A 144,179-nucleotide genomic window follows, 5' to 3' on the forward strand; every position below is an offset into this window, starting at 1 on the left:
CCTCATGCGTCAACTCGACGCATTGGAAAAGACCTTGATGCTGGGAGGGATTGGGGGCAGGAGAAGGGGATGACAGAGGATGAGATGGCTGGATGGCATCACTGACTTGATGGATATGGGTTTGAGTAAACTCTGGGAGTTGGTGATGGACAGGGAGGCCTGGTGTGCTGTGATTCATGGGGTCACAAAGAGTCGGACATGACTGAGCGACTGAACTGAACTGAACTGAACTGAACTGAAGTAGCTATTTAGAGTATATGCTTCATACCACTACTCCAATACATTCTAAGTTTTAGCTAGAAAAAAAAAGAACTTAGAAATATTTTAGAAATATTTCTTTTTTAATCAACATGTATGTATTGACATTCTCTTATAGTTTATAAAGATCACGTCTCTGCTGTGTGGGGACTGGACTGGAAAAGGGTAAGAAAAGAATAAAGGAAAACTGTAGCATTAACCCTTGTGACATGATAGTGACTTGTGGTCATGTGACAGCAGACAGTGTTCAGGGGAACTCTCTGCAGACTGTTCCTCCCATGATTTTCCACCTAAGTATTCCTAAATAATATTCAGGACCCTACGGCGATGTCACCTTCTTTATTAGTATTTCTCAATTGCCGAGACAGATTTTTTTTTTCCCTCCACTATGCTCTTTTATCATTCTGTACATGCTTCTACCATAATACCTATCCCAACTCAGAATAATTATTTGTTACCTTACTTTATTTTTCAAGACCCTCTCAAAAACCCATAAAGGGCTTCTTAATATGCCAGCAGGGCCCCTTGGGAAAGCACGCCACACTCAAGAGGAGTAACTGAACCACAGAACTCTTACAAGGTATGAAGAAAATTACATGAAATCATCAAGAAACAGTGGAGCTCCCTGGGTTAGACAAACTTAAGAAGCTGTTCGTCTTCTAAGCCTAAAGGAACCAAAAGGGAGTTGGAACAGGAGCTATAACTATAAACAGGGGCTCAGTTATACCAGAGCTATAAGTGTAGCATCTCCTACTATATGCTTACAGAGGAATTCAGCCACGGCCAAACTGGAAGCTGACTTGGCCACTGACAAAGTTTTCTCTACAGGAGCACAGGAAAATAAATACCTTGACTTGAGTCTCCATTGGCCTCTGAAGACAAGGACACTGGTTGATGCAACACTTAGAAGCTGGCCTCCAGGACACAGGCAGGTCTGAGGGGGGGGACAGTGGCCCTGGAGGTAAATGTAAAGCCTCCAGCATTCAATATATGGAAACTAAATGAGTGATTGGATTAACAGATGGCAACATGAGTGAGAATCTATACACGGAAAGAGAATAGATACTCAGAGAGAGTTCACGTGGATCTTACTGCCTGACTACAAGAGGGCCGAGATGGTTTCTAAAAATTAAATTCCAGCTCTCTAGAAACTCACTGTCAGTGTTTCATGAAGTGTTTTCTCAAGACCACCTGCATCAGAATTGACCATAACACATTAAGACACAGATTTCCAGGAGCTGTGTCGGGCCTAATGAATCAGAATCTCTAAGGATACTGCCCAGAATTTGTTATTAACAAGTATTCCCAAGTACCCCAAGTGACTTTGACCCTTCCTTTCCTCCTTCTCTCCTTCCTTCCTTCCTTTTAGAATTACTCATCGGAAGCTTTACAGAATTACAAACTTCCTAAAATTGCAGGCAAATTTCTCCACTTCTTCACTTTACACTGGTTTTAACCTTCCTGATCAACTCTACCCCTTAGTTAAGGGGTTTAGCTTTAATCTGGAGATAATATGAGACAAACAAAACACTCACTGCAAAAAAAAAAAAAAAATCCCCAGGCGATGAGCCCCTTCGGGGGCGAACTGTCACTGAATCAGAAGGAGGCACATCCCTTCCCATCTTCTTTTCCTGTGCAGAATGCAGCTCAGGGATGTCTCAGTCTCCCAGCCCTTTGTCACGGATAGGTGGTCTGGAACCAAACTTTGTCATTACGATGCGCCCTAATCCCAGAGGTTCCACAGCCCTCGCATTAGCAAAGCAAGCTCATTTTCAAGAAGCTTAATGTTGGTGATACTTCATCAGTTATTAGCAAATGGCTTCCCTAACAAACACATGATCAGAAGCAATGCTGCTGAAATCCACCAGTGCCAACATGAAGGCTGACAGCTTGGATGCTAACAGAGCCCCCCCACCTTGGGGACACATTATGAGGTGGGGGGAGAATAGCAACACTCATGGTGGGCCACATGTGTGAGTGTGGAAGCAGCCAACCTCCCATGGCCCTGCAAACCAGTTCATTGAGGAAACATCCAGAATGGGAACTGGAGCTGTGTGACTTTAATATCCGAATTTCAGAGTTTTTTCTTTCCCCTTTCTGCCAACTAGCCAGAAGGAAAAAGACGTTGGGAATTTTCTCTAACTTAAGGAAAATAGAATCTATGCTATCAAAGAAGTAGCTTCCCCTTGTGATAACTGATGCACCAATAAAATATTTTATTAAACTGGGCTTCCCAGGTGGTGTTAGTGGTGAAGAACCCACCTGCCAATGTAGGAGACACAAGAGGCATGGGTTGGATCCCTGGGTCAGGAAGATTCCCTGGAAAAGGGCATGGCAAACCCCTCCAGTATTCTTGCCTGGAAAATTTCACAGACAGTGGAGCCTGGTAGGTTACAATCCATGGGGCTGCAGAGTCAGACGTGACTGAATGACTGAGCACATATTTTATTAAACATATTCTCATCAGGGATGTCATCTCAGTGGGCTATGCTCAGGGCCTTTAAAATTAACTAGTGTTCAGAAATACGTAACAAATCTTTGCAAAAAATACTAGCAGGATACAAAAGTAGTTATACTAGTAATAATATTATTACCTGGTACATATTGAGTAGTTACTCTGTTAACAGATGTGCTGAGCACTTTGTTTATATTACCTAATTATTTTAACAACAATTTGATGTTATATGTGTGATTTTAATTTTTTTCCTATTTTTATAAGTGAAGAAACTGAGACTTAGCAAAGCTTCGACTTTGACTCCCAAGATTTCATAACTGGTAAGTAGCAGTGTTGGAATTTTAGCTAAACAACTACATATCCTATATTTCTGGTAAAAAAAAAAATTCTATACCATTTGATACATAAAAACTTTAAATTCTCAAAGATCAGTAAAATTCTAGAAATATTTGCTTTGCTTTTTAAATGCACTTTCAAAGAAACATGAGGAATGGTACATATATGAAAACTATGGGATAAATCCTAGGTTTTAGAGTAGGACCCCAGTTTAAATAGTAATTATGGAATAATTAGTTAGATGACTTGGGACTTCTAAAATTGTGTGAGGAGTTGACAGAATGTATGTCTAATACCAATGCCAGATGTATATTCACTAAATGGTAACCAATATTTAATGGTCTATATAATTTCATACTAAAACTCAAGGGGTCATTTTAAGATATAGATGCATTCTGAGGCCCAAGTCCTTCTGATTGAGCCACAAAAATAGCTGGATGCATTCATTTATATTCATTAATCAGCTTTCTTACATAATTTCCTTTAGAGAAAAAGAACATAGTAGAATTTTGGATGCAAGAGAATCTGTTTTGCAGAATAATAATTATTGTTTCAGCTTAAAATATATGCCATTGTAACTTCATATTAAAGTATATTTTTATTCCCTAATTTACATTCTTAAATCTGAAGCCACAGCTCAAGATGACAGTGGGAAAGAAGCTATGAAAAATGACTATAGTGTGTGAAATGTAGGTGTGTTCATGGGTTGCTTAGGTGGAATAAGATATAGTTAATTAGAGCTGAGGAGGTCAAGGGACTCTGAAATGATGTTATTAACGTGGCTAGAGAGACAATGAGAGGATGATGTCAAGAGATAAGAGAGAAAGATGATGACCCAAGTATTGAAATCACAGAAGCAGATAAGGGCCCTGAAGTTGGTAGGTAAGGGCAATAAAGATTTAAAAACCGGCATGCTGAGTTTTTTAAGGTACTGAAAAGAAGTTCAGAGCAACATTAGGAAACAAGGGATATGCTAACCCAAAGGCCAGTTTTTCTGCTCTTGAACTCTCAAGTTGTTCTAGGGAGAGCTCTGCAACAAAACGGCTGGTCAGCATGAACTCAGCAGAAATCAGCCCCTCACTATGAACTAATCAGTGCTTTGTCTCTAAATTGACTGCTTTTGCATAAAGTTGTTTCATTCCATTAACAGCTGAGTCCCAGCTCCCACATTGTAATCTGCCGTCTCACCTTCAGCTTGAGTGAGAGATCAAGATTAGTGGCCATGAACTTCCTCAACGCCTTCCCTGTTTCTCTCCAAAACCCTGAGTTCCTCCTTCCAGCTTCTCCTCTCTCTCTCCCTCCCATCACAGGAGGACTAATTTCAGGGCTCGTTCAGTTATTACCTCATTCCTTTCCTTCTGCATCTTCTGAGAGTTTGTCCCAGTAACCACATACCTTTTCTCTTCTCACACACATCTTCTCTCTCTCCCCTTCCCTGTCTTCCCTGGATCCTTCCCCCTCAGGCTGTAGGACCACACACATGAAAACATTTCTGTTTGCATCACACTCCTACCCTGCCTTCTTGCTCCCTTTTCCTGCTGATTTTCTCAAAGATCTCAGAAGAGGACTCTCCCTCTTTTCACTTTTTCTTTCCCCGTTTGCACAATTGATCTAGTGACTCAATCTCTCAGAGGTGTGACAATAATCTGCCAGATCTAAGATTATTTTCTTCCATCCTCATCTTTAACCGTACTTTAACTTCATCATAGCTCTCCGCCAGTGCCTTCTGCAAGGCGGGCCCCTCCCACAGCTCTTTCTAGAACTTCATTCTGGAATGTCAGTTCTCATTCTGCTCCCTACACAGAAGCTTCCAGAGTTTCTATCCTTCATCCCCTGTCCTAATCTATTTTTTTCCCTGAAAAACTCCCTGTAGTGGCCTGGCTTTAACTATCACTTCTAAGCAAATATATATGTTGATCTACCTTACAAACTTTGTCTCACCTCTGATCAAAACTCCCTTCTGATCAATTCCACCTCAGAATGAACACAATGAACACAACACCCTTTTCAGATCATCCAGTTTCACAGTTCTGGGCCTCTCTGATTATAATTTCCCCTCTTTTCCTCAAATTCAAATAGATGCTAAGTCATATGGATTCAACGTCACTAATATCTCAGTCACTCCTCTGTTTCTATTGCCACTCTCTTCACGTTTCATCTGGTGGTATGTAATACCTTTTAAACAATACCCTTAAAAGTTGGGAGATAAATCTAAAAGTTTGGACTCTAGTGAAAATAAACATGGCAAATAAATCTATAAAGCTGGGGTTTGCTCACTCCAGCATTCACTCTGAACCCTTTTCTAGTCGCTTGATGTAACCTGCCATCGACATCATGCTTTCATGAATATTGCAAAGGAGAGAGCATTCTTGAAATTTCAGGAACCTTTTATTCTTCACCCAATTCTCAACATTCAGAGACTCTTAGATTTTTGGTTACTCGCTGACTTCCAGAACCTTCCAGCCAGACCTGCCCTCTCTTGGCATCAGCCCTTGCTGCTTACCTGAGTGAGTAAGTGACATGCACCCAGTTGCATCTGGCTCTTTGTGACCCCATGGACTGTAGACCACCAGGCTCCTCTGACCATGGGATTCTCCAGGCAAAGAATACTGGAGTGGGTAACCATTCCCTTCTCCAGGGTATCTTCCCAACTGAGGGTTCGAACCCTGGTCTCCCACATTGCAGGCAGATTCTTTAATATCTGAGCCACCAGGGAAGCTGCTTCTCTAGTCCCTCTTTAAAATTCATCCTTTTTTTATTTTTTGAATCATGGTTTTACAAAAGAAGTTTGAGATTTGGAGTCAGAATGGAAAAATATCAAATCCCATCTCTGCAACCTACTGACTCTGAAACCTTGGAGGAATATTCTGTGATATTTATTTGTTTGCTATCTGGTAATATCTGAAGGTATCCCTTCAAGAGTAGCAATGTGTTTTTTAGACAATTCCAGAGTGAGGGTGCGTTTCTGGTGAACACAGTGACAGATAAGAAGGCTCCTCCCATAGCACTTTAAAATAATTCCTACTTTGTTTCATTCTTTATCATTTCCAAGATGGTGTGAACATTATTTTATGTTCTAATTTGTGTCTTTAAATGCTTTGGAAAGTCATTTTTTGGCCTGATGAAATCAGAAATGGAAGAGGCTTTGAAAGAAACCCATGCTGATGAGGTCGTCTGAGAGCTGAAGGGGGAGGATCTTGGGTGAGAGGTGGCCGTGTTGTCAGACAGATGGCGGGGGAAAAGCTGAGAGGTGCGAGGGATGGGTTGGCAGCCTCAGGTATCCCTTTTGCTTAGCCAAGATTCAGAAAGATATAGGGGTGTGAAGAGTGAAAACCCAGGTGGACAGGCTTTCTTCACTAGCACTAATTAATTAAACTTGGCTGAAAAAAAAAAAAACACCACTTTTACAAAAAGAACCCTGTTTGTTCATAGATTAGGAATTAAGTTTGGCCATTACAAACTGCAGTGGGCATTCTGTGTGCCACTTTTTCGTCTTCAAGATTTTTGTTTAGGATGTGAGCATATGATTCAGAATCTAGGAATTTATTGCCGTCAATAAAATTCTTTCTAATGTCGGTGTTATTGAATTCAGGGTAGCTTACATTTGTGTAATTCTGTCTTCACCACTTAATATTTTTTCATCCTCAGAGTCATGTTCTAAATATAATCTGAAATCAAGTCTTTGGTATAGCAGTCAGGGTCACAGTCTGTGGAGCCAGAGGGTCTAGGTTCTAATATTAACTCTACCACTTACCAGCTACATAATCTCGGTCACTTCATTTAACGTCTCCCTGCTTCAGTTTTATTATATGTAAAATGGGAATACTTTTCAATTTCAAAATCAGCCCCATACTACTATCAAGAGGGATAAACAAATAATACATGTAAATTCTTAAATCATGCCTGGCAAGTGCTTTTAAGTTAGCTACTAGCCTGGCATGTAAAATGCTATATAAGTGTTAGCTGTTGCTGCTGCTAGAACTGTCAGACTAAATTCCACATGCTATATTATTACTTTAAAAACAGTACACTGATCTATCATCTCAGAAGATGATCTTCTGAGATGATAGATCTCAGAGGTTATTCAAGTGTGCCAGATAAATGTCTAAATACACTTACTCATCAAACAAAGCATGAATTTACTCTGTAACTTGAAGAGACACAGACGGAAAACACCAATTTTATTTTTTAACTAAATATTGTTGAAGTTTTAGTAACTCGATATAGAATTAAGACAGTTTACAAAAGCATTTGGCAGACACTGGTGTTGATCAACTTCAAAAGTAATGTGAGAACAAAATGAAATGATCATCCAATGGATTATTGGTTCATTCAATAGGCAATTACTATATGCCTATCCTTCCAGAAGTTTGAAGAAGATGCAAAGAAAAATAAGGCCAGTTTCCTACTTTGTGGAGTTATAATCCAGGAAAGAAAAGTCAGATATCAATAAATAAATAATTTTAAGTAATGGTGAAAGTCGCCAATGAAAGTCAAGTGTGAGCTGATATGGGAACACAATGAAAATCAAGTGTGAGCTGATATGGGAACATATAGAAGGAAGTGATATTTATATAAGTGTAGGGCAGAGTAGGGGAGGATGTAGTGATGATTTGGGGATGGTTATTGGAAGGCAAGCATTCATTCCCACCCTGAACTGGTATCTCTGTGTATAAGGAAAGAAGAAATTAATGGTATAATATTCTTTTGCCTTCATAAATTAAAATTTTGTTCAGTGAAGCCCGTAGAAAAATGTAACAAGCCTATAGGATTGATCCCAAAACACAAAGCAGTCAAAGTCTTCAAATTTAGTAGGAAACAATAATTACATGAAGCGATATCAGTGAGTAATATCCATGTAAACTTGTAGCTGAGAGTTTGAATACCTAGGAGAAAAAAGTTCCCAAAATTTTACCTGCAGACAAACCCTTGGCAGACCTTTTAGGAGAATCATATGAGAAAGCTTCTCCTTGACTATTATATTCCCCCTGGACTAACGTAATCTGTCAGGACTTCCACTTGGTAATTAGTGCCATGGAAATACACAGGTCAAACTAAGCAAGATAGGAAGATAGATCATTGCTGAGAATTGTTCCCACCAGAACAGTCACTCAACCCCCTTCATGCATTCATTCACAATGTTCCTGGTCAAGTGTGGAGTCAGGAAACAGAGAGAGCATCCCAGTCTCGTTCAACATTATCCGGTCATAATAATCAGCTTTCTCTTCTTCTTCAAATGAAAATCTGTAAGAAAATAAGTTCAAAAATTGTAATACAACTTGAGAAATATTAAGTGGGCTTTCAGAATGTATAAATACTTTTTTTTAAAGTTTCTTAATCTTGATTAGATGCAATACACACAAATTAAGGTGTTTAATAAATGGCAAATTTCATAATATAAAGACAAGCTACCAAGAGATGTAAATATTTTTTAAAAGGCTAAATTTTTGGTCATCATCAAATATTCTAACTCTGATACTTATATACTGAATGTGAGCTCAGGTAGTTAGAGGAAGAGAATCCTAGGGGGCTCAATCCCAGGAAGTTTTGAGTAGCATCTGTAGTAATTAGCTCACTTTGATGCTAACACTGACACCATAGCTCAACTCATAGACATAATAATTAAAATGGCTTAGTAACCTGCTACAGTCAGTTAGGAAACATTATGGATGAGATCACTTTTGCATTATAACAACAAAAATGTAAAATACAAAGGAGAAAATTTGACAAGAAGTGGACAAGACTAAGTAAGAAAAACTATAGAACGATATGTGCTTAAAGATTTGGGAAACTGGAGAACCCCATCATGCTCTGATCACATTAGCTAAGGCGTCTCTCTACTCCACTATCCTTATTACTGTCTAAAAGGTCAGATGCAAAGAAATATCTTTGATAAAACAAACAGATATTTGTTTCTTTGTTTATTTATTTTCTTAGAATTCTTATTGTCTTATAATTCTAAAATAAGTTTGTGAAAGTAAGTTGTTTTTCATCTTTACCTATGTCTGGGATACCCATTTTAAGAATCCTTAATATGTAAAGAGATCTCATAACTCAATGCACAAAATCTTGCTATAGAAATAAATAGTGAAAGATTAAGATGTAAATAATATATACAAACTGATAATACAAAATTAAACTTCACTGAATAGTCAAAAACATAAATAGAAATATATAGGATAGCATTTTGACCTCCAATTTTTTAAGTTTGGTAATAAGTATTCACTGGGCTGAATGAAGCATAAGTTGGAATCAAGATTGCCAGGAGAAATATCAATAACCTCAGATATGCAGATGACACCACCCTTATGGCAGAAAGTGAAGATGAACTAAAGAGCCTCTTGATGAAAGTGAAAGAGGAGAGTGAAAAAGTTGGCTTAAAGCTCAACATTCAGAAAACTAAGATCACGGCATCTGGTCCCATCACTTCATGGCAAATAGATGGGGAAACAGTGGAAACAGTGGCTGACTTTTTTTTTGGGGGGGGGGGCTCCAAAATCACTGCAAATGGTGATTGCAGCCATGAAATTAAAAGATGCTTACTCCTTGAAAGAAAAGTTATGACCAACCTAGACAGCATATTAAAAAGCAGAGACATTACTTTGTCAACGAAGGTCCGTCTAGTCAAGGCTATGGTTTTTCCAGTAGTCATGTATGGATGTGAGAGTTGGACTATAAAGAAAGCTGAGTGCCAAAGAACTGATGCTTTTGAACTGTGGTGTTGGAGAAGACTCTTGAGCATCCCTCGGACTGCAAGGAGATCCAACCAGTCCATCCTAGAGGAGATCAGTCCTGGGTGCTCATTGGAAGGACTGATGTTGAGGCTGAAACTCCAATACTTTGGCCACCTGATGTGAAGAGCTGACTCTTTTGAAAAGACCCTGATGCAGGGAAAGATTGAGGGTGGGAGGAGAGGGGATGACAGAGGGTGAGATTGTTGGATGGCATCACCGACTCAATGGACATGAGTTTGGGTAAACTCTGGAAGTTGGTGATGGACAGGGAGGCCTGGTGTGCTGCAGTTCATGGGGTTGCAAAGAGTCCTACATGACTGAGCGACTGAACTGAACTGAACTGAATAAGTATTGAAAGAATTTTAATTGTGTATGCTCTTTGACCCAATAATTCTACTTCTTAGGAAGGACTAGGAGAGTCACAAAAAAAGAACATGTATATGTATCCTCAGTACAGAGTTCTCTCTAGTATCAATAGTAAAGTGAACACAATCACCTAAATATCCACCAATGGACTAATAAGTAAGGTATGCTTCATCCATATAGAATAATGATATGAAACCACTAAAAATTGTGTTTTAAAAAAATTTGAAAAGATTTGAAGAAATATACAGAAAATTGATGACAAAAAGAATACTGCCTACGTAGTATTATCTTAATTTGGAAGTATGTATTTGTATAAATATATGTAAAATATATAGGGGCACAAACATACTCAACTTAGCAATGACCCTCCCTGGATGCTGCAAATTGTTTTCTTTAATCTGTTTTTCTTTATACTTATAAGATCTACAGTGAAAATTATAATATCTACAGTGAAAATTAATTTTATAATTTTTAAAGTTAATAATAGTTATTTTTAATTGCCAATTGATTTATTTAAAAAATAAACCAGAACTTAGCTGTTAAGACTATAAGGATATATTATGAATGGGAATGCTGTCTGATATGTGTAATCTAATTGTTTCATTGGAGAAAATTCATCATCATACTTATTTCTGTTTAGTTTTAGGTTAAACTATATAATTTTTATACTGTTTCTTTGCACATTGGGTAGTTGATTTAATTCTTTCATAGATTAAAATACAAGTATTTTATTCATGTCCTTGGTTACTATAGGCCCAAATTCTTGCTTCAGCGTGAAACAGTAAACTATGTCCATCTATATGGATAGATGCTGAATGTTCAGTCACATTAGAGATGTTACATTTCCTCAGCATAGAACCAGATATCATAGTTGTTTATAGATATTCCTGGATATCAAATTGTATTTACTCTCAGATTCTTGATAATAATAAAAGGTAATCCTTGAGCGGAGAAAAAAGCAGAAACACTACTTTGATGCTAAAAGTGCATATCGTCAGAGCTATGGTTCTTCCAGTAGTCATGTATGGATGTGAGAGTTGGACCATAAAGAAAGCTGAGCACAGAAGAATTGATACTTTTGAACTGTGGTGTTGGAAAAGACTCTTGAGAGAGTCTTGTTCTGCAATGAGATCAAACCAGTCAATCCTAAAGGAAATCAGTTGAATATTCTTTGAAAGGACTAATGCTGAGGCTAAAGTTCCAATACTTTGGCCACCTGATGCAAAGTACTGACTCATTGGAAAATACCCCGATGCTGGGAGAGATTGAAAGCAGGAGGAGAAGGGGACAACAGAGGACGAGATGGTTGGATGGCATCACCGACTCGATGGACATGAGTTTGAGCAAAGTCTGGGAGTTGGTGATGGACAGGGAGGCCTGGCGAGCTGCAGTCCATGGGGTGGCAAAGAGTTGGACACGACTGAGAGACTGAACTGAATCCTTGAGCTCAGAGAACAAGAAAGGCTCAGAAGAATTTATTCTCAATGTAATCTATTTTCACTATTATTGATAGTAGATGAACATGGATGTTGTTTTAAACATGGATTCGATTAACTAAGCAGCACATAACATCAGTAAAGCTTATGTATTCTTTCTGTTCTAACACCTCATAGGCACTTTCATCAACCAAATTATAGACTTTCTTCCAAATCTTACTGTCAATGTCCATTTTCATTTCTGAATTCAGTATAAAAAGCCAAGTTCTCACCACATTCACTTCACTCTACATAGCCACACTTGAGTCACCATGTTCCTCTCAAGTCCGTCTATGACAGCTGCTGAGATGAATGCCAAGATGTTCAAACATAACTTAGCCCAGTCTAGTAGAATCCAGATTAAACCCACTTCTAATCACCCAAGGCTTGGGTTGCTAACTAAGTCTCAGATAATATATGTAAGATCATCCACTGGGTCAGAAACAATGAGGATGCAATCTGGACTGTGCTACACAATCTTAAATCCCAAGAATTGAAGCCAGGAACTTTTCTTTGGACCAGACAGAGGTAACTCTTTGACAGAGTTTTGGGGATTACCACTACAACATTATACTTGACTTTGACAGTCATCTTTCCTATTACAATTTTAGGTCTGTGAAGAAATAATTTCCAATAATTTCCTAAACTGCAGATCCATATGTATATATAGTTTATCAAAACAGTAGCAAGGGCAGATTTATTACCAAAGCTTTTTCCCAGAATGCTGATTGCCCAAGTCTACACACACTGAAACAATTCACCCCAAATGCAGTGTCTTAACTGATTCTTCTAGGAAGCAGAGAATGGGGCAAGGGTTAAGGTGTTAACAGAGGTGCTAACCCTGATGGTGAAGGTGAGAAAAAAAAGTGAAACAAAGCTAAGAAAGGTGAAAAGTATGTGCTAAGATGTATTGCAAAGCTTCTGCTTAACAAGGAGCCATAAAGACACATGATGGGTTGCCCTGTCCTTGCCTCACCTGGCACTCAGAACTGTTGCTGTTGTTGTTTAGTCATTAAGTTGTGGCCAATTCTTTGCAATCCCACAGACTAAAGCCTGCCAGCCTCCTCTGTTCACTGCATTTCCCAGGGAAGAATACTGGAGTGGATTGCCATACCCTCCTCCAGGGGATCTTCCCAACCCAGGGATTGAACCTGCGTTTCCTACATCTCCTGCACATGCAGGCAAATTCTTTACCTCTGAGTCACCAGGGAAGCCCACTCAGAACTGTAAATTTTGCAAAAAGGAAATGAGTCTTGAAGAGTCCATGGGGAAGAGAAAGAAAACAGAAGGAACTGATGTACCTGACTCCTTTCTTTTCCCACTGGTCGAGATTCCCCTCTCAGAGAGCCAGCTCTTCAAACTTGCAGGATTTTGAACGAAGTCAGAAAGTAGAGGAGAAAACAGTGCAGAGAAGTCAGCATGTTGATCAAGAAAGAACATGTAGAAATCTGAAAAATGACCTGAGATTTATGTCTCTGCAAAGACACGGGCATTGTCATCTATGTAGTCTTCTCACATGCACAAGCTGTAAGAATTTACATTCAAGTATTAGTATTCCAAAACTCTAGACTATTCTTTATGTTAAGCATATTAGAAAGACAGGAAACTAAGATTTGTAGGAAATAGTATATGAATCAAATATCTTAATATGCAAAATCTCACTGAAAAAGTATAGATTATACCAGTAAAAAAAAAAAAAAACTTTTCTTTTTTGAATAGAAAAGATACAAAAGTGTTCAAAAATATTTTAAGAAACAATAGTGAATCCATAGTTTTATCTATTAAATCCTTCACCTTCATGAAAATTGTATTGTTCATATCGAAGTATAGTTTTAAAGTAAGATTTGGAGCTTGTGGAATAAACTACATTGAATTTGGAATTTCTGATGTGCTCAGCTAGTTATACCATCATTGGTAATACCATGAGTCATCATCAGGAAAATTGATGAGCCAAGCAATAGACTACAGCTTGTAGAACCGGTCCGGCAAATGCTGCAGAGAGACTACAGCAGTTTGCTTCCTGATGAAGGGTTTTGGTGCTTATCGAATTGAGACTTTTGCTTAAACTCCAACACAACAGGAAGGGTAAAGTTTAACATCTTGAATACCTGACACCTCTGTTACAGATGACTGTATTCAGAGTTGGTTTATCTGCATATAATGCAGAGATACATTTGGAAAAAGAGAGGAAGGGCCCAGGACAAAGAAAAATTATCTAAACTCTAACCATATTTAAAGCCTAGGATATGACTTATGAGTGTGTGTATGTGCTCAGTCATTCAGTCATGCTGGACTCTTTCCCAACCCATGGACTGTAACTCACCAAGCTCCTCTGTCCATTGAATTTTCCAGGCAAGAATAATGGAGCGGGTTGCCATTTCTTACTCCAAGGGATCTTCCAACCCAGAGATCAAATCCCATCTCTTACATCTCTTGGATTGGCAGGCAAATTCTTTACTAATATGTCACATATGACTTTGGGCAGCATTAAACCATCAATAAATGCTAACTTAATTTTAAATTCTATATATTCATTGTAAGATTTTAAAACATCTCTGTCTATAACTACGATTCTTACTTGTCTTCTAGGATCTAACTGAACATGTGAAGGTCCCATGAAATCCTTCCTCAGTTCTCAGTTCTGATGACTGCAAAATTACCTTTAAGGATATTTCTTGAGATGGTTAAAGCTTTGGACCTGGTATGTTACATCTTGAAGAAGAATCATCTACTAAAATTCCCTCAAGCTCTGGGTAAATCCAGTTCAAATATTTAACTTTTACAAATCCATGTATTAAGAGAAGTATCTCCATGAGGGTCTATTGCCTATAAGAAAATTTCATTGCAGGGACATTCTGAAGGTTGGTATCTGACCTTTGGTATTAATCACCAAAGCCCTCGACAGCTTAATAAGTTGAAGGAGCTGGGTCTCAATCTAACTTAATAAGGCCTGCTACAGAGACTTGGTCACCTCTGATTGCTCCCCTAAGTCTTAGCACATCTGGTACACTGTCCTTGGGTGAGAAATGTTTTCCATAACTTTCCTCTTGTTCACTACCCTGCATATAAATGTTTTTATTAACCTGAGAATGATACAATGCTGTGTATCTGTGTGAGCTTTTGCCATTTTCAGCTTTATCCTATAGAAGGAGAGTTGATTATTTTCTCCAAAATCAAATTAAACACTGCATATCACCAATGTCTTCTTTTCTATTTTTCTACTATTTTTTAATATGGGTCAAACTAACCTTCTGTTTGACATGCAACTAAACAACTAAACATTGTAACTAGACTCTTTGAGACTATTTATAATATGCCATAAGTGTAGGAAGAGAAGAGCCAGTTAAAAACAATAGATCACTTTAACAAATTTTCCCATTGTCCAACATACTGTAGATGTAAATTTCTTAGGAATATTCAGTTTTATATGGAACTATATATAGTGGGATGATTGGCACATTTCTTTGTCCAGAATGGTAAACAAAGTGATAGATAATCTATTCTGTTTTCTTTCAGTATATTTTACAAATCTAATGAAAGTCATATTTCTACTTTCTTTGCAATTTCCCGTATGGATAATAGTAGTGTGGAAGTTGATCCAGATTATTAAACCTACAGCATTATAGTGTAGTGTCACATCTATATCCTTCACCTTAACCTTAGTATTGAAGAAAGTATCTCAGGGCCATTATAGTGAAGTAAAGGAAATTGAGTGTCTTGATAAGGAAAGTGGATCTAAGATAACATTACTGTATTTTTATTAATAATATTCTACAGATAGAAGTACATTTGTGCTGGAATCCATCTTATCTTGATAAATCTCAAAATATTTGCATACTGAAGACATCTGCTAATGCACATCTTTTGAACAAAAACAATTTTTAAATCATCCTCTGATTTAATCCTATCTAACATGAATTCATACACAAACACCATCTTGCTCAAAAAAATACAACAAAGGAAAGAAAGTAGACTAGATAATGTGACAGGAAAGCTAGTCGTTCTATTAAACACAAAGTAAAGACCATTTCTGGTCACAAATAGGTCAGTTCCATGATAGAATAGTTAGAATTTCTCCTGCTATCAATCTAATAGCAGTTTGGGAAAGAGTAAAAGCAACGTTCTAGTTGTGCTATTTTTAAGTTGCATGTTGAAGTGTTTAATTAAAACCTGCCTAAATTTTTCCCTGTGTCATATTGTATGTCACTAATAAAAATCTCTTTATGAAACAATGATTTTTGCCAAGTCATTTCAACATTAGCAAGAGTAACTCTTATTCTTTTGTATTCTTTTTATCTTCAATACATACTATAATTCCCTCAATCACCCAAGGGCTTGGAGGCTTTTATTGTTGTTGTTTACATTTCACTACTCAATTACCTTTCCAGAATTTCCTTTAAGTTCACATCATACAACTCATCTGTAAAGGAATTTCATGTGACTCCAACTTAAGATACTTAGATCAAAATTTTAAACAGTTTTATCTACTGACATGAATCTAGGTACCAGATACATCTACATTCTCTTTCATTCCTGTCCAATGGAAATCTTCACTGACATCTCTATCTAGACCATATTAAATATGACATCTTCTGGTTCTTCCCTACACCCTCTAAGATCATCTTCTCCATCATATCTTTGATAGCTGATCATTTAGCTGTGCTATCATCTGCATGTTCAATCATCTTGCTTTGTGTTTTACATAGCACTGCCCACATCCCCACACCTTGTGAGACTATCTCTTTGTCAGGATTTGAAGATGCCCTCTCTCTGATAAATACAGAATCTTAGGGCTCCAGTTTGCAATCATAATTGTATAATATTTAAGCTTGAAAGAGACTCAAAGACCTATTTCATCTCTCACATTTGCAGCTAAGGAAAAATGCTGTAGGTGGCAAAGATAGGATTAAAACGCTCATCACTATATTTCAAGTTCACAGCTCATATGCAACAGCTTGCACTTGCACCCCATAAGAACTGCTGCAAGTTAGTCCTCTAATTAGCAGTCTAAAAATGTCAGTACTCTCTGCACTCCTATATTAGGGTTCTCCAGAGAAACAATCAATACCATATATAGATAGATAGATAGGTATATGTAAGAAGGTATTTATTATAGGTATTGGCTCACATGTTTATGGATGCTAAGAAACCCCACAATCTGCTGTCAGCAAGCTGGACAACTAGGAAAGCTGGTGGTGTAATTTGGTAAAAGTTGGAAGGCCTGAGGACCAGCAGAACTGATGATGTAACTCCTGGTCTAAAAGGGGTCTACTCTTCTAAGTTCCAAGATCATGAGAACCAGAACCTCCAATGTCCAAGGGCAGAAGAAGATGAATATTCAGGTAAATTAAAGACAGAGAATCTACCCTTCCTCCAGCTTTGTTCTATTTGGGTCCTTAGCCAATTGAATGATGCCCACCCATATTGGGGAGAGGAACCTTCCTTACTCAGGCTCTGATTCCAGTGCTCATCTGTTCTGGAAACACTCTCACAGGCACACCCAGAAATAGCATTTTGTTGGCCACCTGAGCATCCCTTAGCCAAGTCCATTTGACATAAAATTAACCAACCCAACTGCACACAACTTCCAAAAAAGAAGTTAAAGTCGCTCAGCCATGTCCGACTCTTTGCAACCCCATGGACTATACAGGCCAGGATACTGGAGTGGGTGGCCTTTAGGCCCCAGCTTTTGTAGGTGTTCACACACTTCTTCAAACCTTGTCAGTTACTTGACTTAACTTTTACTCCATTATCCCTCTTCATTCTCTCAGACATACTTGTTCACTCTTCAGTTCAGTTCAGTTCAGTCCCTGAGTCATGTCCGACTCTTTGCGACCCCAAGGACTGCAGCACGCCAGGCCTCCCTGTCCATCACCAACTCCCGGAGTTTACTCAAATTCATGTCCATGGAGTCAGTGATGCCATCCAACCATCTCATCCTCTGTCGTCCCTTCTCATCCCCATACTCTTACTATAAGAGTCACTCTTACTATAGCTCTTAAGTCTGCTTTGGCCTCAAACCCATCCTTTAAGCAATCCCTTCTGATCTACTACAACCATCTCCTTCCCTTTAAAAGTTTTCTAAGATTCACCTCCCTTAACTTCTCAGAATAGTCAGCTTTCTTCATTGGTGTTGATGGTTTCATGCCTCTGGTGATAAATCCACAGGTAACTTATTGCCTTTGCTATGAGTCAGTCACTGTAGAAACACTGAGGATATATCAGGTACCTCGTGTGCACCACTTCAGATCTCTCTGCCTCACCTCTGTCTTATCTCAGCAACCATTGCATGACTGGCTCTGGGTGGGCTCTGACCAACTTTATGCCTGAGCACTTCATTTTATATTCATACCATCACTTCCTGCTCAAGTAACTGTGGCCTGTTGGAAGGAGGGGGAGGTCCCTACAACCTCATAGTGGAGAAAGGAACATGAGCCTTTTCAGACACCTTGGTGGCAGCCAAAAATGGACTACCATTCCATCCCATTCCCACTTAGAACCTGTCTAAAGGACAGTGTTTGGGAAAATCTTACCAGCAGGCAGAAATAAGAGCAGTACACTGCACCATTCACTTAATATAGATTGAGAGTCAATGAAGCTTGAGTCACAAGAATCTATAATCTAGAGGCTGGAAACTCAAATGTCTTCAGTTGCCAGAAAGGTAAAGAAAATGAGTAAAATGCAATTAATGTGCAATGGTAGAGAGGGATACAGAAATTTTAATTAACCAGATTGAGTGTGACTCTTTTAAAGACATTCAAATTCTTTTTTAAAAAGTTGAGTCCCATGTCTGCAGGGTCATTCAGTCATTTCTAATACATGGTATCAACCTGTATACAGTTGGTGGTTACCAAAATTAAACAATCATCAAACTCACTGGGCAATTTACTAAAACATTCAAATTTCTGGGTTCTGTCTTAAGAGTTTTGTTTTTCCATGATTTGTTTTAGTTTGTTTTGGTTTTATAGTTTGTCTCTTTGGCCTAGGAAATCACTGATTTAGGTGCATTTATTCAGCAAATAGTTTATCTAATGTTTAGAGTTTGTCAGTAGTGTTGTAGATACTAGGAATATAGTAATAAATAAGCCTGTTTTCCTAATCTCATAACGCTTACATTCTAACATAACATAATATTTCTGTTTTCAGTGGCACTCTAATAAACTAAATTATATTTACTTATTAGTCAAGGATTAATTAAGATTTAAATTGATCACTTAAAGAAAAGACCTACTGATTCACCTGTGAGTAAAACAAAACCATAAACTCACAGTATTTTTCCACCCTTTTATTACTTCTAATATTTAGAAATGGTAATTCTATTTGATAGTCTATTTACACAAATCAGTTCTATAACTCCAGTTTCATAAAATTATTAGGGTAGAATAGCTCACTTAAGGTTTACTCAATTAATATTAAATTCTTCATGGACTTTTTGGTATTAGTCAAAACAGGATATAAAAACAGGATAGTTAAAAATAACTAAGAGATTAGAGTCATCTATTTTGTTTGCCCTATGAACTTGACTTTAATACATATCTTCTTCTTACAGCACCCCAGTGCTGTCTTCTATTTTGTCTCAACCTTTAAAAACTGCTCATAGGAGGTAGGTTTATAATCTAGAATACAAAATAAGATTAGTTGTTTAAGACAAGTATTTCATGGCCTCCTGCCAGAATAGAATCTTCCCCAAGAATCTTACATTTTTTCCTTTTGAATCACATCAAATAGTTTCTCCACTTCTACCCACCCTGGTCTCATTCACTGGGTGGTCAGCATACTGTCTCCTTAACAACTGCTTGGGGGAGAAACCACCCTGAATAACAGGCATTTTGATATAAAAATTACAACCCCCAAGAGTCTTAAAGCATTGTGGTCCTGACTTGCTGACCTCGGCCAACTATTGTGGCCACTCGCAATGAACTCACCAATAAGGAAATTAGAAAAACTCTGGAATGTGTTTTTTGGCCAGAATAAACTCAATCTAGAGAGAGGAAAAAGATGCTCCATTTTATTTTTCAGGGTAATGTCTATCACACTGAAGACCTAGTGAACTCTCCGACACACCAGGATTTTTCTTTTCTTTTTCTAACATTTCTGACTATGCATTCATTTCAGGTGGACACTCTTTTATCCAAGGTTCTTTGTGAGCAAGCAGTTGCACTGTGGAATTACTTCAGTAGTTAAAACAAAAACAAAATGTTCCTTTTGAAGTGGTTAAAACAAGATTCTTTAGATATCAAAGAAGGAACCATGTAGCATTAGCTAGAAACAGTCTCTTATTAGACTAGTTCTTTCTTCTCATCTATTTCATTCATTCAGACATTTTATTCAGTAGTTACTAGGTGAAAGGCACAAAGTGAAGTGCTTCATTTGTTTGTTTGATATAGAAAAATAAAATCCTTTGCTAGCTGAGTAATTCACGGTGATTGCATTATCATCAAGCTGCTTCTGGATTACTGAATTTTTATTTAGGGAAGAGAACTTGTTGGATAAATTCAATGCATAATATACTTAAAAACAGGATACTGTATAATCACATATGGGAGGAAAAAAGCTCAAGTGTTGCCAGAGTTAATAACTCATATATTTCACAGGAACAAGTTTGTTTTTAGATAGCTAAAGCATAATAATTCCTAATGATTTTTCTTTCAAATCTCTCTTGTAAGCATACATCTGCTCCTTTTGAGATTTAATTGTAGATACTGCTTACATTGGCCAAAGGAAAAATATCTCTGTTCCCTTCAAAACATCTCTCAGTTTGCATTTAATCAAAGGCCTGACTTCATTTGATCTCAGTTCCACATTGCTATTTTTCACACTTCCACTTACAGGCAACGGGCTTACCAAATAGAAGGTCTAAGTGTTTGCGGTGATGGTGAGGGACGATTTTCATTGCAAGGTTGAGCAAAGTGTTGGACGGGTTTGCTCATCATCCTTATTGAACCCTTTGCCAAGGAAATCCAATCCATGATAAATAGACAAATGTCTGAGATCATTGTGGCTCAGTCTCTGATGAGGCAGCTGCCTTCATGCTGTGTTTGTTGTTCTGGGATATTGTAAATACTAATATTTTATAAGCTCTGGAGCAGTTGAGAAATGAAGCTCATAAACATAATTCAGTATTTCCAAGTTTTCAAAAACACATAGCTTGAAAGGCTCTCACTCTTGGTCAGCCTGTGGGTTTGGCTGTCAGTTCTAGGAGCTGTGATGGGCAGAGGAAATTTGGGGTGTGCAGAGTCTCAACTACTGCCTTTCAGAAAGATAGGACGTTTGAGTTTAATGGCCATATATAATTTCTAGTGACTTAAAATAATAGATATAAAGAATACCTGCATTTAAAATTTATAAAAAGATGCTGTGGTAGAAATTAATAAAAACCAGTTTGAAAAGATAGGTTTTAAAAAATCACCATGTTGCTTATTAAAAAGGCACCATAATTATTTATTTTCTTTTCTAGTAGAAACAAACGATGTTATATCATATTGCATGCAAAGCATCAACTGAGGGTATTCTGCTAAAACACTAAACTAAGTCACACTCTGAATTATCACTCTCCTTTGGCAAGGTTTTGATCCAACCTATATCTGTGGCTCTTTCTCCCTTATGTGCTTCTTTTTATATTCACAGAACCAAGTCTTCTTGCTCTTTATCCATTCTTCTCTTCTCACTTGTAGCTAACTGTTTCTTCTGCCTCTTAGGTTTGCTCTGCAAAGAAGCACCTCTCCATGTAGTGTGTGCATCATTCTCAGAAGTGCAACAAAACATAAAGATGCTGACTCCCTTTATATACTGGGGATTGACTTAGTTAATTTTATTAGACAGTTTAGTGGATATGCAGGCAAGTGGATACATACTGAAATAACATCCACATCTTAAATCACTACAACCAATAAAAACATATTGATTAATACATGGCTAAAACAGACACTATGTAAGAGTAATAAAGTAGATGGAAATATTTTGTAAATTCTATAGCACTATCCACACATTACTGTGATTGTTTTTCCTTTAAGACACTGCACTGAGAATGAATTAAATAAGATGCCAATTGCCTATTAAAAGCGTAGCCTTAATTAGAGTTGGGAACCCCCTCTTTGTATTAAAGGGCAATAATGATGGAAAGACCTGCTACATGTGGGATCTTTTCTTTTCTTTATCTAGAGTCGGTGATGCTATTTGGGTAATAACTGATGAAAGGACTAGGGTGCCAACCAATTTGCAGTTAAGTGGCTAATTAAGACCCAAAGCAAAGCTGCCAGGAGGTTGGGTCTCTTAGCTCTAAAGTGACACATAAAAGCAATTAGAATGGGGCTGGCTTTGCGAGGACATATTTAAATTTGGACAAAAGTTTGGGCCAGTTATTATTTTATGTTAATATATTCCTCTGTAAGACAGCATCAGAGAGAAAAGGGAATCATTTAGGACGTAAGTAATAAATTACTCGGATTCACTGAACTTCAGATGTGAATAAAAAAGCAAAATTATAAAACCCATTTCTATGTTTGCAGTCTTAATAGGGGTAGTCGAGTAATTAGATTTCCTAGTCTCCAAGGAAAAGAGAAGAGTGCATGAAATACACTGCTATCCAAGGGGAGAAATCTCTTAATTCTTGGGTGTGTTGTCACCTGTCTGTCATATTGCCTGAGTGTGACACCAAGCCCAGAGTGGCAAGATTTTTAGAATTATTATATTTCAACTTGGGACAATCCAGGGTTCCATTTAAATATAGCTGCTCTAATATAAGAGCAGAGGCGGGGAAGACAGATTCTTTCTGGGTGTTAGAGAGAAGGTTTGAAGTGATGAAAATAGGTGGAGAGAACTGGAGAAGATGGAAATCATTACACAAATTATCCATGTATCAGGGAATCATGGTCGGGGGAGAGTAGACAACTTTTAAAATCATAGCACTAGCGACATCTGAGAGTTGTGGGGAAGCCCAGGCCATTTATACCTTGCTCTTGTGATTTATGATGTCACCATTAAACCCTTTGATGGCATTATATCCGTGTAATTTGCAGTTGCCTAGCACTTTTTCTATATACAACTCAATAACTCATTGTGTAGCTATTTCACACACACATAAACACACACATTAATGTGAATATGTGTATGCTGAATCTGTCATCAGTGGAAACCATGATTTTTGATATAATAAGTTGGGTTAATAAAAGGCAAGAAATCACAGACTGGGTGTGTAGTCAACTGTAGTATCAGCTTTGTCATGAGGCACCGTGAGGAGACACCACTCTGCTTGTTAGGATATACAGATATTGTTTAGATGGTGTATATATTCTTTTTAAGAGTTAAAGAAGCAAAACTGTTTGCAGGGTCAGTCAAAAGTTATTATCAAAGGAAACAGGTGAGATTACACAGAGATAAAGAAGGAAATGTATTCAATTCACCTCAACATTGTAGTAATAGGATTAGAAAATAACAGGGTTAGAAATATTAAACCTTCAGGGCTACATTCTGCTGCCCCTGTAGATGTGGGCTTGGATCTCCTTCCTGTCCAGGGGGAATTTCTGTTTGCTTCCAGAGAGCCTGGTTCTGGCCAGTGGTTGTGATACCATCAGTCTGGGAAAGAGAAGGTTTTGGAACCTTTGCTTTAGGACCATAATACAACTAGTCATTAGCATTTCTGCGGGGGTGAGAGGTAGTGTTTGGACATCTCTTAAAGTTAGCTTTTAAATTGACTTGTGTAATTATTCTCCAACAAAAACATGAATGCCAGCGACTTTCTGGGGAGTTATTTTTATTTCTATCTGAATATTTTAGCTACAATGCTGGAGATGCACTGCTGGATCTCTGAGAATGCTGTTCTAAAATGCTATATTTATAAAATGACCAAAGAGCACATGCTGCTTGGATTAAATTTATCCCAAGATGAGAGGTTTTATCTTTAATCATCTGCTTGTTGACTAATCTGGGCACATCTTGTGCAGGTTTGATGGTTGAAATGTAACAGGCTAAAGGGATCCAGACCCTAAAGGGGTATCCCTTTGTCTCCGCCTTTGCTTTCCTGAAACCTGGAGATAATGAGCGCTGCTGCTTTAAATCCATCCTGCCTTAGAGGAGCCGCTGACTGAGACTGCTAGTTTGATGTGAGAAAAAGTGGGGTGCTCTCTTTAAAGGAGTATGGTAGATGAGATCACAAAATTACTGCCTCGGAAAATTATTTTTTTAATATATAGGATGGTTTTTACACAGTGTGTTTAAAGCTCACATAAAGTATAATTCTGGAGTATTTGTTTCTATGGAATTGTATTCTCCACTATTCTGTGGTCCATGTCACATTATAATGTTGTTATTAATATTTTCCCATGAGTTTCACATATTAGAATGCGAGCTCCTTGAAAAAAGGAATCTGTGCTTGCCATGTTTATCTTCCTATCAACTTTTCACACAGTTCCAGGCACGCTGTAAGCATTCACTAAATCTACCTTAAGAAAGAGTGACTACTCTGTGCTTAAGATACATAAGAGCAAGCAATATACCCCTGTTACCTGCAGCAACTTCTTCCAACTTCTGCCTTTCTTTACTTTAGGGTTTAGTTATAAAAGTCTAAATTGGGATTAGATCCTCTGTCTTGCAGATCTGCCTTCCATGAAGTGAGGAAATCAGTAAGAAGGATATTCATAACAAGCTCAATATCCCAGCCGGTCTCTTTAGAAGCTTTTAATGCCAGCAAAGAAAAATTAATGAATGAGAAACTCTTAAGAAATAGAGTTTTGGAGTGAGCAGAGAATCATTTGCCTTTCTACTGTACTATGCTACGGGCCTATCAAAAATTGTAAGCTGCTTTACTGCTGCCTACATTTTCTCCCATGGGTTATTTCCTTTTCTATTAAGTAATTCCTTAATGCCCAGGGAGTTAAACATTCTGTTGAAAAGAGAGTTCTTAGCATCTTCTAAGACTCAAAGCCTTACTGCAATGTTTTTCTTGATCTTGTGATTTTAAAGTGCTACCTGTATAGCTAAATGTCTCTCTCGTGGTATATTTATTTCAGTGATATTTTTTAGGTTATACACATTTGAAGATAGTTGTTTTGTAATAAGAATCTTACTCTGAAGCATTTTATACCTCATTTTGCTCCGTTATCTAAAAATTTTTAGAAGCTAGCTAAACATTTGGCCTTTTCTAATTCTTATCCCAATACAAATTTAGAGTAGTAGCTGAAGAGAAAAGGAAAATCAAAGATATTTTAAGTTCTGGGTTGCTTTGGTTGCTTGTTTGTTTTTTCGTTTTTCCCTTGGGACTAGTAAAAACATCACTCACGTGATTTCCAGCCAACATTTTAGAGCTACATGAGAATGTCTACCCAAAAATGGATCTAAATCCATTTTTTGAATGCAGTTAATAGTTCTTTACCAATGAAAAGCATGCATTACAATTACTCTCAAAGGCAGAAAAGTTATTTTCTTAATTTTTAAATAGAGATATGACTCAATTATAAACAGTTTTCCTTCTCATCAGAGATAATTTACTTGACAATTTTCCTCCTCACCTGCTTTTGATAAAACATATCAGATTATGGTCTTTGAATTCTTGCTGTTTCCAGTTGTCCAATGTCTTACTAGCCTTGCTCAGGGTGGGGACAGCTTTTGGAAATGATAGGCTGCTCTTCAGTATATAGTGGTGTGTTATCTGAGAGATAACATGGTTTTAACAGTTTGGCGTTTTAAAGAGACTTGTCGGAATGGATACAGCACACAGAGGAAGGGGTGTGTGTGTGTGTGTGTGTGTGTGTACACTTACACATGTGTGTGATCCTTAAGTGAAGAGACATCTATTCTGGCAATATCCATGTACTTGGACCCATCTTCAGTTTGATTGTACATCAGTTATGATGTGTCTCTTTCTAACAGGAAGGATACCGATCTTGATGAATAGCCAAAAGGTAAGATCATTCTTAAAGCTGTGAGTAATTAATAATGGCTATGCATAGATTTTTTTCCAAGAGTGTAAATAAAATATATCATTCACATGAAGGGCAGGAGTTTGGCAGAATGATTCATAGTGCATTTAAAAGCATAAAATGTCAAACGTAGGGTCTCTTCTAAGCATGTCAAAGAGGAAGCTGGTTTAGCCACTTGAAATATCTGAGTGAATGTTGAAATATATGAGTGGATGTAGAGAAATTGTATGCTTTATAAGATACTGAAAATGGAACTGATATTATTAATTACCACCAATTAAACATCAACATTTTCTCTTTTAGTAGCTAAAAACTAAGAGTATGAAAGAGATAAGTCGATAAAAAAGGTGGTACTTGTGTATCATGCCATTTGGACTATACATTTCAATCCAACTAAGATTTACTGTGTACCCTTTACATTGGAAGTTCTGGTGGGAAGTTGCTGAATTTGCATAAACTGTGGCTATAACATGGCCAGCATTCACACTGAAGTATGCATAGGGCCCTATTAAATTGTTCACTAATGCAACAAGACTGACAAAACTTGAAGACAGAGTTATTCTAGTGGTGATATCAAAGGACAATAGCAAGCAACCTACAGCGCTGGTCTTTGTTAATTTCTTGCCAGTGATGTAGAGCTTGTGGCATTTTCACAGCACATAAGACTACCAGCTTCTTGATGATACACTACATGTCACACTCTTCTATGCCCTAGCACCGCAAGGATTGCGCATGTCACAGAAATAAATAGTCTCAACCCTGGAGTCAGAGTGGGATTCATCGTTTCTTTCACAAGTCCCTGGTGAATGGAGGAGCGTGAGTTGTGTCTTTCTAGCATAAAGTGAAGGGGAGCAAATGACTGTCATCGTAAACTATGTAACAAGAAGCATTGGTGATTATCTGCAGTCAACTGCCTCATCATTTGTACTCAACTTGTACTCTCAAGAGTAAAGATTTTTAAGTCAGTGAAGTTTTAAAAGGCTTTATTAGACTTAATATCCTATACAAGATGCCATGAATGCTATTTTCCTCATGTCATGCCTGTCTGTGAGAACAGGAGAACAGAGGGCATGCATCCTGGGCACGAGAAAAGGCACAGTGGCATTCTCTCCCTGCAATTATCATGGCCCTTCTCCCTATGTTCTGCAGCTGCCCTTGTTCCCTGCAAGTCAGGGCTTGCATAAACAAGTCAAGCAGGAGGCCTATTGATGGATGGAGATCTGACAAATACGCTGACACCAACTGAAGCACCACTTTTGAATGTGAAGGGCAAAAAATGTAGGAAAGTCCAAAGGATCATTTCACAGGTGAGACTTCACTCTATCAAGGTCTTAGCAGTATTTTCAGAACCTAAACTCCCTTTGAAAAAATCTAAGATAATGATACGCTTTACTGAGTTGAATACAGCAACGTATGCAGCCCTTCCCACTCCCCTAATACCGTCTCTCTTAAAATATACATTTTGAGAATCATTCTGCCTCTGGGTGTGGGGTACTGACATGTGTGTACATTACAGGTTTTTTTAGATCTTCCAAGTATCTTGGGCTTCCTGGGGTGGTAGGACTTAAAATTGGCTCAATTCTACTATGCAATAGATTTCAGGATTTGGGAATCTTTGAATAAACATGGACCATGTTGTTTGTAATAAATATTCAAACACAGAAATCAAAGGTGTGTCTCTGGAATAGAAATATTTAAATGATTGTCTGCATCTGATACGCATTCTAGTAAAACAATCTCATGTGCTGTACTGTGAGCTCTAGCTCCAAGTTATATGTCTCAGGGTGAGTAAAAACAAAAGCAGCAAATGGCTTAGAAAAATCAGGACTGTGAGGGTGATGGTTGAGGGGTAGGTAAGGTAAGACGTACTAAAAGGTTACAGTAAAACATCCTCTTCCTCCGAAGTTCCTTTTTAGGATATATCTATTTGGGAATTTCATAAAGATGCATCTACTTTTCTTTTTTTTTAATTAATTTATTTATTTTAATTGGAGGCTAATTTACAATATTCTGGTAGTTTTGCCATACACTGACATGAATCAGCCACAGGTGTACATGTGTCCCCCATCCTGAACCCCCTTCCACCTCCCTCCCCATCCCACCCCTCTCGGTTGTCCCAGAGGACCGGCTTTGAGTGCCCTGCTTCATGCATTGAACTGGGACTGGTCATCTTTCACATATGGTAATATACATGCTTCAATGCTGTTCTCTCAAATCATCCCACCCTCACCTTCTCCCACAGAGTCCAAAAGTCTGTTCTTTGTGTGTCTGTTTTACTATCTCACATATAGGGTTGTCATCACCCTCTTTCTAAATTCCATATATATGCATCAATAATACTGTATTGGTGCTTTCCTTTCTGACTTACTTCACTCTGTATAATAGGTTCCAGTTTCATCCACCTCATTAGAACTGACTCAAATGTGTTCTTTTTAATGGCTGAGTAGTATTCCATTGTGCATATGTACCACAGCTTTCTTATCCATTCATCTGCTGATGGGCATCTAGGTTGCTTCTATGTCCTGGCAATTATAAACAGTGCTGCGATGAACATTGGGGTGCACGTGTCTCTTTCAGATCTGATTTCCTCAGTGTGTATGCCCAGAAGTGGGATTGCTGGGTCATATGGCAGTTCTATTTCCAGTTTTTTAAGGATCTCCACACTGTTCTCCATAGCGGCTGTACTAGTTTGCATTCCCACCAACAGTGTAAGAGGGTTCCCTTTTCTCCACACCCTCTCCAGCATTTATTATTTGTGGACTTTTGGATAGCAGCCATTCTGACCAACGTGCCATGGGACCTCATTGTGGTCTTGATTTGCATTTCTCTGATAATGAGTGATGTTGAGCATCTTTTCATGTGTTTGTTAGCTATCTGTATGTCTTCTTTGGAGAAATGTCTGTTTAGTTCTTTGGCGCATTTTTTGATTGGGTTGTTTATTTTTCTGGTATTGAGCTGCATTAGCTGCTTGTATATTGTTGAGATTAATTCTTTGTCAGTCGCTTCATCTGCTATTATTTTCTCCTAGTCTGAAGGCTGTCTTTTTACCTTGCTTATAGTTTCCTTCATTGTGTAAAAGCTTTTAAGTTTAATTAGGTCCCATTTGTTTGTTTTTGCTTTTATTTCCATTACTTAGGGGGAGGTGGGTCATAGAGGATCTTGCTATGATTTATGTCAGTGTTCTGCCTATGTTTTCCTCTAGGAGTTTTATAGCTTCTGGTCTTACATTTAGATCTTTAATCCATTTTGAGTTTATTTTTGTGCATGGTGTTAGAAAGTATTCTAGTTTCATTCTTTTACAGGTAGTTGACCAGTTTTCCCAGCACCATTGGTTAAAGAGATTGCCTAAAACCACATTTATACTTTCATTCCCCAAATTTTAATGAGAACATCCTAATCAAAAGACAAATACTATTTTAATGCAACGTATTATTGTTATTCGGTCCCTAAGTCCTATCCAACTCTTTGCAACCCCATTGACTGCATCCACCTGGCTTCTCCATCCACTCTGTCCATGGAATTTGCCAAACATGGATACTGGAGTGGGTTGCCATTTCCTTCTCCAGGGAATCTTCCTGACGCAGGGATCAAACCCGCTTCCCCTGCATTGGCAGAAGGGTTCTTTACCAGTGAGCTACCAGGGAGGCCCAATATGATGTGAGTCACATGTAAATAATCATATTGCAGACTATGGATAAATGAAATATACTAACCAGTCATCAAGCAGAAAAACAACTACTTTGAACATTTCTCAAGAAGTGTGGACTCTTTCCTCTTGACTTTGCCTCTAGAAGGTGAGAGTGAACAAATCATTTCCTCCATCGTCTCTCCTGGTTGCTATGTTGCCATGGGAGTAAAGGAATCATTGTTTTCCTCTGCCCATGTGGCCTGGGTGATTAGGGAGCCCACTCTTCTCCAGATTGTTGCCTACCAGGATCCTTCCCAAGCCTTCCTTTTCCCTGTCCTTTAAAGAAATCTTTAGGGAGCAAGTGGATGCCACTAACCATACAGTAATCCAGAAATGGCCATGACTTCTTATTCTCACACTGGTTGGTGTCAGGGTCAAGCCACAAAATAACACATAGAGTGAGAATGAGATGCCAACCAGATCCTATATATATATTTGAAACATGAGAGAGAAAATGAAATAATTGAAATGGTTAGATACATGGCCATACTTACTTTTGATTTCCCCAAAGGGCACAGCTCTAAAATCTATCTCTGATTTCATCCCTTCTGTGATGTTACAGAGAATCTATCATGTATGTATTCTTATTTTCCCTTTTGATCTTTCTCTGACCATCATCACCTCTGTCTTCTCCAACTTCTCAGCTCTTCAGGATCTGGAAAGAGCCTAGATTTGCTTGAGTAAAAGACTTTCTATGCAAAGGTCTCTGACTATGGAGTCACTAGTGATTTCAAGATTTAAAACATAATTAATATATTGTTTTATTTTCTTGTTCTCCCCCATTCTTCCTTAGTGATCATAGAGCCATTTGCAGATAATCCTTCATTTAAGAGACACCTCATCCCATAACTTAGCAGATCAATGAATTGTTCACCAAATTACCAGCAAAGAGTCAAACTTGTAGAACAATTATATATATATAATATATATATATTCTAGTATCTTCACACTGGAATCTGCTTAGTTCTAGTCACTGATACAATAGACTGTACAAAGGGGGAAACAAGTCTTCATTGGAGCTGTGATTGGCTCTTCTGTTCAGAATGCAGTCATACTTCAATTTTAATTGCTTGTGTTAAATGTTTTGGTGAAAATATACAGCATCGAACAAACAGGTGTTTTAGTGAGAAAGATATTTACAGAACAGTTCAGGTGAGATATTCTCAGATTGTCTGGATGCAATTTTAATGACATAATCATCCTCAAGTGTGCCAGTCCTACCACATTCCAATGACTTACTTAAACATCACAGAATACAAGAGGGTTCTCCCACATTTAACGTATTTTATAGTGACTATTTGAAGTCACTAAGAATAAGGAGGAGGAGAAGTTTGAGAGAAAAAGAAGGATAAGAAGGAAGGAGAAATACTCCAATGAAAAATAATAAAACCACAAAAATATATTCTAATGATGCTAAACTCTGCATTGATTGTATTTCATCTTTTCTGCCTCCAGTTCACAATCCTCCTTTGGTGTTGCTTTTATACACTTTTCAATAAGCTTCAAAGATTCCATTAGGCATTAAAATTTCAGAAAAAAGTATTTGTTGGAAACCAAGTGTATACAGTTATATGTTCAGCATCTGAATGTTTCAGAAAATTTCTCCAAAATGGCCCATATGTTCTTCTAGGAAAAGCAGCAGTCCTGACAGTGAACCATGAAATATTCTGGAGGCAAATGGCAGAACGCCAGTGTCTTAAGGGACAGCATTTTCCACTTTAAATAACAGACAAAATAATGCTTTAAAATGTTCTTGGTGATGTATGATTCAGTAAACCCTTCAAGGCGTTGTAAGGAAAACCTTTTCTTCTTAAGACAGTAGTTGGGAAGAAACAGACAAAACTTGAGAATTGCTCTGCCAGGCAGCATAAAGAATCAATTGGTGTCTTTCTGAAATTCAGGAAATTCAATGAATCGATAGACTGTTAGGAAACAGGCCACACACACTGAAAGTGATTCTTTATAAGGACTAGATGCAAAGATAATACAAGGCTCTTCAGAAAACCCTGAGCACAAGCATGCATTAAAAGAAGCTAAATTGTATACTAGCAGGAAATGAAAACAGCTTATTTTTAACAGACATCTGCAAATGGGGACACTTGGTAAGAGTAAATCAATGCTTAATTGAAAGATAAGCAATTTACAGGTAAATATCAAACTTTATTTTTCTATTTCTCATTTGATTTTTGTCATTTCTAGTTCAGTTACTCTGTCTCTAAAAATGGCAAAATCTCTGTCATAAAATAATTTGGATTTAATTGACATTCCCTAAGGCAAGCAAGCTGGAAGTATAATAATTCTTTTGAAAGCAAGCACTCTTTGATGACTTACAAGCATCAAGTATGATCAGAGAATTTTTCTTGGTCATTTATAAGAGTCTATCCATCTTTATGTGGCCCATGACACCAAAATTAGAATGTAAAAAATAGTTCTTTAAAATTTATAAATAATCATTGGGGCAGCTGGTATCTAAAAAAAAAATTATTTTCTTTTTGATGGAAGAAAAGCTAGGCTAAACCATTTATTTTATCCATGGTTTTAAATAATTTAGTTTACCATTAAGACATGAAATTTGCCCAACTGAAATCATCATAATTTCTGATGTTTTCTTTCAAAAAAGAAAAGTTTTTTTAAAAAGGGAAGTGAAAGAAAACAGGGAAACTTTTAAAAAATTTCATAAGCAAATTGAAATATTAATTATAAGAAATTGAAATTTAGAGTTATTATATTAATTTTTGGTCTATTAGTGTTATCATAGTGTTCATTGGCTATTAAGACAGGATCATAAAACATTCAGAAAACATATAGTTTTGAATACATTAGATAATAAAACTGTAGATTATGATTTCTCCTTGCAGTGACATTTTAACTGTCTAAATAATTTGTGGGAAAACACTCTCTTATTTAGGACATCCAAAATTTTAAAATCTAACATTTGTAGCAAAATGAAAGTGACAGTCACTCAGTCATGTCCAACTCGTTGGGACCCCACGGACTGTAGTCTATGCAGGCCAGAATACTGGAGTGGGTAGTCTTTCCCTTCTCTAGGGAATCTTTCCAACCCAGGGATTGAACCCAGATCTACTTGCGTTGTAGGAGGATTCTTTACCAGTTGCGCCACAAGGGAAACCCAAGAATACTGGATTGGGTAGCCTATCCCTTCTCCAGTGGATCTTACTGACCCAGGAATCGAACTGAGGCCTCATACATTGCAGGCAGATTCTTTACCAACTGAGCTATCAGGGAAGCCTCTTTTGCAGTAAAATTAAGTATTAATTAAGGTATAATGTAACAATTACTAAAAAAAAAAAAAAAAAAAAAGGTTGTGCTTTTACAGTAGATGTTAGCATAGGAACAAGACCAAGGCATACATTCCATTCATTTGAACAATTTTAAAATATGTGTAACTAGCACCCAGTGGGTGATTAATGACTATTGTGAATGCTTGAATTATGTCTATATATATAATTAAGTTTCAAATATATGACAAAATTCATGGGCTCATGGAAGGTAGAAATAAAGACTTAGTACAGAATAATGGGTAGAGAAGTAATAGTTACATATTTGTCTATTGTCTAGTCAGTACATATGAAGATCTTCTTAGTATCCTGGTGCTCTCTCTTCCTGTTCAGGTTGAAGAACAACCTCTTCATGTTATTCATTGTCTAGTCTGTCATTTCCTAAATTATTTCCTGCCTTGCAATACCTGAACAAGACAGCGATGCCATTCTTATTCATAAAGCTATAGCTCTTCAGAATGTATTTGCATTGAGACAATATAGATCTATCCTTTTCTGTTATTATAATTTTATCACATGGAATTTTTTAGTTTAAACAGAGAATAACATATCTTCTAAACATGTCTTCCCTTGGAATCTTTAGCTAAAGTCATTGCATTTCTAGAATTTAATACCTTTCAATGTTGACCACCTGTGGCCACCAGTGAGGAGGATTGGTGTGGGCCCCACGATCTGAGCTAGAAGAACGGTCCTATTCACACAAGGAACGTCCATCCATTCCTAGCAAGGCCTAAGAGGAACCCAGGAGAGTATCAACATGTCAATCATAGGCAACAGAGAACGTGATCTCTGATGAGCATCAAGGAGCAACATTCTAGAAAGCCCTCGAAGGAGATAGGCACAGCCAGTGCCAGAAATCTGCCTGACATCGCCGAAGCCTGTGGAAGGAGCGGGGTAACTGGCCTAGGTTACAACTGAGGCAGCGCAGGGATGGGGCTGGCACATAGTAAAGGGGGTCTGCAGCTGGCCCTGCCACCATCGATGCTGTAGATCAGAGAACCCACATGACCCGGACTCAGAGAGCTGAGAACTGTCCCTGTGGCCCAAGAAACCTAGGGCCCTAAACTCCTCCTATGTTCAAAATAAGGGAGATTCACCTCCCATCGACACATCAGCCTTATTCTGGAAGCTCAGTCTCATGTGATTCCAAGAAAGAAACACTGGGGTCTGAACTCAGCTGCGTGACCTGGATGGCACTCTTGGATCCTGTTGGTCCTAGCCCCCAGAAGGAATCACAAAAAATGTAGCGGAAGGCATTCCAAAGTGCAGAATTGCCTAGGGTAAAGATCAGAAGCAGGGCCTCTAATTCCTGGTATTGTATTTTCTCCAGTTTCTAAAAAGCCCTTAGATACAAGCCCTGTCTTCCTGCAGCAACAACACACATCTCTTTCCATATTACCAGTAACTGTATTTTCAAATATGTTGGCAGAGAGCAGGCTACCCGATAATTCCAGAATACCCCTACAGGAAAGGATCATGGTTTACTTTTGCTCTGCTCTCTAAAACCTGGCCCAGAGCTGGTCAGATAAAAGTCAACAAATACTTCTTAGTTCATGATAGTTATGTAACACATACAGTTAATATGTAAACAATAAAGCTGCTAGGCAAGGGAACTCAAGAGTCATTGATACTATAAGGTGATTGCTCCTGGAAAATAATTAACTTTAAGCCATTCTTCACCAGCAAGATTTCAATCTAAAGAAAACAGCGCCATATACCAACTCTTTGGCTGGAGTGAAAGGGACAGGTAGATGCTCCATTTCCTGAAATAATTCACCACGTTACATCCTTGACATTGTTTCTCTTTCCTTTCTCTGTTTTCATGATGAGAACATACATGTCTTCTTTATTAAAATAAATTTAGTACATCATTTTATGTCAAATTTAATAACAACCTTTCTCTATGACTAACCCTCAGCTCACAATGATCTGATACTTAGAATAAAGTGCCATTTTTTATGGGCAATGTAGGAGACCTGGGTTCAATCCCTGGTTTGGGAAGATCGCCTGGAGAAGGAAGTGGCTACCCACTCCAGTATTCTTGCCTCGAGAATTCCATGGACAGAGGAGCCTGGCGAGTTACAGTCCATGGAGTCACAAAGAGTCATACACGATTGGGCGACTAACACTTTTATTTCACTTCTTTTTCACCACTTTTTATATATGGTCCATACCACATTGATTCACATCTATATGTATATGAATATGCAAGAGCATTGTATGTACATATGTACACTGTATATTATATATATGTGTGTATATATATAGTCCATCTCCACAAAGACATTAAATCTTTTATGTTAATGAACATATTTCTTATAGAGTATGAAGCACTTTTCCAGTCAGAGGAGCTAAGAAAATTTCCTATATTTGATTAAAGTTTGATCACACCATTGGATGTCTGGTCTTTGAAATTTTTTAAGAACCTTGATGCTTATTAAAATATAAATGAGATTTAAGACTGATAAGCATCAATAAGAAATATCACATTTAAGCAATTCTATTGGCATGGATGTAACCGGTTAAAATTTTAAATTAGTGTGGATTTCCCAGAGAATATACCTGCTTCCCAATATTTCTTCCTCAACACAAACCAAAATCATCACCAGTCATCACCGGTATCTACCACTGCTACTACCACGACAACCGAACACACTAGCTATTAATTCCCTGGGAACTGAAGCATACATTATTTATAATTCTATCCTCAAGTAAATAGAACATAGTAGTAGTCCTCAATACCTATTTATTGGAGGAATAAATGAAAAACTCTACTGATTGGCCTAAACTGATCCAGCCATATCTGAGTCAACATGGGAAAGCTAATATTATTTCCTTTCTTTCACAAATTTTACCAGAAGTTTCATAGCAATAATATTTACCTTGCCAAAGTTGTGAACATTATACAGGAAATATGTTCCATGGTTACGAGGCTACACAGCTCACTTTGCTCACACTTCTCAAGGGAATCTAAGCAAGAGGATATAGGTGGCTTTTCTTTTCAATCATCACTGTGAGGGGAAAAAAAAAAAAAACACAATGCAATCATGTGTCATCTTCATTTATGAAGCCAAAACAGGAACAGGTGATCTTATTATTTACAAAAAAAAGAGGTGAACATGGAACAATGGGGGAAAAATGTATGGTGAGGAGATAAAAGGAAAGTGAAGATGCAAAATTTACAGTTTGTGGCTAAGTATTGTGACAATGAAAAGTCCTCAGCATTTTATCAATGATAAGCGCTTAGAAAATGGCTACAAGATAATCTGGATAATAAAATGTTGTCATATGCTCTTTAAAATTTTAGAATATCTTTTGAAATGGGATAAAGTATACTTCTTCAAGTTTAACCCACATAAGCATGAAATATAGAACATGGGCACTTGCAAGCATATTCTGATTATACTAAACCTTAGAGTTCTGATTTTACCAAAATTAAGAGTTACTTAAAAGAGATTTTTAGTCTTATTTCCAGTTCAAAACAAGATAATCTTCCATGGCATCACCATCAGGTGGATTCTGGAAGATAATTATTTTGCATGCTCAGTTAAGGTTCTTGATTCCAATGCAGGAGGTTACTACAGGTTTTAGAGCAGAAGAGAGCCAAGATACATAAACTTTATTGTTATTGTTGCCCGTTTGACTAGACAGTGTCCCAAATGAATGGACATTGGCCATTCATATGGAAAACAAAAGCCTGTTTATCAGCTGGTTAATTGTGCTCAAACATGAAATAAGATTCCCAGCAGTGACACTTTCTCACATTTCTATTTCTCACCTAAATTATAAACTATCTGTGAACAGAACCATTTTTGGCATCCAAGTGTTTATCATAATGAAGCACATCTGGCCACAGATGACTGCTGACCTTTCAACTTTGGTCAGCACTTTGGCAGCTGGCAAACTCATAGGAAAGGGGATGGACATGAGTTTCCTGGAGCTGTCGTCTTCCTTTATTTGTATGGCTTAACTCCAAAATGAGGAAATCACTAAGTAAAGCCAGAACACTGAAAATATTCCTTATACAAAATGGGCCCAGTGATCCTGTTTATTTCCTATCAAGTTTTCTGGGTTGGGGGAGGACTGAGGTTTTTGTTTTTGTCAACTCATTTACTAATTTGTTTTCAAACTTAGCAGCTGGAAAGGGTTATTCACTGTATAATTTTTTTTAAGTGGTTGCCAACACTTAATTCAGCCTGTTTGATATATGCTAGGTCACCCAAGAACCCCCAAAGAGTCTTACTTTAACAATGATAAGAGATTTAAATACAGTGCTTCTTCTTTCCTCTATGGAGTTTTTGGACAAGCTGAATGATTGGTCAAGAGCAAATTTTAAAAATCGCCCCCTGCATGAGACTGAGGAATCTTAACTCTGATAATAAACCACCACTAACTATAATTGTAATTGACTGAATACCTTTAAGAGATGCTGCACTAAGAACAGTGTTATATACAATCTCTACTGTTATTTCTAGACTGTGCATAGTCTCAGTGCACACACAACAGATGTCTCTCAAAACAGCTTCCTAGATGGATGCTGCTTACTTGGTTTTGACTCGCATGAGCAACAGAGTAATGTCTGCACTCGTAAACATGGGTAGCCCAGTCACATAATTTCAATAAATATTAATATCACCTCTTTCCATCCCCATTTTCCTTTCTATCAGCACATGTCTGGCCATCTACTTTTCCAAGGCATTACTGGCCCCCTGTATAGATGAAGTGGTATAAAGCCTGTTCCCTGTGCTTCAGGAATTAATTCTCTATTAACTTGGTAAGTGGGTGACTGCTTGGCATTCATGTTTTTCCTAATGATCCCCCAAATTCCTTTTTGAAAATCCCCTTCCTCTCCTGGTATGTCAATTTCATGCCTGTTCCTTCCCTTCTAGAAAGATGATGAGGACCAAATTTTTCTTTTTTTTCTGGACCAGTAGCAGAATAGGAAGTTCTATCTATGGCCTAAATGTGTCAATTGAATCTTTGCTTCTAAGACATTGTGGGGGGTGGGGGGGGACTCCTGTGACTTTCGAACAGCTGTTATCCCTATGGTGCTCTGACCACTCTGTTCCTGCTGTTGGAAGTGACTGTGGTTCCTACTTCCTAGATCCTGACCTTCCTGATGTTCTTGAGTCATGGACAAAGCCTGGTCTACCAGCTTCCAGTTAACTGTGTGAGCCCTGACCCCCACCTGGATATTCTTCCAGTGAGTACCCTTTCACTTTTGTTAACCAGAGCTGGTGTCTATGGCTTACAAGGATGTACCAGTACTGATACATAATACATGTAATTACGAAAGATTGTTTATAAGGCAAGATAACATATGTGATATTGGGAGCCAAATAGATAAAAATCTCAATATTTTTAAAGAAACAGGACATGGCAGTAGCCTCAGTTTATCAGGGGAGGATAATGGAGAGAGCGACACTTAGGGAAGAGCAGGGTTTCAGTAGACTAGAGTAGGAGGGGTGACAACCTTGTATGCAGGAAAGTGAAAGCAAAGTCACTCAGTTGTGTCCAACTCTTTTTGACCCCATGGACTGTAGCCTACCAGGCTCCTCCATCCATGGGATTTTCCAGGCAGGAAGACGGGGCAAAATGTACACAGGAGACAACATGTTGAATGTATAGAAAACTTTGACCTAGTGAGGATTGCCTCAGAGTGCTCTCACTGCCACAGACATTTGTTTAGCATCTTCTTCTGTCAGGCACTGCGCTTCCCTGGTGGTTCAGACCGTAAAGAATCTGTCTGCAATGCTGGAGACCCAGGTTCAATCCCTGGGTTGGGAAGATCCCCTGGAGAAGGGAATGGCAACACACTCCAGTTCTTGCCTGGAGAATTCCATGGACAGAGGAGTCTCTGGTGGGCTCGAGTCCATGGGGTCGCAAAGAGTGGGGCATGATTGAGGGACTAATACACATACACACACACATACACACATGCACGCATACACACACACACACACACACACACACACACACACACTCACTGCCAGGCTTTGCTGGAACAAGGAGTGTTCAGGTGCTGGCCCCTGCGGAGCACAAGGTCAGACATCTCAAGTAGAGAAGGGAATTCTTCTACTGGGTTAACAAAAATTCTTGACTACTGCCCTGAAGCTATTCTGTGAGAAAAATAGCATCCTCTCCAAAGTAAATTTTTGATGTTACCAATGCATTATTTACAGGTAGAAAAAGGAAAGTAAATGCTAGATTTAAATAAATGCATTGAAACCGGTAATGAGCAGACGTTTGAAATCTCCAAGTGTAGCACTCCATGAAAATTGTGAGAATTTCTAGCTTTAATTGATTCTCACTTTAGCACTTGGAGTAAGTGTAAAAGCATTCATAAAAAATATATATAACCTATATGGGAAGAAACATGTAATTTTACAATTGTGATTGCTTTATATAATTCTCTGAAAAATCCTTACTCATACCTTTGCTTTCTTCTGACAGATGTTAGCTAGTTTTCTATTTTTTTTGTCTTTAGGGCATAGGTAAAGCAAAGATGATTTCTACAGGCCATCTTATGGTGAACCCAGTGTATATCTCTGTCTATGTATTGCTATATCATCAGTATTTAAAGTTCTAGTAAGTGTAAAGAAAAACTTACTTGGTAACCAAACTGAATCTTCTTACTCGAGGGATGTAGGTGGCAAATAGCCATAAGTAACACAGTGGGACCATTTCTCTGTTGGGAGTCAAGGAGATGCATATGTTTAAGCATCTCATCAAGCATGAAGTACAGACTACCCACATAGATACCTGTGCACAGCCCCCCAAGGGCTCCTGATCAAGAATAACTGCTCCATTTCACCTTAACTTAGAAAATTGTCAATAGTGATGTTTTCTCACGGTTGGAATTAAGCAATGATGGCCATCTGGATATAACAGTTTATTATCAATCTTTTTCAGTTCACATTTAAAGTGGTGGATTCCATTTTAATTACCTGGATTAGCTGATTATTTAATTTTGGATAAATTCCAAGCAGTAGAATTGTTAGTACAATGCATACACATTTTCAAGGCTTTTGACCTATAGGACATTTGCTTGCTTCTTCTCTTCAGAAAAAAACAAACAAACAAACAAACAAACTTAAACAGCACTGTATAAGTCACTGCTAAATAGGCTTTTGAACTTAAGTCCTGGAGCCCAAAGGGAGGAAGAACAAAGGAGGCAGGGGAGATGTGTTTGTCAACCTATTTGTTACACAAATTTCTAATCTGAATTTCTGTTCTCAGCCAGAAAAGTGATAAAAGTCTAAATTGCCAAGTTTTCACATTCCTCTTTCTCTGTTTCTCAGTATTCGTTATATTATTAAGATAAAACTTCTCTCTTATGTGTTTTAGATTATAGTTAGAGAAAGTAATAAATTTCCCTAAAACTATCATCACAGAATTTCACTTCCCAACATGAGAGTCTGCATTTCAACAACTATGTGTCCTTCTAGCTTCTCTATCTATGCAAAGCGAAAGTTAGGATTTGGACCATTTCCACCCAACTTCATTATTCCACCTGTGTCTTTGCTCATGTCATTCTTGGTCTGGCAAGGGTCTTCTTCTCTTCCCAATCTCTTCTCAACCCATCTCCCTTCCGTATAGAGTACAAGCCTCCAGCTCCCCCCACCAACCTCACTGCCTCTCTGACTACCAGCTCCTGGTTGCCATTTGCTCCACTCCTCAGACCTAGCTCTGCATCCTGGCAAACCAGAGGATCCCCATACTGGGTAAAATATGATGGCTGAATAGATTCCAGAAGGAAAGCATTTATCACCTACTCTTCAAAAATGGGACTTCCCTGGTGGCTCAGATGGTAAAGAGTCTGCCTGCAGTGCAGGAGATCCAGGTTCGATCCCTGGATTGGGAAGATCCCCTGGAGAAGGAAATGGCAACCCACTCCAGTATTCTTGTCTGGAAAATCCCATGGACGGAGAAGCCTGGTGGGCTTCAGTCCACAGGGTCGCAAAGAGTCAGACACGACTCAGTGACTTCTCTCTCTCTTTAAAAATGACTAACTGGGTCTTTCATCCCTTCCCTTGACCACCTCACTCTTTGTCATTAGGGGAAAAATTTGTCTTAATAAAAATAAATAGCTCAGAAAACAATCATCTTAGTCATTAAATATATGAAATTTTCTGTTATTTTATGATGATGGTGACCACATAGATTTCCATGCTTTTAAGACCTTGAAATTTTTCTTAAATTTTCACTAGGAATTGTCAAGATATGACTCACTCAAAAGTCATTATCTTTCAAATAATTGAAATTTCTCAACTGTATAGGAGGAATCCTATTAAATGTAATGAAACAAAGAATTAAATATCTTCATTTGGAAAAGACTCCCAGTATAAAGTAGTTGTAATTCCCAACATAATTCTACTTTCTCATCATATAGACACATAGACACATCATCCACAAATAAACCCTTCATTTAAAATAATTATTCTATTATCTCAGAACATCCCACCCTGCCCTTCTCCCACAGAGTCACAAAGTCTGTTCTGTACATCTGTCTCTCTTTTTCTGTTTTGCATATTGGGTTATTGTTACCATCTTTTTAAATTCCATATATATGCCTTAGTATACTGTATTGGTCTTTATCTTTCTGGCTTACTTCACTCTGTATAATAGGCTCCAGTTTCATCCATCTCATTAGAAATGATTCAAATGAATTCTTTTTAATGGCTGAGTAATATTCCATTGTGTATATGTACCATAGCTTCCTTATCCATTCGTCTGCTGATGGGCATCTAGGTTGCTTCCATGTCCTGGCAATTATAAACAATGCTGCGATGAACATTGTGGTGCACGTGTCTCTTTCAGATCTAGTTTCCTCGGTGTGTATGCCCAGGAGTAGGATTGCAGGGTCATATGGCAGTTCTATTTTGAGTTTTTTAAGGAATCGCTACACTGTTCTCCATAGTGGCTGTACTAGTTTACATTGAAGGCGAGGGTGGGATGTTCTGAGAGAATAGCATTGAAACAAGTATATTATCAAGGGTGAAACAGACCACCAGCCCTCTCTGGATACATGAGACAAGCGCTCAGGGCTGGTGCACTGGGAAGACCCAGAGGGATGGGATGGGGAGGGAGGCGGGAGGGGGAATCGGGATGGGGAACACATGTAAATCCATGGCTGATTCATGTCAATGTATGGCAAAAACCACTACAATATTGTAAAGTAATTAGCCTCCAACTAATAAAAATAAATGAAAAAAATAATAATTATTTTATTATCATTATGAAAAAATTGTCATGGACCTACTGAGTAGTCGTTTTTAATTTCAGTTCATTTGAGCCCTCCTTTCCTTGTTAAAAAAGAAACTGATTCTTCAAACGTGCATGCACTGAATTTCACTTGTTGAAAATTGAAATTTGGCCTCCTATACCTCTCAAATCTTTGTCTTGTACCACTGTCCTAAAAAACCCACATGCCCAGGCTTTCCTAATAACCAGAAGCAATATTAGACTAATCCTGAATTTTAAAACAATTTTATCTGTGATTTGTAAGTTTAATAGCTCTAAACTTATCAATCTCAATGAGGACAAGATTTTTAAACTTACTGTTTTCTTTAGGAGTTTTTCCATGAGGACCATCACCAAAAACGTAATAGAAACATTACTACAAAAAAGGACTGTATGAAAACATTTTCAAGTGCTGGATATAATTGCTTCTACTTGGGTTTCTAAATAAATACTCGAATATGGTCGCTAAAGTTACAGCCCCTGTCAGTGAAAAACAGAAACAGAACATAGCAATCTTGTTCATTTCTCTGTGCAAAGACGTATTTCCCATGCAGTTGAAGAGAATCCTCATCGGATCAGTTTGCTAAGTTAACTGCAAATTAACTTCTTGAAGACTGAGTTCAAGTCTGTATTAAAGTGACTGTGTCTTTTTAAGGACTTTCAGCTTCCAAACTTTAAAAGCAAAACAAATTCTTGACTGTATTTAGCAGTGAAATAAATACACAGGATTCCTTCATGCTTATCCTTTAAAATTTTTTATCTTTCTTGATAGCAAGCGAAAGAAAAAATGTATAACCGGGAAAGTAGCTTCCTCCTATTTTTCTCCTTTTATTTGGTTTGTGCTCTCTCCCTTTTTCCTTCGAGTCAGATCGTATGGGAAAACCTGCTGCGGCAGCAACTTCAGTGGGGTTGTGCCTTCAAGGTGCCCTGTGAGTGCTTGGAGCAACAGTGTTCCTTCTGATCATTACTTGGTTATGCTCGGCATCAGACTTGGCCAGAGTGAACGGTCTCCATGCCCACCGTAGCAGGACCTAGGAGCTTGGGGCTCTGAGCAGTTTTGTCTCTTTCCCAGACCAGTGGAACTGAGGCTAGAAGCCCTGTCCTTCCACTGCAGAGGCTCAGCAGACTGGAGTGCCCCAGTAATCTGAGAGGAAGCCAGGCTTCTTTTAATTACCAACCACTCCGTTCACTTCCCCTTGGTTCTCTCTCTGTACCTGGAGTTCAGGCAACTTAATTCACATTATTTAAATAATCATCAAAACCTTTCCTGCTTCAGCACTTTCCACCTTTCTCTGGAAATGCCTACATGTTTGTCGGCATTTATAACTGCGAGTGCCTGAAGTCAAGTTCCCGTTCCAGCAAATGGTGGGGGGGAGAGGAGACTTTAAAACAAACTGATCAGACATTGGAACAACAAAGACAGGAAGATTAAGGCAGTCTGTGAAGATGAAAGTGTAAAGAAATCTTGGGGGAAAATAGCTGGAGAGAAGCCTTTTAAAAATCAAACAGAAAAAAAACTCTCATCAATTGTCTCTTATTCCTTGATTTTCTGGTTTTCTTTTTAAAACATTTTAGCAATGTGTGCAAGGAGTTTTACTTATCAAGTCAGATCTACCATTCTGTACATACATTTTTAGAAAGCAGTAAGAGGAAAGTAGGTTCCTAACCCTTCAGTAGTTTCCCCAAAGTTTTTAGCATTGTTGTCACTAGAAAAAAACATAATAATTTGAGAACATTTTCCAGCAACATTACATTGACCTGAAAGGAAACCCATGTGCCTGTGTGGAATTGCTTAGTTCCTTCTCCTATACTGAGCTAGACTGTGCACACACAGAGAACTTATGACATATTCCCTTGTTATGTATACACTTTTTTGTTCAACAATGCCAAAAGTGATAACTTGGAGACTGAGAATTATGCTGACAGTCGCCTGTCATTCATTGTCCTTTATTCTGACAACCTCAGGCATTCAGGCATGGATTTATGGGTTTTCCCCCCTTTCGCTTTATTTTTAAAGGCATTGGGGGATGGGAGAGAATATCAGAGGATTCAGTCTTGAATAGACTTTTGTTTTGCTCTTTCTTTTACCTCTTGACTGTGTCAAATGCACTGTGTCTCATGCAGTTTCTCTCTTTAGAGAGCCTCGGCTGGGCCAGCTAGTTAGTATTCAGAGACAAGGCAAAGAGGATAAAATTCTTCTCTCTGCTTGCTGAGACTGCAAATAAGCAATTACACTAAAAGCAACATATCGGAGAAAGAAGGCCATCGCAGACATCATTGTTGACTGGAACCTGCCAATATAACTTTAAGATTGCAAAAACTTCATAGCAGGGAGAAATAGTCATTTAGAGGTATATAAGTTGGTTAAGACACCAAGTCACTATTCGTTACAGGCATTTCTGCTGTGTAATGTACTCTGAACTGTAAGATTTTCCATTTAATCTTGTTTACTTATTGTAATGAGAAGCAAATGGTGAAATTAGCAATGGTGATAGAAAATTCAACCTTTTATTGTACTGCATGTTATGAGAATGTTTCCTAGATGGGCATGTCACTCCCATTTTCATTTGAGCTCACTTTAAAGGATTGTAACGGAAGGCTGAAGGTTACAAACTGTTTTCATGTCTGACCAAGCAATATTGTACAGCTCTGCTGAATAGTTATATGCGAGGTTTACACACTACACAACAGCAGTTGCTGGTATACACACACCATCACTGATATGTGAAGTAACTCTTAAGTATCTTTTTCCTTCCTTTAACATAGAGATTTTATGCTGGTATCTAGCAATCGATGCATTTCCTATGCAATTACTCTGCAATCACATGCAGTTACTCTGTTACTAAACTGGGGTTACCTAATTCCATTTTGTGCTAGACCAATCTCCAGCGAGCCCTCGAGATTGTCCAATTGCCGGGAAGTAGCAAGTAGACTTTTTCTTGATTTGATATATTTAATCCATCCCTTCTTTTCCTCTTTCCACCCCCATCCTTCCAAATCACGTTTCCCAAAAATTTAGAAATGCTAGCCTGATGAATTTATTTTTACATAGTCTAAGCCAGGAAAAAGAAAGGAATTTGGATTATTGACATTCTTTACCGGAACTACAGTAGACTAGAGTTAGCAGAAAAAACTGCTAATCATCACAGTTTTCGTGTTGGAAGCAATTTGCCTATAATTAGTAAGTTGATAAATACCAACAAAATGGGTGCTAAAACGAACAACTCTTGTGCTGAGAGACATTTGACTCTACATTACACTTCGCATTTTTATATTTGCAGCGCTACATTTTGTTACAAAGAGCGACAACTTTAGTGGCAGCTGAAGCACTCTAATCTGTCTTCCGAAGGAAAGCAGACATACATCTTAATAGAACAACTTCTCTTACAAAACACATCTATTTTTTTCAGGAGTAAGCACTGCAAGGATAAGAAAAGAAGTTGGTCTTTATTTTATGTAAAGTGGTAGCAAAATATGGAAGATTTATTTTGCCAGATAATGAAGTGCCATAACATGTAACGTGAAATGGTATCAGTGTCTCAGGGTGTATTCTTCATTGATAATACCAAATTCACATTTGTTTGTAGATGTGTTCTCTACATTTCATATGAAATTATTATTGTGTTAAATGTTTCAACTCCATATAAAAACAAACTCGGGCCATTTTTGTTCAATGTAAACAATGAAATGTGTATAGTGTACTAAAATGTGAGACAAATGTTTAATTCAAGTAAACAAGATATAGTATCCTGTATCTTTGAAATCAAATATGATTATATGTCTGAAATGTTTTAATAAAAGCTTTTAGCTTCTATAAGTGTCTAAACCACAATAGATACATTTTACATAATAAATAAGGGGGTATAATAGCTTTCTCAGTGGTATGCTGAAATACTGACTGTCATGGTCATAAGAAAATCAAAATGCCACAGTAAATTCAATATATATGATCTTATAGAACAAAAGAGATTATCCTAAGAAGGAAATTGTAAGGGTATAAATAAAATTATGTGAATGTGGTTGGGAAAAGATATATATTTCTAGTGCTTTCTAAAATGGTAACTGATGTTTTAGACATAATTTTAGGGGCACCCTCATCTAAGGTCACTTTATAGGTAGCTTCATTACCACATATGGTTATCAGAGATCTTACAACAGTTTTATACTAGAGACCATGTATTAAGTAGATTGATTGCTAATTATCAAAATCTTCTAACATAATCTTTGAAATATATTCTTGTATTTTAATATATTTGACCAAGTTTTCTTTCCTTTCCCCTTTAAACAGAAAATTTTTGGTATTCCTAGATACTAGATCCTAGATTCCTAGGTACTAAATGAGATGACAAAAAATGACCACCAGCATAATAAATACATGTTTTTCTTCCCGTCTTCAGAATATTCTATAGTGGGTGGTAAAATATTTAAACCATTTCAAAGTCATGTAAACCATCCCAAATATGTCAGGGGAAGAAGAGGCTGCAATTCACTAGTTGTCTGTAATGAATTAACATGAAAGAGAACATCTTCAAGGCCCCAAGTAGCTTTATTTCATTTATACTTCATATCAATAATTTTATACCATAAACATCTTGCTTGATGATATATTTGAGATATAGCATATCTTTGATTAGTAACTGATTATTATGAAATGAAGAGGCAAAGATTTTGAGAAAGTGTAAGCTGTAGTAATTTGTGAGGTAGATATTCCATTCCATTTATCATATTAGTTTTGTTGTTTTCTTCATATCAATCCTGATTGAAACTTGGACTGAAGTTTCATTCAGCGTAAATGTTTTTGAGTGTGAAGTCACTTCACTCATGTTCGACTCTTTGTGACCCTATGGACTGTAGACCACCAGGCTCCTCTGATCTTGGGATTCTCCAGACAAGAATGCTGGAGTGAGTTGCCTTTTCCTCCTCCAAGGGATCTTCACGACCCAGGGATCAAACCCATGTCTCCTGAATCTACTGCTTTGGCAGGCAGATTCTTTACCACTAGTGTCACCTTAGAAGCCCAATATATACTTTTAATGATGATTTATTTATAAAATGGGGTGAAAATTCATTTTGTACATCTGTTTCATGCTATACTGTTTGATAAAAAACAAAGTGATTATATTGACATTTAAATTTAATTTTGTAACTCCTTTGAAAAAGCCTTCCTCTTAGTTTCCAAAATCAAGAACAATACATTCCAGGAGAGTCTGAGATTAAAGTGAAGCTATGCAACTTGGATCTGGTCAAATTTGATGTGGTTTTTTTCACTAATAATATTATTAAGTAAATAGTATTTATTGTAAGATTCATTGTAAGTCTTTCTTTCAACATATGACTCCATTTAATAGATAGCAATATTTTGCAAGTGGCATATAACCTATCTTTGTGGAATATTTATTTCTTTCTAAAACAAAATTACATGTAGTGAGCTGCAAGAGTCTCTTTGTGCTTGGTTTATCCCAACCTTTTTTGCCATTCAAAAACAATGCTGACACATGCATGAAATGACAGATAGCATTAGTGTAATAAAGGAGTTAAACCAAACCCAAAGCACAGTCATATATTAAATTGTTTTTAAAAATACTGACCTAAGCACATCTATGAGATGTTATTAGTAAAATATGAAGAAGAAGAAAAAAGACATTTGGAAGTGAGATGTGCTCTCCTTTGTAGCCTGCATAATTGCTGATTTGCCATCACGTTTGCTCATGATGCCTTTGTCAGATATTTTTTCTTGCCTCTTTGGTAAAGGAGAGGTTTTGAAGCTTTTTTTTTCTGCATCTGGTGGCTGCTGCCCAGACTCAGACCAAGCTTCCCAGGGCTACAGCAAAATGTCCACAAAACTTTTGGTTTAAAAATTTTTTAAAAAATTCTTCTAAGCAGCCCCTCCTATCCACTCTTCAGGTCAACATATATGTTTTACCAAAAGAATCATTCTAACATTTCAACATCAGCTTCAAACACCAGAACCATAACTTACTGACAATTTTTCATTGGCACCCTGGTGTTGAATAACTCTTGCCCACTCCTCTCCAGAATGAAATTTCATACAACTGCTATGTCATCTTCCCTAAGAAGTGATGATTTTCTCGAGTTTGATGATTTACAAGGCTTTTCTAAAATGGTGAGCATTTCCAAGTAGGGACTTCCCAACAGTCCATCCAGAGTAGGATGTAGGAAAGAGTTTATTTTTCAACCATTTACTTCTTCTGAGAAGTTAATTGAAAAGGCTATGGTTATGGTAAAGCTTTTCATATCAGCAACCAAAAATGGGAAAAGAAATCATTGTAAAACCATACAGTCATAGGACTATTTTCTATGCAGATCCAACTATGCAGAGAACTATTCAATTAGGCCCCACGGTTACTTTTAATAAGGGCTGTTGAGGAATAAGTGGAAACATCTGTTAGCCATGAACCACCACTGTGGCTACACAAGAAAAAAAAACAAACTGTTCTTGCGTCTATTGATTGGGACTGGTCTTCACGGAACCTTCTTATTAGTATGCTTAGAACAGCCATGCAAATCTCTAAGCCAAATTAATTATTCTTGGCATTCCCAAGAGATAATCCTACAGTCATTTTTTAACCAAAGGCAGGGAGCAGGGGAACCTTTGTCTGTACATATTTTATTCTGGTTAGCAATGCCTAATTGTCCTACTGTAGGTTGCCCTATTTCACCAGCTACAGTCTGAATTCATTCTCATCCTCTCCTTAAAAGTTTGAAACCCCCTAGTGACAGGAATATTAATGTGCCAACACTGTCATATCTATTTCAGCTCATACATATGCAATGTCTTTGTTTTCAAAGATTTATGTCAGACTTTGCTGAAGTGAGATATTCTACCATTTTAGATAATAGCATGCCAAAGTGATGTTATCAGCCACATGCAGCACTCACTCAGGCAAACGGGAAGAGTATCCATTCCTTCATGACTTAAACTCATAGAAACTGTTATTTACCCTTATTCGATGAGAAAATCTTTCAGGGGTAAATGGTGTATTTTTTTGAAGAAGATTATGGCCATCCTGTGGATTATCTTTTAATTAAGAATGGGTGATTTGTGCCCACTCTGCTGTAGCAAACATCTTGCTGCTAATGAAGTTTAAAAAGACTTACTTTATTTAATTACAGCTAATCACCAGGGTAAAATGTGGAATTTTCTTTGATCCTCCATGTATTGTGGTAATCCCTTTGGCAGATAACATCTCCTCAAAATATTTTGAGTTTTTCAGTCGGTCACATCTTAGCAAGGGTGGAACCATCTTACCCTAAAGAATCTCTTTCATTCCCTCTGTAGTTACCTATCCTGATATAAAAATTACATAAAATTTTATTACAAATTTCCGGTGGTCATTTAGACAAAGAATGTTGAAGTCTTCAAATATTTGACTCTTTTATTTCATCCAGTATTCAGACTAGGGTTCTTTCCTCTTGGCCGATGATTTGATTAAATAGACATTATTGGACAATGTCAAAGTACCAGGCACAGTGTTGGGCACTAGGAGAAAAAAAAATATGAAGAGAATGAAGGCCCACAAGAAACCATCCTTTAAAGATGAATTCTGTTCACTTTCCATTACATTGAGTCCATGTGGACATAAATAGGTAAATATACTTAAAACCCTGGAATTGTTTTTCCTTTGGTTTAAGATCAGGAATTGCTTTGTCATTGATTTGGTTTCTTTCTCATGATCAGATTAGAATTTCTTTACTTACCTGAACTAGAAAGCATGGCTCTCTTTTTATTTTGCTCCTCTCTTGTGTCTTCCCTTTGGAATCAAGTGCAGTATATTATCCCCATTTCCTGGCTTTACTCTTCCGTGAATCTCCAAGAGAATGATTTTAAGGGCTTGTATATATGTCCCTTATTCCAGGTGATATCTGCCTCTGATTTTTTTCTTTTTAAATACCAGACTTAATCATTTCAACCAAATGTAATGACTAGAATGTGATTCTTTGGTATGCTTCCTAATATTTACTTTCTAGAATGTAAATTTTTATATATATATATATATATTTTTTTTTTTTTTCTGAAATACAAGTCCATCTCCAAATTAGAGTGGTTTATGTTTTTATTCTCTAAGAGGCCATCTTTTTTTTTTAATCACCACCCTCCTGCCCCTGCTTTTCTATGATTTGCTCCATAACCTTCAGTCCATGCGATCCAGAAGATTTAGGCTTATTAGATCTAAAGACCCTGAAGGGCAGGTCCTACTGACCCCCTGAGGGAGAGAAGAACCACCAGGTGGAAAGCAAAGAGGACAACGGGAGACCTGCGTTGGGTACAGGAGGGCAGCTGCTTCTTAACAGAGCAGAGGGAGGCTGCTTTTAAAAAAACAGAACTTTATTGGAAAATGATATTTAAACTAGTCAATATGAGAGAAATCTAGGTTCATGACTTTGCAACTGGCTGTTTCAAGAACATAAAAATCAAAACCCAGCCGTTCTCTGAAAATGAATTCTCACCAAGGCAAATAATTTCTTTCAAAGCTGTGTTAACAATCTACTAAATCATTAACCCTGTCATTTTTAGCTCAAATAAAAGAATCATCTGTGCAGAACTGTTGGCTTCACATCTCCAAATATTCTGTACTTAAACAAATCCTAACTTCTATGAGTTCTTTTGGCTGTCAGGACTTGAGCAGATTTGTTATCAAATCAGCACACAGGTCTACCCGCGCTCAGGGTTCCTATCACACAACAGTGAGAACTCTCTTCGCATCACTTGCGTTTGAATGCTGAAATGCATCTCACCCCTGCATACTCTGCATTGTCCCACACCCAAGGAATAACTGATCTGCCCCTTTACCCAGAGATCCTGGCATCCTAGTAGCAGGCAATTAGACTTACAAAGTGATGAAGGTTGGATAAAGCGCTTCCAAAAGTGCAACTCATGTCTTAAAAAAAAATTAAACATTATAAAGTAGGAGAAGCCAAACAGAACTTGCGGTTGGTGCCTGTAATACATTAAACATCTGCAGTTTTGTCTCTCCACTAGGATGTGGGGTTGTGCTGAAGTCACATCCTGATAACATCTGCACATTACTGATAGCTTTTGCTTTATCCTTTATGGTCCGCTGATGAGAGATTCTTCAACATCCCTTCAGTCATCAAGACCCCAGTTGAATTTCTTTGCTTGTGACAGCCTTAAAGGTGGTCTCATTTACATTTGAGAAAATGTCACAATATAGGAAGATATTTTCAGTTTGATGTTTCATCCCTTCCTTTTTTTATCCGGATGCTAGTTTTAGCTTTTCAAATGAATGTTGATCTCAAAATAGATTTTCCATGAAATATATTTTGTCTGAATTTTGAAACACCATGTCTACAGCAGAAGATTTTTTTTTTCCAGAAAGTTTTCAACAAGGAATGGCACCTCTCCTACTTGTACTGAAACAACATCTAAGACCCTGCATTGGAGGCTAGCTGATTTGGCATCCAGGAACACAGAATGTACAACTATTTTAAAGGTCAAGTATTGACAGGATCTGAGCTGCTTTTACTTTGCTAATGACCCTAATTACATTGGAGCTGAGTAAATAGTCGATAAACGATGGCATCAACATATATAGAAAAAGTGTTTATTTTACATTTCCAAGACAACTGGCAAGCCCTTTCCCTGCTCAAGAAAGGTTTGGAGGTCCTAGAAATTTTAAAAGATAGAACCATGAAAAGCAATATATTGCATTTTTGTAAATAATCTTAGCATATCTGAATGGATTATTTATATTGCTGAACATATATTTATAGATGCAGCAAACCAGTGATTAATGGCAATATATTTAAGAGCCCCATTACCATATATTTCAAAAAGATTTTTTATTTTGAGTTTTCATTTTCTAGATCAAATTTTTCTTTGCCTACCGGGAATTCATAGAGTTGACTAAGTTGTTTAACTGACATCCTTTTTAAGAATTGAGTCATTAAACAACTTTTTTTCAATTTCAAAATATTTGGAGATTTTTTAATGTATCACTGCTTTCTAATGTATTTCTGTTGTGGTTAGAGTATATATACTCTTTAAAAATATTCTTTGGTCTATCCTATTATCTACCTTGGAGAACTTTCAGTACAAGCTTGAAAGGAACGTACATTTTATAGTGTTGGGGGTGTTCTATAAATACTATTTTGTCCAAGAGTCTTGATAGTACTGTTCAAATCCTTCGTATTCTTGTTGATACTTGTGTCTATATGCTCTATCAGTCATTGAGAGTGGAATATTAAAAAATGCTCAATTATGATTGTGGATTTGATTTTATCTTTGCTTTACAGATTTTGATCCTCTTTTTATTAGGTGAATACACATTTAAAATATGTCTTCCTGATGAATTGACCCTTTTATCATTATGAAATGCCCTCTTTATTTCTGGCAGTACCCTTTGTCTGAGGTCTACTTTGTCTGATATTAATATAACCACATAGCTAGGAAACACAGATTTTAAAGTGTCTGGCTACATTTGTGGGTCAAATATTTAGAAAGAGTGCATCAGCTTACCTGTCATCTTGTATTCCCATAAAGACCAACCACAAGGGAGAGTTTACCGTTTCTTATGGGTAAGGCACAGCCTTCCGAAACTAGAGCAAAGAGGGCAGGAGACATTAAACCATGTGAAAAATGAGTGAGGATGTAATATGAAATAAACCAGAATGTAATTTTATTACTTAGAAAACCCATATCTGTAATTTTTAAGTTATTGTAATATTTCCTGGAATCTTGAACTCAGCCATGAGCTGTTGTGGGTTGAATGGAATCCCCCCAAAATTCACATCCACCCAGAACCTCAGAATGTGAACTTATTTGAAAATATGTGCCTATATATGTTTTTGTTGTTAGAATTTACCAAAAATACAATACTATCTGACTTTTCCCCCTCCCTTAGATAACACTCTTTTTGTTTCTGAACTCACACAGGGAAATATTTTTATGGATTCTTAAAAAAGACTACTATGCAATGTGTACATACTCATAATAATTCCACTTCAAGTTTGGCCAAAGAAACATATTAAATATGTTACTTTATATATAAAGTGTCCTTGATAAACATAGGAGATAAAGCATAAAGTTATAACATTAGCAAAAATATTGATAAATGCAAACCAATTCTAATTTTATAGAGGAAAGTCATGATTGGAGCATTTACCAGCTGCTGTAGAATAAAAACTCCCATTGTGAGTTTCAAGTTACCATCTTAATGCCACTAAACACAGTTGGGAAGAGATGTGGAGTAATACGTAATTTATCTTATTTGAACCATACAGATATATGTGACCTTGAATGCATAGATAGCTAGGGTAAAATGAGTATGAAGTGAATAGTTTTGTGTTTATTACCTTTATTTTTATATAAATTATTTAATTATAAGTTTACAGAATTCCATTTTTAATTATGATTGTATATAAAAGCTAACCCATAAAAATCTTGAAATCTTAGCAATTGGCTCTTACAAGCCAGTATAATCTGGCTGCAGGACAGCGCTGCTTACCACTTACCTAGTTTTGCTTACCATTCATCTATTTGGTACAGTGGTTTTCTGCTAATCCCTTCTGGTTTTCCTTTTTTTTTTCCTCCTATGAAGCCATCTCACATACAGTTTTCAGATTACATGAGGATGCTTAACTCCTGCTCAAACACTGAGAACCACAGAATAAAGTCTGAACTTCAGACAGTCTGCCATTCAGGAATCTTGATCTGGACCTTGTAAATATTTTTCACCACTGAACTTCATGTTATAATTTACCCTGCATGCATGCTAAGCCACTTCAGTTGTGTCCAACTCTTTGAGACCCTATGGACTGTAGCCTCCCAGCCTCCTCTGTCCATGGGATTCTCCAGGCAGAATACTGGAATGCATTGCCATTCCCTTGTCCAGGAGATCTTCTCAGCCCAGGGATCAACCCCAAGTCTCTTACATATCCTGAATTGGCAGATAGATTCTTTACCACTAGTGCCACCTCAGTTCAGCTCAGTTCAGTCGCTCAGTCATGTCTGACTCTTGGCAACCCCATGGACTGCAGCACACCAGGCCTCCCTGTCCATCACCAACTCCCAGAGTTTACTCAAACTCATGTCCATTGAGTCAGTGATGCCATCCAACCATCTCATCCTCTGTTGTCCCCTTCTCCTCCCACTTTCAATCTTTCCCAGCATCAGGGTCTTTTCAAATGAGTCAGTTCTTTGCATCAGGTGGCCAAAGTATTAGAGCTTCAGTTTTAGCATCAGTCCATTCAATATTCAGGACAGATCTCCTTTAGGATGGACTGGTTGGATCTCCTTGCTGTCCAAGGGATTCTCAAGAGTCTTCTCCAACACCACAGTTCAAAAGCATCAATTCTTCAGTGCTCAGCTTTCTTTATAGTCCAACTCTCACATCCATACATGACTACTGGAAAAACCATAGATTTGACTAGAGGGACCCATGTTGGCAAAGTTAAGTCTCTGTTTTTTAATAAGCTGTCTAGTTTGGTCATAACTCTTCTTCCAAGAGCAAGCGTCTTTTAATTTCACCTGGGAAGCCCATGTTTGATGTAGAGGTGCAGCAGAACTGAAGGGTACATGGAGGGAAGAGGCAAGAAGTAAGGTGTGAAGGTTAGGTAGAAAACTTCTAGGACAAGAAACTTGAACTTCATTGTGTAGGAAATTTTAAAAGCATTCCTCCAAATCAAACAATTGAATAGTTGTATATTTGCACTATATAATAAATACCAAACTTATTGTAGCAAGAATATGTAAATTACTGTGTTTGTCCTCCAGGGCAATGCTGCTCAGCCTTTATTACCTAGTTATTCTTCATGCACACCCAACTTATCTTTTCCCATGTTTCTCATTGATTACACTGATTGATGACTTCATGCATCTCACAGAGCACTGTATGGATCCTGGCACAAGTAATTAGTTTAACAAGTACCATCAGGGGCATCAGAGTGTGATCCCCTCCCATTACCACATGGATACCACATGCAGGTAGCTGTCTTTAGATGAAATGCGAGTTTAGCCATATTGTGTCTGAAAAAAAGCTAGGAAAAGAGAAATGGATTATCACTAGTTACTGTCACTAGTAGTACAATGAGAACTCTGTTCACTGAGAATACAACTCACGTTACTAGATGAGCCCATGGAAGAAACTAGAATTAAAAAGTGGAATTCTTTCTACTAAGCCCATCCAAGACTATTTTAATTCATCTATTAATAATACTTCATCAAGAATAAAACATTGGAAATAGATATAAAACTAGATAGGCTGTTGGACCAACAGCAATAAGTTGGAACTCTTTCAGGGAAACTGGGAAGTATTGTCACCATACTACTGGGTTTTACTCCAGTGGCCAAATAAATTGATTTGAATTCCAAAATTACACATTGTTTTCAGACTATGTGTGGGCACACATTTTATTAATGTGCGATATTGCTGGCAGTTCTTAGATTGTAATTTTCTGTTCCAAATTCCAGGATGTCCTTTTTGTATCTTATCTTTTTGCGTCTAATGAGAGAGACTTGCCAACATTCACCACAGTCTTTACTACACAATCAAAAACTGTGTTCATTTTTACATGCTAAAGGAGGTACACATTTGGAGGAAAGGTGATCTCAGTTTTGAGCATATCAAAATGGAGATGCCTAGTAGACATGCATGGGAATTTAAGTAAGAAACTGGGTATGTGAATCTGGAGCTCAGGAGAAGGCTCTGTGCTAAAATGTAGATTTGGCGATCAGTTTTTAAGAGCTTATTTGAAAACACAGGTTAAGTGGCATGTTTGCAGAGAGAGTGAGTAGAGTGAGAAGGCTAGAGTGGAGCACACTGAGGAACAACATACATTTATAAACTTATCTAAAGGGCCTGGTACTGCACGATTCATTTTTAGCTTGCCATAAACACTTCTTGAGTTATATGCTGAGGCAGCAGTAAACATCAACCTCAGAACTGCTCTCTCTGGGCGGTCCCCAGCAGTCATATTTCCCCATATAATCCCACTTCTGGCCATGAAGGCTAAGCCAAGTCTTATGGCTGGGCATTCACTTTGAACCAGTTGAATCACACATGATGCAGAACTATAACCGGATTATGATATCTAAACTCTAGGGTGGTAGAGCAGCCATATTCTCTATCAAGTGAGTATGGAAAACATGAACACCAGGAGATGAAACATGGAAATTGACCACTTTCTGGGTATCCTAGTACAGACATTTCTGTTCTTGATTCAGCCCTTCATTTATGCTGCAACTACTGATCAAGTTCTTCCATAGCCCAACAGTAGTCATGGCCACAGTGATAAAAGAATAAGTTCCATGGCCTCTTGGAGCATCCCTTGCTATATTCCCTTTCTTAGAATCTTGTATCTCCTTCAAATAAATCTCTTGATTCAATGCTAGCTCTGGCTGGCTTTTATTGATGCAAACCAAGAACCCTGAGCCTGTATATGTCTAATATTCGTGTCCTCCACAGAACAAACAGTGGAAACCTTAATCCACTATCTCTCATTGCTGCTCAATAAATGTTTCTTCAGTTAATATCTAATTAATCAGTAAACCAATTGCTATATAGTTTCAATAATCCTAAAATTCCCACTGGGACTCTAATGTCACCTTCTAGGAGTAAAGGATCTTGTAGCAAAAATGCTGCTTCTCTCAAACTTTCTACCATGTGTCTAAACTACTTTAATCAGAACATTCTAGCTTGTTTACTTCAGGAAGAAGAAAATCCTGTAAGCAGAGAAGTTCTGAGAAGCAGATGGACATCAAACTTATTTGCATGTTTTAAAGTAGCATTTCAAGCATGTTGCCCTACTTAAATTACTATGAGAAAGCCAAATCCATTTCTCACCATATTAGTTTATTGTAAGCCATCTTTAAGGATAGCTTTATGCCACTTATTTTTATCTCACTTATTGAACGGTTACATCAGCTGAAAATCTGCTGTTATCTACTGGGAATGGTTAAATCATAGGTGACTATGATATTACTCATCCCTTTACTGTTGAAAAACATTTCCTCTAATCCAAAGTCCTGAGGCAAAGAGTTACATGAACACAAAATATACAGAAGAAACCGTGAAGTGTAGCTCTCACTCTTATACTTAGCACTGGACAACAAAAATTTCCATGAGCATCGATGGAACAAAATTAGAACCCTCATACTGTCAGCCTCCATAACTTTTGGAAGTTAGCAAAATTCCCTAACCTCTATCCTCAAACTTGTCTCCTAGGGTTGCTATGAGGATTCAGTAATGCAATCCAAGTAGCTTATTTAGCCCAATACTTTGTTCAAACAAACAAACAAACAAAAATGTTAGCATTATCACATGTATTGCTATTAAATTTGCTTGCCCTAAGATTAAAAGCAAAGATGAGAGCAGGAAATTATGTATGAAGGTAGCTTTTCAAAGATACTGGTAACCGTAGGCCCAATCCCATTCTTCAATGCGCAACACACTCAGACTCCACACAACGTGAAAAGCTGCCTCCCATCTGTGCATTCAGGTTTCAAAGAGTAAGCTGAAGCTGTCTATTGTCTCTTCTACACAAAATCTATAGTGTGATGCTCCGTTCTTCAAACATAATCACATCACTGATCAAGTATCTATACATTATATTCTTTGAACCCTATGTCCTAAGAACGGAATTGAACTGAACTGAATTCTGCCTTCAGTCTGGCAGTGAGAAGGTGAGTGAATTTGTGAAGATCTCAGCATTGTCTTCAAGGTTCTCAACCTTCCATTTATGTTCCTCTTTCCTTGTCTCAATGGTAATTCCACCCACATATGCAGAAGCATTGATTTTTTGAAGTTTCTTTTCTACTATCTTTCCCCCTACACATGCTCATCAAAAAGGAAGAGATCTAATGTCTGCCATTTATAGATGCTAACTGATTGATTGACTGATGACACTTGAGTGTGAATGAGTTTCTGTAAATGCCTAACCAGAGTCAGGCCTGTGTATTTTAAGCCTTTTGTCTCTAATTATGGAATGAAAGATTGTAACCCATTAAAGTAATTTCAAGCATCTGTAAAGTGAAAGGCAAGAATGCATCTACAAGGTTAGGCCTGCACTAAAGGTAAATTTGCTTGACTCCTTTTAGGATAATTGTACATATGCTCAGAAGGGACATGAGACCTCCCTTTGAAATGGTCTCTTACTCCCTTAAAGGTAATGAATTAGAAACAGTCTGTTAGAGGGCTGTCCCTGGGTGCCTGATTGCTCTGTTTCCTGACTTCTCTGTAGGCCTGGAGCCATCCTTCCCAGGACAAGTGTGTTTGTTGAAATCTCTTCTACAGAGGCTTCACTGGATTCCAGATCAGACCAGACAATGAAAGCAGAGGGCAAGCCCACTAGAGCACAGTAGGTGTCAGAAGGCGGGGCATGGTGTGAGCTGAGTAGCAATCAGCATCACGATTGTGCTCGAAAGATGCTGAGCAGAGATTCTAGCTCTCTGGATTAATAAGATGCTCAAGGAGCCTGGAGCAGACAAGTAGAAATTCAAGTCATCAGCAGAAGAAACTGGAGACAAAAGTATTTAAGATCAAGGTCTCGGGCAGAGCTGTGGTCTTTGGGAAGAACATGACAGAATGAAAAGTGCTGGTTTGGGAACCAAGACTGGATAAGTAACCAAGATTCCAGCTCCTGGAAACAGCACTCTGGACTGAGGCCAAAGTGTCCCAAGCTCTGTGCTTCAGAGACTCTCTGGGCTCTGGCAGGCATGCTGCTTGCCGTGCAGCGAGGACGCTGTGCTGAGATGGCATGCCCACCCGCATCCTGAGCCCAGCCCTCTGTCCTCTGCTCTGATGGCCATGAACATGCTTCTGGGGCCTGCAGAGGCGCCTTCCTTGTCCATCCTTTCAGTAATTGACAGACCACCTATGTGGGTACTGTCGGGCCTGAGCTATGGATATGAAGTGGCTGTTGAGGGAAAGGGGAAGATGATCAGAGCTTGAATGTGGATGTGTGACTGTGACATCCAGCCACATGCACACAAGACCCCTCAAAGTGCAGAATAAAGCTGGGCTGGGAAGAGATGAGGGGATAGCCAGGGGGCTTCCATTGGTGTTCTTCGCCTGGTGACCCTTAAACTTGTATGAGCAAGAAGAAAAAAAAAAAATACCTTGACCCCAAAGCCTTCCAGGTAAGAATTAAGAGGTTACAGGTCACAAAGTAAGTAGACTCCAAAGGTAAAGAATTAATCAATCATTTCATTACTCTTCCTTTCATACTTGAAAGCTAAATCCCCTACCCACCCCTTTCTTTTCTAATTATAGTCCTTTCTCAGAAGACTAACCAGAATTCTCAAATGTATAGGGTTTTGCTTGTTTAATTAGTGCTTAATGTTTCTGAACAATTCCAATTTGGGAATTACAAAATCAAATATCTTAGAGCCCAGGAGTGGGAAGAGACTGTGGTAGCTTCAGGGTACAGGTAGACTGTGGTAGCTTCAGTGTTCCACTGACACAGTGACGAAAAAAAAAGTGAACAGGAAGAATTTAGGTGCACTACCTTACCACCTCTAAATAAAACGTCTTCCCCTCGTGACTCCATGGAACATATCCCTGTGCTCTTTTTGGTATTTCTAGAAATAAAGTTTCTGTCCAAAATGTGTGTTTTTAGAAAATACACTTTTATTAATTTGTATAAATATTTGTGTTCTTAGTTTGCTGTGCTTCTCATTATTAAGTCCACTAGAAGAGGAATCTATGTTTAATGAGAATATTGTTCATAATTCTATCTCTGTGAGATACTTTGCTACATATATCCTAGAATTAGTCTGCTTAAAACACATGCACACACACATGTGCACGCGCGCGTGCGCACACACACACACACACACACACATTTCTTTGCTTTGATATGAATGGTTTTTCCCACAAATACATGAACATTTGGAATCACACAAGACATATTTGATACTCAACTTTAGTCACTTAGCCGATTTTTAAAGAAAATATGGAGAGTACAATTCTTAAATAATGAAGACCAAAATTGACACAACCAAATCAGAATGGATACAACAAAATTAGTGTTGCTGGTTTCAAATTAGTTACTTTAGGAAGAAAAACATTTATTCCACTACTCAGAATATTTTTGGAAGTCCTCTTTCGGGAATTTTTAGGTACCATTGGTCCAAATCTTTTGAAATATTCTTAGTGATGTTGAATCTTCATCAATTGAGGTCAAATTGTATTTTTAGAGAGAGCAAAAGCCAATCAAAGCCAAGTCTACTGCATAAGGTAAGTGATCAAGCTGAGTCGTTCCACTTCTGATCAGAATCAAAGCCGCTTGCAAACTCCATATTGGTGTGTTTATGTGGTTTTATAAAATTTCTACTGGCATTGAAGACAATTTTAGATGAAAGCTATAAATTTGTTCTGAGTATCATTAGAATGTGTAACTACTTCCCAAGATAGTGATTTTGAACAAAAATTAAATTTGGGCATATAGCTTTTAATATACTTGTTTCATTTTAAAGTAAAAGGAATAAATTACTTTTTATTCTCACACTATATATCAAAATGACTTCTAAGTGAATTTAAAATGTCCTCTTTAAATTGAACAATAAAAATCTAGAAGAAATTACAGGCGATTAGCTAAACATCATAACAACAAAGTGAGAACCTTTAAGGAACATATTGATATTGGTACAATTGATGGTTTAAAAAAATACATCAGAAAAAAATGCACTTAGAAGATTAAAAGAGAACACATGGAAAAAAGAGACTTAGTAGATTTATACATCTTTTAAGTGAAAAAAACTTAAATTGTTATACTCAGTAAAAGCAAAGAACCATTCTCCTAGTTTATGAAGTATAATTTGGCATGATGTTCTTCCAGGGCAAATTGGTGCCATGTACGAAATGTCTGAAAACATGTACACTCTGACACAATAAGTTAACTTTTAAGAATGTATTTGAAAGAAATTTTGAATGTTCACAAAGACTTATATTCAAGTAAGTTCTTCATAATAGGGAAGGAGAAGAAAATCTGATGCCCAACTACAGAGGATTAAATTAGTCAATCTTGGTATTTCCATATAATAGGATAATTAAAGACAAGAAAATGTTTATAATATACAAGTTGTCAAACAAGAACACCATTGCAGTCATTTTACTTCTTGAGACAGCCAATTAATCTATTTTCAAAGATGCAATTCAGTTTAATGAAGAACAGACTTTTGGCATTATGTGTGTGTGTGTGTGTGTGTGTGTGTGTGTGAAATTGTTACTTTTGAAACACTCCTCTGCTGGTGATGTTGTAAGAGCTCTTCATTCTGGATAAAGTGTTGTTTCTGCTCACGGACGTTTTCTTCCAGCAGCACCGCACAGTCTGTTCTGCCCAAGCCAGGAGGATACACGGGACCCTCCTTTGCTACCCGCCCAGAACTGCCTGCTTTGGTGGGCACATTGCACTGATTTACTTTTTCCTCCTGAGAGCCGAGGTTTCTACTTTCTGAGACGTTCAGAGTAGGTGATTTAAAGCTTGTGATTATCACTTCAGGATTGAGTCTGTTTTTAATGACAATTTAAATCACAGAGAACAACACTGCTCAATCTCCTGATATCCTTTCTATACCAGATGACCACTTAAACTCTATCTTCCTGCAGATCTTTGCACCTTTTCACATGTGTTTTCTTTTAGTTAAAGCTAAGAATATGATTTGGATTATTCATTTATTTCAGTGTGTTAAAACTTGAGCTCCTTCATCATATTTCAGGTTTGTTTAATAGCTTATAGGGGTTAAAATACCATCAAAGAAATAACCAACACTGCATTTGGTTACATAGCAGAGGGCACTTTCTCAGTCCTTGCAAAGAAAACCCCAAAATAAGATCTTTTAGAAGTGTTGGTATGTCCCAACTAGAACGAAGAAATTTTTTAATCTGAAAAGAGGCTATTGACAAAGGGATGATACTGAAAAACTGGGGATTTTCTTTAAAAGTCATACTAAAAAGTCATACTTGAAAAACTTGTCACAAATGTTGAGAAAATAAGTTTAATCATCAAATATATATTGTGGACCAAAGAGGAGGTAAAACATATACTATATTTGATTTAGTTACTAAAGCCCCAGAAAATTAAAGAATTCATTTAGAATTTTATTAATATGAGTAACACTCTAAGATACGTGTATAATACAGTTGTATTTCTCATTTTGTGAAAGGTGATTTCAGAGGAGCAGTGTAGAAACGAGAGTTAAAATCATAGACATAACCACATGGTCAGACATAACCTATGTGGTCCTGCCAGAGGCTACCTGTCTCACCTTGGGCAAACTGTTCTATTTCCTACCAAGTACCAAAGGCATAATAATGCCTGTCTTGAAAGGTGCAAGATAAGCATTGCAAATGAAATGAAATCGTACATGAAAGACTTTGCAGAGTTCTTAGCTCATAATAAGCACTAAATAAACAGTAGTTGCCATTATCATGGCTAACACCAGTTTTGATGCTCATTAAATTTCATGCTGTTCTCCTTTTCCGAATTGTCTCCTCACTTAGATTGCATCTCCAAGACCCATTTCTTTTTATTTTTCTTTATTTTAAGATTTTTTTTATGTGGACCATTTTTAAAGTCTTGATCAAATTTCTTACAATATTGCTTCTTTTTGTGTTTTGTTTTTTTTTTTGGCTCAAGGCATGCGCGATCTTAGCCCCCTGACCAGGGACTGAACTTGTGTCCCCTGTCTTCAAGGAAGTTTCTCCAAGATCCATTTCAATTTTAACTTTTTTCTAAGATTTCCTTGATTTTTCTGGCTTTTATTGATCTCTCTAAATGCTTTGTGACTGATTCTTAACCCTTAACACAGATAAACTATAAATTCCTAGAGATCAGAATAATGCCTCCTATTGTTTCAGAATTTCTTAAAGAATTTTATTTATCATCTCCATGTCCTAGTTATTTATTGTTATATAACAAACCCTGAAACTCAGTGTCTTAAAACAGCAACCCTCTTATTATGTCTCATGATTTTTGTGGGTCAGGAATTTGGTCAGGGGTTAGTCAGGAGGGTCTATTATTTTGAAGGGCATTGACAAAGTAATTGGTGGTATTCAGCCGGCAACTGGACTGGTATGGTAGGTCCAAGATGTCTTTATTCACATTCTGGTGCCTTGATAGGGTTGTCGGGAAAATTGGGCTCAGCAGGTATGCTAGTGCCTACAAGAGGCATATGCATGTCCTTTACCCAGCAATGCGGGCTCATAGTTATTGTTGGACTTCTTACATGTCAGCTGAGGCCACCAAATATGTGGCCTTAAATAACTAAGAAGTCATGTAGCATCACCATTATTGCTTGAAGCAGTCATAAGCATACCAGGTTCATAAGGAAGAGACATCATATATCCCACCCTTTAATGGCAGGAATGTCAAACTGTTTGCAGCCATGGTTTAAAACTGCCAAAAATGCCTCTGATACAAAGAATACTTTGAGAGTAGAGACTATGTCTGGGTCATATTTACAACAAATCAACAATGTCTTCTAGGCCAGGAGATATTCAATAGCTAAAGATAACTATAAGCTATATACTTCTTTTAAAATTTGATTATGAATATGCCTTTGTATTCCATATAAAGAGAAATCAAACTAATTACTGATGTTTTTCATATCAGAATCTAAGCCTTGTTGAATTTTCTTACCATGAAACCATGACCATATTGAAAATGTCCTTATTACTGTCACCTCACCCTTATTAATTCCTGCCACAATCTCGCTTCTTTCTCTCTTTCTCCTGTGTGTGTAAGATCTGAAGTCAGAAATATGGTGTTTTCTACCAATTATACTGTGGAAGACACTTCTTTTCTTCAGAGCCAAATTTCACCTTTTTAATAATAATAATATTCACATTAATATTAAGTTAGGTAATATTTAAAGTTTCTTACAACTCTAAAACTCTGCAACTGTGGTTTACTCTTGTTATCATAACCATTGCTGGGCAGCATAGAGCATAAGAAACAGCACTGCTCTGGGAGCAATAGAACTTGGAGTTTTGTTCCAGACCTGCCCCCTGTCAGTGATGTAAATTACTAGAGAACTTACTTTTCTCCAAAGTGCCCAAGACTGCAGTGAATTGTGTGAGATAATAGATATGAAAAATCTTGATCAACTATAAAGAGTTGCATGTCACGATTGGGAAACATTTCTCTGCCTTCCTAAAGGGATGGTGGAAAGTCCTGCAGGATTTAAGATAGGATCTGTCCTTGTACTAAACACAGCTTTGGAGCACGTCTTTGAACAACATCTATGTTGAAGCAGCTCCAGCCCCAGATCCTGCTACTGAGCCCAGCCCACGCAAATATCACCCTCTTGCCTTACTTGGAGGCTGCATTTCTAGTCACTGAAAACATGCATATCATCAGAGAAAGGCACTGATAATTCAGCCGCTGGGCCAGTATAGAGAAGTTATTCATTTCCGGGTTCAACCCCAGGTCAAAAACATGAAACCTCAACCGTTAAGAAAAATGGTGACAGGCCCGGTAGTGACGACCCAAAGTGAATATACTGCTCATGAGAAGCAAGGGTAGGAATATAGAGGCCTGAAAAAGGATGGCAAGTCAAGGTCAAGATCAACTAGGCCCTAGTCCAGAGGTGTGTATGAAACAGCATGCTCAAGATGGAGTAGAGAACAGCGAAGGGGCGGTAACCACCAACAGGAAAGGCTATGGACGCACTCCAGGGGAGACTGTATCTTCAGGGCTTGTTTCTTTCCTCCACCAGCTTCTTCTTTCCTTGATTCTTTGCCTAAAATAGATAACTAATGAGAACATTCTGTATAGTACAGGGAACTCTACTTAATGCGCTGGATGGGAAGGAAGTCCGAAAAGGAGGAGATATGTGTATATGTAAGGCTGATTCGTTTTGTTATACCGGTGAAACTAACACAACATTGTAAAACAACGCTACTCCAGTAAAAATTAGTTTTTTAAAAAAAAGACATCTTTATCTCCATAAATCCTGTGAAGACATGGGAAGTGAAGTGAAAGTGTTAGTCACTCAGTCATGTCCAACTCTTTGTGACCCCATGGACTTGTAGCCTGCCAGGTTCCCCTGTCCATGGAATTCTCCAGGCAAGAATCCTGGAGTGGGTTGCCATTCCCTTCTCCAGGAGATCTTCCTGGTCCAGGGATCAAACCTGGGTCTCCTGTATTGAAGGCAGGCTCTTTACTGTCTGAGCTACCAGGGAAGCTTGGAAAGGGATACATTTTTCCTTCCTGCTGAAGAAGGCCGTTTGTTCTGGCCTCCCAGGCTCACAGCTAAAACTGGGCTTACTTCTTGAAATCCATCTCCTCAGTTAGCTTCAGCCTCAGTACTTTTTTAGACATCTTACACTCTAACGTTCCCCCTGGAAGGATGCTGAGTTCACTAGGACTGTAGAATTTGTTTAAAGTTAGTACTTGTGTTCTCAGCAGTATTGTTTCCTAACTTATTTCTCTAATTTGCCTAGGCTTAACAGAAAACATCACTATATCAAGGAAATATGTAAAATGCATAGATCTATATCAAATGGAACTGTTATGGTCTGGTTGTGGGGCTGCAATGCGTGGTAATGTATGAGAATGGAGGAAGGAATGGATGGTTTCTGCGTTCTCTTGTCCTTAGAGGTGGCTGAGAAACACCCACCCAGATACGAAAGTCATGAGAGGGTCACGCTCCACCTTGCCTTTGTTGATGACACGTTTTTTCAGCCCAGTTCTTGGCCTGCCACTGCTGAGGGCTCACACAGCTCGGGGTGTCTGGGAAATGCCTGTTTCATTAAGGCTGCTGAACCCTATCAGGTTACACTTCAGAAGTAGTGACCAGCTTACTTAAAACAAAGAAGCTTTGACCTTTCTCCCCTTCTGAAACCAAAAACAGATGAAGTTAAAGTGACTCATTTCCGGCTTTAAATATGCTCTAAGAAACATTTTTTCAAGTAGTTTTGGGCCTGAGGGGTTTTGATTTTTTCGTTTTTCTGGTTGTGTTTTTGCTTTCATTTTATATTTTTACATAAATACTCCTTCCCTTTTTTCCAAGGTCACCAGATCTATTACTTGTATTCATGGTGCAGCTCACTATCCTTTTTTTCCTTCTAGATTTCTTACTTTCTTCATTTAAAAAAAAAAAAATCTGCGTTGTTTATAACCATGACCCTTGATCCTCCGAGTCTTAAAACAGCTTGGCTTTCAGCAGCTGAATCTGACAAGGTCAGCATTTCTCTGTTTATTCTGAGAATACTATTTACCCTCTGGGGTTTTTAAAAGCAATTCTGTAAAACATCACTTGGAAAAAGTTTGTAGCATTCACAGAGACTTCTATAAAAGACAATAAAAGACAATTTCTTACTCTGATTTTTGAACTTGAGGACAATCATCACAATTTGAGGATCTGGTGCCTAAGTAGCTGGTAACCAAAAAATTTTAATGAAATTATAACTATAAAATAATCTATATGATCTAAATATTTATCTCACTTCAGTATGATGTGCTTCCAACTTGAATCAAAAACCAATCAGACAATGCTTCTGTCTTTTCCTTCAGAAAATATCTCCCTGCAAAATTGCATAATACAATACATTAGTTATTTTAAGTCATGAATTAGGATACGGAGAGAAGGCAGACCTTTTCAGTAGTCAAGCCGCAGAACAAATCTACTTTTGATCAGTATGTAAGTTGTGAGTCAGCTGGGGATCATAACTTGTGTTTAAGGAGACAAAAGCTGTTTCTGAACTGGTGAAATTGAGAATGTTATTTGAAAAGAGACTAACGTATTTGTTAAAGGTTCAAAGATAATCCGCCAGGCCTGGATACAGTTCTCCATTGACTGGAGTGACTGCCAACGCCTCTGCTTCAGCGTGAACACCTCAGAGCCCAGCAGCCTTGGGATCAAACTGAAAACATTACTTTCTAGCCGGGCGGTTTCATCACAGAACATACCTCCCCAACACATGGAATTCCCCTCTAATAGGATTGACAGTGAAGCCAAAGTATGTAATATGTTCAAATCTGATTAAGAAAAAGTTCATTCACTAGACTCTGAGAAGAAAACATTTTAACTCTAGCAAATGCGCTGCTACGTGAGCAAACAGACATCTTTTCGCTGGTGGATAGGGGTTGGATGGGGGATGAGAGGACACCCATGCCACTGGGAACACTGGGGTTTCTTCAGGAAGGGTAAGGATGCTTGAATTTCGAGCTCAGGAGAATCAAGTTGCAGGTGCCTGAGAGGATCAGCACTGCTAAGTCTGCATTTATTCCTTGAGCCCTAACTGTACATTAATTCAATAAGATGGTCTAATAAAATAATGCATTTTTCAAAATGCTTAGCTGGCATTTCAGGAGGGGTGGGCATTTTTATTATTTACCAAGGAATGCATCTGGAAAGAAGTGGTGAAGGAAGCTGGCGCTGTAGGCTGCTCTGGCCTCCAGGGGTCACCCTTCCCTTTAATGACTGTACAACAATAGTCTGAGACCCCACCCTGAGGGACCTGGGTCTTGTAGCAATTTCTTGTGCCCTCAAAACTCTGAGAAGCCCAGACGTTGCTTATATGTTCCAGAACGTATGCGGGTGGTCACTTTTCCCCTCAGCCAGCCATCTGCCTCTGTCTGCGGCCACACCCTTCTGCCGGCCACCTCTTCCGGCCAGAGCCTGCCTTCTCGAACGCTGTTTCTGCTCCCCTCAAGCCAAAGTGTGGACGTGGGCCTGGATCATCACTCCCTTCGTCCTGCAACAGGCTGAGGAATTTCACAAAACTTTGCTGGAGGCTTACAGGATAGCAGGAAGAAACAGGAAAGAAATACGGAACAGGACACTGGATTTGTCTAATTCCTCTTCAAATGCATACATCTCCCAGGGGTTCCCAGCTAAATGTCTCTCGCTTACACACACACACACACACACACACACACACGTCTTGCACTATGTTGCACTGGCCAGCGTCCTTCTCTCTTATCTGGAATCAAGACTCTCACACGTCCTGTGTGACTACCACACACTGGAAAGTTTATTTTCCTAAGAGGAAATCTAATGTGATCTGAAAAGAATACAACCCTTTATGTTATCTATGCCGGCTTCTTTCCCTGGTGTCTCAAACTTTCTCAGACTACAAGTCTTTGCTTTACCTTATTTTAATCAAGATGTGGACAGGGGAAAGCTGTGCAATTTAAAAGGCAAGATGTTTCTGGATTCGAGGCCTTCAATTTCATACAGATACTGACATCCATCTAGGTACGCTGTTCTACTGGGGAGTCCACGACAAAAAGGAAGTGCCCACTGTGACTTAAGGAGGGGATCTTGGGATCACTCAGAATAAAGGAAATAAGTCAATTACAGAGTCACAAATATAAAAGGAGAAGGCAAGAACTGGATTCTGAGACTGGCAGGTTAATCAGCTCAGACCTCAGGCTGTGTAAACTGAGGAACTGTTAGGAGTTAGAAAAGATGATGACACTTCCAAAGCAAAAGCAAAGATGAGAGGAATTATATATGGAGAAGCAAGTGATGGAAAAGAAAACTGCAGAAATGGTCCACTGCAAAACAGAAATACAGACACAGATGTAGAGGGGAAAAAATGTATGGATAACAATGGGGGAAGGAGGAGGTGGGATGAATTGGGAAATTGGGATCAACAAACATATAATACTGATACTATATATGAAGTAGAGAAGTAATGAGAATTTACTGGATAGCTCAGGGAACACTAGAGGAGCTCTATGGTGACCTAAATGAGAAGGAAATCCAGAAAAGAGGGGCTACACGTATACATATAGCTGATTCACTTTGTTGTACAGTAGAAACTAATGCAACATTATCAAACAACTATATTTCAATAAAAATTAATTTAAAAAAAAAACAAAAAAATACCAAATGTAATATACTTTATTTCCTCAATGAAGTGAATTTCCCTGTTAAAGGCTAGGGATTGATTAGAAAAACCCAGAATGATTCACTCTGGATTAGCCAAGGGCAAACACCAGCGACATAAAATTCAAGTTTCACTGAGGACTGCCATTGTGCTTTCATTAGCCCTACCCTCTGGACACTTAAACCAGGCATTTGGGCAGGGTACAAATTTTGTGTCCCTGCAAACCAGTACAGTCTAAATGTTTGTTCACACTTGTTCAAAGCAGGACCTCATGAGGGAAAGGAGGAAGACTCCTGCTGGTGGTAGCTTTTATCTCTGACCCAAACTTTAAGACTTCATTCAGTAAATCAAAGACTTTGCCGAGGAGACATTTTGATGACCAGCTATTGTTACTTGGCCAGCTCATTTCCATTCCAAGCTAGCCTTTCAAAGGATTGCTCCCAACAAGGTATATCACTTCCCTTGGAAATTTTCTAATAAATGTAACTTCCATCTTATTGATTGCCCAATGATGTCCTAGTGTCTCCTGCAGATGGAAGCCCTGGGCACCATCCAGCTGGTCTACCTCTCAACATGTCTTACCAGTCTTATAGTACTGCCACTTACTTGGGTTACTGGTGTCAGGACCACCGAACACATGTCCCTCCTTCCCCACTTATCCACATGATAAAAACAGTGCATTTCCAAATACAAGATCTCTCACCATGAGGGCTCCCTCTAAGTGCTATTGAATAGAAATGAATAGAAATGGTGGGTCTAAGGATACAAACAATAGTAGAGATGGAGGCCAAGATGGAAGATATGTATCCAAAATGTTCCTACAGTCATCTGGATGTGACACGTTGAATGAAGTTTGGAGCCACTTCTTTGTGCTGCCGTCTAAAGAGAAGATTTAAGAATTCTGCCTGAAAAAAAATAAGGCTACATTCTAACTTATTTAGTTAAACAGTACTTTGGACTTCTCAACACTTCTGTTTCATTAGCATGTTTTGCATGTAAACTTCTGATTGGTTTCTTTATACTCACTTTTAAAAATGAACATATTCTTCTGCATTAACATTTTATATAACATTATGGTCTAGACGTGTACATGTACTGCTAAAATTAAATCATCAATAATCACTATCTAAAATGAATTACATTCCAAAAGCTCTGGCTAATGATTTATCTCTTCTTCATGGAACCGATCTCTATCAGATTGATTTATGTAGCAGCCAATCATGTTTCAGTAAACTGCAGCATGCACATGCATCTTTAAGTGATGATAAGCTGTGACTGTCCATTTATTTATACAACACTAGCAACAAAAAAAAAGAAGGAAAAAGAAAGTCCCAACCTCTTTCAAAAGCTTCACACTATGACCAAATCCTCTAAGAAATGATAATGGCCAATCCTCTATCATATTTCAGAATAACTGATATACTAGGATCAAGCATGTGCAAAAACATACACAAAAATGGTGAACCATTAAAAGAGTGACATTTGATACAGGGAATTCTTTGCCTTTGCATGTTTACATTATTTGCTTTGATAGCAAGGTACCTTTTTGCACATTTACATTATTTGCTTTGATAGTAGATGCTTTTGTTAGTTGTTGAAGTGATTGACAACCTCATGCTGTTCTATTTAATTGCCTTTTCTACAATGCAAGGTTCTATGTTTAGAAGACGCTGTTTCATAAATAAACCCAAAGTGTGTGTGTGTGTGTGTGCGTGTGTATACTACAGAGGTTTCATTTCTCAAGTCAATTCTGTAACTATTCAGCTATAGCTGTTGCCATATTTATCTGTATTTACATTAGGGTTCATTCTCATCCTTCATATTTTTTTGTCTTTTCTATGTTTAAGGAGATTAACAGATCTTCTTAAGAAGACGAGAGCCTTTTCTTACAACTCTTCTATACAGAGGGAAGGGTGGAGGTATTGGACATATAATGTTTTAGCAAAACATGTAAAACATCTATTCTTTCAAGTCCCACACAATTATTCCGCATAAGACCACCTCTAAGATTTAAAGCCTGTAAGGATTTTGCATTCTCTCTGAATTTATGTCCTAGCTTTTGGATTTGTTTTCTCAATAAATTCCAAATACTAATTTTTCCCAGTTAACAAAATATAATATAGAAATATTATTGTGAAAGGGTTTTGTCACATGATGATTTCAAAAATAGTCTCCCATTGAGAGCTTGGTCAATCATGTGATATAAAAATATGCAGCTCAATACTAAGATATTTAGGGATTTTTTAACTTAGCTAAAAATTAAGTTCAAGTAATTCTAAAAATTAAGTTATTATTATAATATCTTAGACTTATCTTCAGATTATCTCAGACTTAATTCACGATTAATGCCTTTTTTTTTTAACTTAGTCACTCTTGGTTATTTGTCATAGGTCTAGGTGATACTGAGCACATTTGATAACAAACTCTGTAGGCATTCTACAGGTCAACACGCATGAACACTGTGATGATTTTCCCTCAAATACTCTGTTGTGAGCTAAAGTCACAGAGACAGTGATTTCAGAGGCAAAGAGGTAGAGAACTGAAGCCAGACAGACTGTTGTTTTCAACTGGTCTGAGAAATAAAAAGTTGGATCAACTGTGATTGTTTCACTTGTTAATTGAGGCAGGGTGATGTAGAGAAAGTACTTAAATTTAAATCCTGATACTACCAACTCATTTGAGGAGGAAATGGCAACCCATTCTGGTATTCTTACCTGGAAAATACCATGGACAGAAGAGCCTGGCGGGCTATGGTCCATAGGGTCATAGTTGTGTAATTGTGTGTATCTCTTAACCATTCTGAGTTTTTTCTTCATCTGTAAAATGGAAACATACAATATCTACTTTCTAAGAAATAGCCACCATTGGATGACCTGGCAGAGAAGGGATGACCTGGAAAGGAAGAAGCCAGATGAATAAGTCCTCACTTTCTCAATCTCCTCTCTCATTGGCTAAACCCAACGTGAATCCATGGCTGCCCTGGCTCAGCCAGTAAAGAAGCCATCTGCAGTGCAGGAGGTCTGGGTTTGATCCTTGAGTCAGAAAGACCCTCTGGAGAAGGCAATGGCAACCCACTCCAGTATTCTTGCCTGGAGAATTCCATGGTCAGAGGAGCCTGGCAGACTACAGTCCATGGGGTTGCAAAGAGTCAGACACAAATGAGCAACTAACACTTTCATTTTAACTTTTTTCAGCAAGATTTCAGAATTCAGAGGGCAGGAGTTCACTGATGCAATTCACAGGGAAAGCCTCCAGGGCAGAGGCAGGGTGGAGAGCGGTGAAGAGTAGATGATGAGAGATAAGGAAAAACGTCAGTGTACATATGAAAGAAAGCAATAAGGTCCTAAAATAGAGAACCCAGAAAGAATCAGATTCTGATAATAATGTCAGAGGAAGACTACGGAGGAGGTAACACATAGATGGTGCTCTGAAGAATGAGGAGTCAAACACATAAAGAGATAAGCAGAGAGAATTCTAGGCAAAAAGAATAGTATTGGCAATGGTCCTAATATAGGAAAGATCTCTCTGTACTATGTGACTTTAAAGAATACTCACGTGGTTTTCATAAGTCAAGGTAGGAATTTAGACCTAATTGGTTGTGCAATGGGTTTTCAATAGGAGAGCGACATTTGGAAAAAGCATACGGATGCTGTGTGAAGAATCAATTGAACAAGAAAATGGGAGAAAAAAAAGGAAGAGGAGCATTAAAAAGAAAAAAAGCTAAATATACAATAGAGTGGATGTCACAAGGCAAAACCAAATGATTAAATGGCAAATGAGTCATGCAGACCAGAAAGTTCATAAGTGTTCAGAGAAAGGACAATGCCTTCCTACTTGAGTTAATAATGGAGGTTTTATCAGAAGATAGTTTAAACTGGAACTTAGAGGCTGGTACAGAATTAAAACAAATGGAGAGAGAGGGGAAGCTCTATCCAGAATAGGAAGAAATGGAAATCAGTAATTACACACAAATATTTGGCAAAGAATGAAGAGGGCTTTTTTCAGGAAAAGAGCAAAGGAGTGGAGCTGGGTTCAGGAAGAAGGGCATATATGAGTTTATTGCCATTAGTTCATTAATTTTCTGCTCTTCTCAAGTAAAGTTTTTACTCTTATCCAAGTCTTTCAATAAGTTTGGTAAGATTTTCAGGTACTCTGGATACAAGAGAGGTATTTTAGGGTTTACCCCTTCAAATCATATCACATACCCAATCTATCAGCTACTGATCTAACTTATGCAAAGCTGATTTTCAAAGATCAGAAATAACCAAAGTAAAATGTACTCAAAACAAGGTTTGGCAAGCCAGTAACATAAGCATTGATTATATTACATGCTATTCTAGAGTATCTATCACATCTTTGCTTCTCTGGTGCAGAAAATTGGGAAAGACCTATATATTTGTTCTTACTATTTGTTTTTTTAAGCTAGGAAATCTGATTTTATCGATGATGGAAATTGAGCTGTATTTCTATTGGCCTACAAACACTGGGAAAAGCAGAGACAGCATCTATACAAATTCCTAAGAATAAAATTTTAGTTTTAATAGATGACTAGTGCTATTTTTTGAGACATTAATGCTTCAAACTTATTCTTGTACTGTGTGTATATATATGTCATATTGAACTATTTGTTTATATTTTTCCTAGAAAATGGCATCAATTTTCAAATTTTAATTTGAAACATTTTTTTAAATTCTAGAATATAGTTTTCTTAATGTAAGAAATGTAATTAGCAATATACTTAATTCTATAAATAATTTTAATCTATTATATTCAGTATATATATCAATTAATGATACAAATATTATGTATTCATGTGTAGAACTGAAGAGTCAAAGTGGTTAAGATATTTGCTCAAGATTACCTAACAAGTAAAGGGCATAACTAAGACTTGAGTTGAGAAATTATTGGGGAAAACAATTTTCTCACTTCTCTTTATTGCAGTATTTTGAACCTTCCTCTGAGGACAGCAGAGTCACTAATGAAACTCACAGTAATTGTAAATATGTTAATATTTCACAATAAGGCTAATAATAACCAAGTGCAGGTAAAAATAAAAACCTTTACCAGGACTTATGTTACAACGTGACTTTATTTATTTATGGAACCCAAACATACCGCATAGTTTGTAATGCTATTGTCTCTGTGATTGATTGTTTAATTCATCAGTACCTCTCTCATGAGATTATTAAAAAATGAACAACTGAATACTGGTAATTCAAATCAGTTCACTAATGAATTGATTTTGATTCCCTTTCTATGCCCATTTGGGACTCACACTTTGTTCAAGGCTTTGCTCAGTTTCCACCCACTCCCTGTAGGCTTCCAGAGTACAGAGATCGTTCTCTGTCTCCCTTTGCTTTCCACACTCCACATTAATTTGGGGCAGTACTTTGTCCCTAATGAGTTCAGTCTTATGGGGTTAAACCCATGTGCTTATAAAAGACAGAAGGAGTTCTGGCTTCTTCTTTCAAAACTTTCTTCTCACCACCCCATTATAGCCCTTCATCTAAGTTTGGCCAACTGTATCCTCTTTACTGGGAATTTGAATCTTGAGCAAAGTAATACAGAAACAAAACACAAGAACTAGAGAAATGACTAGAAAAGGTCAATTTAAAGGAACTTTAAAAGCATTGATAGGAATTCAATTCATACTGCTGAATTAATTTTCAATGAGAAGAGTACAAAAAAATAAGTAATCATCAAGTAAGAAAACTATTCCTTGAGTTATACTTTTCCTAGTAAAATCTAAAAACATCACAATGGAAACTATTCACTAACCACAATATCTTCTATAAAATAAAGCCACGCTCATGTTGAAATTCTACAATTTTTTGTGAGATACAAGACAAAGGCTTTTATCTCATCATTAAAATCCACTAATAAGACCAACAGAAGAGAGAGGAATGTGGAATTAATAGTCAAAGTCAAGTGAAGTAGTAAAATGGAGTTCTCCATGACCCGTGGCCTTTTCTGCAGTACTTTAGTGCATTCCTTTGATAAGCAAATACCAAGATCACATTGCATTCATAACACACCAGGAACTTGCACAAATAGAGATTGATTTCATTTTTTATTATTCAAAAATTCTAAATGAGTCTCTCAGAGTGTCTGTGAACAGCATCATTTGTGGTATTTGGAAAGTTCATCGTATTGTCAATGATTTTCACAAATAAAAGAATACAAAAAATGTAGAATGCAGTCTATAAGGGTACAAATAAACCATAGAAGTAATAATAACACTGCCTACTGGTATAGAACTTTACTATTCAAAAGCACTTTAGTAATTGTGATTCAAATCATTTGTATTATATGAAAAGAAATTCTATGGAGAAATTAAAGAAATGATCTTTAAATATCACTCAGATATCCATTTAGGGACACAATATTTTCAGAAAATTACTTTATTCACTAAATATAGTATATTTTATATATATATATATATATATATATATTATCATGTCTATATAAAATTTTTTCAATAACTGGCATAAGAACATATTTCATTTTTACCCAGAATAAGTAAATGTTGGCTTTTTATACACAAATGATAAGAATGTTATTTTTCACAGTAATGCTTAAAGAACTTGGCTTTTCTAAATAATTCATGTAATTTTTCCTCTGTTAGTACCCATTTGTATAACTGTGTATGATGAAAGTTAAGAAGTACCCCATCAGGAGGGGATGAAAGGCTGGCAACAGTTGAAAAATTATAAACTAAACAGAAGTGATGGTTATGGTCCCCCTTTCACATAAAAAAAATCATAAAGTATTTCCTGTTTTGTCCCATTTCTCAGCTGGAACATACTCTCATAGAGGGAGCATGAAGAGATTAAAATCTAACTTTTTTTCTTCTTTAAGAAAACAGAAGCATAATCACTTTTGATTTCTTTCAAGTAGTTCAATAAACAATGAGAACTATTTTAAAACTACAGGCATTCCATGGGAATCTCTCTGGAAAGAAATAACTTACACTGAATGTCATTTTATGAGTTAAGTTTATGGAGAGCTATAATCTTTTTGCAATATAGAGTGCAGTAAAAGCTAATTCATACATGTCCCTTTTCATCCAGTATATACAGGAGACCCAAATTTTATCTGCCGGAAATGACCTAAGGTGATTTTTTCTTCCTTTGAGAAGCAGAAGAATATTAAAATTGCAGGTACTTGTCAAGAGTTTCCTTAATTTATAAATGATCTACTTGACATTGAGTGCCTGGGGATGTCTTAATTTGTCTGCATCAGTGTTTCAGATCATGGTCCATAATGTGAGGGTTCTCTACCGTAGACAGAAAGTGCGTGGGGATGGAGAGAGGAAGACAGCCAGAGGTTACTTAAACCAAGAATTGAAAGATCTTAGGCAGTTCAACATGAAATAAAAGCAGAAAACACATCATCCCCTAAACCTTATAAAATAAAGGAGGAAGTAATGGGCACTCATGAAGGGCCAACCACACAAATGCCTCCACATGGTGCAAGGTCAAATACACAGAAAATATATTGATGTATCTGGAGAACTGGGAACTTCTCTAATGTGTGTGGGTTTTGATTTGGTATTTGTTTCTAGGCAGCCTTTATTAGGAAATCCCCGAAAACCAAAGGGGCTTCACATTGGTTTCAGGGTCACGAAGGAAGAGAACTGGGAGGCTGTGTCATATTTTTCAGGCCTGGCAGGGTGGTGGGGAAGGACTCCAGAAGATTCAAATGTGCTGGGGAAGGTGGAGAAAAAAGAAAGAGGAATGATCTTTGTGGTCTTTCAGAAGAAATAATAAACTAGAGAAGAGCAAAGGTAAAGGTTCCTTTACCAACAATATTTATTGGCATTCACTTTATTCTGTCTCTACCTTTCTAGGATTCTAGGTTTCATAGTGAATAAGAGTATATGAGCAATGAGTCATTAATAATTTCATGCTGGAATAATACTTGGCTTTTGTACTGTACACATTTGTACATGTCAAATTACTTGATATTCATATCCATCAACCACATTTTATGAGTCAGAAAAATGAGGATTAGAAATACTAGTTTATAGGCCTATTAATTGGAGAAGCAAAGACTAGAACCTGAGTTTCTAGTTGTCTGTTTTGCTATACGTGGAATGAATGAGTTTAGATACAACTCTTTTCCTCCGAAGAGAGAATAGGAATGTTTCCAGAAGCAAAACTGAGCCGATATTTTAGTGTGAATAATTATTGGCTGCCTTGCTGAGACTTGTTTTGCTTGTCCATTCCAACAACTAAATCTTTAAAAAATAAAGCTGACATTTGTTTTGGTTTTCTCTAAGTGGAGAATGTAGGTATTTATGTGGTGTTTCCCTTATAGCTCAGCTGGGAAAGAATCCGCCTGCAATGCAGGAGACCTGGATTCAATCCCTGGGTTGGGAAGATCCCCTGGAGAAGGGAAAGGCTACCTACACCAGTATTCTGGCCTGGAGAATTTCATGGACTATACAGTCTATGGGGTCACAAAGAGTCGGATATGACTGAGTGACTTTCACTTTCACTTTCACTGTGCAAATGTTCTGTAAACTCCTTTAGATCTTTTCTGTACCCAAATCCCACATAGGAGTCAGGTGTCAAAATCTCCCTCTCTTCTCCCCTCCTTCCCGCTCTTCCTCACCTCCTTGGTCTTTCCCTGCCCATCCCATCTCCCATCCCCCCTACCCCCATCCCCCCCACCCTCCCATCCACTAACCATTCAGCTTCATATTGCTCTCCCTTTGGTTTCCTCCTTTTAAAGCCTTGTTGCTCATATCATTCCTTTTGGAAAGTCCCATTGCTCCTATATGTGGCCCTGTCTGTTGTGTCTTCAGGAATTATATCCTGACCCACAGCACTTAGCTCTCATAACTCTAGGAGCAGTTGCACAGAATTCTTCTGGATAAAACCCCTCATCCTCATTATATATTTATCACTAGACTTCTTTGGATTTTTTTTTCTAATTCTCAAACAATTTCAAGGGCAAAATACATCCTTCTTGGGGGCAGGTGCATGATTCACAATGCTTCTCTCTTTCTAAAAAAAAAAAAAAAAAAAAAAATTATATTCTTTTGTTACATGACCATAAAACCAGGCTCTTTCTCTGGAATATAGATGATTGATTCAGAAGAGGTGATTACTTCAAGGATAGCTGATCCAAGCTGGTATCATCAGCTTCTCTTTCCCAGAAACTTGAAATTTAAAATCTAGAGACACAGACAGACATGCCAGAGCTGATGCAAGCAGAGGGGAGGTGGGGGATGAAGGCACAAGCTCGCTTCTGCCTCTGAGATCTGAGATCCTCCTCTGCTTTCTCACCTGAGGTCCTGGGGAAGCTCACCCTGGGAGGTGATGAGTTCCCCACTGTCATCCCGGCAACATCCCAGTAAGTCACTAGCTAGAGCCTTTCTTTCTTTTTTTTTTTTTTGGCTACTGGAGGAAACTATTTTCCAAAAGGATCTAGGCCAAGAGATGGTTGCTTAGTTGAAAAAGCTCTTCAGGTAGGAAACCATAAGAGTGATGATACTTCAGACTCTTTTTTATTTTAAGACATAAAATGTATAGATGTTTTCCAATTATTTTTAGAGCTGCTGATTGGAGTTTCCACTGTTATTCTTGTAAAAACCACAGCCAAAGTCAATAACTGTAAGTTCTAATTTAGGCTTCTTCAAAGTAAAATGTGAGTTTTAAGCTAGTGGTAAAGCAATCTGGGTACACAATTACTCCAAACTCTACCAATTTTTTTCCTGATTCATACTTGTCTTAAAACATGTCATTGCTGAGCAATGTTGCTTTAATGGATTGCCCTTATCAAGTTTTCCCAAGTATTTAATTTAGTTTCTGCACCCACAACAATTCTCTCACTATGTCATCAGGAAATATTAAATTACCTAATTATAATACTATAACAATTTGAAAACAAAACAAACACCCCTTACTCTTATTAAGCTTTAAGCTCACCAGTAAGAGGAAAAAGTGCTCAAGCATGATAGAGAATAACCATTTATGCAATAGCACTTGAATTTAGCATGATGCAGGCATTAGTGCATTTTATAGGGCAACCAGAAGGCATCTATTAATCTGGAGCAGTGGTTAAGTGGAGGTATATTAAAAGAGCACCCACTAGACTTCAAGCCAAAAGACACCTGACTAATATAAGACATGCAAGGTTAATATAAGACATGCAAGGTCAATATAAGACATCGAGGACAAAGGAAAAACTTTAAGTAGATGAAAATACTGCACATTTAGCCTTTTCCACAATTTTACTTATGTTAATAGTTAGATACTAAAAAGAAAGTGTGGCTCAGTGAAATAAATCAAAAGCTGGTATTTGGACTTAATACTGACCCTTCCTCAAGCTGAACATCTCTTAACAGACAAAACAACTGTAATGGTCAACCACCAAATGACTACATAGTTCATTGAATTCAGGTAGAAAAGAAGAAAGTTGAGAAAATTTTTAAATTTTCTGGAAAAGTATGTAGACCTGACCTTTATAATCAAAGTCTTCACTTTTCAATAATTACTAACTGCTTATTATGATTGAAAGAGGATTTAATCAATAAGAGGTCAATAGGAATTAGAAAATGAGAATTTTATTCTAAGAAAAATGTAAATATAAAATACATATGTGTATCTATGTATAACTCCAGCCAATATTATTAGACACTCTGGCTGTTAGCAGTATTGTGTTTCTGACTTAGACTTAGTGTGGTCCCTAAGTTTGATATGAAAATGACACTAGAAAGTGAAGTATGCTTTTAGTTGATTATGCTAGAAGATATAATAAAGAATATGGAATCGCCACTTGAAAATTCATCAGGTGTTCTTTCATATCATTAGGTTGTGAATTTCTAAAGTTCAACGGCCATCAACATATATTGATCAACCTTCAAAAAGAATTAATCTGTTATCATGGATATTGACCTCTACATGACATTGATGATCCCTAAATCAGAAACCTACTTGCATCAGAGAATTAACATATATTCAGCATGAAAAGAAAAAAGAAGAAAAAAGTGAAAGTGTTAGCCACTCAGTTTTGTCTGATTCTTTGCAACCCCAGGGACTGCAGCCCACCAGGCTCCTCTGTCCATGGGATTCTCCAGGCAAGAATACTGGAGGGGGTAGACATTCCCTTCTCCAGGGAATCTTCCCAACCCAGGGATTGAACCCAGGTGTCTCGCATTGCAGGCGGATTCTTTACCAGCTGAGCCACAAGGGAAGCCCACCAAGGAAGCCCTGTATTCAGCATATCTATAGACAATTCAGACCTAATGAAATTCTTTCAAAGGATGCATCCATACACAGGGTACCATACTAAGTCTTAGCAAATAGAATCGCCCTAAATTTCTTGATTGGACCAGCCCTGCCAAGAACGGCACACTTCCAGAGTCATACCCCAGCCCGGGATCTCTTGTGTTCATTTTCTCAGTTATCATAAACTGTGTGTAACCTCGAATGACAAGAAGGAGTCGTCAGTGCCGAGTTCCTACTCTGCAAGCCAGCCGACTTCAAAACCTGGCCCACTGGCACCAGAGACTGCCAGGCTAACAGTGTGCGGAGAACCGACAGAGACAGACGCCAAAGGAACAGCAGAAAGGGGAGCTAAAGCTGCTGATCACAGGTGATCGGGATGCTGTGAGGCACCACGGGAGGACGTGTGGAAAGCCTGTCATTTTCTGGGTAGCGACAGGAGTGCCCGTGGGCACGATGGGGGTGGCTCCCACCACAGAAACAACGTCACACTGCTCAAGAGTGAGCAAGCAAGTGGGACTGCTAACAGCAAAAGGATTCCCCAGCAGCAGCTCCTAGGACAGGAAGGACTAAGCCATTACGCGGGGCCTGTGAGCTCTCCGCACGGCTCCATTGATCTTGTGGCCTGCACTCACGCGCAGGGCTTGAAATGCCTTCAGCTCTGTCATCTGTAAACGCTAGCAAAGGTTGCTCCCTCTCCCCAGAGTTAGGAAGGACAGGGACGATACCCAGACACGCTCTGCAGGCAAGTGCAAGTTGGGGTAACGATAAAGCGCTGCCTTTTATATATCCCTCCCCCACCCTACGAGACGTTTTAGGGACTGGAACATAAAACTTTCATTTTCGAATGTGTTGGGATGCAGGTGGGTGCAGTATCTCAGTCTGATCAAATGTCTACACATGTAACACAAATTTCATGTTCATTCACTCACATCTCACCAAAGATGTATCTTTGGATCCCAGGGCTTAGTGGGGCCTTCTCTCACAATGCTTTTATTACTCTATTTTGAAATAGAATGATCACTCTTCTACTAATTCACATATTCAGCAAACTTTTCTTGAATGCCTATCATGTGCCTTCACTTCATTGTCTTGTTAAAGAATAAGGTGGGAAAGGTTCTGCCTTCCTGGAGTCATAGCTCAGACGACAGATATTTTAAAAATTAAATTTTTGTGAAAACTACAACCCATCTAGGTGTCTTGAAGCAGTATCAGGTGACTAGGTTATAGCCCCTCAATCTAGACTGACTTGTCTAGTCTGTATAATGTTCAGCAGTAATTGGGACTATGGCTGACACAGAACAGATACTTACTAAACAATTTACTAAATTGATCTAATGAGTATCAGAACAACAATAAGATTGCATGAATAATTGTAAGAAAAATTTCACCTGAGACATTCCAGAAGTGATGTCTTTTCTTTCCCATCAGGATATTTGCTTTTCATTCCTTAAATTTTAAATATTTAAAAGTTTTTTATAAAAAAAAAAACTAATATTTCTAAGAGATACAGACTATTTTTAATGTGCTAGATTTTCAGACTTGAGCTGTATTTTTGGAAATCTAGGGCAAACATTTAGTGTAGTTCACTCTAACATATGAACCTAATCAGAGGCCCCACTCTTTTTGAGGCTTAGGCTACAATCTTATCCTGCTTTCTTCATTTTAAGTGAAGTGCTTATGAAACCTGTGTTTGTTATTTAAAACTCTCGAACACACTTCTGAATAGGGTACAGGCAGTCAGGGAGAAAAATTCAGCTGCCTGTTGAAAAGTCTGACACCTATAAGATTCCACTGGCCTGAAAGGGTGAGTGATGTGTCTATAAGAAGCAGTTACTACACACATGTAAATCCATGGCTGATTCATGTCAATGTATGGCAAAAACCACTACAATATTGTAAAGTAATTAGCCTCCAACTAATAAAAATAAATGAAAAAAAAAAGAAGCAGTTACTCTTAGCTAAATGGTTTACGCAATGTAAGTTAGTGCTGTATCCCCCTGCTGTCCAGAGGCTTGCCTCTGCTCCTTGGAGCTTCCAGGGCTGCTAATGAGTTTCCCACGAAGAGTTAACACCTAGTGCAAGAGTGGACCCCCTGAACTCTGCCCCAGCCTTAAAGATAATATTCGTCCATCCCTGTTCTGTGCTGTGCCTAGTCACTCACTTGTGTCAGACTCTTTGTGACCCCATGCACTGGAGCCCACCAGACTCCTCTGTCCATGGGGATTCTCCAGGCAAGAACACCAGAGTGGGTTGCCATGCCCTCCTCCAGGGGGTCTTCCCAACCCAGGGATTGAACCCAGGTGTCCCACATTGCAGGCAGATTCTGTACCATCTGAATCACCAGGGAACCCAAGAACACTGGAGTGGGCAGCCTGTACCTTCTCCAGGGGATCTTCCTGACCCAGGACTTGAACTGGGGTCTCCTGCATTGCAGGCAGATTCTTTACCAACTGAGCCACCAGGAAATCATCCACCCTATGCAACTCTAATTGTAAAATATTTAGAGAATCATCCATGGACAAATAAGAAAGTATCAGTAAGTTGAAGCCCAGAAACTCAGAAGAATAGTATATGTCCTTATTATGGATTTCCTTTATTTGTGATAAAGGTTTCCTACACTCCACTATCTAAAAATCCTCTTCTGATTTTGTGCTTTCTATTTCTTCATTGCTAATGACCAAAGACAAATGATCTCTAGCCAAACTAAGGGCCAGAAAGAGGTGATGAATGGCTTGCTAAAACATTTAAATTTACATTTAAATCTGTGACTGCCCCCATTTACTCTTCCTAAAGGGGGTATGTTTCAATCTACCGAGGCTTACTTTCTTCTCAGATAGCAGGGCACAAAAATTTATTGTGTCAACCGTTAAGGAGCTTACGTTCTAATGGGAAGAAACAAGTATCCCTCAACTAATGTTAATGTGAGGCCGAAGCGAAATACAACACCAGAAGTATAAATGCAAGACCAGGAGATAAAAAAAGCAGGGTGGGGCTGTTTAAAGGCAAAGAGACAAATCCAGCGTCACCAAGCAGTGATGTCCAGCATCCGAACCCTGTAGGCTATGACATCAGAATGCAGTGAAGGCGGGCTGGAAGCAGAATCAGGATGCTGTGAGTTACTGACCACTGCTGGGAGCAGTGAGGCGCTGGAGCCATGGAGGGCGGGGAGCTCTGCCCCAGACACAAGTTCACTCCCTGGATGTATCTAACCTCTGCAAAGCTGTATCTGCGGGGATTATTTATTTAGTTTAAGTCTGGGACATTATCCTTGGGAAAATCCCGATGCTTTGGTACATTTTAGCTTCAGAATGTAACAGGGAAGTCTCTCCTTGCCTAGGGTGGCATTTGCTACTATAAATCATGACAAGCTGGCAGAGTCCAACTTTACTTTTTAGCTGCGGCTGAAAGCTGAAATATATCTCCTTTAACCTCTCCTCCGTGGTCCCAGTTCTGCCCTCAGGAACTAACAGAGTTGCAGTTGAATCCCTCTTCTGCGTGGCAGCCCTTGAACTGCCATTAGAGGGGCCCCTTTTGTTCAGTTCCCCAGCCCCTCAGCTCCATGAACTATTCCTGTTGGCGTGGACTCTGCTTCCTGGGCTGTCCTGGGCCTCTTCCTCGACACTTCCTTGAGCTTGTCGCATCTCTCCTAAAATCAGAAACCCACACGGGGCACCAGGATCCTGGGAAGAGGAACCAGGGACAGCTTCCTTCCTCATCCTGTGCACTGTGTTTATGAAGATGTCCTCGAAGGGCGGCAGTCTTTCTAAGCAGCCCCTCATCCTGTTGGTGCCTCCTGAGTTTACTACATGGGCACACTAGGAGACATTTATCACATGGACCTTGAAAATCCATCTGTTCTCATGCGAACTCCTCATGTAGCCTCAGAGTCAAACTTTACTTCTTAAAGCAGGAACGAAGATGTTTCTTACACCTCATGGGGAAAAGGCACACTGGTTACTAGCATCATTGAAACAGCCTGCCTCTATTGAGGTCTTGTATATGCCAGATAATCACTTTAATGAATTATATCCTTTTACAAAATTAAACTATGTATTTAATCATAAAATATGAACAGATAGCAAGACATCAGTACAAAAGGACATAATATAAAAAGCAAATCTTACCCTGACCTTATCCCACATTTCCATGTTTCATACATCCCACCAAAATTTTTCTGTACCTATGTATTATATTTCATGTTTTTACATAATATCTATAATACTCAGCCTCAGTTTCAATCTAACCAGCTCTTAGAAATTATTTCGTAACATTCCATACAGGGCCATCTAAAGCTTTCCAACAGCTACATGTATTTCAATGTGTGGATGTACCATGGTTTGCATCTCATTTAATTCTAAGAACAATGCTATGCATGAGTCTTCATCATTAAACCTATAGAACACTGGGGTTTAAAGGCACTATTACCTTGCTCAATGCCACAACTTGTAAAGTAACTCTGTAAGGGTTCAAGGGCATATCTGCCTGACTCCAGTGTTTATCTACATATAACCCCTCTAGAAAATTTTCATGGAGGGATTTCATAATATTTCACAAACAGATTTTCAAGTACATAATGTCTTTCCCTTTACATTTTTTAATTGATACTATAAGGTTTAGAAAGTGGCTCATGCATTTTGCTATAGCCAGAAATGTTAACCTAGCTCACACTGTCCTGAGCTAGTTCAGCCTCTGGAGGCCTCAGATACCAGTTATTTGCCAGAGTCTAGCTGTAGAAAGAAAGTATATAGTCCATTATCATCAGCACTACTCATTTCTACACAATTTTACATTTTTGCTGTGCAGGTGCCTTTTGTTTTTATTTTTAACAGAAACTGTTACAGCATCCAGAAATATCTCATCATATATTGAAAATCTGTGCTTTATTTACTGTTTAATGTTTTTATTTACTCCATTTCAGAAGGCCATAGTTGGTTCTATCTCCTGGCCTCATACTCCCCATCATTGTCTCTTGAATAAAGCTGCTAATTGCAGGCAGAAAATATTAAAACATGACTATGACTCTGCCGAAAGAATAAACATGTCAAGTGTCAACAAAATATTGTAAGTCTGCTGTGCTTCAAACTGAGTCAAAATAGATGGCTTAACTTTTTTCTTCTACATCCCTATTTGAGAAAGTGAAAAAGATACACCTGTTACGTTAACACATTCACTGTGCTCCAAGCCTGTTCCTCTTCACAATAAATAAATTAAGATTTTGGGTCCCCTTGCAAGTCTCAGTTCAATCTGACTCTGGCACCTCTCTGATCAAATATATCCACACGATATTGTCTACTGCATTATAGTACATTAATAGCTTGTAAAGTGAAATTGATGCAGCTTGATAGACTGTTTTCCTGAAACAGTGACAAACTCATCAGTGATAGAATCACTAATGGATATGTTGAATTGCAATAAATATAAATGCAGAATCGAGCATTAAAAACGTCATCTTGAGAGTTTAGGTATTTATGAGGCTGAGCCAGCTGGAAACACGAGTGGTGTGTTCCTGTGAGCCGCGGCAACTCTGAGGTTCCAAGGAAAGCAGAGGCCCTTTCATCAAATAGGTCAGGCCGCCGGCAGATTGTTGTCACAGCTGTGCCATTGTCAATTAGGCCTGCGATGACTCGGCCCTTTGTTTTTTCCTTCTTGCACATCTCACCCCACCTTTTCTCCGGGCTTGGGTGCTTCACTCCTACAACCTCTCCAACACATTTCCCCTCGGTGAATCTTCTCACATGCTCTGATTCATCTTCCAGGCATTGATCTACAGCTCAGAGAAGTGACATCAGGGAAGCATCTCAGCTACTTCAAAAGGCACTGCTATTCCTTCTGGGCTGTTTTGGCATGTCAGACCCAACAGGCCAAGCAGAAATGCTCCGCGTTGTTACGCACTTGCCTCTGATGTGTCTGATGCACCTACCCAGCCTTTCCGAACCCTAAAGACTTTGTTTAATGTCAGCAAAATCAGCAGGACAACAGGATCCAGGATGCGGTGGAGGACAGAGTCATCTCACACAGTTTTTCGTCAAGCTCAAAGAAAACCACGCATCAGAACGATGTCACAGACACACTGCATGTTTTAGGAAGAAAGGGAATGGACCGGGAAGTATGCCTGGGGAGACCAAGTTGTTGGTTATGGAATGTTTTGAAACCTGCTGGAGTGGTAGATTAAAAGTCAGCAACATTTTTTAATATGTGCTAATTTCAGTCTCAGGTTTGAGCATGGGGTCTGTTATAGTTACTGAAAAACACCCTATTCATTTCCTGGCTTTCATCTGCATCCAGGGTTCTCATAAACTGGTGCAGATTTGTTGTCAGCATTCAGTAAAGTGAATTACTCAGTACTTTTCGGAATCAGTTGTCACAACGTGCTCTTGATGTGCTCTTAATAGAATATAATCAAACTGACATTATTTTAGAAGATTACTAGACTTGCCAAAAAAAAAACAACACACAGATATTTGGCAATTGTAATTCAGTTTAGCATGAAAATAAGTTAGTTTGCTTGTTATTGATTCTGTTTATCATCACAAAACCTTCATAACTGAACTCTGTATTAAAATAGTGGTGTACCCCTTGTCATTGTTTTACAATAGAAGTAAATAACATAAGTAACAAAACTAAAGAGAACAGCAATGTGCCACACAATGAAGAAATAATGGCATGACATTTTTAGTCTAACCGTATTCTTCATCTAAAAGCTTACATAACAGATAAAATGTAAAGGAATCTTATAAACCTGATCCTTCAGTGTATTCTGGTTGATTGTTTAATCAATTGTGAGACATGTAGAAAGCATCTCAGCCTTAAAATCAAGATTCAGAGTAATGCTAAATCTCACCCAAATTCATATCAAGTATTTTGATTATTTTCATAGCTAAGACAAACTATCAAGGACATTTTATCCCAATTTAGTAAATGGAAGGAAACCGTCAAAGAAAATTGTGAGAGTTAGAGATAACTTTATTGGAATTGTTTCCACTACTATTAGCCCTCAAACTCAGTTAAACAACTTTTTATTAAACCCCAGTTATAATTCAAGCAACTTTTTAATCTCTGGTGATGACAAAGATATCCACTGAGTAAATGTTTATTGGATATCTATTATGTGTCAACAAAGGGATATGAGGGAACAAGCAAGATCCTGCACTTATAGGATCTTATATTCTGCCAAGGTAAGGGTGAAGATAGAATACACATTTTAACATGAACAACAAAAATATAAGGTATTGATGAGCATAATGCAATGCAAAGAATGAAGACAGATGAGTAATTGGCCGCCTTTCTTAGAATGGTCAGGAAAAGCCTCTCTGAGGTTTAGATTTAAGCTGAAAAGTACAAATAATAAGTCAGTCATTATGAAAATAGAGGGAGAGCATTCCAAATAGCAGAATAATTGGTGCAAAGTTCTGGAGACAAAGACAAGTTTGGCAAGTTGGAGGCTCAGAAAGACCAATTTGACAGAACAATAGATTCTAATTATGCCATTTTTCTTTAAAGAACTCAGTTCTTTATTCAAGATAAAGAAGTCACTGCCATGGTATGTCTGTCTGTAAACTGCTGCATGGGAGTGTGTATGTAGGTGTGTGCTGAAGTCTTAGTCACTATTTTCCTATACTTGTCTCTGCTTTCCCCCTTGAATAGCCTTGGGTCTTGAGCCTCTATGGGAGAGGACTCTACACTAAAGGCCAGCTCTCCGCCTTAAGGACCCCTGGAAGGATAAACAGCCTTAAGGATATCTAGATAGGCTAACCTGGGAATATAGAAGCTTGATTCACAGTAGACATGCCAGGATGCTCTGAGCATACGGGCCCTCTGAAGAGCTCCGGTTTCTTGAGCCAGCTGAGACAGAAAGCAGCCTCTTGCAGCCACCTTAGAGTAAGCTGTCAGAATTTTCAAGGGCATGACAGGGGATATGGGCCTCGTGCTCTTTGAATATAGGACGGTTCTATTCTTCGGAAAGAATTTTAGCTTGATGAATTCCTTGTTTGAAATTCTGATAAGTAAATCTCTGTTAACAGGGTGATAGTATTCCTGCCTTTTATACATTCCTAGATTTTAATGAAGTCATTAAATTCATTTTTAAAAGAAGATGAAGCCAGATATCAACCTTGACCTTGAGTGTCTCATTGACAATCACTTTTTAGTATAATAGAAAACATAACTTTGAATGACAATTTTGGTTAATTGTTCCCTGGGGGAAAAATAAGTTAATCACTTTATGACTCAGTTCCCTCATCTGTGAAATGAGTGAATCTGTTTAGATCTGTTAAGGCCCCTTACATTGTTAACATTTATGATTAATAAAATATAAACTATTGTATAAATTCAGACTTCTATTGTATTCATTGTTAGTAACAATAAAAGAATTCCATACATACATGCACCAGAAATTATACTGTACATAACTTTGCAGATCTCAGACAACAAGAAGGTGTTTATGCAGCAATGTTGTGAAGAATGTCACCAAGCAAAAATGGAAATAGGAACTGAGTTACATACAAAATGAAATTTTGTCAATTGGTTCAGTTTTCATTTGATTGTTATTCTCTTAATCTGGACTTCAACTTCATAAAACAGTTTCAAAATTATTATTTTATTAAACACTTAGATATTTTGCCTAGGCATATTGACTTGTAGCCCACGGAATTCCGTGGTGCCCCCTTACAGGTGTGTTTATGTATAACCTCAGAATCAAAGTTAAAAAAGTAATGGTTGGGAGGTCCCAGAATGGGCCTGAAGGGCTGCTTCCTATGACTGTCCTCCTGTGCAAACTTCTCAGAGAAACCCAGTGATCTGAGAACGGTTTCTCAGCTAGCTTCTGATGCCAGTTCAATGTCAGTCTTCCTAAAGATGAAGTACAAGCTACACAGTTTTCATATACCAGGTACTCCAATTGTGTCTAATGTCTCATTCAAGTATTCACAAGAAGTAAATATCTACTCTGTGCCAAGGATTATGCCAAGTCCTGGAAACACAAAGAAGCAATTCGAGAATTCAGATGTGGACTCATTTACCCAAGGAGTAAAATGTTAAAGTATTAGTCTGCATAGTAGACCTTCAGTCCATAATGTTGAAAGGAAAAATAAAAATTAAAATCATCCATGGCACCTTTCTGAGATCATAAAGAATAAAGAATAGAAAGAAAAGGAGATGCTTACATCAGAAGGTAGTACAGTTTGATTATAACTCATCATTACTCTGGTGTAAGTCATTTTCAGAGCAGTTAGGTTTGAGATTGTGATATTCTCAATCCAAACCAGTTTGGCCACAACTTGCTTTCCTATGAAGGACCCACAGAGAAAACCCTGGAGATAGATCCCGCCAAGTTTCACGTTAGGACAAGACCTGTGCAACCCACTGGGCTGAGCCTTGGGTCACTGCACTGTGCTAAAGATATAGAGCTTTCAAAGCAAGGTTCCAAACAGGGTCCCATCCACACCAGTGCCAAGAAAGAGAAGGGACCGATGAGTGGAAGCCAGCAGCAGAATGAGCAATGCAGCCATGAGCACATGCCTGTGATGAGATATTTTCCTTCTTCTGGTTTTCTAGTCTTATCAGCAGTGGCAGAGAGCCCTAACGGGTGCCAGAGAAAAGGGAGGGAAAGAACCTGGGGATGGAGGCTCTTGCTCTAGATGGAAAACAGTTTATTTCAAAGTGCAGGAAATGCAAATTTGGAGCTTCTAGAAGCAGCTCATTCTTTGAAGAAGAGAGAAAAATTGGACCTGAGTCTTTTCTATTTGCTTATTCAAAAATACACAAATCACAATAAAAATCCTAATTCTTTGTTAAGAAGTCAGTATAACATAGAATTTGAGTGAGTCTCATAAAACAGCTCAAGTGTTTCTATAAATGTTTTGAGTGTATTCCTAATAACACTCATAACATTATATAGTATTTTTGGATATGAATCTTGTTTTCTAAGACCACATCTTTACATCTAGACAGATAGAATCAGTCTAAGACCTATTGCAATCTCGACTTCCAAATACAAGATTCAACAAACTCTACAGAGAAGAGTGAGCAAAGATCCAGAAGTTTCCAACCAATACCTTGGTGATACATTAGCCCAACTAGTTTGATAAAAATTTCAACAAAATTCATTCTTTACTGTCAGTGTACAGTTGAAAAATTGTATTTCAAATTAAAAGCACAATAGCATGCCCTTTTATTCCAGCTCTGCAGCAAAATGGATAAACTAAGGTTCTTTTGAGAGATGCAAAAGTACGTTCAGAGTGTACTTATGCCACGCTTGCCTTCCCTTTCATGGAGCCTTGTGTTTACTTCAGTACCTCTGCATGACATCAGTACTCAGAAGTTAAACACAGGCTTAAAAGTAGTATCACTGCTCCTTACGTGTCCTCCAGAATGCTTATTCAACCTTTAGACATTCATTATACACCTTCTATGTGACAGAGATTGTACTAAATTCTGCGTTAATGAAAAAAAGATATAGCCCCTGTTTTCAAATCGTTCACAGTCTTTTGAAGGAAGTGACAAGCTGACAGACGAGAAAATTAGAACCACATTAGATTCAAGTACTTCATGGCAAATAGATGAGGAAAAAGTAGAAACAGTGGCAGATTTTATTTTCTTGAGCTCCAAAATTGCTGTGGATGGTGACTGCGGCCACAAAATTAAGAGACACTTGCTCCTTGTAAGAAAACTGTGACCAACCTAGAGAGCATATTAAAAAGCAGAGACATCACTTTGCCAACAAAGTTCCACATAGTCAAAGCTACGATTTTTCCAGTAGTCATGTACAGATGTGAGAGGTGGATCATGAAGGAGGCTGAACACCAAAGAATTGATGCTTTTGAATTGTGGTGCTGAAGAAGACTCTTGAGGGTCCCTTGGACAGCAAGGAGATCAAACCAGTCAATTCTAAAGAAAATCTACCCTGAATATTCATTGAAAGGACTGAAGCTGAAGCTCCAATACTTTAGCCACCTAATGCAAAGAGCCCACTCATTGGAAAAGACCCTGATGCTGGGAGAGACTGAAGGCAGGAGGAGAAGGGGGTGACAGAGGATGAGATGGTTGGATGGCATCACTGACTCAGCGGACATGAGGTTGAGCAAACTCCAGGAGACAGTGAAGGACAGGGAAGCCTCATGTGCTGCAGGCCATGGGGTTGCAGAGAGCTGGACAACTGAACAACAGTTGTTGTTCAACTTAGCAACTGAGCAACAACAGACCCAGGCACAGTCCTGAGGATAAAGTGGGGTGGGTGAAGGTGGGCGCAGAAAGGACTTTCTGACAGCTTGAGCTTAATGTTGAAGGTTAAGTTCAAATTAGCCAGGTAAGGAAGAGGAAGTAAGTGCTCCAGGTAGGGAGACCAACAAGTGCCAGCCAAGACGTGAGAAACTGCAGGGAGAGAGAGAGGAATCCCATAGTCCATACTAGGAAGTGTGGGTCTTTAGCCAAAGGTAATGGAGAGTCACTTTGGGAAAGTAACAGTATCAGATCCGTACTTTTGAGAAAGTCATCTGGCAACTTGCATAGGATGCAATAAAGATACACCAAACTGGACACAGAGGCTAAGGCAAAAATTCAAACATGGCCCTAGGAAGGTCTGAATTTCTTCAGACTCTTATCACCATCATCATCTGTGAGAGTATACAATATGGCAAGCCTGGTACACACATTATCTTAATTGATCCACACAATAAAAATAGTGTCTTTGTTGCGCCCATTTTACAGCTGGGATAAGTAGATAGAAGACTTCCCCTCACAAAGTAGTAACTAGAAAGCAAGACTGAAACCCAGGACATTTGCTATCAGGCCCTCATACTTAATCATAACTCCACGCATCTTCACATGATATACTGCATCTGAAGAGAAGTTCATCTACTACATTCCAGATATAAAGCAAGCAGGTGATAGCACTTCCCAGGTGGGGCTAGTGGTAAAGAACCCACCTGCCAATGCAGGAGACCTGAGATGTGCGTTCGATCCCTGGGCAGAGAAGATCCCCTGGAGGAGGGCATGGCAACCCACTCCAGTATTCTTGCCTGGAGAATCCCAAGGACAGAGGAGCCCGGTGGGCTACAGTCCATGGGGTCACAAGTAGTCGAACACAACTGAAGCGACAAAGCACATACCAGTTCTAGTGAGACAGGGAAGGACTCGCTTACTAATCAAGCAACCCCCAAAATGATGAGTACTCCATCCCTAGGTGCTCAGCAGGGACAGAAGGGGACACACATTTTTAAATATATGGTATGAGAACGTGATTTGTGACCAGTAAACAAAGGTTTGAAACATCAAACTCCTAACTAGAAATCTACTATAGGTTTTATCTGAAAGAAAGAAAAGTCAAATCAATCAGTTGCTTTCTTTGCTCATGGGTGTTCGAACTATGATTTTAATACCCCAGATTTTGTTCCCAACTTGCTTTCTTTTGACTAACACCTTCTCTATGAAAAAAAAAAAGTTATATTCATATTACTGTTTAAAATGCTACAGTATCAAAATATTGACTATTGAACTTAGCATTTTATTATTTTGAAAAGATATGGCAGTAGTACTCTAGTATAAAGCCCATTTTATTTGAGGTGACAGTTTCTAGACCCACTCATCCAAGCAAGAGCTTCATTATTTCTGGCAAGGATCCCAGGCAGGATCTCCATAACTCAGAACTTAAATATCACTTTTGTTCAGAACCAATTATGGTAATACTGCCAAAAATGCTTGAAATGCTCACCACCCCTCCCCCAATCAATCTTAGGAACAATGGATTTGGCAGGTAAGAATCTATCCTTTAATTTCAAATACACTTAATATACGGAGATCTATACATTAAATAAGACTGACCACAAATGAGATGCAGTATCTGTCAATCTCCCAGAATAATTTGTCTACATTTATTGAACAGGATTTTTTTTTTACCATTTTCTACATGCAAAATTAACTTGTTCCACATTTTTTAAAGAATCTCAAACTATACTTAATGAAAACCCAAGAGCAAATAATGTTTTCAGTACTTACTACTGAATAATTTTTTAATGTAAATTCTGAAGTACAAATAAAATCAATGCACTGAAAGTCTTGAATGATACATTAGCACAAGCACTTCCAAAGGCTATCACTTAACTTCCATTAGCCTTAAATACATGTTGTTGCAATAATATTTAAGTTTTGGTTTTCAAATTATTTGAAGCTGAAAAGAGAAGTTATATGCCATGTGTTGGACTGTAAGCCCTTTGAGAGTATGGAGGGACCACATCCATTCATTAGTTAATGCCAAGCCCAAGTATGCTTTCCACTTGAACATTGCTCACTAAATATTGGTTAAATGAACAAGTGAATGGAAGAATGAAAGAAATAAAAAGGAATGTTAACAATATCCTGGTGATTCAGGATAACTGTTCTTTAGTAAGAGAGAAAGGAAGATTCAAAGGCCTGGGTTATTAAAATTCATTGTCCACTATAATTGAACTCACAGGATAACTTGACTTAAAATCACAAGATAATTTCTCTCCAGTTACAGGCACAATAATCTGATATGGGCACAGTGCCAGCATGAGCACTGCAAGCCTTCAAAATTAGCACTGTTTTCTTGGACTTTGTGTTCTTTCCCAGAAGATAAGATTATTTCTTACCACTGTTTAGCACTTATATTTATGTCTGCTCATATCCGTTTCTCTAAGTAACCAATATGTTAAACAAAATGTCTCTATTTTGATCAAGATAAAATAAAATTGAATTAAACTACAGTTAGTCCTAATTTCTTATTAACAATTTCTCATAGGTTTAAAAATACTTGCTAAATTAGCATGTGACTTATCTTCTTACATGTTTATTTTCTTGTCATTTAAGGAGGAAACTCTTTTTCTGACTTGAAAATTTTGAAAGGAAAAAATGCATGTTTATCTTTGTAATCTAGGTCATAAATCTGTAATTTTTATTCCAACTTTATAATCAACATATTTTTTACCTTATAAAAGAATGAAAAATAAAGTCAACCACAAAGCAAATTGGGGAATAATTATTCTTAAAACCACAAAATAGTTACTATATGGGAACATAGGTCAGGGACTAAAATAAGATTTACTTAGAATTAAAATTTAAAGTATCTTTTCCTGAAATGATTCCAGAAAATTTGCAAAATATTTGTCCCTATTATAAACTCTTATAACTTTCATGGCTGTATGGTTTTTAATTATTTCACAGCATGGTATGAACTGAATTCTCTAGAGGCAAATACTCATGAGTCCATTTTGATTACATGTTACCCAGCATTTACTTGGAAGAAATAAGTGAAAACAGCATTTTAGTACAGCATTTCATATAAGTAAATGTCTTGGATATTTTTACAAACTCCAAAGATTCAAGTAAAAAAATAATGACATTCTAATTTTGGCTCAAGTATTTTGGATCACCTTCTGCATTTTGACATAAACTTCACATTCATTTTTGTTTTAGACTCCTTAGTAGGCAAAGTTCAACATATTACTTTACAGTCTTTTAATTAGAGGGGACTTTTAGGATTCAATGCAACGAAGTTTAACTTACCTTAAAAGAGACCGGTTTTCATGAACTCTTGCTAAAATGACCTGGGTTCTCTGGTCAAAAGTAATACAAAGAAAAAAAAAAAGTAATACAAAGACTGCCTTCTCTTCTCTTCTCTTCTCTCCTCTTCTCTGAGACCCAGTGGGTTGATGGTTCCCCTTCTGTCTGTGATAAGCACTGCGGAAGACTCAGAGTTTGTCCTCACTCCTGATGCCACACACCTTTTCTTGGCACTTCCTCTGGTCCCAAGGGAAAATTCCTGCAGAAATTTTCTTCTCCATAATCTCTTGACAGATGGCTCTGTTGGCAAGAGTCTCAACTTTTAGGAGCGCTTTAATAGGCTTTTATTCTCCCGCATCGCGTCTTCACAGGTTTTATTTTTTTAATTGCACATTGGTTGGTGCCTCAATGTCCTAACAGGCCGGAGCATCATTGCCCCCTTGGAGAACTCCCAGATAATCTGCTTCTCTTGTTTTCCATTTCAATAAATTTGCAGAGCTAGTTTCCTTTTAATGTTCCATTATTTTTCTGCTCATACACACAAAGGCAGTTGGAAAAAAGGCTCAAATATTTACTTTAAAGCACAAAGTGAATAAATATTGAACTGTTCAAATACAAAAAGTTATTTTGTATGGGCATTGATAAAGTTATAAACCAGAAGAAACAAAATCTTACAAATACCAACTTTCTTGACATTTCATGCTTTCCTCTGACAAATAGCTTTTATGTAATTTGTTTTCTCTCTCTCCCTCTCTCCATGCCCACACCCTTCTTCTTTTTGGAAAAATAAAGGAAACCTAGCCTGAAATTATAGATCCAATTGTCATTGAGATGTTACTTCAGTTCAGTTCAGTTCAGACGTTCAGTTGGGTCCGACTCTTTGCGACCCCATGAATCGCAGCATGCCAGGCCTCCCTGTCCATCACCAACTCCCGGAGTTTACTCAAACTCATGCCCATCGAGTCGGTGATGCCATCCAACCATCTCATCCTCTGTCGTCCTCTTCTCCTCCTGCCCCCAATCCCTCCCAGCATCAGAGTCTTTTCCAGTGAGTCAGCTCTTCACATGAGGTGGCCAAAGTATTGGAGTTTCAGTTCGGCATCAGTCCTTCCAATGAACACCCAGGACTGATCTCCTTCAGGATGGACTGGTTGGAGCGCCTTGCAGTCCAAGGGACTCTCAAGAGTCTTCTCCAACACCACAGTTCAAAAGCATCAATTCTTTGGTGCTCAGTTTTATTCACAGTCCAACTCTCACATCCATACATGACTACTGGAAAAACCATAGTCTTGACTAGACAGACCTTTGTTGGCAAAGTAATATCTCTGCTTTTTAATATGCTGTATAGATTGGTCATAACTTTCCTTCCAAGGAGTAAGCATCTTTTAACCATGGTTGCAATCACCATCTGCAGTGATTTTGGAGATGTTACTTAAGAGAGTTTAAAAAAAAATACTACTCATTTCTCAGTTCTTTCATCCTTATCCTTAAATACAATGAAAATAGGGATGACTTAAAAATGGATAACAAACCAAAATGCCTATAAATCCAGGCAAGGAATTTCACCCAGGTATAAGTGTGGAGTGGTGGGAACCATGGCAAGCCGCATGAGGTGTGCCATTTTCAAATGACAGTGGCTGTTCATCTCCAGCTCATTACTATCTGATAGGAATTCAAACTCTGCATTATGAGAGCTATTTTTCAAAAAAATTACCATACCTGACTTTTTGCACATGAAGAATCTTATGTCTTTTACATCTTAGAGGAAACTATGGTAACTAAGCTCAAACACCTATGACCAAGCCTTAGGCTGACTTCTAACCTAGAATATACTGAAATAAAAGTAGTGCAAACACCAAAACACTGCCCCTTATTAACTATGAGCCCTTTTCTTATATGTGAAAATGATGATAAAAATGTAGACTGGTTAAATCAAGTAAGAAAACACTTATAATAATCCTTATTAAAGATGTTAGGAAGGTCCATAGCCCAAAACAGGTAAATGGTGTGAGCAAAGTACAGCTCAAGTCTGGAGAAAGACCAGGTTTATTTAAAAAAATAATTAAAAATCAATGTAATGAGAAAGTGATAAATTTTATTATATCTGGATTTCTTTCTAACAATATCCTATATAATGGGTATTCGTTTTTTCCTAATTACACAACTCATGCTAAGTGCCAAAAAAAATTTTTTTTAATTCTAATTTCACTACTAATGAAATATTAGTTTATAATCTTCTAGAATGTGTCTATATATACATTTATACTTTTATAAATATAAAGTACACATTTATATATATACTTTTACATACATATATTTTATATTATACACATATAGAGTGACAGCGAAAGTGGCTCAGTCATGTCCAACTCTTTACACCCCATGGACTGCCAGATTCATACAATCCCAGAGTAGCCTGCCGGGCTCCTCTGCCCATGGAATTCTTCAGTCAGGAATATTGGAGTAGGTAGCTTATCCCTTCTCCAGGGAATCTTCCAAACCCAGGAATCGAACTGGGGTCTCCAGCATGGCAGGCAGATTCTTTATCAGCTGAGCTATCAGGGAAGCCCATATACATAAATAAATACTGACCTTTATAAAAATCATGTATTGAACATATTTGACATATACTACTAACAATATAATACTGCATAATTAATATAATATCACAAAATTGTACTCATCTCACACACCAGCAAAGTAATGATAAAAATTCTCCAAGCCAGGCTTCAACAATACGTGCACCGTGAAGTTCCAGATGTTCAAGCTGGATTTAGAAAGGGCAGAGGAACCAGAGATCAAATTGCCAACATTTGCTGGATCATCAAAAAAGAGAGTTCCAGAAAAACATATATTTCTGCTTTACTGACTATGTCAAAGCCTTTGACTGCGTGGATCACAACAAACTATGGAAAATTCTGAAAGAGATGGGAATACCAGGCCACCTGATCTGCCTCCTTAGAAATCTGTATACAGGTTAAGAAGCAACAGTTAGAACTGGACATAGAACAACAGACTGGTTCCAAATCAGGAAAGGAGTAGGTCAAGGCTGTAGACTGTCACCCTGCTTATTTAACTTAGATGCAGAGTACATCATGAGAAACACTGGGCTGGATGAAACACAAGCTGGAATCAAGATTGACAGGAGAAATATCAAAAACCTCAGATATGCAGATGACACTACAGTTATGACAGAAATTGAAGAACTAAAGAGACTCTTGATGAAGGTGAAAGAGGAAAGTAAAAAAGTTGGCTTAAAACTCAACACTCAGAAAACTAAGATCATGGCATCTGGTCCCATCACTTCATGGCAAATAGATGGGGAAACAGTGGAGACAGTGACAGACTTTATTTTGGGGGGCTTCAAAATCACTGCAGATGGTGACTGCAGCCATGAAATTAAAAGATGCTTGCTCCTTGGAAGGAAAGTTATGACCAACCTAGACAGCATATTAAAAATCAGAGACATTACTTTGCCAACAAAGGTCCATCTAGTCAAAGCTATGTTTTTTCCAGAAGTCATGTATGGATGTGAGAGTTGGACTATAAAGAAAGCTGAGTGCTGAAAAATTAATGTTTTTGAACTGGGTGTTGCAGAAGATACTTGAGGGTCCCTTGGACAGCAAGGAGATCCAACCAGTCCATCCTAAAGGAGGTCAGTCCTGAATATTTGTTGGAAGGACTGATGCTGAAGCTGAAACTCCAATACTTTGGCCACCTGATGCAAAGAACTGACACATTTGAAAAGATCCTGAGGCTGGGAAAGATTGAAGGCAGAAGGAGAAGGGGACGACAGAGGATGAGATGGTTGGATGGCATCACCATCTCAATGGACATGAGTTTGAGTAAACTCTGGGAGTTGGTGATAGACAGGGAGGCCTGGTGTACTGCAGTCCATGGGGTCGCAAAGAGTTGGACATGACTGAGCGACTGAACTGAATAATATATTACTGTATTATTAGTCTGTTTTTTTCACTTGACTAAATTTAGTATCAAGGTTTCCTATTTCAATAAATAATCTTCCCACAATGTGATATTTAAATGACCACATAGTATCCCATGATTTAGATATAATTTATCTGGTCAATCCCCCATCACCAGGTAAATTTTCCCAATTTTTTTTACAATAAAGTGTCCATAATTGACAACAACTGTTCACTTATCTTTGAACCTCTATTATATCTCATCGTGTCAAAATATATGCATAGTTTCCTCCCAAAAGATTGTGCCAATTTACAATCCTGTAACTGTGATAAGTGAATTCATTTCCCTACATTCTCAACAAAACTGGGTATAATCTCTCTAATTACTTTAGGTGGAAAATAGATTATGTAACATTTCAAACGTTATAAAAAAAGGGTTTTTACATATACTGGATGAATTGCTTTTTCCTTAATATGTTTTCTCATTACTGACTGGCAGAGCAGTTATATCTAGTTAGTACTCCTTGAAGCCAATGAACTGTAGCATGGGGCAAAGGGAACCATCCAGAGAGAGACGTGTGGTCTGTCAGTTGAAGTATCCAAATCCCAGCCAGCAGCAATGGGCCTCTTTCTTTGGGCCTCTGATACTTTTATGCTAATCAGATACTTCATGATGGTTAATTTGGGGCTTCCCAGGTGGTGCTAGTGGTAAAGAACCTGCCTGCCAATGTAGGATTTGTAAGAGACTCGGGTTCAACCTCTGGGCCAGGCAAATCCCTTGGAGGAGGGTATGGCAACCCATTCCTGTATTCTAGTCTGGAAAATCCCATGCACAGAGAAGTCTAACAGGCTACAGTCCATGGGGTCAAAGAGTCGGCCATGACTAAAGTGACTTACATGCACGCATGGTTAATTTATGTCAACTTGACTGGGTCACAGGGTGTCCAGATATTTGATTTCACATTGTTTTCGGGTTTGTCTTTGATGTTTCCAGAAGAGACGAACATTTGAATCAATTGTCTGGAGTAAGCAGATTGCCCTCCCCAGTGTGGGTGGGTGTCAGCAAATCTCCTAAGGGCCTGAAGAACAGAAAAAAAAAGGGAGGGAGAAGTTGTTCTCTGCCTGACTGCTGAGCTAGGACTTGGGGCTGCTCCTACTTTGGGACTGGAGCTCACACTATCAGTGCTCCGGTTCTTATGCCTTCCAGCTGGGGCTGGAACGGTACTACTGGCTGCCCAGCTTACAGCTGACAGGTTGTGAGCTTCTAAGCCTCACTAAGTCTTCACAATAAATAAATATTTATATAGATATCATGTTGGATATATACATATAAACTGACTAATACCCCTACCACAGTATTGATTAAGATGAGAAAGTGAGGAAACTTGTCAGCTGGTGAAGTCTTCAATAAACAGTCTTTCATGTTACGCTGACTCATTGTGACATACATGGAACTGAGAAATGTTGACGTCCAGACTAGTGCCCATTGCAGCCTTATTCAGCAGTGTAATACATACTTCAGATAAAACATTCCAGATATTCTGGATAGCACTCTCTCTATATAAAGCATGATTTTAGAAGGACCTACATGGCTCAGTAACTGCCATATAAAGGGTTCTTTGCAACTGTTCCCTGGAGCTAATCAATCTCTTTTAAAAAAAACACAGTCTCCCACCTGAGAAGTGATTCCTCTCAATGGACCCAGAATCACCAAGTGACTTTGGACAAATAACCTCCTGTGTGTCAGTTTTCAATTTGTAAGATGAGAATTATAATTGTAGTGCTTACCTCATAATTAGTATCATAAAGATTAAATATGAATTGCTTAGATGATTGCCTAATATAGACTGACATATAATGTTTTTTACTGTTCTCACTGTTCTTTCTGTAAGTTTCTATAGTTTCACAAACTTGAGTATAATAGTTTATATCTTTAATGTGTCCACAAAAAGGTAAATTTGTTGAGATAAAGGTCTGTTCACCTTTACTATCAAAAAAGGAACACATCGTCTAGAAAGTGAGGTCCTGAATAAACATTTCTTTAATGATGAGTGGTTAAGTTGATGGCTAAATCATCAGGCTGAATCTTTCCTGCTGGAATTCCCCTTTCTAATCTCTAGTTTTAGTTCTTAGTTGCACTCTTTATTTAGTTTTACAATTTTAATAAGCACATACATTCCAGTTAAACCGATAGCATGACAACAGACACTATAATTAGAACAGGCAAAATATTAGTCTTCACTTAAGGGGAATATGTTTAGTTTTATGTGAAAGATCATGATTTAGCTTCTAAATAAGAGCATTATCAAAATGTGACCATTATAGATGAAAGCTGCTGTCTGTAGAACAGGTCATCAGTGTGGATATTGAACCACATGACCTAAACAATTTTGCTTTTGTGCTTCAGAGACCCACAGACACATCAGAAGCTAACCAGAATCCTGGTGTGTGATTCAGGTTCATTGCTGAGTAGCTTTTAAGGTTTAAGAAGAAATTACCTTTTCATCTTTCCTTCTTTGATTTGGGGTAAAGCCTGTTTATAACACATATTATTAGTTCTGACTTACCACATATATGTCATTCATGTAAAACACAGACCATTCTGCAAGTTTCCAAAAATAACAAATGCTATCTCAAAAACAAATTTTCATAAAATTGAACCCATTTTCAATTGAAATTTTCAATTGTTTCCCTGGTGGCTCAGACAGTAAAGAATCTGCCTACAATGAAGGAGACCCGGGTTTGATCCCTGAGTCAGGAAGATCCCCTGGAGAAAGAAATGGCCACCCACTTCAGTATTCTTCCCTGGAGAATCCCATGAACAGAGGAGCCTGGTGGGCTACAGTCCATCGGGTTGCAAAGAGTTGGATATGACTAAGCGACTAACATGTCTTTTTAATATCAATTGAGATAAATAATTAAAAATTATGTCTTCCATGTAAGTCAAAAAGAAGAATTCCGTGCTCTCAAAGCAAAAAGGGTAGGATAATGTTTCAGAGTATAGTTGAATACTATAGAGAAAAGGCCATTTTATATACCATAATTATCATATGTTTTTGTATTCAAATCAAAGGAGAAAAAAGATTTCAACCAGATAGTCTTTAAACAGTTGGAAACACATGTGGAAAGATGTAAATAAGTGATTATTTGGGGCGGTTTGTATACCCTGAAGTTAGTCATAATGTGTCTTTCCTATACATTCTAGAAGAGGAGTTAATTTTTATTTAATCCTCTACTAAATGTCAGGCCAAAGAAGCTTTCTTGTTGATATTTACACAGAATTAAAGAGTGTTAGATTTTCAGGGAACTTAGAGCTCATCTTATGCAATTCCCATCTTTTTCCATATAAGGGAGGAGGGTGAAGATCAAAGTTATTAAGTGATCTTCCCAAAAATACATTTAATAACCACTACAGTCAAAACTCAATCCCAAGTTTAGTGCATGTTGAAATATAGACAAAGTTAGGCTTTGCTTCTCATAGAGTTGAAAGCTTCAACTTTAAAAGATCTAAACTTGACCGGGACACATTTCACTTGGAACCACCATGAAAAAAAAAATCACACGTCATCCCAATTCTCTCTCTGAGTCTACCTGTCACATTGTATAAGTTGGAAAGCGATGGTTTTAACTGAATGAAAATAAATCAACTGTGAGTACACTCTAACCCCAGATTGAGATATAAGCTACTTATTCAAGTATTAAAATAATTCCACACTAGCTCAAGTCCCCCATCTCCTGGCATCTCCTGGTGCCCTGTGTTGGGACCCCAGTCTCCTAATAATTCAGCAACCAAGACCCAACCAACCTCTTCTTAAGATTGGCTTCCATCCTGATCACTGATGTTCATGGTTGTTAAATATATTAACATTATCCCTGGATCCACTTCTCCCTTTTCCCTCTGTAAATGTTAAAGAGCAGCATTTGATTCAGGTACCCTGACACATCTTTGTTTATCTGAAGATAAATGAGGCATAATGAATAAGGATTTTCCAATGAACTAAGAAGAACTGCATTTTTAAATACTTACTGATTCCCTTGAAAACTCAGCTCAAGAGTGCTACTTTGAAAAAGACTGTAATAACAACTGAAAGATTAAAAGATACTTCTTTTCAGAAATTACATTCAAATCAGATAGTCTCAGGTTTTACCCCCAAATCACTGTCTTATGGGTGTAACTTTGTGTCCTTAACTAGTGATATTATATACATCATCCCTGCTTCAAACCAGGAGCATGGTGGACAAGTCAGAATCTTCCAAGGCTTAGCAAGAATCTAACCCCAAAATTTCTCCTATGCCCTGTGAGCTCTGGCCCATCAAACTAATGAAACATTGTCTAAAATGCATTGAAAAGTGGTCAATGAACCTTCTCCCCCTGAAAAAAAGAAAGCTAACAGAGGAACTAAGCTAGCGGTTGTGATTAGATAGAAAGAGGAAATTAGAGCTATAACAAAATATGACATAAAAGGCAAAGCACCACAGAATAAATAAAATAGTACATAACAGGAAGGAATCCAAACCAACACAAACAACTGCAAAGGGCCTTATTGGCAGACTTTCAGGCATGGAATTTGAGGAGGACAGAAACATTTAATTGTTGAGTAATACTTCTTAAATGATGTTTTACCTCAAGGAAATCATATCAGTGAAGAATGTGGAAACGGTTGGGCAGCTGCGTCCATCCCTTCTAACCAGAGCCCAGCTGCAGGAAGAAAAGGCAGCAACAGAGAGGAGACAAAGAATAATGAATGAGAGGATGAAATCTAGAAAGAAAGAGAAATTACAATGAGACAGTGAAAAATGAAGCTGCAACTCAGAAAGGCTAGGGGAAAAAAAGCTTCAAACAAACTGTAGCAAATATAATTTAGAATGTTTTTAAACTCTACTATTGAAAAACAAATCTTTCCAAGACTAATTTGTAAGACTGGCAGACCCTTGGAATTCTTGCCCCAGTGGTGGAATGACTGAAAGATAGTACTATGCACTCATAGTGTAGGCCCCCAGGTTGCCAAGAGCTATTTATAAAGTGAGTATAACTGAGAAAATGGATGTATATTTGGCTATTTTTTCTCTGATAGCTGACAAAAAATATAAAGTCTATATAGTTCTCTGATACAGAAAATATGATTTGTATCTTAGCAAAGTATATTGGAAACTTTGTATTGAAACTACAGTGGTCCAGGGCCTTAAAATTTTCCAGTAAACAGACCTACAAGAGGCAATTTAGCTCAGCTCTTAAACTACCTGTATTTGAAACAGTTTTGTGTATTCTAGCTTTGTGTACTTAATTCCTTCAGTTCAGTTCAGTCAATCAGTCATGTCCGACTCTTTGTGACCCCATGACTGCAGCCCTCCAGGTCTCTCTGTCCATCACCAACTCCCAGAGCTTGCTCAAACTCATGTCCATTGGGTCAGTGATGCCACCAAATCATCTCATCCTCTATCATACCCTTCTCTTCCTGCCTTCAATCCCTTTGAACTTCAAGTTACTTACAATTAATATGAGAACAATTATGATATCTAACTCATAGGGGTTTGTGAGGGCTACGCAAAACCCTTAGTAGAATGCTGGCCGAGGGCACAATACATGGTAACTCTCATTATTCTGGGCATCATGGGCGCTCTCTCTGGTACGCTCCAAAAAGGTCTTCTTTGATTTCTTTAATTTTTAGTGCCTGTTAACACGTATGTTCAATAAGTCAGTAACTATTGGACACTGAGATGTCTATGCATGTGTATCTCAGTTGGTCAGTTGTGTCCAACTCTTTCCAACCCCGTAGACTGCAGGCCCACCAGGCTCCTCTGGCCATGAAATTTCCCAGGGAAGAATACAGGAATTCCAGATGATCTCCCCCACCCAGGAATCAAACCCACATCTCTTGCATCTCCTGCAATGACAGGCAGATTCTCTACCACTGCACCACCTGGGAAACTACGGTCAATAGATAAATGTGTGCTGAACATTCTCCCTGGGCTCAGCACTGCAGCGGGTAATGAAAAAGATATGGTCCCTGTCCAAAGGTGCTTATAGGTGAAAAACCTGCCACCAATGCCAGGGAGCATATCTTTCTGAAAAGCAAGTAGTAGAAAAACTAATTTCAACAGATGTTAGAACTCAAGGTAAATCAGTGAGAACTGGGACAGTCAGAGAAAGCTTTAGGGAGGAAGGAGAAAATAATGTAAGCCTTGGAGGATCAAGACAGGCATAGAACAACAACAACAACAACAAAAATTGTGCTTCCTACTAAAGGAAATGATGCCAGCAACATCATGGGTGAATATAAAGAATATCTGAGCCCGCCTTGACTAAAGTGATTGGAACTTTTTAGAGGAAAAAATAGACAATGGGTTTTTTGTTTGTTTGTTTTTCTTTGGTTTTTGTTGTAGTTTTGGTTTTCTAAAAATAGAGTTGGAGTAGACTGCAGAGGGTTTTAAGAGCCAGAGGAGTTTCTACTTGAAACTATAGGAGATGAAGATAGTGTGTAATGAGGTGAGGTGGTAAAAAGCTGTGTTTCATAAAGTTGACCTTGTTAAGGTATTCAGGGGGATAAAAATCAGGAGAGAAGTATAAGACAACTTAGAAGCTATTGTAATTACCTAGGTGTGGAAAAGAGAGATGGGGAAAGACAAATGGAGATTTTACTGTTAGTGAAATGGCTGTCACTGGAAGGTTTTGAGCAAAGAAATGACATTATCTGATTTATCCACAGGTCTCTGACTGCTCATTTGAAAGTAATTTGAGAGGGTCAAAGAAGGGACCTGGAAGACCTGGTAGGACCCCATTTAAATAGTTCAAGAAAAATTGATGGTGCCTTGGATTTAATGTGAATGGAAGAGGTGGGCAGTAGCTAGAATAAATATATTGTGAACAGGTTTCATAGGTGTCATCTTAGGCAGTCTCACGGGACACTACTCTTGAACGCTCTACTGTTGTGGTCTTAACACTCTTAATAATTGTTGAATAAATATCTCACATTTTTTTAATTTTACACTAAAGGCTCCCAAGTTATGTAGGCAGTCCTGATTGTGAATGTAAATATAACAGGATTTATTTATGCACCAGAGTTGGGGCTATGAGAAAAAAGAAAAAGTCAATGATTATTCTGAGGTGTTTGGCCTGAATAGTTAGAAGAATGGATTTTTGAGATGCAGAAGACTGTGGAAGGCATAAAATTATGGAGGAAGGTCAGAGAGGCTCAGTTTTGAACACAAGAAATTTGAGATGTTTATTAATCATCTAAGTAGAGATGTCTGCAGTTCAAGGAAGGGTTTCAGGTTGGAGATACAGGTCTAGAGAATCAACATTTGGATAGTATTCGAAGCCATAAAACTGAAAGAGAACACTTTCAAATGGTGTAAAAATAGAAAAGAAGTTTAAGCACTGAGCCACGAGAGTTTTACATATAGACAGCAGGTGACAAGGCACCAGCAAAAGTGATAGAGCAGGATCAGCCAGAAAAACACCAGAACGCTTGGAAGAATGCTTTGCACTGAAAAACAAAAGAGAAAATGTTGATGATAATTCAAGTAAAATGAGAGTTGGGATTTGAAGACTGAATTTATGGAGGTTACCAGTGATAAGAGCTGTTTCTGTGGAAAAGCGAAAGTGAAGTCGCTCAGTCGTGTCCGACTCTTTGTGACCCCAGAGACTGTAGCCTATAAGTTTCCTCCACCCATGGAATTTTCCAGGCAAGAGTACTGGAGTGGGTTCCATTTCCTTCTCCAGGGGATCTTCGCAACCCAGGGATCGAACCTGGGTCTCCCACATTGCAAGCAGACGCTTTTACCGTCTGAGCCAGGGGGAGGCAAACGCCTGGTTAGACTTGATTCAGGACAGCAAGAGAGGAGAGGACCAGGAAACTACAAGTATAAACAGCTCTGGAGAATTTTGCTGTGAGGGGTGGAAGAGAAAGGGATAGTAGTTGGAAAGGAAAGCGTTAGTACCACTGAGAGGGCAGGCAGGCTGGATGCTTTAGGGTCAAAAAATGAAATGTGATTTTAGATGAACATCTTGATTTTAGGTACGCAGCATTTGAGATTGCGAAGGGTCAAATGGGAATGGCGATTAGTCAACTAGAAAGATAAGAATAGATGTATGATAAGACAATTGAAATTATCCACAATTTAGACTTTATTGACACAGAGGTGCAATTTGGGGCGTAAAAATGAATTAGACTGGAATATAAATGTACCGAGAACAATAGAGGATTGAGGAAACTAATATTCTGGAAAAGTAATGAAACAAAACTGAGAGCACTGAGCTATATTCCCAAACTTCAATCCTGTTTAGGTGTAGCTGTATTTCCATAGGCAAGTTAAGGAAATTATCTGAATAACTAAATATCCACACAAAACATTAGTCCAACTTGGCTGGATATTTTACATAAAAAGAGGCTCTATTATATATGAGAGAGTCTGGGGCTGGATTCACTTTTTCTGCTTTTCTCCATCTTCACAGACTGAAAAATTATTTAGAAGTAAATTAGAAATTGCTATATGCTAGCTGACACAGAGGACGTCAGTTTCTACTACGATTTTCACAACCCTAAAATTGAGATTCTTAAAGAATAAGATAAAAACATAAGGAAGACAACACAATTTGAGCTAAAGCATCTCTTTTTGTTTGTTTGTTTGTTTGAGCTAAAGCATCTTATTTGTCAAATGCATGTGACCATCCATGAAGGGAACAAAACAGCCACGATTGTTCTTCACTGAGGAACCAGCAAAATGCACACAGACTAATGGGTCTTGTAAACTTTAATACAAAAATCAAAGGAGAAATAGCTTTCTGGGCAAAACTTGCACACACAGGAGAAAACCAAGACCAAATCAAAGAGTCGTAGGAGTGGAAGGGAAAGTTGGGCCTTTTTGATAGCAGGAGGCGAGTCAAGCCGTCACTCACTAAAATGACACGGCGGCAGCCATCTTAGACCCCAGCAGGCGCATGCTGCTGAGAGCCAAAGGCTGGGTTCAGATTGAGGGGTTCCGGACGCTTCTGTTCGCCTTTGTTTTCCAAGACAATCCCGCTGACAATGATTATTGTCTAAGGATTGTAATCTAAGAAGCATTATATAGAAACATAAGCAATGTCACACTGGAACTGACAAACGAGCCTTATTATGGCTTTGACAGTGGCACCGAGGGACATTTTGAGGCAGTGCGTGAATGTTACTCTAGCAACCAAGAGAATATTCACCACTTTTTCACTTCAGAAAGTTCTCTCCACCCCCCCCCCCCGCCCCCACTTTTTTGAGGCGCTTCAATAAAGAGCTCAAGAAGACGACCCGGGAAGCCAGCCAGAAATATACACTTGGCACAACCCTGCTTCCTCTGGGCCCCCGAAGGTGGCAATGATAACAGCTTCACTCCAGAGCTTGGGGAGGGCCCTGGGAGACAGGGACCTTCACCACGGAAACAGGCTTAGCAATGTGCTTCCAGGCACACAATGTTCCCCGCAACGTCATCAGCTAAGCAGAGGTGGTTGGGATAGCTCCTGGGAGTAACCACAATTTCCCAACCTTGTATTTCTGATCACCTCTCTAATCTGGGCCTGAGCATTTAAAAACCTTACATCGAGACTTTCTAGGTTTTCCCGATGGCTCAATGAGTAAAGATTTTGCCTGCAATTCAGGAAACACAGGAGATCCAGGTTCAATCCCTGGGATGGAAAGATCCAGTGGAGAAGGAAATGGCAACCCACTCCAGTATTTTTGCCTGGAGAATCCCATAGACAGAGGAGCCTGGTGGGCTACAGTCCATGAGGTTGCAAACAGTCAGACCGGACTGAGCAACTAAGCATGCACGTGCATCCAGACTTTCCTCCTCTGAACCATAGGACTCTGAAACGAATTCAAGCAACAAAACGAGCACCTTTCTGGAAGCAAAAAAGACAAGTCCATTTCATTACATCAATGGATACCTTTGGGTTTAGGGCTCCTCCTGGGAAAACTAGCTGGATTGGGAGTGAGGGATAAACCCCAGAAGATTTAATGATGGGTGTTGAGAGACAGAAATTCTTTCCACTGTGTTAGGTTGGAAAGTGGAAGCCTGGAACCAGTGGTGAGTGAATTCCTTAGTCAGATAGGGGATGTCTGTCTGCACAGGAGAGAATGTCACTTGGCAAGAAACAGATCCGGGTAGACTGAGAGCTGGAGCTGGAGAGTGAGAGACCCGGAGAAGGATGTGTGAATCCCAATCCACCTGTGAGTTCACTGGTCACACCAGCCTATGTATTTTTCCTAAATCACTTTTCAGTGGTTTCTGTCACATGCATTTGAAGAGTTCTGAATAGTATCACAGGAAGTATGTATAAACACAGAAAAAAATTTTAAGCTTTACATATCAAAATCATCAGGTAAAAAGAAAAATGCATCTTTTCCTAGTCTGTTTCATTTTGTAAACAGCTATATTTTGTGTACCTAACATGTACAGACATTGTAGCAATCCTATGAAGTAGCAATTAGATCCATTTCAGCAAACTAAGGTTCAGAGAGATTATATGATTTATGTAAAATTACTGTTCTAACAGATACTAAAAGCAGGTGAGACTTAACTCACCTGAAGAAAAGTGAGGAATAAGCTGCAAGTATATGAGGGAAGAGCATTCCAGGCAAAGGGAAGATCAAATGGAGAAACCCTGAGGCGGCAGGCTATGAGGAACCCCGAAAAGCCAATGTGAGTGATCAGTGGTGGTGGGGGGAGTGGGGGGCCATGAGGTCAGAGAGATGACCTGGTATCAGATTATGTAGACCTTCGTATAGTACTTTAATATATGGAATTCAAATTTATCTGTAGATATACTTTTTATATATTTCCATTGTACCCCAATTTAGCATACATCTTCCCAGACTTGTGTTCTAATACTGTTTTATTATCCTAGTAACACCCTTAATTAAATTTCCAATTTCAGAAATTTTATTCTATTTTGAATTTCCACAACCCAAACTGAGGGTAATATTGTAGTCTTCCTGGTCCATGCGCACCATGATTTTATCAAGCAGACAGTAACCACAGAAATTGCTTGGAGCTGAGACAAAAGGTGTTTTCAAGGACGAACATTTTTTCATTGGCATTATTCTGCAGTATCAGTGCAGACTGACTTTAAATTAGTTTTGTTTTCATTTTTAATTCTACAATGCTCCTTTTATTACCTTAACCCAGGGTGAACTGCTTTTGCAGTCCATTACAGACAACTTTTGAATACTTTTACATCCAGCTTTATCTATTCTTCCCGACTCAGGGATCGAACCCACATCTCTTGCATCTCCTGATTCCTTACCACTGCACCACCTGGGAAGCCCATCTAACTGAATACTTTAGTGATTTCCACTGGGTCCTCCCACATGCATATCAAATTCTGCAGATCCAAGGCCAAATTCATTTGATCTCATTCTTCTCTTCCACCAAGCTGCCCCAAAACTCCCTTCTTATTCAAAATCTTAAGGGGAAAATAAGACATTTACTCAGCTGCTGAGCCAGAAACTCAGAAATCAGCCTTATTCCTTAATTCTTGACTAACCTCTACATCTCATCAACCCCCAAATCTATCAATTCCACTTCCCCCAAATATCAACATCTCTTCTGCCTTTGATAGCCATCAGTGTACAACTGGCTATTCAGTAGCCTCCTGCCTTTTCTTTCCACTGAACCCCAACCTTCACTTCAATTTCTTTTCCTCTACTATCAGAGTGATCTTTCCAGTGTGAAAATACAGGCTGCCCTAAAAGCTTCGGTGGCTTCCAATGACAAACGACTCCACAACATACTAACAATGAAAGGACCCTGTCCAACTATACAAACTCATTTCCAATTATTTCTCCCTCACCCTTTAGGCTCCAGCCATAGTAGACTCATTTCCTATACACCCTATGCTCTCTTAAAATCTTCTGAACTCTTTAACTTGTTTTCCACTCTACCTAGAATGCAAACTTAGGGAAAATTCCTTTAGGTCTTATTTCAGATGATACTCTTGAAAAGGTTCCCCTGCCATTGCTCCCCACCCCCAGCTTCTCTTCTGTTCTCAACCCATCTTGTCTGGTCAGTAAACTGTCTGCTCTTTGAAAGCAGGAGGTGTGCCTCTTCATCCTGGTTTCCCAGAATCTAGCCCAATACCTGACACTTAGAATATTCTGGGAATAAGATTTTAAAAACATGAAATCAATTCACATTCTGCTACTAATATTAAGCTTTGAGAATTATTTATCCCCAAAAGTGGTTTCAAAGAAATGAATGGTTTCAAAGAAAGGAAAAGAAGAAAGAGACAAGATCATATCCAAAGAGAAGGCAAAAGGAATAGTTACTTTGGTTCTAGAGAGAGAAGAAAAATTATGAGATCAGGATTAAAAGTTAGGCTCCCCACTCAGGGGCTTATAGATATATCTAGATAAAATGAGGGGTGTTCACTGTGATAGGACACTATGGAAACCCCAGATATTCTGAAGGATAAGGGTCTTCCTCTCTTTAGTATCCCATCAGGACCAGCGCTGGCCTGCTGCCCTCCATGAGGTTTCAAAGTGTCAGACAGGACTGAACAACAGCCAGGGCCAGGAAGCAGAACCAGCCTCACTGATCTGAAGCTCACCACGCCAAAATGTGAGGCAGCAACAAAGCAACCAAGCCAAGAAAGGAGGAAAACCCAAGCCCTCCCTCCACGCCAGAGGCTGGGGTCTGCATGGATAACGAATGAAGGGGCAGGGCCCCCTGAGGCGTGGAGGCTATGGGGAGCATATGGGGGCCTCCAGATGGATAATTGGAAAGAACATGTGGTAATCACCTGTGCAGGTGTAATAGGCTACAGGCCTCTGCTAGGTCAAACGTGGAGGCCCTTAGCACGATCTGAGGGTCGAGTATTCAGCCCTCTGATGTCTAAAGGTCACAGACAGGACATTCACACATGCCTAGTTGGAAGGTGAGTTGGTGATCCTATCCAGTCTTAACTGGCTCAGCTTGAACTAGAGATAGCTGACTCCAGTTCCTGGAAAATAATTCTGGAAAACATCTTGTTTAGGTTTTGTGCCAGTTGGAGGACATGCAATACTCTTGTGCTCATGCTAAGTCACGTTTGACTCTTTACAACCCTACGAATTGGAGCCCGCCAGGCTCCTCTGCCCATGGGGATTCTCCAGGCAAGAATACTGGAGTGGGTTTTCATTTCCTTCTCCAAGGGATCTTCCTGACCCAGGGATCCAACCCATGCCTCCTACTTCAAAAGGTAGGTTCTTTACCATTGAGCCACCAAGGAAGCCTGCAAGTCTCCTCTAGCAACAATTAAAATGACCTTGATTAGTCAAGGCAGGCTACAGGTGAAATGAATTTAACTAATGATTACCCACGGTATCAAGGACAGAGCATCACTGGTGAAATGAAAGGTCTCAATAGATGACTCTAAAATGGCTCGTTAAATATTTCTATTGAAATATATCATCTTTATAGGGTGACAATAACAGACTAGGATTCCTGTAGCAGTAGAAATATAAGAGATGTGGGAGACAAACCTTGGAAGGTTTTTCTTATAAAATACATAAAGCATGAGAACAGGGATATGAAATCATAGAAAACTCTCCTGACACGTGGGTAAGTTTCCAGTTGAAAACTTCCAGCCATGTTTTTTAGCCATGATACATGTTTGAACTCCAATGTCCTGACATTTTGAAAAGTCTTGTACTTTAATGGCTATAGAAATCTCATGTATGCTTGAGTCATTTATACTTACAATTAATCGCTTTCCTACGAACTACTAATATATCTAAAAGAATTGGGAAAAGCTAGTTACATTGTGTTATAAAATATTTATGGCTTGTTTTTGGATTTCCTTATTTTAAATATCAACTGATCTAAACAAATACTCCCAATATCCATGCAATGAAGGTATATCTGATGTCAATTTAAACCAAACCAGAACATTTGTTTTAAAATTTCTAAAATAAATTCTATAGAATTACAGTGTTTTCTACTAATAAAGAAAGAGCTTTTTAATGTAATGGATGATAATGCTCAGTTTTGTCCTACTCTTTGTAACCCTGTAGACTGTAGCCCACCAGGCTCATCTGACCATGAGATTTCCCAGCAAGAATACTGGAGTGGGTTGCCATTTCCTCCTCCAGGGGATCTTTCTGACCCAGGAATCAAACCTGCATCTCCTGCATTGTAGGTGGATTCTTTACCACTAAACTATCTGGGAAGACTTTATGTAATATTCTTGTGTTATTTAGCTAGTTGTTTAAAAAATGTCTTATCAATTCAAAGTTTAATTAAGGAGACAAAAGCAGAAAAATTTATTCCCATCTCAACCTTAAATTATTTTTAAAGAAGATTTTTATTTAAAGTAAGATCCCAGAAACATTTTACTTGAATAAAGCAATCTGATTTTTATAATCACACCTAATCATTTTCCTATGCCTGAAAGCTATGCTGACATCAGCAGTTGTATGGAAAGTTTTTGCACTTCCAGAAACAACAGGTAACTTAGAGATCACTAGAATGCTAGTGGCAATTTTCTGTAGTTTTACATAATATATATATATATATATATATATATATATAAAACTGCTGTGCTATCCATAAAGCCAAACAATAAAGTCTATTTGTAACACTCTTATTTGCAGGGTTCATTCTTTAAGCATGGGCTGAGGTAAACATTCACCATGCCATTTAAAATATTTTATTATTTATAGCATTTTTCTTTCAGATATTTGAAAAGATGATAAGAAGGCTTTATTTTATAGAATGTTTACTGGTCTAAATAGTATTTGAGCTCAGCAAAAGTTGCTATCCACTGAAATACTGTTATGTAGTACTGATGAGCTGGTTGTTCCTTAAAGTCTCAATAGAATCGATCAGGAGTCCATCATTAGCCAACAGAGGTGGTTGACGTGGGTGTCGGTACAAATACCTTTGCTTAGCTGTTTTGAATAGACTTTAAATTCTATTAGTAAAACTATGATGTGCTGGTGGTCAAGGACTGGAAAGCCACCCTCCTATCTGGTGCTGAACTGAATGCTTCAGTTGTTTGGGGGAATTTGTGTAAGTAATAGAGCACAAGAAATTAAGATTTTATTTAAATAATTTATTTTTCACTAAGAGTGTTTACCTTTTTATTTAGCCCATTATTTGTTTGTATTATGTGTATCTGTTCTATAATATTGGATGCTGTGAGTGATGTGATTACACAAGGTGTTTAGTAATATTATTCCAATAGAGAAGATGAAGAAAGTGCTCAGTTTGAGATATGTTATCCTTGTTTAATACAGCCCAGGGCTCCCTGAAGTAGTTAATATTCTAATATAAAGTAGTTATATTTATAGTATAAAAAAGGGAAAACCTAGAGAAGTTAAATGCTTTACCCAAGGCCACAATAATAGTACGTGGCAGAGGAAAATTTGAAACTAGTTGAGCTTAAATACAGAGACACTTAACACTAAATACAGAGGTTTTTAACAGGTGTGTGCTTCAACACACCTGGCTTTCCCATTACACTGTGGCCTTCTTCTTTCCTATTCTGTCTTTGAATTTGGCCTTTTCCATCTCAATTCTGGTCTGCCTTTATAGTTTTCTTTGGTTCCTATCAAAGTAGACTATGCCATTCAGAATTAGCATGCTAATGTCATCATAAACCATGGATGTGAGAAGAAATCCATGCAAATAGCTATCATGCCCATATCAATGTGTCCTTGTCATAAGCGAACCAATTTTTGACAGTCCACTTATTTGAAAGTTTTTATTGGTGGTAAGAAAAGAGGAAAAGTTGGACCATCAAGAATTACCAGTCACACACCCATCATTAAGGATTTAGTTGATGCTTGGCACTGAATTTAGCCACTTATATACAGTATCTAACACAATCCCTACCATAACCTTACAACATAAACATTATTACTAGTAATTTACTGTGGAGAAATTTGAGGCCTAGAGACATTATGCAATTTACCCAAGGACAGACAATTTAGCAGGTTAGGCAGAAATTTGACTAATTGCAGAGATTGTGATATATTAGCCATTAGGTAAAACTGCACTTTAGACCACTTGATTGTGCTTCTTCTAGAAAGAATACTTTGAGTAAAGAGAGAGATCAACACTCAGGTGACCCAAGATCACATTCTCAGCACAGGTATAGCAAATTTTCACTACTCATTTCCTAAAAAAAAAAATCAAAGAACCATTATTTTGAAAGATAAGAGGAGAGAGAAGGGAGGAGGAAGGAAGGGAGGATAAAAAGAAGGAAGAAGGGAAGGAAGGAAAAAAGAAAATTCCTCCTCACTTCCTGGGTTGATGATCAAAGTCCTGAGCCAAATGAGCAGATAAATTATGAAATCAAAGCAGAATTTTCCTTTTTACTACAGTGGAAGGATTTGTCTTATCAAGCTATTTACATTTTTGTTTGCCATTATTTTCATCATTTTAGTCACTGTACCACTGCTTAAAGCAGAAGCTGAAGTCAGGGGAGATGCCAAAGGCAAGGACCGCTTTTCAGTGCCTAAGAGATGACTTCTTCTCTTGCAGTTCCTCGTGGGCCCCCGACCAGAGCCTGGCGGGCTGCCCTAGAGTGGCAGGGTGACAGTTGAGTCTAATGGGGTTTTGAAAGCTTTCTCTTATCCCATGATTCTGGGTTGCATGTTTCTACTCTAAGTATGGACAAGAGGGAATGAATAATAAGTACAGCCAATTGCCAGAAACTTTTTATTGCCTCCGTGCAGATCTATTTTTTAGCTGGATGACTTTTATTTTTCCATTTTTTAATTGCTTTGTTTGTATTATCCTTTTTCTCAGGGCAGTTTCTAAATACCACTCCAGAGAGTCTTTTATGTTCACAACAGTGACAGAACCGCAGAGATTTCAAGCTAAGCATGAAAGCCTGGATCTAATATCTTCTCCCTGATTTCCTCCCATCTAATAGATCTGCTGGCTGATCTTGCTGCTGTGATACCAGGAACAATTCAGATGCTTATTGAGGAAAAACTAGGACTGGCAGAAAAGCAGATAGAAACAATTCCTTATCAGAACTCCGGTTTGAGAACTGATCAAATTGCACACACATTAGGCCACCAGACAACCTACGATGGTAAAGAGTGCGGTTGAGAAAGTGAGAGATTGAGAAAACTGCCTCCTGAACTTGCTTGGCCAGCTATGTGATGTACTCCAGCAGGAAAAAATATCAATTTTTAATCACAAACACTTACTTTTTACGCACAGAGATGCAGGAATGGATTTGATCATGTCTTGGAGTACTTTGAGGTCTTTGGAATAAAGGCATTCTACAAATACATATTTCTATATATGGTTGTGTGTGTGTGTGTGTGTCTGTGTGTGTACACGTTCTTTCTCTTGAGTAATGGGGTAGGAAGGGAGAATTTTGTACAATATCTGCAAGAACATTTCATAGCCTCTGTATGTTGTGTGCTCATATATCTAAACATTTTTATAGGTAAGCTGCCTTCTGTCTTATGAAAAACGTCTCTTGGCTGCTTTGAGGTCTTATATATCCATGGTACAAACTGGCAGCTTAGTTCTTTTCATTCAGTATCCAGCAGACGAGCAAATCCCAGGGCTGAGCTATTGATCCAGCTGAACTCACAAGCAGTATGTCCTTATTCTTCTGGTTCAGTAGCCTTGGATGTAGCATACAAAATAATTTGCTGCATTCTTCAAAGCAATTTTCCCTTGGGGTAGGAAAAACACAGTTGGAAAAATGCAAAGATATTTCACTGCACTGAACAATAAAGGCAACATTTTAAATAAGTTTACTGATATAAAGATGCCTACTTGTTTTGTTTATATTTGTTTTTGTTCTATCTTATTTTGTGGGTATTTCATGAAAAAAGCAGAGCAGGAAATGGCAACCCACTCCAGCATTCTTGCCTGGAGAATCCCGTGGACGGAGGAGCCTGGTGGGCTGCTGTCCATAGAGTCGCACAGAGTCGGACACAACTGAAGCGACTTAGCATGTGTGCATGCATTGGAGAAGGAAACGGCAACCCACTCCAGTGTTCTTGCCTGGAGAATCCCAGGGACAGAGGAGCCTGGTGGGCTGCCGTCTATGGGGTCACACAGAGTCAGACACGACTGAAGCAACTTAGCAGCAGCAGCAGCAGCATGAAAAAGGCCAACAAGGTAAAAGTTTAAACAAAATCCTTTTTGAAAGAATTTTACCCAGTTCACTGTAAGGGTTTGGGAAAAAGACTTAACTTTCAAATCAGCTTTTATTAATGTTTGTGATCCTACTATGATTTGTATCTTTACCTTTTATTCATTTTTCTAATTTATATATCAGATTAGTCTCAAGATACGACATAATATTTTTCTGTTTCACAAGAAAGATGAAGAAGAGAGAAGATAAAGGAACAGTTGGTGGCTGTCATGAAAAGAAGGAACATGTCAAGGTCCCTATTTATTGGTCTAGTCTCTTGTTAGAGGTACAAGGTTCACTGCTCAGATAGATGACCTGGATGTTCAGTCCGGGGAAGCCAGGTAGCCTTTGAATTCAAATCAGAGCTGGACCAAGACTTGCAGGTGAAGTTATCAGTGCTGATCTCCCCACCTGTGAAATGACCCTTCATTATAAAGTCTGTGTGACATTCAGATTTTTTAAAAAATGTATTGAAAGCATTTGGTTCAACCTTGGAAGAGAGTAAGCAGTCAAAAATAAGTCCTTAATATGACAAACAGTAACTAATCAGTAGCATTAAGGGTAACATCACAGCAACACAAAACTATAGATCAAACTCAAAGAAGTGAAACTCTTAAGAAAATTATTTACTGCTTAGCACATGTTCAGCACTGTCTTAGATGTTGTACTAGGCACTGGGGGATACCAATTAAGAAGAATAAGGTATGGTGTCTGCCCTAAAGAACTAACTATCTAGTTAAAATGATAGATGGGGAATATATTTAACACAAGACAATTAAGTATCAAATGAATAATAAAGGCAATCGAATGGGGGTTTAAAGGATAGTTCATAGAATAGAATAGTTATAGCATTCATTATCTGACAAAAAGGCAGAACCAGAAGATATCCATGCATACACACACACACACACACACACACACATACACACATATATTTAGAGAGAGAGATGATTTATTCAATATTTTTGTCTACAACTTCACACCCATAACAAAGATAAACAATAAGCTGTCAGAAAACATCCATTTCACTATTATCTAAATACTAAGCAGATATAAAGAAAAGACTTTTGGACTCTATGGGAAAAGCTGAGGGTGGGATGATTTGAGAGAATGGCATTGAAACATGTATATTATCATACGTGAAATAGATGACCAGTCCAAGTTCAATGCATGAAACAGGACACTCAAAGCTAGTGAACTGGGATAACCCAGAGGGATGGGATGGGGAGGGAGGTGGGAGGGAGGTTTGGGACGGGGGGACGCATGTACATCCGTGGCTGACTCATGTCAATATATGGCAAAAACCACCACAATATTGTAAAGTAATTAGCCTCCAATTAAAGTTTAAAAATAAATAAACACTAAAGAATTCTAGGAAATAAATTTCTATTTGATGAGCTTAAAAAGTCAATCATAAAAAGCATTAAGCAAGACTTTGAGTAGCCTCAAAAGCCCAGTGTCAAGTATTACATTTCCATTTGCTTCTGGGAAATTAACCAAGCCAACGAAGCTGATACCAATAAGAAATAGGGGAAGTGGAACTGCTTCTTTTTAAACAGAATCAACAGTTGGGCTATAATTATATAATCAATAGCCTCTTTTAGTGCCCAGAGCATGAAACTAAGGAAGAGTTTCTGTATATGAAGAGCAAAAAAAATCATTGGCCAGTAATCATATTGGTGATCACATTAAATAGATTTAACAAATTATTGAGACAATATTAACTTTTTTTACTATACAAAATTTGGTTGAGTTTCAGGGCACAAAGATAAATTTATATTCAAAATGTCCATTCCTATTGCCCAGTTCCCTATTTTGCTGGTGGTATCTCACACTGGTGAGATTTGAAAAAAAAGCTATTTGAAAAGAAATCTATATGGAATTTAATTTTATTACTTTAGATTTACCCGTATATTAGTTTAACAAGTATTTTAGAAGCTGGAATATGTATAAAACACATATGTAGAAATAAATCTACACATATAATAAGTTATAAATTGAATATTATATAAGAATTATTAGGTAATGAAAAATAACATTAAGAAAAATGAAGCAGAATACTACAGGGATAGAAATTCTTTTTTAAACTCTCTAAGGAGGTCAACTTTGAGCAGAGGCTTCAGTGAAATGATATGGTGAACAATGCATGCAAAGTTGAGGGTCAGGTCATTCTAAGAAAGGGGAATAGGAGCTGCAAGGCCTTGATGCTAAAGTGGATTCAGGTTATTTTAAGAACAGCAAAGAGGCCAGTATGTCTAGATGGACAGAGATGTCTAATAAAATTCTACTCTAAGTTTTGAAGCTAAAAATTTTAACTTTTATGTCTATATACAATTAACTTAGTTTTATGTCTCCAGAAACTACCACTAACTGCGTCCCATCTGAACACAGAAGACAATCAAATTAATTTAAAGTAGGCCCAGGGATGTAACACCAGGAACCTGGTACTGTTAAAAGCAGAAGCAAACAATTGTCAACAGACACAGCAAACTACAGAAATAAACCTGCAATGTCTAAGCTGCTTGCAATTACTGGATACTGAATGTTTATATCCCACAAGACTCCAGGGTCAGAGTGATTTTTCAGAGAGTTCTTTAAAGAAATAATTTCAAAACTAGCAACACTGTTTTAAAGTACATTTTTTTTTAAAAAAAAAGAAATGCTGCTTAATTACAAATGCAACTTTTAAAAAAACACACAAAAATTAAAATTATACATAGGAATTGTAAATAGTTGGTTTCAGTTTGTATAAAAAGTCTGTCTCTTGAAGTTACAGCCTGATTGATGTGCTAAAAATGATTCCAAAACTTCATCTTGGTTTATTTAGCAATGTCTGCTATGCCATTTAAGAATTTTTAAATGTAAAAAAATTTTCAACAAATATAATAGAGTGTTAATATAATTAATATATTGAGACCTCTTTCAAAGAGTCAAAACTCTAACAGCTCCATGGGAAAGAAAAACAATGGGCAAATTCTATACAATGAAAATCTAAAGAAGCAGAAATATGTGACCAGTTGGCATAAGAAATATTTACTTTCTCTAGTAGTAAAAGAAAAAAATAATAAATCAACCATGAAGCTCTGTATTAGCTTAGCAACGGAACAAAAAAATAAGGAAAAAAACCACTCATCATCAGTGCTAATGAGTAGAGAAACAGCCCTTTCCTGATGACATACAAAATACTTTCTCAGAGTTTCAGATCTCTCATAAATGCGTGTCTCTTACCAAATCAGTGTTCCCTGATTAATAAAGTGTGTTGCTCCACAACTTTACCATCACGCAGAACAAAATTAATTTAATGTGATATCTATCAATGTTTTAGTCTGTATTGGATAAAGCTTTAATTATTATCTGGGTCATTTCCCAATATTTTAGATAAGTGATACTACTTTTTACTAATTGATTCAAAAAGGAAAATCTAAAAGAAATCTCTATTTCTTTATTTCAATAGCTATAGTGGTGATTTCTAAATACGGAGCCCAGAGACAATCTGGATTCCCATCCAGACATATTTGAGCCTAAAAATCTGAATCTGTAACAAGCTCCCAAGATTTGCCAATGCACATAAGTTGGAGACTCATTGACCCAGCAGAAGCAAAAAGAAAAACTAATCCATGCCTGCACACATCAGGAGTCATAGATGTGCTTCAGAAATACACATCTGCAAAGAAGCAAGCTTGTGAAATAAGGCATTGCCACTTATCAAGGCCCTTGAAAAATCAGCTAGAATGGTCTCTAAGAATGGACTATATGTTCAACCTTGACAGCTGACTGCCCAGGCAGGTCTATGCACTGAGGTTGAAATGGATACAACAGGACAATTCCAGCGGGAGAATAGACACCAGCCAAACTTAATCAGGGCAGCAAGAGACCAGCTATGTCATTCTACTGCAGTCATTTCCATCAAAGCTACCCTTCTGGTCAGCATAGACATGCTTTGGCCTCAAAAATATGCCTTTTGCCTTATTCTATTGAAAGTTACAATGGATCCAATTTTCAGAACCTCTGCTTACTGCCATATCTTTCTGTCATCCTCAGTGATCATGAAATGCATTGTCAATATTCAAACAGTATGTATCCAAACTCTGCAGAATAAAGAACAAATTCAGACTTTAAAACAGCTACACATGAGAATTCTTTTTCTTGCTGTCATAGACAGGTGAATGGTGATTGTGACACAATGAGGGACTCTGGCAGCAATAAAGTGTAACCGGTTGTCTACCAGCCTGATCAGGACCTGTTGGTTCACACTCTGGACCAGTTTCACGAAAGGGGAAAAGAGAGTATTTTTCCATTTGAAGAGCTGTTTTTTAAAGGAAATGACATTTTTATTTGTTATATGAAGAGTTTTCAATTGTTTCTTAGTGTGTTTTCAAAAAAAAATATTTCCAAGAACGTTCATAAATTTTCTTAAGTAATAAATTGTGCTTTTATCTATATTTTCAGCCTTTCAATCCACAAAAAGGACTTGCAAAATCACTTCAGCATCTCTGTAAAAGCCCAAATGTAAACAAAAAGTAAATACAAATGCCAGGAGTCTCTTAAAATTCAACAAATGTGTCCTCTACCCAGTCTTCTTTGCTTGAATTGGGTTCTTTGTGTCCTCATTTCCCCGAGCCTTGGCCAAGTGCATTTTCTTGCTCACCAGGGCCCTGAAGATGATGATGTAATGATGTGCATTCACTGTGGCGGCATGTGCAGAACTGTGGCTCAAGGTCTGCTCATTATTTCCTTGGGTCAACCATTCGAGGCATTGAGTTCCACTTGTCCTTAAGGATGGACACTACAGCATTTTGACCTTCTCAATGCCTAATATAGCCATTTTCCTTTTTTTTTTTTTTTCCATTTATTTTTATCAGTTGGAGGCTAATTACTCTACATCATTACAGTAGTTTTTGTCATACATTGAAATGAATCAGCCATGGATTTACATGTATTCCCCATCCTGGTCCCCCCTCCTACCTCCCTCTCCACCCGATCCCTCCGGGTCTTCCCATTGCACCAGGCCCGAGCACCTGTCTCATGCACCCAACCTGGGCTGGTGATCTGTTTCACCCTAGACAATATACATGTTTCAATGCTAATATAGCCATTTTTCTTATTTCTAATATAGACATGGTCCATGGTCATATCACACACGTTAAATAGTACATTCAGAAAAAAAGATATTATCTTTGTCTCTTCCCAATCTCTACTCCAGTATGTTCATAGCTTTGGAGAGTTTGGCTGGTATTTACTTTTATCATAATTTATTGAAGGGGAAATTGAATTTAGAATCTATATAAGTGATAAAGTAATTCCAAATAGTAGCTGTATTCATATTCATCACTTATCACTAAATGGAACTGATTATAAATGTACTGGGAGACTATCAGAAAGGCACTGTTGATTTACTTTACATAGATAAACAAGCCACATAAAAAATGAAAGCACAATGCTTACTGAATTGTAAGTGATTAAACATTAATGACTCTAAAGCTTAGTCAAACACTGCAAGTCTTAAAGTCTTCCACAGTACATCATGTTGAGTGTCAACGGATAAAACAGAATGCCAATAATAGTTGGAATGTTCTTGAAAAGAGTTAAGCTTTGTCAATAGCTATAAATGTACACGTGCCAATATCTAAAAATCTATCAGTCTCTACACACTGTTTGTGTGAGGCTCTATTAGTCTGACCAAATAATACCAGTATTCATTGGCACTGAAAAGAAAGTCTGAAAGTAATTTTATATTCACTTATGTGTTTCTTTCATGCTATATGTGTGGATTTTGGTATTGATGTAGTCAAATATTTATTATCTACACTAAAAGAAGGTTGAGATAAAATGAATAAATCAAATCTTTGTTTCATTTTTCCTTCATAGCCTCTCTGCCAAGTAGAATGCTATAGGGAAAGCAAGTTTAAATCAGTGTCTGTCATGTATCAAATAATTATTTAAAAGGAGGCACAAAAACAATCATATGTCCTGTCTTTGGTAATCTCAGAGAAGTCCCCAAACTCCACCCTCAGTCACTTTGGACAAGCATCTTGCAGGCAAAAAATGTAACAATTCAGGATAGGTGGCCTTGTAGTCCCAAAGATCTGATTGGTTCAGTGACCCACTCCTAGCATAGATGAATTTGATGCTTTATCTGACAAAAAAAGGTTGGCTGATCCTGTTATTGAAAGATCATTTCATTATCTTCATAACAGTCTTTTCACACAAGGACTCAAGGGAGAGCAGAATTTTCCCCACCAATGTGGGAAATCTCTACTAGTTGAAGGCCATTCAGCAAGTCAGTATCACCAAAAAGCTACTGAGAGACAGCTGAGATTTGCAAAACACATTTTGTGTATATTTGGGAATTGAAAATGGATCAGACATGAGATGATATTAAGGAATAATTTTCAGCTTTATTAGATATGATAATGTTTTTTGATAGTGTAAGAAGATAGCTTTGTCTTTTAGAGTGGGATGTTATTTTGTTTGTATATTTGGTCTTGTCTCTCCCCCACTACCATTCCACCCCATAGTATAAAAGACTTAGCAAACCCTTGCTTTCAGTACCACACCCATTTAATTATAGATGTATTGTGGTGACTATATCTAAACATTCATTTATCTAGCTAACATTAATTTTGGCTTCATATAAGAAAAAGTACTGCACTTGACATTCAAAGATCTGAGTTCAAATCTTCACTCTTGTTTATTAAGTCATATGACTGTTAAAAAAAATTCACTTAACCAGTTGGATTAGTTATTTCTGCTTTAAAGTAGGCTCTCTCTCATCAATTATTTATTTTGAGAAGTCAACTAGAAGTAAATTTAAAAATACTTGATGAATTCAGAGTGTTATATCCATGTGAGATATTATTGAGAAGCTGCTACAACCCTAAGAAAATTGTAGATAAGAAAAGCCAATAAAAGGTAAATTTTACATTCAGAGGTCATGGAGTATAATAACATCCTAGAGAATTTGTTCTCCTTCAAATGAAGACCCAAATTGCACTGTAGGAACTTAGAATCCACCCAAACCCTCCATTCCTTCATTTTTTGTTCAAAAGTTCTTCATTTAATATTTCATTCTGTAAGTAAAAAAAAAAAGTTTTACTTTGTTCTACTGTGTGTCAAATACAGTGCTAGATAGGAGCTTACAAAAGTGAGTAGAATACTGTCCCGCACCCCGCAACAGAGCTTACCATTCAGTGAAAGGGCTTGCTTTCTTGCTTTCCAAGGCATGTTGGGCTCATAAGCATCACTTCCTAAAAAGCATTAATGTCTAAAACTAATGCTCTGCTGCTGCTGCTAAGTCGCTTCAGTCGTGTCCAACTCTGTGAGACCCCATAGACGGCAGCCCACCAGGCTCCCCCGTCCCTGGGATTCTCCAGGCAAGAACACTGGAGTGGGTTGCCATTTCCTTCTCCAATGCATGAAAGTGAAAAGTGAAAGAGAAGTCGCTCAGTCGTGTCTGACTCTTAGCGACCCCATGGACTGCAGCCTACCAGGCTCCTCCATCCATGAGATTTTCCAGGCAAGAGTACTGGAGTGGGGTGACATTGCCTTCTCCAGTTTCAGGTAGGATCCTGTCCAAATTCTGTTTCATTACAGAGATGTATGTAGTGTTGATCCTTAGAAAGTGAAAGTGAAGTCGCTCAGCTGTGTCTGACTCTTTGCGACCCCAAGGATTGTAACCATGGAATTTTCCAGGCAAGAGTACTGGAGTGGGTTGCCATTTCATTCTCCAGGGAAACTATGCTCTGATGTTAAAAGTTGATGATGCGCCATGGTTTCTGTTTGTTTGTTTGTTTTTAATTCCATTCTCATCATACTGGCAAATATTTCTTGGGCCTTAAAAAAGGATCACCTTTGGGAATTCCCTGGTTGTCTAGTGGTTAGGACTCTGCACTCTGCACTCTCAACCATGGAGGGCCCAGTTCCCTCTTAGGGAACTAAGATCCCACAAGTTGTGTGGTCAAATAAATAAATAAAATTTAAAAAAAAAAAGATCACCTTTCAAAGATGATTTGAATTTTATACTATTTTTTCACTTCTGTAGTAAAATACATTTTGAGATGAGCCTACAAAACATCAGAAATCTCACTAAATCACTAAAAAAAGACTTTGAAATGAGACTGCTGAGGACACAAAAGTTTATAGAGAGAATGATTATAATAGACTTCCTTAGTTGATATGCCTACAGTATAAGAATGCAGTAAACTAGGAACTCAAGAATCTGGTATTCTCTATAAGTATACCGCTCATGATGAATAAGTAAACTGGCATTCCAGTTTTTGTGGAAGAGCCCCTGCTTTAAGAAATGCAGAGTCTAATTCAGTCTTTCTTAATCTCTTTTGGATTATAGAATTCTGAGACACGGAAAGAAGCTACAGGTCTTTCTACAGAATAGTGCACATGTGGACCTACACACATTTTTAAATACAGATCAGGGATTTTTCAATCCTGTTCTAGTTTAGTGGACAATCAAGTTCACAAAGATATCACCACAAGTGCTGTTACTTGCACTTGTGGATATTTAAGGGACTTGAAGCAAATTACTCATGTTTTAAAGTTTTTGACCCCTTTGTGATGACTTTAGAAAAAGAATCTGGAAAAAAAAAAAGGCCAATCAAAGAAGGAAAAGATGATTCTGAGATACTTAAGAGTGAGATCTTCCCCACCCAGGGATCAAACCCAGTTCTCCAGCATTGCAGCCAGATTCTTTACTAACTGAACCACTAGGGAAATCCACTTAAGAATCAAGCCAGTCTTCTTCATGTTATATCCCTAGAGCCAAAAGCAATCCCTGGCATGTACATGTTAGAAGCAAAATAGCCTTTGTTGTAAAAAAGCAAAGATCATGAATAAGCCACCAAATACTCATCCTTCCAGTTCTTTGCCTGCTGTTAAATGGTAATTACAACACTTCTAAGGTAAAGACGCCCCTGTATTACCAACCACCTCTGGCAGAGTCTGCGTAGCCTTAGCATTTCTACTGTTGGTAGGGATCAATCCTGGGGCCATCGGATTATGATCTCTTTTAAGACAAAACGTTAGACCTTAAGTATTGCTGTAAAATGAAATCATATCTTTGGCACTGCTTTAAAATAACAACCTGCCTAAAGGCAAAATTCTCTTCCCCTCATCACACAGTGATAAATCTCTATTTCACATTCTGCACTTGTTGGGCGAGTAGCCCCGTCCCCAGGCGCTGTGAACAAAAACCCAGAGAAGATAATGAGTGCAGAACCTAGGAAAGATGGACAGTGCAGAAACAATCTGTGGCTGTGGATGCAAAGAAAATCTGGCCCAAAGCACTGTCATCAAATATATACTGCATTGATGATGAAGTTGGGGAAAGGGGACTGAATAATACATTTTGATATTTTAAAGATAATCCTCACTTCATCCAAATATTTTGATTTAAAGGATGCCATTCTTACAAAGAGGAGAGTTTTGCCTTTTCAGACATCCTATTTGGGGTATGTCAGAGGAAATCTATGTCATTTTAGTCTAAAGATTAGACTCGCCGTGTTTTACTGATATATTTGAAGTAATTAAGAAATAATACCCTGAATTCTTTGAAGTCTTGTGTTATTTAGAATTAAGAGACTTCGCCTTTAAATGTGTGTTAAACAAAAATTCCAAGAGTACAATACATTTTGTAGTATTTTACCTAAAAGAAGAAATATTTACATAGGATCGTTCACTTTGCAGCAATGTGGAAAAGCTAATACTTTGTGGAAAGTTGTCTAAACCTCCACTACAACCACTATTACAAATTCAATTTCCAATAAAAGAGTATCATGTAGAGTAGGATATAAGATAGCAGTTCTTGGGATATTGTGAATAAGTACTTTAAATTAAATTTTTTAACACCAGTTAGAAAACTATATATATATATATATATATATATATACACACACACACACACACACACATATATACACACACACAAATATCTCTAAGGCCAGATATTCTTTCACGAATCATAGAACAATACAAAATGAAGAAAAACATTCTGAATTTAAAATGATTATCTGTATAACAATGTAACTGAGGATAAGCAGATGTTTCGCTACATTAAACAAGATCTTAAAAGCTTACATTAGGGGTTAATAAACTAGGGTCAGTGATCCAAATCCGGCCCATGACTTGTTTCTGTATGGCCCTCAAGCTAAGGATGTTTTTTAAAATTTTAAAGGGTTGTAAAACAAAACAAAGAGCAATATATGAGAGAGACCATATGTAGCTCCCAAAGCCTAAAATATTTATTATCTGGCCATTTACAGCAATACTTTGCCAATCCCAGGTTTAGATTCTAGCATACTAATGGTGAGGTTTAATGTGCAATTTTGGATTCAGTTAGAAATGCCACATTATTACACTAAAGACAGGTCTCATCTTCTGCAGCAGTCAACATGTATCAATCTAGAGACTGAAAAGATGGAAAATTTGCCTAGCAACAAGTCAAATGCTCAAATTTCTAGTTAATTAAAATCAAACTAACTAGATTCCGCTTCCTTATCAACAGAAATGCTTTAGGAGTGAAGTCATCTGATGAACTTTTAGTATTGAGCAATCTTTTGGCATATTTTGGAGGAATATCGAAGTGGAAGTACTGAAAAATTCTTATACCCAACTGTAATATTCTTTCCTATTATTCTTCTTCAGAAAAAAAACTATCTTTCTCCATAGGTTTTTGAATATGTGGCTTCACATGAGAATATGTGGGTATTTTAAGCTAATAAATTTATAAATGTGTTTATCCAGTAACATAAAATTCTTTTAATAAGCATACTTGTGAACTAACTACATTGTTCAGAATTCAGGTGCAGTTAACAAACTTCATCATTAACACTATTACTATGATTGATTCTCTTTCCAAATTTTATGCATGGAAATCTATGACATCATTGTACTAAAATATAGAATCAATCTGGCCATAAGCAGTTAAAGATTTCCATATTATAAGCCAATAACATATTCTAGAATAATAATATATTCTAGAATAATAATATATTCTTTTACATTAAATAGGAATTAATAAAATAATTTTAATAAAATTATTTTTCTCTTTTAAACAAGTGATGTGTATTTTTTGTAATGTGCAATTATTAACGAAGCTCTCTATCTCTGAATAATAAAAGTGATGTAGGGAAATGTAAATACCACAAAAGAGAATTTAATTTGAATGTTTTCACAAACCTGAGAAAAAAAGAGCAATTTCTTTTCTTAAAGTTCATTTGAAGATTATTAAAGCAATTTGGAAAAACAAAATTACATTTTGATAAGCGCATTTCAGGTGAAAGAGAAGTTCCCCTCTATATAGGCCTTTATTAATAAGTAGACTATTTACTATTCATTGAAATTTTAATTTACCATGTACACTCTGAAATGGACTGAGATATCTGCAATGCCCTGAAAAATGGTAACAATATCTAGATCACATGCCTAGATATTTCTAAGCTTTTGTGTAATGAATTATCACTATTTAACTTAGGAGAAAATATGTTTGTTATTCTTTTTGAATCTTCAATGAACTCTCTATATCAAACAAGGTCAAGCCACAAATAATGCCCCAAATTAAGTTAAGATGATATAAAAATCAATGACTTATAATGCAGATTTGAAAGGATGTGGGTCAATGTAAAAGCTGCAAGATTTTGTTCTTCATTGTTTTAAAACGAATGCACATCTTCTGTGGGTAAAACAGCCCAAAGCAGTCTCTTTTAAATCATCTATTCCGAAAGATACAATACCTCCAAACAAGAAGCCTTTGACATCTGTGACACAGGAGACATGCAGAAGTCATTTAGGCTATCCCGAGGGGCTTCCAACAGTTGCTTCACTTTAGGGTGGGTGTGAGAAGGCTTAAAATTAAATTACTTTAAAATAAAGTTAGAGCACTAAGCAATTTCCTGCTTTCGACTCAGTAGGGTTTCCCGTGAGAAAAGAAAGTAGGCAAAAAGCTCAGACAGACAGACAAACATATTTACCCCTAGGTGGAAGGTACAAATTAAATTAGCCTGCTACAAAGGGGAGATGTTTTCTCCTTCTGTTCAGATGTCATGGTAGTGAGGAAACATAGTCTGGGGCCAAGAAAAATGGCACAAATGCATTCATCTGAGCTACCATTCATCCTGATCCAAGGTCTAAACAGAACACATAAAAGAACAGCACTGTTGAAGGACTTCCTCTCCCTAGTTACCAAGTTGAGACTTGCAAAGGAATATGGGAGCAGGGGGTGGGGTTCTTTCCAGAATGTTTCAATGTTGTTGGAAGTGTCAGAGGATGTTATGGAGTTAATGACTGAATCTGAAATCACATCAGTATAATTTGATTCCATATTTCATAGAAAGAGCTGTATTTTATGGTACACAGTATGGTGTGTTTAAAGGTACATTGTGAACTTTCTTTCCCTCTGTAGCTGGAAACCAATATAGGCACTTCCAAAGAGTCAAGTATCTATTATAGTGCCTCATTAATATGCATGTTTTTGGCACTCAGTTTGGTTCAGCTGGTATGCTTTCCAGTATCTCATTCTTTATTTATATGAGACTAGGAGGTGTGACCTATGGAGCCAGTTGGCTGTCATGAATTGGAATATTCATTAAGCCTCATGAATTATGCATTAGACTGCTTATAATACTGAGATCCACATTTGATCTAGCCAGAACTCTCAACTGCTTCCCATTCGATGGAATGATCCACATTTTGTCGACCAAACTATATATGTGTTCCATACACTGCAGAAGGAGTAACTGTGTATTTGCTACCCAAAAATGCTTGGAGATTTTGCAACTTGTGTCTGACTAAGTCACTTTCATATTTTTTGCATGTTTGAAGGGCACAGCAGACATGGTTCTCTTCTGGCAAACTAGGTTTGAGTAGCATTCTTCTCTAGGCTGATTACTGTTTCCATCCATTACTGCCCTTGCCTATAAAAGTCACCAATGACTAGTGAGCAGGCTGGATTTGTAAAAGATATGTAGCTATCTCCTGGTGATCCACACATACAAGTGAAGCCAAATATAAAGGACATGGAGAGTGCTTTTAAGAATTTAGTTTCTCTTATCTAAAATAAGGAAATCTTTTTACTGATAATCTTATCATTTTTGTTGCTTTTTTAGGGGCAGGTATATTCAAGACATATAAAATCTAATCTGGAGATTTTGCTGATGTTATAACATTTTATCAGAATTCAAAACAACATATGCTTGTTAGGAATTAAATATTTTCATTTTTAAAATATATTCAATAATATTAAATGTATGCCTTGTTTAACTCCACATTCTGAAATATAAAGAGAAAAAAAAAAAGCTGAAAAAATTAACCAGCAAATATTAATGTGATCTCTTATGCACATATTAGCAAGCTCAAGTGCTAAAGGCATTTCACTTTTTAGGTTCTTAGTATAAGTTACTCAAGTTAAAATCTTTCTGCCACCAAAATACATTCTTAAGAAATAAGGTTTTATTTAGCATCGATCTCAAACCTTTGATGACTATCCACTTTAAAAAGTCTCTACTCATTATTTCTTAATGTAGACCTTAATGTAGACCTTATTTCTTAATGTAGAGGCCTTGGAAGGAGCCTCTGTCGAGGGAAGTAATTATTATTAGTTAAAATCTAAAACATGATTTGAATTTAGTCCATTCTGCTTTCTATATTCGGGAAACCTAGACTAAAGAATCTATAGCGGCTCTACAAAAGGTCATGGGTGAGTCCTGGGTAAAACAGCATTGTTTACAGATTTTTAGTGAAGAGATTAGCTGTCATTTATTTTCGCATACCTAACTGAGGAGCCTTAGTGGTTCCCAGCAAGACTGTGTTCTCTTCTCTTTCTTAGCCTGTCACATCCTTGTCAGTTTCAATAAAATTACTTACCTGAATTATGCAAATGCGGTTTTGTGATGTCCAGCTCCCATCATTGTTCATCTCCACTACAGCTGAAAATGCTAGCAGAGCCCTTGCTTACACTGTCTGATTCCAGGACTCCTTAGGTCAAGACCTTTCAACCTCAGAGTTTGACTTATGCCACAACCATTTGACAAATCGCCCAGACCCTCACAAAAGCCGGTTGAGCTCCAGAGTGGCTGCCCTCTCTATACACCACTGTTTCTCTGTTTTGACATTTCCTTCTCACTTTTCCTCTCAGTAATTAGACAAAGGGAGAAAAAGACGTTTGTGTTTAAAGAATGCTTTCATTTAGGACTGTGATAAATGGCTCCCCTTTCCAAGAAGCCGCAGTCCCACTGCAGGACAGAAGGTTCCTTCACAAGGGGGACTCGACAGCAGAACCCGCCCACCAAAGCCTTCCCGGACGTCAGCTTTGCCTCTAAAAAGCCTGCAGAGTGTCCACTGATCTTATCTGTATTTTCAGTCAACTGGAAAAGGGAAAATGTAGCATGAACTACCCATATTAAAATTATCATGGTTGTAAATGCAAGGACACCGAGTTTATAATTTCAGTGTTTGTGAGAACGTTTGGTGTTGGAAAACAAAGTTGGAACAAAATACATTGTGATTGTCTTATGTCATCTTAGTACCATTAAAAAGTCTCCGTTCAAGTAATAAATTCCAGATTATAATATATCCCATCCGCCCAGTATATCTCATCTATCATCCTGGGGAAAAAAAAAAAAATGAATTAACAGAACTATCCAAGATCTAGCATTTTAGTGGCCCATCACAAATTTGAAATATTTGTGGGGAAGTTTGTGCTGTTTTGTGCTGTTTTCAAAATAAAACACAACTCTTATCATGTTGCAAAATGGGAAACAGGCTTTGTAAAAAGAAAAAAATTAATAGAGTAACTTTATGTCAACTATGTTTTTATAAGCTTCTCTCAGAGTAACGAGTTAATGTTTATTGTTCCATTGGGGAGGAAAGATTGCCAAACATGCAAAATAACTGAAACTGCATGTGACTCAGCATTTGAGAGTTTCGGTAAAACTGAGCATGTTCTCATTCTTGCTATGGTTAACCTGTCACCTTTGCTCACGGTAGTGCATTAATTAGAAAATCACCAAATGACATTCCCAAAGAGGGCAAATCATATCTACGGTCTGATATCACACTTGGATTAATAAAGCAACAAGCCTACCTTTCTACTGATTAGAAGTTGGCATGTGGTTTTTACCTGATTTATGGAGTACTACCTTTAGACTTAAGTTAATCCTGTGAAATTATGACACTTTAAATATTTGCAAGAAAACATTACTTTTATTTTATGTTAATTTTAGGAATCAATAGAGCTTACAAATAGCCCCTACTAATGGATTTGCAATAACATTTTTTTTAATAAAATGAAATCTGGCACACGATTTGAGAAGCCAATGTCAATTTGTGTAAGCAAACTATTTGTGGTTGCTTCCTCTTCCTTGTGTTTAGCTGTGGGAGCTAAAACAATCTAAGTGAATGAACATGCCAGAGTGTCTATCTCCAAAATCAAAACAAAGCCAAAGGAGGAATCAATTTCATTTGGATTTTTATTGAAATCTTTGTGAGGGAACAGGGTCTTTAGATGTTTCCCATGTAAAAGGCACTAGACCAGGCAGCCTGATATGCTTGAAATAATGTCCCCTCAGGCCTAAAGGCCAGGATGCATTCCGCTTCAGAGATCTTTTCCAGCATGCGGGAATGCATTTAGTGAGAAAAGGAAGCCATGGGAACTCTTTTGGTAAACCTTTAACTAATACAGTATATGCTTAGTTCCTGGTTTCCATTTATTCTGGAAATAGAACAGAGCACAGGTGAACTTGCCAATGCATAATTGAAAAGGAATATCAGTAAAACATTTCACATCCAGCGTTTCGGGAGGAGCATAGCTTAACGTGAAAGGGAGTTCATTATCTTTGACAAATATTTAGTAATATTAGACATGTAAGTTCTCATCGTGGTAGCAAAATATCTAGAACTTTAAGTGTATCTCTAACTGAAACTGTATTTGTGTTACTATGTGAAGACTTCTAAAGATTTCTGGGACTTCTCCTTTGGCTAAATTTTATGTGCTTCAGTATCAATACACTCAAATTTTAAGTTTGGTCTACATATTTGTAGAGATGCATTATATGCTTCCATTTGACTTTTGTTACCAAAATGTGTCTTTATTTTTAAACCAAAATTATCTGCTTTTTCTGATGAATCATACTCAACCAAGTGATGATTTTCTCTTCTACTTTCAAAGAACAAAAATCTTGTTTAATTCTTTACTTAAGACAGTTTCTTTCAAAAAGGGTCTGAATTATTAAGAAAAGTTGCAGTCTATATTTACTCACTAACACACCATTTCCTAAAGGCAGATATTATCCTATTTCTTAGGCATATCATAAATACTCAGTAAATATCTGTTGAAAGATTGATTTTTATTGAGCATCTACTCTGTTATTCACTTTAGCTCACAATCTAAAGGAGCTCACAATCTAAAAATAAAAATAATGTTACGATAACCATAAAACAAAGAAGAAAGCTCAAGTGCTGTATGGGCAATGTCATAGGCCTTCAAAGGAGCCGAAAGACTGCTTACAATGTTGGTTATCAGAGCAAGTAATGAGTAGAAAATGTATCTGTCACTGACTATGAGGAAATCCAGGCTTCACTAGTGGCTCAGACATTAAAGAATCCGCCTGCAATGCAGGAGATCAAGGTTTGAAATCTGGGCTGGGAAGATCCCATGGAGGAGGGCATGGCAACCCACTCTAGCATTCTTGCCTAGAGAATTCCCATGGACAGAAGAACCTGGTGGGCTGCAGTCCATGGGGTCGCAAAGAGTCAGACACGGCTGACTAAGCACACACACATGAAGAAATGTACCTATTTAATCTGATTCATTAAACAGAAGAAATAATTTTCCAGTCTTTATAGATTTGATTCTCTTCCAGAGTTCTAGTTGAACGTTTCATGACTATGAACAACTACTTGTGTAGTTGCATCTATGACAGAATTTTTACAGAAGTTGGAAATTTCCTTACCTAATTTCAAAAGGATAACTGCTCACTAGTCAGTCAGGAAGTGATTAAAGAAAATGTTTAATCTGTAGCTATGTTTCTATCATATTTCTTCTTATCTTTTCAACTGGGTCTCTCTACCCAGTAATTAGTTGTATAATAGACAAAAAAAAAATTCTTGCTGGAGTTATCATAGCTGAGTATGACATAACCTATTTATGAAAGTATATGACTTGAAACAAGACTGCATATGATTTTGAAATTTAACTAGCATAATTTCTAATTTCTGCTCAGAAGTAAAAAATTACACAATCTGATTTACCAAAATAATGGCAGCAACTTCTTTTAATATCTGTTTTTCTCCTTATTGTAGGTTTTCAGTTCAGTTCAGTCACTCAGTTGTGTCCAACTCTTCGCGATCCTATGGACTGCAGCACATTAGGCTTCCCTCTCCATCACCAACTCCCAGAGCTTGCTCAAACTCATGTCCATTGAACCGGTGATGCCATCCAACCATCTCATCCTCTGTCATCCCCTTCTCCTCCCACCTGCAATCTTTCCCAGCATCAAGTCTTTTCCAATGAGTCAGCTGGCCAAAGTATTAGAGTTTCAGTTTCAGCATCAGTCCTAATGAATAGTTAGGACTAATTTCCTTTAGGATGGACTGGTTGGATCTCCTTGCTGTCCAAGGGACTCTCAAGAGTCTTCTCCAATACCACAGTTCAAAAGCATCAATTCTTTGGTGCTCAGCTTTCTTTATAGTCCAGCTCTCACATCCATACATCACCACTGGAAAAACCATAGCTTTGACTATATGGACCTTTGTTGGCAAAGTAATGTCTCTGCTTTTTAATATGCCATCTACATTGGTCATAGCTTTTCTTCCAAAGAGCAAGTGTCTTTTAATTTCATGGCTGCAGTCACCATCTGGAGTGATTTTGGAGCCCCAGAAAATAGAGTCTGTCACTGTTTCCACTGTTTCCCTATCTATTTGCTGTGAAGTGATGGGACCAGATGCTATGATCTTAGTTTTCTGTATGTTGAGTTTTTAAGCCAACTTTTTCACTATCCTCTTTCACTTTCATCAAGAGGTTCTTTAGTTCTTCACTTTCTGCCATAAGGGTGGTGTAATCTGCATGTCTGAGGTTATTGATATTTCTCCCAGCAAAATTGATTCCAGCCTGTGGTTCATCCAGCCCAGCATTTCTCATGATGTACTCTGCATATAAGTTATTTTTTTCCCCTATTTATTTTTATTAGTTGGAGGCTAATTACTTTACAACATTGCAGTGGTTTTTGTCATACATTGAAATGAATTAGCCATGGATTTACATGTATTCCCCATCCCGGTCCCCCCTCCCACCTCCCTCTCCACCCGATCCCTCTGGGTCTTCCCAGTGCACCAGGCCCGAGCATAATAAGCAAGGTGACAACATACAGCCTAGAATACTTTAAAAGAAATGCTTTGTATACTTTTGAAATACATAGAAAATAATACTGTTGTTTCCCCTCTCATTCTCCAAAGAACAACCTGCTCCTCCTCCTCCATTTCAGTGCATGACACTATCGTATCCCCTATTATTGAAATCACAGACACTTAGAACTCCCTTAATGCTTAAATCCTCTCACATACACAATACACCTATATTTACAAGAAATGCACCTTAACATCTTACATTTTTATTCCTTATTTCACCCCATCATCACTGCCTTAATCCAGAGTCTCCTAAGTGCTCACTTCCACAAATTCTTTAGATCCTTAACCTGCCTCTCTGCTATCTGTCTCAGATGCTATATCTTATCTTCCTTCTACGGACAGAGTCTCACATATATAAAATGAAAATCCAAATATACTGCAGCTCAGGATCCTTCAATAGCTCCCATAGAGATTTAAAAATCAAATGTCTTAGCAGAGTCCCTGACTCCTCCACAAAAATACTCTTCTTCACACTTTACTTAGAGATTTGCATGCTACTCCATGAATCCTTCATGTTTCACATGGTGTTCCCATGGCTGGAATTTTTTCCCCTTCTCTTCAATATTCATTCCACCTACCTAAGTGCTATTCCTAATTCTATCAATTTCTCCCAGAACCCTTCTTCAACCTGGTGTCTGCTTCATATTCCTTTCCACACTCTCAGCATCCTGCCCTTTTATTTGTCCTAGTTTTTGTCTGTTGATTCCACTAGATCTTGAGCTCTTCTAGTGTAGGAATTTTATTCCAATTTTTTCCTTTCAATTGCCTTGAATTTATTTAGCTTTTGGTTAATATTATCAAATGAAGAGACTTCCAATATAAAGGAATTGAGCCTTATGAAGAGTCTCGTGATTGGATATTCTGTTTCCAATAAGAGCAAGGAAAAAAAGTGAGAAATCACAAGAGTAGAGATAATGATAATGATATAACTATAGAATGTATAACTGAAGCTATGTACAGAAAAAAATTAAAATTAATAGATACAAACTTTTGGTTTCAGCTCCAATATATGAAGAACTTATAAGTCATCGCCCCATCATACAGCAAGGAAAAAGCTGGCTAACCTGAAAATCAATGACTTTTCTCGGACTTTGAAAATAACTGAGGTGGCAGGGGAAACCACTCCCTTTGAAATCTGAACAGGAGCATCCTTAGATATATCAAACAAGATGTGCTTATGTGGAGCAGAGAAGCAGCTAGAGTCATAAACTGCTAGGATCACTCAAAGGTTAATTTTTACAAATTGAATTTGGATTGCATGAGAATAAGGCTACTCCTGGGAACCACAGTCCCAAGTAAGGCCTCACACTTTCATGAGCTTTACTTCCAGGAACGCTACTAGGTTCTCACAGGGAAGATCTAGGAAAGAGCCTCCTCTGCCTCTGAAAGGGGAAGACGAATCATTGACAAGTGTTCCCAGAACTTTCTCCATAAAAAGGCCTAGGCTCCAAGGAGATAGAGTTTACTAAACCTTATCCCAGTTGAGGACAGGACAATCATTCCTCTCTCTATCCCATATAGACTCTCTGTTTTATCTAAGGAGGAAAAAATCATATTTGACAGGAGTCAGAGCCTCAGTAAACAGGTTGGGAATTCTGCTCTCAGGGATGATAACAGAGGAGGGAGTCAGCCTGTTGAAGACACAAACCCACTAAAACATGAAGATTTAATCGGAAGAAAATAAAACACTCCACTTTCCCCACATCTTACTACCACACCAAAAGGATGCCACTATAAAGAAAAGTGCACTCCACCTGGAAGAGCTGCAGGACACAAGCTCTCTCCGTCAGAGAGTACCGGTGGTTTAGTTGCTAAGTTGTGTCCAACTCTTCTAACCCCATGAACTGTAGCCTGCCAGGCTCCTCTGCCCATGGAATTCTCCAGGTAATAACACTGGAGTGGGTTGCCATTTCCTTTTCCAGAGGATCTTCCTGACCCAGGGATCAAACCCAAGTCTCCTGCATTGCAGGCAGATTCTTTACTGACTTGAGCTATGAGGAAATCTTATTAGATTCCCCAGAGAGTATTAGAGAAGCCTAATATCAAGGAGACAGAAAAAATAAGGATGATAGAGGAATTTAAAGCCTCTGGAAGTTGTAACTACAGCACATGTTACACACAGTCAACTTCTAGTCAGTTGGCCATAAATCTTCACGACGAAAGCCAATCTACCACAGTTGCTATTACCCAATGCAATATATATAGCTTTCCAAAATATTACAAGGCACAACAAAAGGCAACAAAAAAAAGCACAATTGGAAAAGGGAAAGCAATCATCAGAAATGACACAAATGGACTTCCTTGGTCATCCAGTGGCTAAGACTCTACTTCCAATGCAGGGGACCCAGGTTTGATCCCTGGTCAGGCAACTAGATCCCACATGCCACAACTAAGACCCCAAACAGCCAAATAAATAAAGAAATGTTTTTTAAAAAAGAAAGGACACAGATGTTGGAATTATCAAATACTTTAAAATAATTACAATTAATATGCTAAGAGATTTAATTGAAAAATAAACAGCATTCAAGACAGGTGCCTTATGTAAGCAGAGAGGTGAAAACTCTAAGGAATAATTCATAAAATATGCTAGAATTAAATACATTGTGACAGAAATTAAGCATGTCTTCAATAGACTCATTAGTAGATGGGATATGCCAAATAAAGAATCAGTGAACTTCAGGATAGGTAAATAGAAACTTCCCAAGCTGAAATGCAAAGATGAAAGTAAATTAAAATAAAACATCCAAGATCTGTGAAAAATTTTCAAAATGTGTAACAGCTACCTAATGGAATATCTCTAAACAAGAAAGACAGAAAAAAAGCAGGAGAAATACATTTGCCAAGACTAATGATAGACTTGAAACCACAGATTAAAACAAAGCAAACAAAAAAAAAGGCTACCTGGCATATCATATTCAAATTGCAGTAAACTGAAGACAAAGAGAAAATCTTTTAAGAAACTGGAGGAAAAGACACCCTATCTATATTTTCTTGGGCTCCTAAATCACTGCAGATGGTGACTGCAGCCATGAAATTAAAAGACGCTTCCTCCTTGGAAGAAAAGCTATGACCAACCTAGACAGCATATTAAAAAGCAGAGACATTACTTTGCCAACAAAGATCCATATGGTCAAAGCTACGGTTTTCCAGTAGTCATGTATTGATGTGAGAGTTGAATTATAAGGAAAGCTAAGTGCCAAAGAATTGATGCTTTTGAATTGTGGTGTTGGAAAAGACTCTTAAGAGTCCCTTGGACTGCAAGGAGATCCAGCCAGTCCATCCTAAAGGAAATCAGTCCTGAATATTCATTGGAAGGACTGATGCTGAAGATGAAGCTCCAATACTTTGGCCACCTGATGCAAAGAAATAACTCAGTGGAAAAGACCCGGATGCTGGGAAAGATTGCAGGTGGGAGGAGAAGGGGACAACAGAGGATGGAATGGTTGGATGGCATCACCAACTCAATGGACATTAGTTTGAGCAAGTTCTAGGACTTGGAATTGGACAGGGAAGCCTGGCATGCTGCAGGCCATGGCATCACAGAGAATCTGACATGACTGAGTGACTGAACTGAACTGAACTAGAGAGGAATGAGGATAACAATTATAGTATACTTCCCACCAGAATTCAAGGAAGCAAGAAGAGAGTGAAGAGAAATACTTAAAGATCAGTGGAATAGAATAGAAAGCCCAGGAACAGAGCTACATCAAGCTCAACTGATCTTGGACAAGGGTGCTATTCAACACAGAGAGTCTTCTCAGCAAATGGTGCTGGAACAAGGGGCATTCACGTAAGCAACTGATGCAGACCTAGATGAATAAACCTAGATACAGACCTTTAACTTTCATAAAAATTGCTTCATGGTAGATCATAAACCCGAATGCAAAATTCAAGGTTATGTCACTTCCGGAAGAAAGCGTGGGAGAAACTCCAGGTGATTGGAAATGGATGAGTTTTTAGATACACCATGGAAAGCACATCCATGGAAGGGAAGATTAATGGGTTGTATTTTATTAAAATTGAAAACTTCCCTTTGAAGGATATGATAGGGAGTATGAGAGAACAGTCATATCTTAGAGAAGTATTTACAAAACACATTTCTGTAGGGGAATTGTATCAGAAGAGGACACCTGGGGCTCAGCAAGAGGAGAGAGAGTGGATATAAGAATGGGCAGAAGGTCCAGACTCCTCACCAGAGAGGACATATGATGACTGGTAAGAATATGAAAGGTCAATTCACACAATTTGTCATTAGGAGAACACAAATTACTTCCTGGATGGATTCCTGAAAAAGAAGACAAGAATGATAGGTAAAAACTTAGGAAATCTGCATAAATTTTGTACTTCGGTTAATGCATCCATAATGATTCATGTTTGTGATAAATATATTATTTTAAAATAGGGAAAATTATGTCTGGGATATGTGGGATAAAACTCTGTACCAGCTTTGCAAATTTTCCATAAGCCTGAAACCATTCTAAAATAGCAAATTTATTAAAAATACATATAAAAATTGAAACATGTTTTTCTTTTTTTTTTAATTTTTATTTTTTTTTCCATTTATTTTTATTAGTTGGAGGCTAATTACTTTACAACATTGCAGTGGTTTTTGTCATACATTGAAATGAATTAGCCATGGATTTACATGTATTCCCCATCCCGGTCCCCTCTCCCACCTCCCTCTCCACCCCATCCCTCTGGGTCTTCCCAGTGCACCAGACCCGAGCACTTGTCTCATGCATCCAACCTGGGCTGGTGATCTGTGAAACATGTTTTTCTGAGGTCACATGTATACATGGAAGGGGGGAATTTCAAAGTCACTTCCAACTCCATATGTGCCTTATATTTAAACATAATCATTTTTAACATACACTGTAATTCATGATTCAGTTAGCAAATGCTTCAATGCTTTTCAACAGTTCTTAGCATACAGCTTGACCTTTAAGATTTTCATACATTTTTCCTTAAGAAAAAAGTGTTTCCTTGTAATGAGCTTGATCTGCCGTACTGCCTTGACCATGACTAACAAGGGCTGACAAGAAAGCACTCTCTGCCCTGCCTCCCTCCTCCTCAGCACCAGCCTATTTCCCCCTCCCCACCCCAGATTCCCTCCTCACCCCTAAGGTGAGGCTCCAAGGGGAAGTGGTACATGTGAGCCCCTCTACGAGCATGGTTAAGGCAGCCCAGGATGAGAAGAGCAAATAACCCTCATCATTGAATATCCGCGACTATCCCAAGCTCTTGAGAAAACAAGCCTCCAGTTGCCAGCATGGACAATCTCTTTCACTTTGAGTTTCAGCCAGGGAAGTCCAGGAAAAAAAAAACTGAAGTGGAATAAGCTATCACTTAACCTATCTGTTCCACAGCTCTCCCATCTGCTAAATGATGAGACCTGCAGTGGTCCCTCACTTTCGCTCCTAATGAGAACAAACCCTAAGGTAAGGCTCAAGTCAGATGTTCATCACAGACTCTACTCCACAAGGTCAGTGTGAGCCGGGTGCTAAATCACCCCCCTGAGATGCAGGGACTGTGCTGTTGCCAGAGTCACAGGCTCCTGGAGTGAGATGCTCTGAGCCGTTTTCATACCCTCTGTTCTCCTCTCAACGGGGACAAAGGGAGGTCAACGCAGGCCCCTGGAGGGTTGGAGTGAGAAAGAGATGTATGCCGCCTTTCCTTGGCAGACAAATATTCATTTTTACGAGTTGGAAGCCTCCGGCTCCCTCCCTTGCATTAGGGCTTGCTGCAGCTCAGGCTGCCACGGGATGGATTTGTCTTTCCCTGCACATTATTATTTTATTGTTATTACTCTCATTCCTTCCTAACTGTGAGCCAATGAGCAGAATTATTTTTATTTACTCTGATTTTTGGATGCTTGAATATATTACTTCAATATAGTTTATAATCCCTTTAATAGCACATAATGGTTATACTTTAGACATTTAAAAGCAATTGGGCACATTCAATATGTTTGTGACATATAACTGTATAATGCCCTATCTCTTTCTGTATTAAATGTTTCATGTTAATAAATTCTAGCCTATTTTGTATGTTTCATATTTGAGTGTATAAACTCATAAAAAGAATAATAACTGGCATGAATTTTTCTGGTAAACTTGGAGTGTGAAGATGTAATGGAACTTCTGATAGCAGAAGTAAAGCTCTATAATTGGGGAAATCAAATTGAATATAAAGATACTGTAAAATTCAAATTTAATAGGACTCTGACCAAATCCAGAAACAAAATCACGACAATGCATTTGAATAAAATTTTTCCTAGTGTCAGGAAAGCCATATACTCTATGTTACAGCTGAGGGTGATCTGTGTACAGATGAGTCATCCTCTGACTGAGCCAGACTCCAGACAAAGTACAATTTTCATTGTAAACTGATTTTTGTGATGTCATAGTTCCAATGTCGCCTGCATCAGTAACACAACATTCTTCCAAAACTGGTGGCTCTGCCATACAGAAGCTCGGCAGCCTCTCTCTTTGATAAGTCTAAAGAGAAGGATTAATAACTAAACATGATGGAGCGTGATGACATGACATCATCCTCAGAGGTGACCCAAGACCCAGGGCCAATCCTAGCTTACATCCCTGGTGCTCATTACTGTTGATGGTTGCAGCTGCGCCTATTGTCTGGTCGGACACGTGCAGGGCGACGGAGAGATGTGTGCTGGTGGCCAGAGGTAGGGGCTCATCACCATTGGAAATCATTTTGAGGAGGCTAGACTTCTCTTTATTTTTCCAGAAGAAACACATGTCTCATTGCACACACATAAGAAAAGCAGAGTGTGAAACTAAGGGAGAAGGCATTGAAATAAACTGGCTCCCAGTGTTTCAGGAATTTAATATGCTTAATTTCAGTAGCTCTAGGTTTAATCCCTCATGCCTGCACAAGCTAATCCTTTATTTTTGTGCTCAAAGATATTTAGCAGCTTTCTCTCCGGTCCCTCGCTGTTAATATTCATCCCACAATATTTTCTTTTCTCTAAAGCTGAGTTGACTCATCAACAGAAAACTATTTTTCTATCAGGGCCCTCTGCAGATAATGGCCAACTTGGATCTAACATGATAACTGTATTTCTGATCTGGAAGTTTTTTTTGTTTGTTTCTGAGAAAACTCCACTTGTTCTGTTTTGTCTTCACTTCCATATAAGTTCATGCGGCACCATGTTTAAGGAAAATACTATTAGATATTATATCAGCTATCTGTTATAAAACAAAATGTTAAAAAGTAAGGCAGCTTTCAGTAGGCTCAAAATGGTTGTTCTGTTAGATAACAGGAATTCAATTTTTAATGATTTGGTGTGACTTAACTGGACTTTATTAAATGACAGTAGCAAAAATCTGCTTGAATAGCATCTGAACCAGAGCTTTACCATAATTGAACCTTAATAGCAATTCTCCATTGTATTATCAAATGATTTTCGTGGATTCTTAAAGATTCATTTTTATTTTTTCTATTGAAAAAGAAGGCTAAATTATCCTGCTACTGGAGTATTTGGGGGTCAAAGAATAAATGTAAGATAAGGAAAAGCTTCTAATGTAAAAGAACCACTTCTAGCTGAATATTTCTTTCCTTTTTAGCTTTCAACTTGTTGCTTTGGATACTACAAATCAATTAATCAAGAAGATCATATTTTACCTTTTGAATCATGTTGCAAAGAAATATTTAATTAAATAACATATCTTTACCTCCGGAAAATTGAAGAGATAAAAGTACTTTACAAATGCATAGAAATATGTATGCATATTTACATATGTATGTATTTACATATTTACATATTTACTTTTGTAAATACATAGAATGAATTCTTCCTTTTCTGAACAATGGCCATTTGCTCATGACTTTAATAGAGGCAGCAATACTTTCCTATTCAATAAACTTTGACAAAGTAAACATACATTCTTTGAAGTTTAAACTGTAGGTAATGTTTTTAAGCACAGTATCATTTAGAGAAGCACATGTTGATAAGCCTCCATAAAGCATAAATGAAGATGTTTAAAAATTACTAAAATATGAATCAGCAATAACAATAGCGTATGTATACCTGAAATGAGACAATAAACATAGTAAATGCTTTCAACATATTGATTTGAAAATTAAATTTGTGATGACAAAAACAGTAGAGCAACACCAGATATAATTAAGTCTTAACTTCATCTATGTGATCACGATGTGTTCTTGGAAAATCATTTTACTTCTCTAGACCTCAGTATCTTACTCTCAGATGGTAAAGAATCTGCCTGCAATACAGGAGAACTAGGCTGGATCCTGAGTCAGGAAAATCCCCTAGAGAAGGGAATGACAACCCAATCCAGTACCATTTCCTGGAAAATCCCATGGACAGAGGAGCCTGGAAGGCTCCAGGCCATGAGGTCGCAAAGAATTGGGCACAACTTAGTGACGAACACTTATACAGTACCTTATGCAGGCAGAATTGATAAAAGTTTCTATATTCCTTTTTGTCCACTTACATGTTTTGAAATTATGCATCCATTTCTTTAATGACTATCTTTGAATTAGCTGATATTTAACTATTAGACAGAATGACAGTCCTGGTTGTTTGCAGAGGCTATCCTTTCCAACTATTCAGTGTCCCTTTATGATTGGCTGTTGTCCCAACTATGTCAGTAGCTAAATTTTTTTAATTACAACCCTAAACAGTTATCTGACATTTTTGACACCAAATCCGTCTTTAACAATATATCTAACCTCTTTACTAACGTTACCAAGAACTTAAAGATTTTACTTCCATCCTCCACTTCATTGTTTATCACTCAAGTCTCTCATTTAGTTTATCCCATTCTTCAAAAATAAGTTTATCTTCCTACATGATTGTTAATGTATGTTTATTCATTATTTTGTTCATTAATGTTTTTATTATTCTCATTCCATCTTTCTGTGTTTGATATACCTCTTACTGAAATGTGTTACAAAGTTCTTTCATAAAGTGTCTGTAGGAATAAATACACTGTTTTACTTGACTGAAGAAGTCTTCAGGTTCCCCTTAGTTTTGGATGATACTTTGGCTGACAACTGTTAGTTGAATGAATGAATAATGTGAGTTGAATAAATTTTAGCTTGCAAAGTTGATTGTATTTCAAATACATCTAATATGCAGTACAATAGAGTTAGCTGATATTTTCCATTAAGTTTATAAAATTAGTATAAAACATAAGTAGCTATGAATCCGTTTACTGAAGTTAAGTTTTTCCTGAGAAAAAGTTAGATAAAATTACACAGTGAAGAAAATATTTAAATCTCAATAGTTCTATTTACTAGTATCCTCCACTTGCAAGCATAAGTTAAGAAACTAATGTGTGCAAGGATAAGAGCATCTAGATTCTGGAAAAAGAGCATGGAGAGAAATAAACCTGGCAT

The 144,179-nt window shown here is 37.8% G+C and overlaps 1 long non-coding RNA gene across 2 annotated transcripts; it reads right to left on the reverse strand.

Moving 5' to 3' along the window:
• Positions 1 to 7,815: 7,815 nt before the first annotated feature.
• On the reverse strand, positions 7,816 to 94,608 carry LOC139034468 (uncharacterized). 2 transcript variants are annotated; one of them, XR_011487003.1, is made up of 3 exons: positions 94,344 to 94,608; positions 35,410 to 35,538; positions 7,816 to 8,293 (listed from the first exon to the last, which is right to left on the reverse strand). It is a non-coding gene; the product is annotated as an uncharacterized lncRNA (long non-coding RNA). The 2 variants fall into 2 exon arrangements; XR_011487002.1 differs by lacking the exon at positions 7,816 to 8,293 and adding an exon at positions 27,671 to 31,118.
• Positions 94,609 to 144,179: the final 49,571 nt, after the last annotated feature.

The sequence above is a fragment of the Odocoileus virginianus genome, chromosome 3 (genome assembly GCF_023699985.2).
Source record: "Odocoileus virginianus isolate 20LAN1187 ecotype Illinois chromosome 3, Ovbor_1.2, whole genome shotgun sequence".
NCBI classification, from domain to species: Eukaryota; Metazoa; Chordata; class Mammalia; order Artiodactyla; family Cervidae; genus Odocoileus; species Odocoileus virginianus.